Source organism: Amblyomma americanum, chromosome 1 (genome assembly GCF_052857255.1).
Source record: "Amblyomma americanum isolate KBUSLIRL-KWMA chromosome 1, ASM5285725v1, whole genome shotgun sequence".
Taxonomy (NCBI): Eukaryota; Metazoa; Arthropoda; class Arachnida; order Ixodida; family Ixodidae; genus Amblyomma; species Amblyomma americanum.
In genome coordinates this window covers 205,758,392-205,902,570 of record NC_135497.1, presented here as the reverse complement: position 1 = coordinate 205,902,570, position 144,179 = coordinate 205,758,392, and the positions used below count along the sequence as shown (strand labels likewise).

The 144,179-nt window shown below is 46.8% G+C and overlaps 2 protein-coding genes across 2 annotated transcripts; one reads left to right on the top strand and one right to left on the bottom strand.

Moving 5' to 3' along the window:
* The first annotated feature begins 38,214 nt into the window (after positions 1-38,214).
* On the top strand, positions 38,215-90,906 carry LOC144115536 (uncharacterized). Its single transcript, XM_077649966.1, has 3 exons — positions 38,215-38,329; positions 39,542-40,176; positions 90,826-90,906. The coding sequence occupies exons 1-3, from the start codon at positions 38,215-38,217 to the stop codon at positions 90,904-90,906; spliced, it is 831 nt and encodes a 276-aa protein (XP_077506092.1).
* Positions 90,907-98,716: 7,810 nt separating this feature from the next.
* On the bottom strand, positions 98,717-105,110 carry LOC144094799 (uncharacterized). The gene is made up of 4 exons (XM_077628694.1): positions 104,789-105,110; positions 102,147-102,316; positions 99,781-100,141; positions 98,717-98,841 (listed from the first exon to the last, which is right to left on the bottom strand). The coding sequence occupies exons 1-3, from the start codon at positions 104,798-104,800 to the stop codon at positions 99,814-99,816; spliced, it is 510 nt and encodes a 169-aa protein (XP_077484820.1). The 5' UTR covers positions 104,801-105,110; the 3' UTR covers positions 98,717-98,841; positions 99,781-99,813.
* Positions 105,111-144,179: the final 39,069 nt, after the last annotated feature.

The following is a 144,179-nucleotide window of genomic DNA, read 5'->3' as shown; positions in this document are numbered from 1 at the left end:
TTTTTATATATATCTAGCCAATTTTTATTTATTGACTCGTACTGCTCACCTCACTTGAGGGTCATGACAAGAAGAGAATACAAACGATTCGAACAAAACATTCTACATAATAACACTTCCAACATGACACCATATAACGACGAACGCAAACACAACCTTCAAATGCTGTTACGCTGGAGCTAATGAAAAAGAAAGAAAAAATTGCGCACAATTAGAATACCGCACGTATGGAACAATAAGTTAGCTCTGATTAAAATATTGGCCAAGACTTGTTTGAAATGCTGGCATTCTGGAACTATGTGCAATATGTGGAAGCAGTTGATTCCGTAGCTGTATCATATGAGGAAAGAAGGAACAAGGAAAGACGTCAGGGCGGACGAAGTATAATTTGTCAAGCTTACAGCTACTGTATTGAAATTCTTCCAGTTTCTAAAATACGAATCCTATCGAATATTACCCTAGACCAACACTGAATCCTGAAGCTGTATCTTTACTCCATTTTCCAGATTTTTCATCATTATAGTAGATATTTGAACGTACGGTACATTTAATGCATGGGTCAACAGCGTTGCAGAAGGTCCCGAAATTAAAACTGTCCAGGTAACTTCCCTCCAGCCACACCAATCTTCCAGTAGCTTTTTACTAACGTCTACCACAGAGTTATTCACATTACATTTGTTATCTCTAAATTTTAGGGCCTCAGGAATAGTGACTGTGCCTACGTCGACATTTGGACTGATACTGCCACATTCTAGTAAAGTATGATAGAAATTTCTACTGATTTATCCTTCGTATGTATCACCCCTTGCTTATATTCCTTTTGGAGCTTCGTGTTCTAAGACACCCGAATCTCGTTTCAAACAGTAAGGCGCTGCCTCTTGAGTTATCCTGCGGCGAGATCATGCACGAAGGTGGTGATACTGATGCCATACCCTTCCTACGTGCTGCAGAACCTGACTTATAAAATACTCCTTTAGATCCAAACGGCTTGTTCTGAAGGCCAAAGGAAATGAATGGGGTGCACCAGCACTCTAAATTCCCGCGATAATTTTTTTATCTTCAGCATGGTGTGGCAGCCGCGCAGCCTAGAGGCGTTTGACCAGAATATCTGGTATTGTTTCGTCATTAATCAAAATAAAGAAAGAGGCGTGGTGTGCAATCCATGTATTTATTCATAAAAGAAGCAAACACGCCGCTTAAAGAACTCTGCCGCATTATCTTTTCATTGTCAGCCATCTGGCACCAGTGTGCGTGATTTGTCTCACGACTGCTACAAACCTGGAAGTCAGCATTGCTGCAATCTAGAAGTCTGCTTTGGATTCCGGTTATGTGAAGCATAAATAAATATTTCTTCAGGAAAGTTATATTACGAATGCAATCGATCCTTGCGCGGCGAAGACTACGAAGCAAAGGCTTTTTCCGCAACTCCTGCAGAACTAGCGAATCTAAGCGATGTCATACGGGAATAGTGAGAGAGACCTCAAAGGAATCCGAACCTCTATCGTGCTATGATGCAAGAACCGAGTCTGGCAAATAGGCACTCGAACAATGAGCTTTAACTGCGCACTGCAGGCCTCTAAGATGGGTCGATTATAGCTGCTCTCTTATTTTTAGCACTTTTCTGGCAGCCCGCACTACTTTATGTCTCCTAACGTTGCGAACGACAAGATTATGCAGCACGTATCGAGCCCTTAAAAGACGTTTCACTTGTTCTAGCTGTTCTCGGTCAATCGCATTAAAGCGGGTATAAAAAACGAAAAAGCGTTCTACTCAAGAGAGCAAACATGCGTTTATAGGATTCGTGTAATGATGACTGCGCTGCTGTGCATTTTCAGCATTCTTCTTCGAGCTTTCTCTTCGTCGCCAGTGTGCACAGAGTACAAGCAGTCGCGTCCAAGTTGAGCTTAGGCATGGCACTAGTATGTTGAAGCAAACCTCACATCAGCCAATGTTACGCAATTTCTTTCGCGCGGAATTTCGCTTGCGTAAGGGTTCGCCGTAGTCTCACAGAGATTCTGCAGTGATGCGAGGTTTTTGGCTCTAGCATCTGTTTCCTTGGAAATCATGCAAGGGCTTTACTAACAGGTTTCATAAGCCGACATTTCCTCCTTCAAACAGTTCTGCAATCCCTTATTACACCCTTGCGAACGCGCACACCCTTGCGAACGCGCTTCCTGGCATTATTTTTTGCGTAAAGTAACGCCGTCTTTTCGAAGGATCGCTCGTGCACTATGCAGTATCAGTACAAGAGCATACCTCTATCCAACGAACTGTCCCTTCTCACTAGGCGCGGCCTTCCTTGCGTCATCGTCGTAATGGAGCTGTGTTACCTTGAGCCGCCATCAGGCATTGCACGCCTGTTCTTTCCTTGCGTTACTTCTTGCCTTATCTGGCATACAACAGAAAAAAGTCTTTGACTTCCCTGAGTGGTGAAACTACCACAATATTGGGTCGCTACCTCTCCAGAAGCGAGAAAACAAACACAGTGTTTTGTAATACAGAGCGGAACAAAGGGAATTTTCGTAGAGCACACGCTTTTGTAGGCGTGCTTGATACCGCCGTGTGCTCTGTGTAAGGAGGGGTAACGGGGCGATTATGGAAAGAAAATGAAATTGAACTGGAGCGTGGATCGAAGGAAATAAGGAAGGAAAAAACAGTACAAAACATAAAATTTAGTGGCCTGGCACTAGGTATGGTCCCATTTGTTGAAAAAAGCATTGAAAGCTTGGCGCTGCTTTAAAACTCCAGGCTAACTTTCTCGTTGTCAGTGGCGGTTGAGTGTTCCATTTTTACTCGAAACTAGCTCGTCTCACCTACATTGACTGGGAAATAAAAAATATGGCCTTGTTTCAGTCCAAACCGATTTACTTGCTTATGCATTAATGGGTTCTTCCGAAAGGCATGGATAGCCCTTCGTAAATGCGGCATTCTACGGAGTCGACGGCAGATATCAAGTGACAAGGCAGGAAACGCAGGAGCATTGGCTTTAGAGGCAGGTAAATGGAATGCAGAAAACGGTGACCGTAAAACGGCCAAAGGAATGAGGAAATGATTTTGCACCTACGATGCTGGACTCCATGAGGCAACGACACGTTACTAAACACGGTACTTTCTTGGAATGCCTACATGCATTGAAAATTGCGAGATTTGGCCACATAGAGAGAAGTACAGGAGTGTGCATGCATTGTGGTAGTGTATTCGTAATTTGGAAGAACAGAGCAGATAATAGTAATAACTCTCCAGAACTCCACTGCCTATTGGGCCTTTGTACGACGTCGCTGTTCGTAAGCCGCATAGTGGAATAGAAAATGCCTGTTGTCAGTAACGCAAAAAATATTTCAGAAATGCATTTGAGAATAGCGAGCTGCACAGCCTCATGTAATATTCATCTCTAGCATGCATGATCTCAACGTTGTTACACCGCCCGATGCTTTAAAATAGGTGCTGTTCTGTGTACTTCATTAGAGTTTCTATTTCATCTCGCCCTTTCGCTTAGTTTTTTTCAACACCATGTTTACCTGAATTGGTAAAGCGAATAGTCGCTCCCACCATGTCTTTTCCCTTTGTCTTTATTATTTAAAAATGCACGAACCATATTCACGAATGCAAAGCATTTCAACACATTTACAATTTGCATATAAGACATATCAAAGGGACATTACGCTGCACAAGTCGCAGCGAAGTGCTCGCCTTATAGTTCATTACCTTAGGTTCGCAAACGGAGGACCTTCTCGCCTACGATGTACCTCGAAAAATGTGCAACCTCAAAAAATCACTGCAGGCCCCCTGTGGTCGTGCAGTGGAACTGCGCGAGCCTCGGTTCATGTCCGGCCAAACTTTGTTTTTGTCTGAAACAGTTTTCAATCTCAATACATTGATGTTCTATAAATCTGGTCAATCTGCCAAACTCACCATACCGAGAAATGTAACGCACAAAAACCAGAGCTTAACATCGTTTCAAACAGAAGAGCTGTGAGTTCACTTGCCGATGTTCACTAGGGAAACAATATCCCTGCGTGCCCTCTGTCCCCGTTCGGCCGCGACTCACAACTACATGACTGCCCTTTCTCAAGAACCTACATGATCGCTGCTCGACGCCCTTATCAATATGCGGGGATCTCAGGGCTCAGGATCCCCTTTAGGGGAATGAAGATATGTAGACCAGCATCATGTTTACAAATGTAGGAAGCGCTTGCTCGCGACGCAGCAGGCGTCCTGAGGTATCAGCGGTGCCCTCGTCTGCTACGGGGGGCAATTTGCTTATCGCGCCTTCTTAGAACGGCCTTCTGTGCACAGCTGTCTTCCCAGTCTAGTTTCCACTGTTTTTGAGAACAAACGTAACAAACGCGGCGCCATGTCAGGGCACACGGGACGCTTGTCCGTTAAGGAAGGGCACCCAGCTCACTGACCGCCCAGACGTTCTGGGAGGTATGTCTAGCATCATAAATGACATTACTGGGGCGTTTAAAGAGATATCAGCTTCGAAATAACGCTGCATACTTTCGCAAGCTCTACGTAGAAGTACAGTCGTGAGCAATATGAGGGTAAACGAAGTTTGAGCATTCATTTAGTGATTACTCCATAATTATGAGCGAACAGAGTATTTTTCTGTGTTTTAATCAATTTGGGTCGTGGTGTACAATATCGAAAATGTCATTCTGAAATAAAGTGAGAAAATAGCCAGAAATTTTCCAATTTCGTGCGAAAAAATGTTCCCTCTGATAACGCTCGTAACTTACCTCGCCAGGTGTTAACGAGCGACTTACTCCATAGGTGTAACGGTAACCGAGAAAACTATTTTAGAAATTTTTGTTTACATGCATTTCGATGGGTCGCGCTCTCACCCTATTCCCGCAACCGGGAGTGTCTATAACACGCACTTCTCGTGGTGTATTAAAAAAATACCGCCTTTGAAATGACGTTTCATGCTCTCAAGTTCTGTTGTTGGATGCATACTCAGCTTTTGTTCACGAAAGGACGCCCTCATTGGTGCATGTGAAATCAGAAAACAGGTTTGAAATATCTTATTTACATGTATTCTTACGGGGCGAAACCCCAGCTGTACCATCAGCCGGCTCAGCCAGTGACAGCAGCGCCACAGCACCTTGCTTAGGTCAAACATCGGTGTTGGTCAATACAGACGCTTGCGGCAGGGAGTTTGTGGACTTGCTGGATCCCTCAATGCTGACTTGCTACAGTAGAAACACATCTTTCTGCGCCGACTGTCTTGGAACAGCGCCATTTATATAGCCATGTCATTTAAGTCATTGTTGCCAACGTGGTTATATACGCGAAAGCGTATATAGCTCATTCGGTCGTAAAGCCGTCGTCGTCGTCGTCGTAGTGTAGTAGTAGTTGTCGGCACCGCGCGTCGGAAATATTCTGTGTACTGTGCGATGTCAGTGCACGTTAAAGAAGTCGTATACATTTTCGAATTGGATGAGTGATAACTGCCCCATTTTTATCGAATTGGGGTTTTTCAGAACGTCAGGGGATAGAGCAAGCCGAGCGCCTATCTCCGATATTACAGCCATGAGCTATATTCGCCGTCCGTTCATACCTCCGCCGATTTGAAAAGAAGGCCCCACGCTGCCACTTGTACTTTCTAGGAGGGAAGTGCCCAGGATGTGCGACAGCTCGCAAAAAGCGCACCACTGGCGGCGATATATTTTTTCGCGCGTGTCCATTCTTGCTGGAAGGCATGGTCGTCCAAGAACGTCCCCAGAACAGCGTTCCAATTTTTCGGATTGACATGCGAAGAAACGCTCCTGCAGCCCGCAACAGCGACCTGCTAGCAATATGCGATAGGAAATGTAGCTTGCTGGCACCTTATCAAAGTGGCTGCAGACTACGTAATACGGGCCAGCTTGTCGGCTCATCGGATGGGCTGCTTCTCGCACTAGGCCCAAGGGAGACAGAGCAGACACTATCTGACGTGCGCCCCTTGGTGAGCGTAATGAGCGCGCCATTCTCGCACCAGTAGGTGACTCTAGTGATGCAGCGAAGCATTTAAGCCAGCGGCAGCGCGTCCGGGCACTTTTGTCTCTGACAGTATGTTGAAACTGTCTGCGTCTTTTCCTGTGCGATAAATGAAGGCGGAAGATCACTGTGCCGCGAGACGAAGAGCACAGTACCAACTCATGCGGAGCAAGGGCGATCCGATTTAGAGAACGACGTCCTATCGGCTTATTCGGCAATGCGTCCGTGTACTTTTTCGCGCATAAACGCACAGAAAAGAAAGCGAAGGGTATCTTCTTTGGACTGGTGTGAGTGAGTGAATGCCAACTCCATGAATTTGGTCGACTGTGAACCATTTTTCTAGAAAATCTGGTCATGCTTTTCACGTTGTGGGGTCACATCTAAACAAAACGATTGCCTGCATAGCTGAAGACTTCACTGATGCTTATACTTATTTATTTATTACCTCAAAGACCCCGGATATGGGGCATTACAATCGGGATGGGCATGACAAACTGCAAGATGATGGCCTCAATCTTTTTCTTGAATTTGACGGGGTTGGTAAGGTGTATGGCTTCTGGCGGCAGATCGTTCCAGTCCCGAGATGATTTGACAAAAAAGACTGGACAAAGAGGCTCTAAATTATAGTGAACACACACTAGTATAATATGAATAATCACAGTAAATAAAGCGGATAGCGCGATTTTGTATTTTTTCAAGCGTTAGTGAGAGGCTTGACTGATGAGGGTCCCACACTGCTGAAGCGACTTCTAATTTAGGTTGGACGAAAGTTTGGTAAGCTAATAATTTGACGGAAGGGGTAGCAAAACGAAGATTTCGACGTAGGAATCCAAGGGTGCGGTTAGCGTCATTAGCGATGTTCGTTATATGTGAAGGCCATGTTAGGGTATGAGTTAAAGTAATGCCCAAATACCTACAGATAAGAACGGAACACACTTCAGAACCAAAGAGAACATATTTAGAGGGAATGTGGGATTGCCTGCGATGGAAAGAAATCATACATGTTTTAGCAATATTAAGGGACATTAAGCGATGCTTGCACCAAGTTTCGATTCGGGTTAAATCTTGTTGAAGGGTGTCGGCGTCAGTGCTTGTAGAAATCGGGCGGTAAATTACGTGATCGTCTGCAAATAGTCGGATGTTAGAGGTAACGTTGGACGGAAGATCGTTAATGTAAATGAGAAAAAACAAGGGTCCGAGCACTGTGCCTTGAGGAACACCTGAAGTAACCGGAGAACGAGGGGACGACGATTTGTTAGCGTATACGAATTGCTCTGTTAGTCAAAAAATTTTGAAGCCAGTTCATCACTAAATGATTAAGGTTTAGACGCGAGAGTTTTAGTAGTAATCTTTTGTGCGGTACTTTATTGAAGGCTTTTTCAAAGTCAAGGAACAGCGCGTCAAGAGGAATATTTTGAGTCAAGATGCGAACTAAGGTCATTAATGAAAAGGGCTAGTTGGGATCACAGGAAAGTCCTTTTAAGAAACCATGTTGGTTAGGGTGAAAAAAGCTGACTGAGACTAGAAATTTAATGACGTGAGAATAAATAACATGTTCCATTAATTTTGAACAAATTCTTGTCAGGGAAATAGGGCGGTAGTTTTTACATGAAAAAGATGAACTTTTTTGGGGATTGGGACGATCTTACCTATTTTCAAGACTTGTGGCAGCACAACTGATGATAGAGACTGTTGAAAAAGGTGGTATAAGATGGCACTAACAATGTTCTTAGTATTTTTAAGGAATTTCGAGTTTAAGCCATCAATACCAGATGAAGATGACACTAGTTTCATAGTTCCACTAGTATCGAACAGAATGTCTGGCATAACAGGGTGATCAAAGACAGGGAAGTATGGTAATTTGCCTTCAGGTTCCTTAGTAAACACTGAGCAAAAAAAGGAGTTAAGAGTGCTACAGACTTCATGTTCCAGTATGAGAATGTTGCCATCGTTGTGTAATGTTAGAGGATTGTGGCGTGTAGGGTTAATAGTTTTCCAAAACTTGTTAGGTTTGGTGCGTAGCATAGACGGTAACACTGATGAAGGAAAGGAACGTTTGGTTCCGTTTGCTAAAGATTGGAATATCTTTTCTGCAGACTGATACCTTTTCCACGCGCAAGCACTATTCAGGAGTTTGGCGGTTCGAAAAAGTATTTTCTTTTTGTTGTTGAGGCGCTTCAGTTCGTTATTAAACCACGGTGACGATGATTTTTCGGTGATGGTGATAGTAGGGATGTGCTTATTAATCATTGGTGCATTTTGTGTTTGAATAGAGACCAGTTAGTTTCAATAGACCGGCTTGAGAAGTCAAGGACCAGCCACGCCCAAAAGTCGGACAGTCCTGCGTTCATGGCTGTATAATTCCCTTTGACATATAAGGTTAGTGTCTTTTTTTGCTTTTTCAGGCATGACAGTTTGTAGGAAAATGTATTTAGTATTACGGAGTGGTCACTAAGCCCAGGTAAATGAAGTGGCGGTGAAACGTTATCTGGGTGGGAAGTGAAAAGAAGATCAAGAATATTAGAAGAATGATCAGTTTTCCTGGTAGGGTTAGATACGAGCTGAGACAAACCAAAGGTTAGGCACGTGTTAACAAAGTCACTTTCGATGTTATCTTTGGATGTAATGGCAGGGAGGTCGGACCAGGTGATATCAGGAAAATTAAAGTCACCATAAAGAAGAATAGGAATGTGCTGATGTGACGTAGTTATGACGCGGAGTGCTTCGTGGAAGTGAGCCACAAAGGAATCTGTTAGATCAGGTGGTCGATAGCAAACGCTGATGATAACTGGAGGGAACGAAGCATGGCATTGAATCAAAATCAATTCTAGAGGGGATGCAAGGTTAATCTCGGAACAACAACATGAGTGATGCGCACCGATTAGTACGCCTCCTCCTCGACTATTTATCCTGTCATGTTGAAAGAAATTGAAATCTGAAAACACGGAAAGTATCTCGGAGTCTCCTATGGACGAATTTAGCCACGTTTCGGTTAGTGCAATTATGTTGCTCTCCATCGTGCGTACGAGCCTGTCGAGGGTGTCAAGCTTGGGTGGAAGGCTGCGGATGTTAGTGTAAAGAATGGTCAAGGGGTGGAGCTTAGACTTTTCGGAAAGGTCATTGAGTAGTTATGGAGTGCGGGGAACGGCTTTGTTTGTAACATGGTCATAAGTGTACGTGGTGGTACCGATGATGAGCTTATTATACCAGAGTTTGTATTTTTCGGTTTGCGATTTACTAAATACAAGTAGCTGCTTCCTCCCAAAGAGAGTAGTTTTAGAGCAGTGCTCAGAAACACTATAGCCACTGTCCTTTAGTTTGCTAGCACAGGAAAGAATTTTTTCTTTTGTTTTGTAGTGACCAAAGTTAACAATAATCGGTCTGTTTTTGTTAGCATCAAACTTTCCCAGTATGTGAGCTTTTCAATGTCTGTTGGATTGATTGTCACGTCTAGTTTTTCTTTGCATACCTCAGTGACAAACTATTCAGATACAGCCCAGGTTTATGGGCTAGTGTCCTTTAAGCCAAAAATAATAAATTGGATCGGCGTGCCCTGTTTTCAGAGTCGGCCAGCTTAGACATAATGTTCGATATTTCACCCGCATTCTGCTTCGCAAGCTCCTGAACTTCGCTTATATCATCCTTTATGCGCCAAATGATGCGCAATCTTCTTCAATTTTCGTTAGTCTGCTTCTTATTTTACCTAGCGCTTTGTCATTTTGGGTTAACGCCTGTTTTCATTTCGGCCAGCAAAGATGCTTGTCCAGATCGAAGTTCATTCAAAGCTTCCATTATGTCGGAAGAATCTTGCGGAGTAGCACCGCGGGTGTTGGGACCGGGGTTTACTTCAACACCACCCGCCAAACTCAGCAGTTAGTTGACGGATGACACCGAGGCATTCAAAGGGAGTCGCTACGCAACACTGAGGGCTCGGCAGCACTAGCAATGCCGCATAACGGGTACGTCGCGCAAATAATGAGTATTCGTAGTTTACCTGCACGACAAAGAGGCGACGCAGGTGAACGTACGTGCACATCGTTGCAGTGGTGCCGAGCCCATTAAGCGCGGTGGGCGTTGGTGCTGCCCTTAAGTAGTGTGTACGCTCCGGTTACGTAGACATGCTGGTTATCATCGTTGGGGGGAGGGTGGGTGGGTAGAGTGGCACATGCGCTCTACTCGGACAGGAACAAAAGCTAGCATTTGGGCAGTATTCCAAGGTAGGCCTGCTTGAGGGAGGGCTTAGATGGCACTGGGTCGACTCGAGCGATCCGGCCGACTGGGGTCCAGCCGGGATGCAGAACCAGGTGTCGGTGCTCCATGGATGATATGGAGATGGTACCGGCAGGAGGGTGCTGCCGATGACCCAGCTCGCGTCAGCACAATCACCAGCCGTCGGACTGAAAGGCACGAGCGCAAGCGCCAGCACCTGCACGACAAAGAGGCGACGCAGGTGAGCGTACGTGGACATCGTTGCAGTGCTGCTGAACCCATACTCAAATCTCTCTGCCCTACCACACGTGCACTTGTTCCCTTGAACTTCACACTGTGCGCTATGGACACTGTTCGCAGTGAGAGAGTTGCGCGGCTCTCCTTGAGTGGATGCGGAGGTATGCTGTCGGTCCTGTATACATATCCAACCAGATGCTTCAGAACTCGCTCGACGAAATGCTACAGGACCTCCTAAGAGCTTTTTCAGTGAATTATGGGGAATAGAAAACGTTACATCAGACTGTTTAGCAGCGTAGATGGCTTTTCCTCTAAGATGCAATTCAGCGCTACTAGTACACGCCGGTGTCGCTCACATTTTGTGTTTCATACCTAATGAAGAGACTGATTTACAATCGGCTGTCCTGGTGGATGAAATCCAAACATTTCTTTCATTGCTGTCTTTATGCACAAACATTACGGGGGGAACTTAAGACTACTTATTTGCTGTGACTGCAAAAGTATGCACGCAGGGCGTTCGGCTGCAGCGATGGCGTTCTACTCTAATTCGGCGGTCAGTGAAGCTGATTAGTTCGCGTTGTCGGAATGGAAGTTTATGAAGACGATGACACCCAAACCCCGTGCGATCGTCTTGAAGTTTAGCGCGTGGGGTGTTGTGCTTCGGAGACGGCGTACTACTCTAATGCAGAGGCCAGTAAAGCTGATATGTTGACGCCGCTCAAGTGTAAGTTGAAGAAGACGACGATACCCAAACCCAGCGAGAGAGCCCGTCAGTGTAGCGCGCAGGTTGTTGTGCTGCGGTGATGGCGCAGTGACCATGGCATGATCGGAGAAAGGAACAGGTCACTGCGCCACCACCGCAGCACAACACTCTGCGCGCTCCACTGCCATGCGCCATGTTCAATGCAATGCCATGGTCATTGCGCGGATTTGAGAATGTGCCCGTCCCAAGTTTAAGCCGCAGTGGCCACTGCAGAAGCTTAATTCTTCGTTGCTAAATGAGGAGGACTTTAAGCAGTCAGTGAGGACAGCTTTGGAATCTTCCTTGACCATTGCAGTCCTATTATTTGTAGCTTGCTGAGATGTTTAAGCAAGAAGTTCGTGGCGTAGCTATTGAGATCGGGCCCATGAGGTCTTACTTTAAGCATGGTGATGAGAAACTACTGCGTCAGAGCCTTTATAATTTGCACGAACTTGAATGTGAGGCTCCGTGATTGCACACAGAGGAAACTGCAACTGTAAAATGTCACCCTCAAAGCTTCGATGCCGAACGCTTTCGAGCGGCTCGTGTACAATCCCGCAGCAATCATTCTCTGCAGTCTGAGCAGCCAACTAGATACGCTTTGCTTGATGAACGTCGTCACGAGAGTGCCAAGTGCGTGTCTGCGCTCTACTGCGGTGGCGCCCTGGTCGCAAGTACAGATGAAATAATAACCAAATTTCAAAATACTACATCTCCCTTTTTGCTGCAGCTTCAAGCATTGCTTAAGATGTCCATGTAGCGCGCTGGATGTCTATTATTTCGCCACTATCAGAGGATGAGTGCGCGATAATAAGTGGTACTATAATCTTGAGTGAATTGGAAGATGCAATTGATCGATTACCGCTTTCTAAAACCCCGGGACCTGAAGGCCTCTCAGGGGGAATTTTGCGAGACATTTAAATCTGTGTTATATCCCCTGTCCTACTCTATAATTTGAGACCAGTACTGATGTTCGGTTTTTGCCGCAGGCATTTACCAAAAGTCATATTGTCTTAGTACCGAAAACTGAAGATAAGGAAAGATTAATTTGTAGATGGCTACAGACCTATCACGCTATATCCTGTTGATTATAAGATCTTCGCTACAGTCCTCTCAAATCGGCTGCAGCTTGCAATGTCTACTTTGATTGGACCTCATCAAACATGCAGCTTGAGAGGTCGGTCATTTCTGTCTAATCTACATGTAGCGCGCACGGTGTTGCAGTACTGCACTGACGTTCATCAACAATTAGCACTGCGGCAAAGGCGTACGATCGGGTGTCCCATTCATTTCTCTTTTCTCTTCTAAATCACGTCAATCTTGGTTCAGTACTTTCTGCTGGGATACGCCTTTGTTACAAAAACTGTTCCACACGCTTCATTATAAGAGCGTTAGCTCTTACTCATCATGTTCCGAGATTTCGTGGGGTCTGCTACAGCCCTTGATCACAGCGCCATCTATGGCAGCAACTACTCACCACGTTTCGAGATTTCTTGTGGTCTCCTGCCACCCCGAGATCAAAGCGCCATTATGGCTGCAACTAGAAAATAGCGCATCTCACATTGAGACTTGTAGCGCTATCGACAATAGCATTGCAGAAACAACCACCTGCCGCGTGCTAATGATCACGTCACGGTCCATTATGGTGGATAGAGGTGGAACTATGTGACTATGACGTCAGGGGACGAAATGGCGGCACAGTTTAGGTTTCTTGTACCCAAGATGGCAGCCATTAAAATTGGTTGTGCCCTCTCATTCCTCCCCCCCCCCCTCCCCACTCACCAAAAAATATCCTAAAACGGGTAGGAAAACTGCCCCGTTACGGGACCGCTACACACGTATACATTCTTCTTCTGCTGTTGCTGATAGGAAGAAAGAAAATGAAAGTGCACGGGCCTGCCTACTGGCTCAAGCCAAGCCACGCTCGCTGCCGCGTGCAGAAAGTAGGAGAGTTAAAGGCTAGGAGAGCAAAGATCGAAAGAAAAGGCGCGCGCTAATATGCCCCGGGCCGACCCTCAAGCCTACGGGCCGACCCTCAATCTGTTGCCTACAAAGTATTTACTAAGGTAATCGCTAATAGAGTCAGGGCAACCTTAGACTTTAATCAACCAAATGATCAGGCAGGCTTTCGTAAAGGATATTCCACAATAGATCATATTCACACTATCAATCAGGTGATAGAGAAATGCAGTCATGTACAAGCGCATAACACACAGGGACAAAGAAGGATGGGACACCACGAGCGCTTACTTCCAACTCCTGTCCTATCCTTCTTTGTCTCTGTGTGTTATGCGCTTGTACATGACTGCAATGCACCAACTATCCCAAAGGTCTGTGCTCTTGATAGAGAAATGCGCAGAATATAACCAACCCCTATATATAGCCTTCATTGATTACGAGAAAGCATTCGACTCAGTAGAAACCTCAGCAGTCATACAGGCATTGCGTAACCAGGGTGTAGAAGAGCCTTATGTAAAAATACTGGAAAATATCTGAACGTCTGCACAGCTGCCATAGTCCTCCATAAAGAAAAGAATAAAATTCCAATAACGAAGGGTGTCAGGCAGGCAGACACAATCCCGCCAATGCTATTCACCGCCTGTTTACAGGCTGTATTCAGAGACCTGGATTGAGAACAGTTGGGGGTAAGGGTTGATGAAGAATACCTTTGTAATCTGCGATTCTCTTATGACATTGCCTTGATAAGTGACTCAGGGGATGAGTTGCTAAGTCAATGACTTAGAAAGCAAAGCAGAACGGTGAGTCAAGTAATTAGTAACCAGAATACTAAAATAATGTTCAACAATCTAGAACAAAGAGAGCAGTTTGCCATTGGTTGGGAAGCGCTGGAAATGTCGAGGTTATGTATTACCACAGATCCGGATCGAGAAAGTGAAATAACTAGAAGAATAAGAAGTGGCTGGAGCGCGTTTGGCAGGTACTCTCAGATTATGAATGGCAGTCCATCAGTATTTCTCAAGATGAAGGTATATAACAGCTGTACCTTGAATCATCTATGGCGCAGAGACGTGGAGGCTAACGAAAGGGGTTGAGCTTAAATTGAGGACAACGCAGCGAGATATAGAAAGGAAAATGATAGGTGTAATGTTATCAGACTGGAAGAGAGCAGAGTGCGTCAGGGAAAAAACCCGGGATAATGATATCATAATCAAAATCAGGAGGAAGAAATGGGCTTGGGCAAGGCATGTAAAGCGAAGGCAAGGTAACCGATAGTGGCAAAGGGTTGGGGGTGGATTTCTAGACAGGGGAAGCATAGCGGGGGGCGGCAGAAGGTTAGGTAGAGAGATTAGATTCAGTAGTTTAAGGGGATAAGGTGGCCGCGGCTTGCACAAGAGAGGGTTAATTAGAGAGATATAGGAGAAACTTTTGTACACTGCAGTGGACGTAGCCATGCTGATGATGATGAGCGGTTTGCCGGCTAAAACGTCTACCTCTTATTGCGCAGAGGTCTCCTTCTGTTAAATAGCACGATCTCGCCGTATTGAGCTTATCCCTATCAGCTGTGAATTTCTCCATTCTGTTTTGCGATTTCAATACACCGGGATTCCCCAGGTAAACCCTGAGATGTCGTCAGCGTCGTCCTTGACTCGCGCTTGATCTGAAACGGAGCTGTGGATAATATCTCTCCTCCGCGCTATCAAAACTACACGTACTTAAACCTTTGGCAAATGGAACGTGGGCAGTACTCCGGAAACAGCATCAAAACTGTACTCAGCTACTGGGGCCAGCAAGCATTTTTTACTTACCGCCATTTGTGTCTTTTTTAAGCAGCCAATGTAATCAACAATTGAGATCCCTTCCAGGGAAGCCCTGAAAACTGCAGTGGGAATTCCATCCCAGCCGCATCCAACACGCTTCTAAAAGGAGCACACTCCCTTTCGTCACGTCTGCGGGCCTCTGTAAGGTTGCTTCTGCAATTAGTCCATCTTCAAGAGACTCGACCAGGTCGGGCCTTGCTCAGCCGATTGGGGGTTAGAACGAAAATAGCCGCCTAGTCATTCCAGGTCTATGCTTAAAAAAAGTGCATGCACGCAGCGGAGGTGAAATTTCTTGTCCTTGGGCATCTCAACAACGCCTACGGAGGCCATTTGCAACTACAATTTAATTTTTTTAAAAATAACTTTATACCAGTGAATATATAAGTCCATATATATGTCCACTGATTTAATCTTCCTTGCCTGCGCAAATTCTTGGAGACGGAAAACTTAAAACATTAAATATTTCGAACGACAACTCCAAGAGATGCGTAGTATGAGTGAATTTAGTTCTGGAAAGCAAGAAATGCTTGCGAGTATAGTAGGGGTCATTATTCCATGCATATTGAACACAGCTGGCGAACGTGTATAATGAAACGAAGAGGACTGTATTTGCCTTACGGTTCGTATATGTTTCGGCTTGTTATCCTGTGAGCTCCCGTTCGTGATAAAGCATTACTTTGTGTTGCACACAGCCTGAGCCCGACCACTTGTTATGAATGAGCAGCTTACAGCGCACTACGATGCACGAGCTCTTTTCAGCGTTCAGGCCAGTGAACAAAAGAACCCGGATCGGCCAAATAGTCAGCCATAACGGATCGGCCCCTCGTGAGTAGCCCGGTGGCTGAAGCAGATTTTATTTTTCCCCTGAAACGCGTAAGTATACGCGTTTCAGACGCTTACAACTCGTCCCATGAAGAGGAAACTTATCGATTTCCACTGAAAAACCGGCGTGCCGTATTTCTTCTGTTCATCGGAGCTTTGTTACGAGTGCTGAGAATACAGAAAATGAATCAGTCTCAGACGTTGTGCAAAACATTTCCTATGTGATCAAAAAAATTTGACCGAAACGATTTTGCTGAAGCTAATCCTTATTTGCCTCTTGAACCAAACAGTCAGAACGTGCACAGGTGTAAATTTTATCCGATGTTATTATTCACCAAATGTTCGCAACGTATGAGGGCAATAAATATTATATTGAAAGGTTACAAATTTGCTGAAGGTCGGAGCTGCTATCTTTTTTATATTTACGTTAAGCCAGCGCAGTTTTTACCAGTGCTTGCACGTTTCCGTTCACTGGTTCTGATGCGTTTCGTGCCAAGATGCCGACGGATCCCTATTTGAGTAAACATTTTTGCATATTATAGGACATTAATTGTTCTTTTGATATTTTAATTAACGGATTCCCCACTGAGAAAGTTCGTCTGCGAAGAGCCCTTTCTGCCATCGTTTCCCATGCGCTGCAGCGCGAGTACCCCACACAACGGTGTTGCGAAACGAAAGTGTCAAGAATATATTCGCCGCGTTATGGCGGAGGCTCCAGTCGCTGAACATCGGACTGACATGCAAGCGTAAAATGTGCAGGGCGTGGCCTTCAACGACGAAAACCAACACATTTTTAGAGCTCACGAGCCGTGCTTCACTAATGCGTGAACGCATGAGCGTCAGTGCGACCGTTTTACCAGAACTAACAACGCTGCCTGGTTTCCCCGACGTCCGGGCATGTCCCAGTGCGGCTAGACCACAGCACAGCACAGTGTTCGCTTTAGCTCTTCTATCTACCCGCACGTGAGCATGAGCACTATGTGGCGCCCGCAAAAGCCCCTATGTCGGGTCTCTATACAGCTAGAGCGACGTCCACTGCTAGTGCAGCAGCAGAAGGAGTTCGGTACACTCTCAGTATTCGGGCTGTTAATTCACTGTATGCGCATATCTTTTGGGCTGCAATTGTGCCGGCGAGAAGCCAAAGAATAGGGAACGAATTGTACCCGTATCCAGTGTCCAGCCTTGGCTTAAACTCGAAGGAGCAATTCTGCCTTGCTCTTCCGTATTTGGCAGCGCATGTTCCGTAGCCTCTGAGCCCGTATTTTCAGGATGCACGGAAGGTGCGCCTGTGCCTCTATCGAACAGCGGCAGTGCTGGTAGGAACGCTGCTCTGTACGGCGATTACGCAAGGTTTTCGAGTGGGCAGTATAGTTGAGGAATCACTGCCGTCGCGCGCAAAAACTGCGCTGCAGAGGCTGCTAATAAACAATAAGGGTGTTAAGGCATCGGTAGATGTAGACAAACCTCGAAACGTACACACTAAAAATGAATTTCTGACTAATTCCCATAGGCAGAAACGCAGGAGACACCAGCGAGGTTTACAGTATCGCAGACGTACACCAGATTGCAGTATACCTGCAGCGCAGGCGCAGTGATCCCACCCGGTCGCGTGCCTCTCACTGCGCATGCGCAGCTATAGCATGTAATAATCCGGAATACGCCACCGCTACTACGTCTCCGCTATGCTCAAGTTTCTAGAGAAAAAGTTATGGTTAATATTATAGCAGCTTTTGCCTCTGGTGCGTGCATTCCTGGCAACGCAGAGAACACCAAAGAAATATCTAGAGCGTAAAATTGTAACGAATGCGGTGAGCACTATGCACCGCAAGCAAATTTCTCGCGCTTTCGCAGCAATGCTCGGGATGTTATGTGCTTCTTTAGCGGTCACAATTTTTACCATTTTGATGGCAAGGCGAAAAAAAATGGCAGTGGCTTAGCTCAGCTAGGCCAAGATATACACATCGAAAAGTACGGTTTAGCTTGGTTTTGCTTGGACGTAGCCCTAATCGCAAAGCAGTGATGAGGCACACACAAACTCTACCAAACGGATTGTTTACAAGTCGGCTTCCAATGTTCTCGACGCCGACTCATTCGCTGTTAGCCGTATCGTGTTGTCAGTAATCCGGCGAGTCTTCATAGCATCTCCTTCTCCTTCTTCTTCTTGCTGTATTGCCGCGTCTTCTTGTACCCGCGGCGTGGTTGCGACCCCAGCGACTCGCAACTTGCGTTCCGCCTTTTAACGCCGACGCTTGGCGAGACGTTCTTCACGTACCTCGGGCGTCTCCGACACGCGCTTCATTCTTCCGTAGACGGGCTGCCTCACGCCAGGCAATGACTTCGGGATCGGTCGAAGCAGCTTCTCGTAAGCTTTGAAGATGCCGCTTGCTATACAAGTGGCCACCAGCCGCGTCGTCTTGTTCCACTGCGCCTTCTCCCAAGGCGAGCGGCCGCTCCGCGGCTTATATCCTCCGCCGCCAGGGCACAGCTGCTGAAGAAGAAGAAGAAGAAAGGGAATTTTAATGAAAGAAAGGCGGAGAGGTCGGCCGGTGGTAACAGGGCTCTGGCCTGCTACTCCACACAGGGGAAAGGGAAGAGGAGGAAAAGGAAAGTGTGAATGAAGGCTGATGATGGCATAATACAATGAGTTTCACGGGTGATGTCTATGCACACGCACACACACACACAACACTGGCTGGCGCTCGCATCGCGGTTACTGGACACACATAAAACTCAAAACTGGTGTCTGCAACACAACACCGACACATGTCATTAACCATGTAGGTTGTGCACAGGCGGTCACAAACGAGTATCCAGGCCTGTTTCACACAAAAAGTTGAGCAGGGCTTTTGTCACACGCCACCAATCAGAACGTCTCGTCCTTGCGCCCAGAAGAGTTTCCTCAGAGAGAGGGCGAGAGTCCAGGTTTTTCACGGTCGCCTCCAATGTTGTTCTTTCAGAAGTATACTTCGGGCACGCGCAAAGAAGGTGTCTAATAGTCTCTGGTGTGTTGCACTGTGCGCAATTTGGGTGACTTTCGATGCCGATCTTGTGAAGATAGTGTTTGGTGTAGGCAACGCCAAACCGTAGCCGGTGGAGTAAAGTCCCATGACGTCGCACCACCACAGATGGGAAATGTAATCGTGAGCCAGCGTCAAGCTTACACACGCGGTCCTGTTGATGACTCGGATCATGCCAGTGCGACTGCATTGCCGCCTGCATTAAATGCGCCAACAAGGCTCCAATGTCTGATCTTGAAAAGGCTATCTCAATGAAAGCACCATCACTATGTGCCATCCGAGCCTCGGCGTCAGCACGCTCGTTTCCCGCTATGCCGCAATGGCTCGGTATCCATTGAAACTTTATGATATGGCCGCGGTGGAAAGCCTCGGCTAACAAAAGCACAATCTGTTGAACCAGCTGCTCGCATGCTCTTGGTTTTAGATAAGTTTGTACGACCTGTAATGCCGATCTCGAGTCGCAGAATATAGTCCATTGCTGCGCTGGCTGGTGACCAATATAAAGGACGGCTTCTCGTATGGCTGCCAATTCGGTTGCCGTAGAGGACGTTTTGTGCATGAGCCTGAAACGGTGACATGAGGCATTTCCTGGCACTATCACCGCTGCAGCTAAAGAACATTGAGGCGCATAGCTAAGTGATGACGTCACGCGCGGCCCATGCACAGAAGTGACTGGCGCTGACCGCCTGAAATGAGCTGCTGTCTAGCCTAGTGTAGCTTTCGCTAAAGAATGAACGAGCGCTTAGACTGCGTTCACGTGTTGCACATCTCGTGCAACCAATCCGCTCTTAGCGGCCGCTATGACCGCCGCTCAGATAGTGCGTCACACACTGAGCGGTGCCGACGTTTCAGATGCTTTCAACTACGGAGGCTCTTTGCTACACAGCACGGGAGCGTGACAAGTTTAGCGTTCCTTTTAGCGTGCTCCCTGTCGTGCGCTCCAAGCTACGAGGTTTGTAGTATCGCGCGTATCTAGAAGATGCTGTCACTAAGTAGGCTTAATATCCAGACAAATACCGCGGTTGTATGCTTCGAGCAAAAAGGTGTGCAGAAGGGCCCCTTTTCTAAAAAGCTATCACTGAGTAAAATACATGCAAATTCCTGACTATTCTCATATTATATGTGAGCGTTTTGTGATAGTATCCAATTTGAATCCTGCCGAAACTTTCCAAAAGAATAGTTCTAGGGTGTTCTCAATGCAGTTCTCCATACGAATGCCTTAAAAGAAGTTCTCTTGCTGTAATGGCTCTGATAATGACTTTTGTAATGTAGGCAATGTCTCCCTTTTTGTCATAAGGTACACTGAGCTCGAGAAAGAGATAGTTCGCTTTTAAAGCACTGCTGTCATGACGGCGTTGTGTTGAAGTCAACCATAATGACAGTCTTCGTTCGTTCTGTGTAGTTTTTTGAAGAAGTGAGACGAAAGTGTTGTTTCTTTCATATGCGCGCTTCACGCAACAGTTTCCTCCAAGTGTCAGAGAGGCCATAATGCGGGAATATGCACATATGACTAGTATTCTTGAATAGTTTCAGAGCAATGAGCACAGGAGAAGGAGGCAGGCGGTTATTTATAAATTTAATAAGTTAGTTGTAAGATCGACTGTAACATGTAAGTAATGTGCAACCCTGAACAGCAAATGATAATGAATTTTCGACAAAAACCCCAAGCGGGAAATCAAACTATTGCGTTGCTTTCCTGTGCGTGAGATGGAAGTAAATCATAATATTTTTTTCCCTTTTTGAGGAAACACACCTCTGGACTTAACACTCTAGTGTTGCCTAATGCATGCTACGGGAAGATTTTGTCTAGTGGTGGTAGCGTTTCACATTGCACCATCATTTGTGCGGCATGCTGATCGCAAGTATTTTGTTGGGACAGGGTGAGAGATAAGGAAAAAGAAGTTAGTGCACTTAAAACTTTGGCGGCCACATTGCGCTAACACCGCGAGGAAAAAGGGCAGCCTTGGTCAGTCAGCTCCAATCAAAAGCTTACTCTAAGTGAGAATTTTAGGACAACAGTAACTAGAAATGAGGTTAGTATTTACGGACAGATAACAAAGATACATTTTCTCGATTGCGCCGAAATTATCATAAAGCAACGCCAGCACCTCTACTTCACCAAAATAACAATACTATCTCCTAAAATTTTACAGCCCACTACAATGCAACCGGTTTCATTTTAGTGCAGTGAGCATTAAACCTTAACAGTACTAAATTATTTTCCAGCTCTACCACCCTGGTTCGTTTTGCGTGTGGCCAGATGCATTTCTTGCGCAATTACGTCAAGCTGATTACTCACTCGAGTCTTGTGCAAAGTGGGTTCCCGGAAAGCTTTCCTTCAGACTCTAAATAGCTGGCTAAACTCGACGTGACATCGTCTTTACTCACCAGCGCCCCACGACGGGAAGCTGATGTAAACCATGAGGCCGTACCCGAAGACGGTCAGCCGCTTGCGTTCTGTCGAAGGTCTGCGCCTGCGTGATATTGGCGTGTGTTCTTGCCAGCGTCTGTTCAGTGGTCGCAGAAGCAGAGCCCCCCTTTCGCGTTCCACACTTAAGCTACAAATCTAATTTCTATCGATCACCTCCACGCGCTTTCGTTCTCGGTACTCGCGGGTTCCTGATAGCTACGATCGGGAAAACCGATGCGAAAGCAGGCGGCGAACAATGCACAGGGAACCATGGGCGAAGAATCAAGGGCAGCGCTCAGTGCCCGCCCTGCTTTTTGGCGCGGATCGCTGGCTTTCCCGCCAGCTCGCCGGGCGACCCCCGTGTACACGAGCGCAAACGACAAAGTCGTGCCCCGGCGGCCTACCGCGGCGCTGAGTCTTTCCCCTCCTACTGTCTGGCCTGAACGTGAGCACCGCTGCACACCGGCAAAGGGTGGTCGTGACCTCGAACACGGACGCCGTCAAACGGCGCAAATCGTTCCAGGACGCCCGTCCCGTGCGAAGGACTCGGTCAGGAGAAGGGGGGACACTTCGTGCCCGCTTTTTGTTTTCCTCCTGGTTGAACTCGCCGAGCGACTCCAGATCGTGAGCAAACTAGTGCCTCTTGTTTGTTTGCTTATCATGCGTTCGTCCCCTGAACGTCTGTTTGAGGTTACTGGTTACACTATTTTTTTTTATCCCGGACGCCGGAAACGCCGGGAGAGGAGCTGAAAAGCGCTGGAAGGCCATCGTCTTCCTGAAACAAAGTTTTACGAGAAAAACGTAACTCTGCAGTTACTCAAACCACGCAGAACCTTTATTCAATGTTGCTTGTTAAAGGATGTGCAAGACATTTAACTATCACTGCGAGGCGTGACGCAACCAGACTTATGACACTTGTATTCGTTATGCAAGCCAGATGCTACTTTACGGAGCAGTGTCTGACGCAAAGTGACTAATCGTCACGTGTGCTATTGTTATCGACTGAGCTCTATGACGACATTTTAATGGCCATCAAATGCTAACAAACTAATACTAAGTTCTTTTATGCGGCCAGCAGTTAGTGGCTCACTTTACCGGATTTTGACCACGCGTACCAAAGAAAAAAAAGACTCCTAACGTGTAAGAAGCCAAGCCCAACACCCAGAACGTGTATGCTCCTGACATTATTACGTGTTTACATGGAAATGTATTTCAGCCTCCGAAACAGAATAATCTGTTCCAAAATGTACTGAGTTGCCAAACACAGAAGATGGGCCGCAGTGGTTTTTTTTTTTTTTTGCTTTTGACAGCTTCGCATTGTGTACCAGTCGGTCTTGACAGGCGACGCTTCCGCCCTGTCTTGTGTGCTCAGCATACTGTAGTATGTTTTCATCAACACTTTTCGAGAAAAATAACGTTAGATGATTTTCTTGACTAAATACATGGGATGATTCAAGACAAAGCTTCCGCGCAGTTCCTTGAGTGTAGACTTCATGGTTCGCCGCCGCGGTGGCTCAGTGGTTATGGCGCTCGGCTGCTGACCCGAATGACGCGGGTTCGATCCCGGCCGCGGCATTCGAATTTCGATGGAGGCGAAATGCTAGAGGCCCGTGTACTGTGCGATGTCAGTGCACGTTAAAGGACCACAAGTGGTCGAAATTTCCGGAGCCCTCCACTACTGTGTTCCTCATAGCCTGAGTCGCTTTGGAACATTAAACCCCATAAACCAAACCAAACCAAACTTCATGGTCGAGGTTTCAGATTTGTTTGAAACTTGACATTGAGAGCGTTTCGGCGCATGTGCGCAGTTACCTTGTTTTATTTATATCATGGCTGGTGAAAGAAAGTAATCAGGCGCCGAGAGCGCATGCACGTGCAATAAGAACGGCTCGGTCAGATTGAGCGCAATGGCAGCCTCATGGACTGATTGCAATCGTCAGCTATCAGTTAAATTCACTTTACGCGAATTATAAATGTTTTGGAGGATGCATATTGAAGAAAGCATTTGCCCTATTGAAAATTTCCATAAGGCGAGTAAGCCGCCGCGGTGGCTCGGCGATTATGGTGCTCGGCTGCTGATCCGAATGACGCGGGCTCGATCCCGGCCGCGGCGGTCGAATTTCGATGGAGACGAAACGCTAGGGACCCGTGTACTGTGCGACGTCAGTGCACGTTAAAAGACCCCAGGTGGTCGAAATTATGCGCAGCCCTCTACTACGGTGTCCCTCGTAGCCTAAGTCGCTTTGGGACGTTAAACCCCATAAAACAAAACCAAACCAAACCATAATGCGAGTCGCACAATGCCATATATTTTTCTGTGATTATATGGAGTTAGTATGGAGTGTATAGAGTCGGTATAGACTTAATGGAAAGCGCGTATGAGACCTTACAGACTCCATATGACGTCTTGCACATTTTATCAACGTTTATGGAAATTTTGTGGAATGTTTATGGAGCCTATACAGAAAACGTATGGATGTCCGTATATCTTTAAACATCATGTGGACTCCATATTCCCATAATTCCATACGAGCGGCTCCTATGGAACGTTTCAGTAGGGTGTACTGATGCGTTTGGAGAATATATTCGTACTGCATTGCTTGCACGAAAAAAAGCAAAGAAAATTTACTGAGTAGGGCAGAGACAAGCTATCCAACTAAACAGGTGAAAGAGTGACAATAGAAGGGTCGGCAGGTAATGCATCTGCATCTATGAACGGTGAAGCACAAAATAATTTTCAGGAGAAAGAGCAACCTACCGGGAAGCATTAACGTTTAGCGCTTGCGTCCAGTAGATTTTACGCATCATTCCTTCAAAATGGGCGCCACGTCACGAATTTTTTAGCGTTCCACATTTTTAGAGACTACACGGCAACGATACAGTGCAGTGATGTTTAAATATCCGTTCTTTGCGTAAAGTAAACCAAGCACATTATCAAGAGGCAGCCCCTTTAAAATTACGATGGATGTTTGTAATAAAAATCAACAGTATTCCATGGAACAGCCCGGAATTTGATTGCGGGCAGCATAAGAAACAGAAATATTAAATTTCCTTCCATATCGTAGATAAAATAAAACAAAAAAATTACTTCGGTGATCGAGTTCTCTCGACACTCAATGGTTTGAATTCCCGTCACGAACGTTTATTGCAGACGGATGCCATATGCCTACTTCGAATTTACCTGCAAGCCACATGGTGTACAGTCGGCGCAATATAGAGGGAACAAACGTTTTGCGCAGAAGTGCGAATTTTCTGGTTTTTACTCCACTAAAGTTGAGAAGGAAGTTCCGATTTTATACGTCAACTGTAAAACTAATAAGAAAACAGAAAAATGACTGTTCTTCTTACAAATTATTATTGAGTAATCAAAGTAATCAATAATAGAATGCTCATGCTCTGTCCCCTCTCATACTGCTCACGATTGTACCTTCCTTCTGCGGAGACATAGCACCTGGGGACATGTGCCAGTGAATTGAAAAACATATCAAACATGGCAATGACGTGGTAATTCATGAAATAAAAGGCACACAGCCTGAGGCCAGTTCCTGAAACGAATTTAACCGAATAAATATGCATCCTTACTCCAATAGTTAAGAGCTGAGCTTTAGAAGGCGACATTGTTTTGCTGTTGTTTGCAGCAGAGCAACTATACCTCTACCTCTAGCGGTGGCACAACTTGGTACCAATGTGATAACGTTAAGGCACACTTAAAATGATGCCTTAAATCTAAAAGCAAGGCAGGTAGGCTCCTCTTTGGAAGTTTTTCGGTATTCGCTGTGAGCACGCAGTTGCCTTAGCGGCAATGAAACTACAAATGGTGGCCGAGCAGCGCTTCGTACTCTTCCTCTAGGTATCCTTCAGCAGAAGACTGCAAAATAGTGATGACAGTAGAATATGAACGGAAGCTGATGCGCCCACCCTCTCACCATTCCTCTGGCAAAAGAGTTTGCATCATAATCGCGCAGCACAGCAGAGCTGCGGTGGGCTTTCGGTAAATACGAGTCACATCAGCATGACAGCTACAAATGCCCGTTACAGCCACTTGCCGCCACAAACATTGGTTCGTTTTATTTGCTCATATGAGTTTGCGTCGGGGCGCCACCCATGGCGTCAGCTCTGGACGTCATTGTCCGCAGGCTTTGCTACCAACATCTACTATTAGAGGTGCTGCGCTGCCAATAATCTACCAGTGTGCTGGCGTTCACAAGATGACGCCGCAGTTCCTCACACAATCTCACTACCCGACTTGAGAGGCACCTCGCGTTTATAGGAATTTCAGAAAAATGCAGCACTGTTCTGAGGTCTGCCGACATCAGCCGCAGTGATCGCGATGGGACAGGCTAGCGAAGCGGCCTCTTTTCAAAGCTGTAAGGCGCTAAAAACTCGTTGCGGCACGCGTTTTCCGCAGCCAGCCAAATGTGTTCAATTTCCCAATAGTACAAGCTGGTCTCATGCTCGTTCGGGGTGAAAATTTGTTTCTGTAAGCGGAGGATTACAGTGTCCGTCACGTCACGCGCATATTGGACGCAACATAATTTTATCGGCGCCTCAAAAGTGTACCTTTACGTTCATTGTGTTTTCAAAGAAAGAAAGCGAGACGTTTCAAACATCGCAGCGCGCAAACCTAAAAAGCAGCTCTAAGTGAAATAACGGGAAGGCACTCATTTTTACATATAACGTTCAGCCATTCACCTGGCCATATAGTGTCGCCTGCCCCCTCCATACTATTTCTTGTTAACAGTACTTGAAAAAGGACAGTCTGCATTAAACCTGTCTGTGTAATGCTGAATTTATAGTGGAACAGCGTGTCGATTGAAAGTGAAATAAAGTAAGAACAAGGCAACAAGCATTCTGGTCGCTACACCTCTGTTTTAATGAGTGCTTAGCACCAGCAGGCGCTGCTCTGGCACTCGTGCCGGCGGGGATTAGAACAGCCGTCATGCATTATTCATTAGGCTTTACTTATTCTACGGAAGCTCGAGTCAACACTTTACATCAAAATTGCAACAAATGCGCTTCTTTAAATCCACGGCGTCGAAAGCGTCTGCCAGGGTTTAATCGAAGACACACAGCACGACGCTTAAAAAATCATTTCGTATACTGCGTGCTGTCCAAGCGCCGCATCTATCAAAGGGCCGTCCCAAACGAAACCTTCGCGCTTCGGCGTCCTAACTTGCGGCCCCGTGTCGACAGCGAAACACGAGGCCTAGAAGCTATTAATTTGCATGCAAATGACCTGGACGAGGGCGTCTACACCAAGCGTTGCTCTCGGGCGCCAGCCACGCGGGCCATGAGTCTCAGCCGAGCGAGCATCCGTTGGGGCCCCGCGCTCTATTCGCCAAGTTTCCCTCTCGAAAATGCAGACCGTGGCGACGGCGCCCGCGCGTTCATGCCACGCAGCGTTGCTGAGGTTAACTGAAATGAGGCGGTTGGCCGCCGCAGATCGCCTTTCGCGAGCGCTGGCTCAATCTAACTCATTTAGGGCTCTTCTTAGACTCATACTACTCCACAGAACGGGTTTGCTCTCGCCGAGTGGCTGTGACGGCATGGGTGTGAATCCTTTTGAGAAAGCATTTTTTTTTTTTTGGGGGGGGGGGGGGCAAATATTTAGACGAATTACATTCTTTTCCGTTTCTGTGGATACATGTCTACGCGAACTTGTGAGAGCTCGACGGAAAAAGCGTCGCCGCCCTTCGTAATTTTCCCTGCAATGCGTATTAGCAATTGGTTTTTGGCACCAGCTTTCCTTAAATCGGCTTCTTGGAACGTAGAATGTACATTTTGCATAAAATGTATGAGTGAATATCGGAACTGAAAAATAAATTAGTGCGACAAGTGCTAGGAAAACAGACAAATGACGACTTCGACCGATGCTAGTGCCAACTTACAATTCAGAGTCAGAAGGATACATACAGAAGGTGTTTTAGGGAACAATAAGTGAATTTTAACAATAGATTTTTTTAATTTTAAACTCTCCTTTTGGCACTATAATAACTGTGATCATGGGGGACGTTATAAAAGGAGTTCCAGTGATAATCAGCATTCTAGTCGACCAGCATCTGTTGATTATTTTTAATTATGTCAGTTAGGTGTTTGGTTGTAATAAGGAGACGATCAGCAGTGCATGTGAAATCCATCATTAGATCTGGGAATATGTAAATGCCTGTGGCGCGACGATGCTCAGAATTTCAGCTATAAAGTTCGAAACCAGCACCGAACCATCGGCAGAGAAGAACACACAGTGCCAGGACACCGGAGGGCCCTTCTCAGCTCCGGACCAATCTAGTGGAAAGCAGCGGTAACCACCTAGAACTGTGGACAGCACCGAGTGGAGAAATCAATGCCAGGACACTGAAGGATGTTGAAGGATGCGCCATCGGATACTTTGGATACAACCCCAAGCGTACTAACGACTCCCAAGTAAGCATCAATTCTACCGGCTGGAGGACACCGACAAACAGTTTGCAATGTGAAAATCCACGTGGAAACCCTCATGCCCCCGAAGCCAAGGTATGACCTAAGACGGCGCTTTGACTCAACCCAAGGCCAGCCGAGTTCATCCGCCTACTCTTCCCTCTGCTGATACCATACACTTTCGAAATGTTTTTTTTTTTTTAAGAAATCCCTTCTGCTCGGAGGGATGACGCTATTTAAACTCCACCAGTGATGAACGCTTTGCCCAGCGGAAGACAAGTCCTCTTGTCGAAACGCTGGAAAGCACCCTGAGGCTTTCCCCTTCTTTGTTCACTTCGCAATTTGCAGCATGAGTCATTCCAAACCTTGAGGAAGCGTCGGCGCTAACACAAGCACGACAGCTGCGAATATTGAACGTTTTCTCCATTTCCTAATGGTACCTCACTTTTTCCTTTATCAGGTGTCATATTTCAGTGTTTATTCACCTCCATCACATCCGCCTGCTCCAGATGAACGGACGAATTAAATTCTGGTAAGACTTTGCACGAGAGTTGGAAGACAAAAAAGGAAGACTCATATAAAAGGAAACTAAAAAATCAGGAAAAGGAAGATATCACGAAGCTCCACGTGTTAATCTAAACGAATAAAATCAAATCCTTGTGAGCACCACGTGACGCCTGGCTAGTTCCCTTCGCCCCGGAAGCGTAGATGATGACAATTCACTTACCCACTTCTTTTTTCCCCTTCTTTATTCAACAACGCTCTCTATTATTCCCTCATGCTTTTGTCTCTTCTAACCTGTATTTCGTCGTTCCTTATTTATTTTTCATAATAATTTTGCAGCTACGCCTGGGTGACCTAAACCATTTATGTAGCGGTGTAGGAAGGGGCTACGTCTTCTTATTAGTGGCCAGACTCCATTTTGTGCAGCACGACGTTCTTGGCAGACTGCTACAAATTTGTGCACTGCCCTTTATTGCCACACTATTTGATCACGTGAGTACCAATAAGGATATGAACAAAGAGTGGGCGGTGCCTTCCTGTGTGCAGCCCAATGTGAGACCATGTCTGCGGTATACACGCGATGCACGTGTGTTCTAATTTGTTCCCAGCAAAGTTAGAGGTGCGAGTACCGTTAAAACGTGCTACGGCGAACAACGTGTCTAGAAGCGTTTGCTTCGGGGCAAAGCTACATGTATTCAAAAATAATTGTTCGCAGCTGCTTGAGCACCCCCAGTTTTTCTTTTTTCTTTTCGCTGTTAAATCCCGAAGGTGCAGGGTCAGCCACGGTAACACTCGCCGCGTCGTCTGGGTGTGCGCGTGCTCGTCGCAGCTCCGTCGTGGCGTGGGAGCCACGGCCCAGCTACACCGCACCGTAAACTTTCCACACCTCCTATGTGGAACTAATCACAGACAGCATATTTACTGAGAACTGTTCCAAACAGAGAGGACACACGAGACAGAAAACCGAGGCGAACGCTCCTCTGCGCTCGTACGCTTTTTTTCTCTCATGTCCTGGCGGTTTTGCGCGAAGTTTTCCTTGAAATGATCGTTCTCCAACTGGTCAAGCAGTCTGCGTTACTCAACTGTATTTTTTGGAAAGCAACTCATAGGGGCAGCTTTTCTGAATATTAAATAGCGAGCTTTTGCGTTCTTTGTGATTACCGCCAGCGACTTCTGGCTGCATGAAGCCAGGCTCCACTAAGATATTATTTCAGCCGCTTTAATAAAAACCTTCTAAATCAAACGAAACGGCCCAACAACAAAAACACCTCAGTATTTGCCGCTGGTCTTTATATCACTTAGCAAAAAATGTGTATAATATGGCTCTCAGAACTGCCGAAACACATTTTCTTAGTAATACATTACCAAACATGATGTTAAGTACCCCAGGAAGTTTTCGAAAGTAGTCAATCCAGTGGACGCCTCACGAACTGTGTTAATAGGCAGTCATGACGAGCCCATTGCCAGAGCTGCAGCGCAAGCGCTTTCAACAATATGTTTGCAGTTGTTTTTCTCATGTTTCATTTGCTGCTTTCCCTATCTTTTGTAAGCCGAACATTCACCCTGCAATGGTTCACTCTGAAGAAATTGCTAAAGTTATTGATACTCGAAACTCATTTTCTGTCGCCGGTGTTGGCCACATTTCTGCAAACTTCCTAAAAAGCGCTCGTTTATACTCCTCAGTAATTTTAAGCTATTTTTTTTTTACGATAGTGACCTTCGGGTTGACTGGAAAATAGGAAAGGTGGTTCCAGTGCATAAATCCGGAAGTGAACGTTAGACACATAATTACAGCCTCACATCCATCACCAGTGTCGCATGCGAGATCCTAGAGCATGTTATTTTCTCTCACATCATAAACTTTTTTGGTTTGAATTCACTTTTCCATTGTGCTCAACATGGTTTCCGCAACTTGTTTAATTCAACCCCAAAATACGTGTCATTATCCATCGCGCAGGCTATGTTTTCTGAGATTTTCTCAAAGTGTTCGACACAGTTTCTCATCCACTATACTTACTAAAATCACTTATAACAGGATTATATATTAACGTTCATAGTTGGACTGAACGTCTTTCTAACGCAGCCTGAGCAGTTTATCACTGCTAACATTAACTTCTTGCTGCATCCTGTACTTCCGGGTGTTCCAGAAGGTACCGTACTCGAGTCCCTACTGTTGAAAAAAAAAAAACTGAAAATTGTTTTTTTTTTATTTGGGGGGGGGGGGGAGGAAAATAGCGCAGTATCTGTCTCACATATCGGCCGACACCTGAATCGCGCCGTAAGGGAAGGGATAAAGGAGGGAATGAAAGAAGAAAGCAAGAAAGAAGGGCCGTAGTGGAGGTCTCCGGAATAATTTCGACCACCCATGGGAATCTTTAACGTGCACTGACATCGGACAGCACACGGGCGCCTTTGCATTTCGCCTCCATCAAAATGCGGCCGCCGCGGTCGGGTTCGAACCCTGGAACTCCGGATCAGTAGCCGAGCGCACTTTTGGAATTTACATTAAATATTTACCTACCTGCGTATCTTCTTTGATGCATTTTTTGCGGATGCGGTGTTCATTTTCACGAAACAGCATCTAACGCTGACCCAAACACAGTGCAGTCCAATATTAACGCCATTGCATCCTGGTGGGAAACGGATCAAATGGAATTACGCGGAACTGTTCAAAAACGTAAACTCGTGCGGATTTCCCGCCCAACTAACAGGTTACCAACCTGCTGTTTTCGTGATACTACTCTCGAATCAGAAGATTCTTACAAGTACCTTGGCGTTCCAAGCACTCTATTCTTATCTGGAAAACAAACCCACATTGCGCCCTTCGTTAACAAGGCCAGGTCCACTCTAGGGTTCCTAAAACGAAATGCTCACTCGGCTCCATCTAAAATACAACTCACCTTTTACGAAACTGTTGTTCGTTCCCAATTAGAGTACGCGTCGCCGATATGTGACCTAGGGGTGAGAATTCTTAATACCCAATCAGAGGCGATCCAGAATAAATCGGCATGCTTGATCTTCTCAAGCTATGATAGCACATCCAGCGTTTCAAGCATGGAAACCAAATTGGGTTTAACGTCACTTGCATTCCGGCGAAAACTTGCACGACTTTGACTCCTTGATAAGATGTATCAGCACCATATGCTATTTCCATCTTCATATGTTTTATCGTGACTGGATCACGCGCAACAGGTGGGCATGATTCCATGTCGTATTAACGCTTTTTCCGGCTCATTTGTCCCAGACACTTCGAGAACCTCGAATCACCTTCCGTCTTCCATCGCCGTAATTACTGATACTTTACTACTTCTAGACGCTGCACTCAATGAATATGTAAACGCGCTGCAATATCAAAATTTTTGGGCGAAACTTATTTTTGCGCACGCACTATAGATTATTCCTTGTCTGTTTCGATATGATTGTCATGTAACCCATTCTCCTCTTTGATGCTGTACGCCTTTAGGGTACAAATAAGGAAATAAACGCCTCACCGAGTGAAAGCCTTTCGCACTTCTGCTTTTACTAGCTTTCTTTCACACGTTTGGCATGTTTTCTAATAAAATACTGCCTCTACTATTGTACATTCGTGCAGCGCGCATACATGCTGTAACTACGTCATTGTTTTCACAGTGCCAATAATTGATCGGGACCTGGCGCCGATTTGTAAACTGGCTACTGAAGATAAAGCGAACAAAAAAACAAGCGAATCGATGAAAACGCCTACAGTACACTTTTTCTGTACAGTAAAAGGAGGTCTGGTTGAGAGAAATCGCTAGTGAAAGTTGTATAGCCATATCATGAAAAACAAACATCTCGACATAGCAAATTTTTTTATTTACTTGATAACGTCCAGCCGAATTAATGCCGTATATTTTGCCTTCTCTCTCCTGAAAGCCTGATCGAAAAGCGCTAAACCACTTGCCAGTAGACACGACAAACGCATTTGAAAATATAATTTTAAACCGCCGCTGATCATCAAAACCACAGATACGTTGCAATAGCGCACAACTTGTAGCGGCGAGCGCTTTGAATTTTCTTTCGGTTTCTTACGTGCCTCGACTGCCTGTCGAAGGGAAATAACTCTTTTTTATCTGTCAATACTTGTTGAACTGCGTGCCAAAACAGTGGAAGCATGGTATCGGAGAGTCCGGTCACAGTTTTGTGTCCGAACACGTCTGCGAGCGGCCAAGCGCTGAAATTCAATGGGCCGGCATCGAGTCGAGACGTGAGGGAGGCGGGCACGGATACGTGGTTTGAAGCACAATGCAACTCCAGGATTGGCTGAATCGAGGCTCGGCCAAGGACCATTGGCGCCTTTCTTTTCAAAGTTTGGCTACAGTCGCGATCTTGTGAGCGGGCTTACGTTATTTAGCCCTCTATTTTTGAGCCGAGAAATAAAGCCCACTTGCTGTGTGCACGCAGCGTTTCAGTTTCGACTGAAGCTGCCTAGAAAATTCCAAGAAGCTTTCGCCCCATGCTGAAAAAAAAAAACTCTCACTCAGGCTTGTACGAGTTGCTTTAAAGGGTAAACGCCATGGTACGGTGGCTATGCAATCCGATTCCTTCTTCAAAACTATGCTAGAGATTCAAGCAAAGATACAGAGAGCTTAGAAGTTGGGTCAGCGGCGCATATCCTGTTATTGAAAAGAGCTACGCACTGAAGTCCAACTAATGCATAGGTCCTTTGAGTAAGTGGCTGTGCCGATAGTAGGAAAGCAAAATTGATAGGGGCTCTTGAAAAAACAGGAGATGGTCTTTGGTCAGATTAGCAAAAAGGCCGCCACCGTCTGGAAGACGTCGAAGTAACGAGCGTTAGCTTTATTGGCCATGCGTAAAACGAAAGTCTTTCCGCACCCAGCAAGGCCAGTCAAGAAAACCCTGAGCGGTTCTGAAAAGTAACATAACTTTTCCACCTAGCGGAGTGATCGACGCCTAGCGCCATCTATCAGAGAAATTACGATGCACGTCTACCCGTTGTCGAGTTACGCCCCCTCAAGATACGTCCCAATGGGAATTTGCTTCGTTTGGGGGCCAAGGTTAGCCTAGAATTCGCTTGCGGTGCGATATGGTAACGTTTCAATTAGTAATAGCATGTATACAATGTTTACCTAATATTTTGTTGTGGTTCTATTTCGATACCACAACCCATAGGGTTTTATTTGCCTACCAAACTCAGTACACAACTGTCCCCGGATGGGTGTCCCTTGTTGTTGGAGTATATATAGCGGAACGAATGCGGACGCATGCAGCGGTCCCGTTACAGGCTGCTGATCTTCGTAGAAGCAACGCACGAGCTTATAAGCATTAATAGCTTCCTTATCTACGTCGCAAAAATAGCGCGCCCTCCTCGCCGCGTTTTCCAGAGGCTGGCCACAGCGTGTGGATCTTCTGGGGTGGACACGCAGCGAGCGTTGTAAGCGTTTTTGTCCGCCTGCCCACCGACATGGGGGGGCTTCAGCCTCCCGGATCTTGAACTTATGTGTCGCGTATTGGCCTTAGGGGCCATGTGGGACCTTATCTCAGACACAGCGTACCGAGGAAGAGCACTCACCGCATATTTGATAGGAACATCGCGTCATTTCTTTCAGTTATCAAATTGGAAAGACCCTGCGGCTGAAAAGTCGCCAGCTTTCTATGGATTTGAAAGTATTATCCGCGAGTGAAACTTGCGAATATGTTGCGTTTCGCACCCTGAATGTAGACCAGCGCAGGAAAGTGAGCAAAAGGCGCAAGCAAAGAATCTTTGCCTCTCTCCTTGCTGATGTATGAAATTGTACCTGGCTTCGCGAATGGGGAGCGTTACCCACTGTTCACTGCCTTGCGGCGTGGGGAGTGCCGCCCTCCGCCTCATGTCCGCAATGCGGTCGAACTGAAACTCTGAACCATGCTGTTTTTGAATGCCCAGTCGCGCGCACTTTCTGGCGCTTAGTAGCGCGCATGTTCCAGGTGCGCATGCGGTGGCAGAGCCACAGTCGCGATTTCTGTGTTGAATTAATAATGTGTGTGGGTGCTTACGTACTCAGGAAAATGAGGGGACTTCCTGTCTTGCGGGGACGCCCGCAGAAAGCAATGTTCCCTTTACTGTACCGCCTTAGAACTTTGTTCCTGAAACACGAATGAAGAACTCGTCGTGTTAAGTCACGAGGCCTTCCTCCTCCGCTGGTCAACAAGGTTCATTGTTGTTAGCGATAGAGGTGTGTCCACGCCCATCCTTCCGTATTGAGAAGTTTGGCGAGTGTTGCTCATCTTTTCCTTCCTTGTATTCCACTTACGCTCATAATGAAGCTGCTTTAAGCCAGCTCGTGTAGAAACCACGAATTGTCCACTGAAATGTCATTTGCATATATGTGATACCTGTACAATGATGACTCATTGTGATGGCCTTGAAAACCGGACCACTTGTGTAAAGAATCCTTAGCACTGTAAATATTTTCGGAAAAATAAAATTCTTTTAAAAGCAATGCACCAGCCTGAAGCGTGCGGACCCCTGGACCCCGCCCCCTGCAGGAGGCACCACCCCCCTGGAAGATCGTCGTCCCGGCAGCGGGTAGCCCCGGTGCTACCCGGCAGGGGCCGGCTAGCACCGGGCCCCTGCCCGGGGCTACCCGCTGCCCTGCCGACCCCGGAGCCTGGTGGAGGTGGTGTCCGCCCCCCCCCTACCCCTTCCCAGCGTCCCACCTGCTGATCCCTGCCCGACACCAGCATGGCGACCAACGGTCCACCCTGAAAAGAAACGTTCCGCGCGCCTCCCCCGAAGGCGCACTGTTTAAAATTCAAGTTGAAAACCGAGGCCTCGGCCGACGGTATTGTCGACGGCATAAAGGCTTAAGGACTGATATGTCAGGCAGATGCCTCAATGACAGGTTGCGAGAACATAACAATGATGTCAGGAATGGTGTAAAAGGGCGTCTTCCTGGCCACATCAACGCAAAAGAAAAAGATGGCAAAATGAAGTGTCGTGGTTCTTATCCGGATGACAAAAGCTCTTATAATTGATTGCCACAAAGATCAGCTGACAAGGGAAATTATAGAGGCTTTAAATATACTATCGCAAAAAGGAGATCCGTGCGTCAGTGCTGCCTCAGTGTTTCCATCTGCCAAAGAAATGCATTTGATGTCTGCTAATCCGTAATAGGTGCCCGACGATAACGTTGAGTGCTTCCTTTATTTCAATGGTTTTATACCTCTTCTTCACTGTTAAGAAAGTGCTTATATTGCCTGGTTTCATGGAATAAAAGTTAAGTTGGAAGTTAGCGCCCGTCCTGTTTGTCTCCCTTCGTCCGTGTCTGTGGCAAGTGAAGGGCGGCTTGAAGTTTCGCCTCGCCGTAGCCCGGCGGCGCAGAAGCTGTTTTGCAGAGCGCCTTCGTCGTGAATGGCGCCTCTGTTCCGGTCACCTGCGTGGGCGCCGCTGCCGTCACCCTTACCATGTTTCGGCTGCCCCCCTACTTGAGCGACGCTTCGTTTGCCTCGGCGCTGAGCCCTTACGGCAAGGTGCTCGAGGTTACCCGCCCATTCCTGAAAGGCCGCCGGCGCGTCAACGGGCAGCGGCTGGTGCGCATGGAGATGCGAAAGGCGGTGCCCAACTTCGTCACCGTGATGGGCTTCCGCACCATGTGCGACTACCGCGGCGTTCGGAAGGTGTGCTCGTGTTCGGAAGGTGTGCTCACGCTGCGGCCAGGAAAGCCACGTAGGCGCAACGTGCCGCACGCCGCGATGCTTGCGCTGCGAAGCGTTCGGCCACGACATGGCCGGCTGTCAAGCGGCGTGCAGGCGATGCGGGGGGCCGCACGTTGCGGCGGATTGCCTGCGCCCGCGCTCTTATGCAGACGCGGCCGCCGCCAGGAAGCCCGAGGCGCCCCGACCCCAGCCGGCGAAGGGAGCTGGAGACGACCACCCGCCGCCCCCGGCCGACATCCGCAGACGCGGCCGCCGCCAGGAAGCCCGAGGCGCCCCGACCCCAGCCGGCGAAGGGAGCTGGAGACGACCACCCGCAGCCCCCGGCCGACATCCCCAGGGAGGACCAGGCCGAGAATCCCCCGGTCGACACCCCCCGGGAGGACCAGGACGTGAAACCCTCGGTCGACACCCCCCGAGAGGACCAGGCCGAGAACGCGGCCGCCGACGCGCTGCCGGAGGGCTCCTCGGAGCTCTTCGCCTTTGGTTCACCAACGTCGCCGGCCGTCTCCGACAAGACGGGAGCGTTCCCCCCGGAGTCGCTACCACCTTTCGGCTCGGCGGACGAGGCGAGCCGGGACTCGGAGTCCACCTCGTCCCTGACGGAGGAGGGTGGGCCTTCCGACAGCGGCTCCGTGCTGCGCCTCACGGGGGACCTGACCTGCGCGGAGCGCCAGGCCCTCACCCCCTCGGACAACCAAGGCCTGCCCCGCCGTGCGCCCCGCCGCCAACCTCGCGAGGATGAGGGGGAGCAGCGCAAAGCCAGCGGCAGCTCGTCGGCAGCGCCCGGCGCTACACAAGCGGCGGCGAGTGGAATGGGGAGTCATCGTGAGCCGGTGAGCCAGCCGCTCGATTTACGAGTGCAGGCGGCGGACGATATGGACACCGGCAAATTAGCGGGGAAGCACGCGAGGCAGGATGCGGATGATAAGTGAGCCGGCACTTCCCCGCCCCAGGCAAAGAAGTCTGCCCCAAGCTCCGCTCATGGCGGGGCTTCTTAAACGTGTAGTGACAACGTCGGCGCTCTGTATTACCATCAGGGCGTTAGTGCACCTCCTCTCCCTGAATGTTCAGGGATTTAGGTCGCCGGACAAGCACAGAGAGGTGATGCACTTCGCCCGAGCACAGGGCGTCGACATCCTGTTTTTACAGGAAACAAACTGAAGTTGCCCACGCGAGGTCACTGATTTGAAGTCCAGGTTTTGTGTGGATGCTTTTTTTTCTCGTTAATTTCTGTTTCGTGCGGTGTTGGTGTGGGTTTTGTGAACCGTTCCCTTCGCTCTGGCGCGCATTGTGTTTATGGTTTCGACGGCCGCACACTTGCGGTCGATTTCTACTTGGGTGGTAGGCGCGTCAGAGCGGTAGTGGTGTATGCCCCAGCCTGAAATACCGATTCTTCTAATTTCTTTGATTTGTTAGATTATTATCTGTTATACTGTTACCCTTGTTTTCTTGTTGGTGATTTTAACTGTTTTGGATCCCGCACGAGATGCTCGCGGTCCAAGCCAGGGGCGACCCTACGCCAGGGCCAGGTTTCTACAGGATATCTGTATTCAATTTGTTCTGACCGACGCATGGGTTAAGCTACACGGTGATAGTTTTGGTGGCACCTGGGAGCGGGGAAGGTCAGCTGGCCGTCTTGATAAATTTCTGTTCCCACGCGAACTGGAGTGCTTTGTGGCTTCTTGTGATGTACTCGCGTTTCCCCCGGGCACGCCACGCATTAGCGATCATCGACCTCTGTCAGCAGTACTGGACATGTGCGGGGGCGCCCCACGTTTAGACGCGCGGCGTATGGATCTATATCTGCTGACAGATTGGTCGAGCGTAGTAGCTCTTGAACGCGCGCTGGGAAGCCCGGATGGAGATGACGAAGGTCCCAAGTCAAGGGGGCGATAAAAAAGCAGCCTGGCGATCGCTTTTGGTTCCAGAAGGGAGCCAGCGCAGAAAGCGCATCACGGGCGAGACAAACAACACCCTCGCCCGTATACCTGCCTTCCAGCGAGGCGCGCCGCTAAACTTCGCGATGCGCGATTATCTTGATTTACTGACAGCGCGCTACCACTGGCTACTCCGGCAGTCCTCGCGTGCAGCTGGCCAGGCGCTCGTACAGGGCAGCCAAGTTTCGGATCCCTCCGTGCTACGACAGGTGCGGGCAGGTAGACCGGACGAGGCACGACAGGTTCGCGTGGAAGAGGTGGTTCTGCCTGACGGTTCCATGAGCAGCAGCGCGGCTGTCATCTCTGGCGCTTTTACGCGTCACTTTTCGCGACTATTTGTTTCTGGCGCCAGACGGCGGGGCTCAGCCTCTTTCACTGACGCCGTTCTTAGTTTGTGCGGCCAGTTGACTCAGGTGCCGAGTGATCTATAGGCACACAGCTTAGCGCCCCAGTTAGCTCCAAGGCGCTCTTCGCGACAGTTAAAAGCATGAGCACCGCCTCAGCTCCAGGCCCTGACGGCATTCCCACCAGCTTCTATGCCAGGTTCTACACAGTCCTGGAGGAACACCTTCTCCGGATGGTGAAAGACTTTGTCAGGGATGGTGAGAGGCCGGAGTCTTTTAGAGAGAGCCGTGTAGTGATCATCCTGAAGCCTGGCGGGTGTCCATCTGACCCGCAGGCGTGGCGCCCGATCACTCTGCTTAATGCAGATTACAAGATCGTGGCGCCACTGCTGGCTAAAAGGGTGAGCAAGGTTTTAGCGGTGCTCATAAGCGCTACGCAGACTTGAAGCATGCCCGGACGCTCGGTATTCTCGTCGCTCGCACTAACGCGTGACTTGTTCACGTTCACCTCGAGAACGGGAATACCGGGTTGTTTCGTCTCACTCGATCAGGCGAAAACCTTCGATCGAGTTGAGCACCGCTACCTTTTTGGCGTTCTCGGGGCTTTCAGCTTTCCGGCGGAGTTCGTGGAGCGTTTAGAACGGCTGTAGTCCGACCTTACAGCTCGTTTAATTTTTAACAGGGTGTTAAGCTACCCATTTAGTATATAGCATGGCATTATACAGGGCTGTCCCCTGTCGCTAATGTTATTTGTATTATGCTTAGACCCGCTCCTTCCCCGCATAGCAGTGTCCATCGGTGCACTGATTCCCTTTGGCGGGTCAAGGCCAGGTGAAGGTGTCCGCGTACGCTGACGGCGTGTCCCTGTTTTTTGCGGGACGGCGTTCTTACGTCTTTTTGCGACTTACAGCGAGCTGTACGGCGCCCTGCTTAACAGGGGCAAGAGCAAAGCTCTGCGCTTCGGCGCTTTTGCGTCAGACCTGCTAGGCGATGCGGAGTGGGTCTCGGCAGTGAAAGTGCTAGGCGTAGTGTTCCTCTCCTCAGGGGAGGTAGCCCGCGAGTCATGGACGCAGTTGAGAGCAACCACAGAGCAACGCCTGGCAGTGGCAGCGCGTTTTCGCCCATAGCTATCAGAGCGCGCATTTATTATCAGATCTTCAGTGTGCGCGTCGCTCTTTTACATCGCCCACGTTGCTTGTCCGCCGCGCACTTTTACACGTCGCTTGGCCACAATGTGTGGAGCTTTTTTTCTGGATGGATGTTGTATCTGGCCAAAGATTATCACGCGTGTTATCACTTTGTTACCGTGCGCCGCGTATCTGATCTACGCGGTTAGTGTGCACGTGTGCTATTGTTTCGCTAACCAATGGCATGCCTTGGTTGCACCCAAGCTTCTTTTATAAGGCGAAGCTCCTGAATCGTTTGGCTGTTATGTTCGTGTTGCTGTCCGAATAAATACTTGACTTCAAGGCGTCTCTAGTCAACATGGCGACGAGGATGGGATCGTTCAGGTCGAGGCAACGACCGAGCCTGCAGAAACGACGACGAAGCCATGGCAAACGACAACGTCAATGCTGACCACCACCCTGGGATCTCTGGCCGAGTTCTGTCCAGACTCTGGAAATATCGACGTCTACGTGGAAAGGTTCGACCTGTATTCAACGGCTAAAGAAACAGACGCAAGTAAGAAGTTGCAAGTCTTCTTAACAATCCTGGGTGAAAAGGCTTACGTGACTCTGCGTAGCCTGCTGCTTCCGAAGAAACCCACGGAAGTCAAGCACGAAAAAGCTACAGAAGCTCTCCGAAAGCACTATGCTCCAAAACGGTCTGTGGTTACTGCGCCTTATCACTTCTACCAGCGAAAGCAAGAGCCGAACGAGAGCCTGCAACAGTTCATCGTCGAGCTGAAAAGACTGGCTGCAACGTGTTCGTTCGGAAGTTTTTTGGAAGAAGCGCTCCGAGATCGACTGATTGCGGGAATCGGAACGGATTCGATTCGATGTCGTCTTCTTGCCCTGTCGGACGACGAAGTCACTTGGGAGCGAGTCTGCAAAATCGCCACCGCCTTGGAAACTGCCCAGAAAGACACCCGAGAAATACTACCGGTGGGGTCAACCACCCGTCCTGCCGACGTTTACTGGCATCGGGAACACACCACGCCAGAAAAGCGATACGCAACGAATGACAAGACCGCTAGCAACGAGAATCGGCCCCCCCCAAAACAGCCTAAGGAAGCAACGTGGGAAACTGACTGTTCGCACCTATCATAGATGCGGTGGACTGCACGCGCCAGTGAGTTGTCCTTTTCTCAAAAGTACGTGTTTCAAATGCTCAAAGCCAGGTCATGTTGCGAAAATGTGCAAAACAAAGGTCATGCACAAAGTTCTGGAGACCGTGTCTGCAACCGATTTGCTTGCAGTTTGTACAACGAATAAGGCTCATAGCTCTCCGCCTATTGTGCTTAAAGTAAATGTAAGCGGCAAGCTGTCTCCGATGGAATTGGACACAGGAGTCGCTGTGACCATAATGTCTGAAAGAGACTTCGATGAAAATTTTCCAAACTACCCATGTTCCAAAGATGACGTGCGTCTAGGTGTGTGTATAACGGCACTGCACTCAAAGTGAAAGGCGTTGCGAACGTCGGTGTCTTATCAGGACCGACGCTACAACTGCCCCTGATAGTTGCAAAGCAAGAAAGTGAAGCTCTCATGCCGACGCTTCTAGGTCGCGATTGGATCACAGCGCTTAAAATTGACCTGCACAATGCATTGCAGCAGTTGCAACACGACGTTGATAACGTACAGGATGGCAGGCAGATGGTAGTTGCGGAAGCCGAGAAGAGGTTAAAACAGCTGTACGGTGACGTGTTTGAGCCAGGCTATGGTTCTCTCCAAGGATTCACTGGTAGCATTCAAATGAATAACGATGCGCAACCAACGTTCTGTAAGGCGAGACTAGTTCCATATGCTTTGCGTGAACAAGTGGAGAATGAATTGCGTGACCTTGCGAAAGCTGGTGTGGTGTACAGAGTCAGGCACAGTGCTTGGGCTACACCACTAGTAATCGTGCCAAAGAAAGCAGGTAAAGAGATCAGGATATGTGGTGATTGGATATTGTAAATCGGGGAATCAAAGTCTACCACTATTCACTGCCTCTACCGGAGGACATATTCCCATCACTGGGCTGCCGCGGTGGCTGAGTTGTTATGGCGCTCGGCTGCTGGCCCGAAAGACCCGGGTTCGATCCCGGCTGCGGCGGTCGAATTTCGATGGAGGCGAAATTCTAGAGGCCCGTGTACTGTGCGATGTCAGTGCACGTTAAAGAACCCCAGGTGGTCGAAATTTCCGGAGCCCTTCACTACGGCGTCTCTCATAGCCTGAGTCGCTTTGGGACGTTAAACCCTCATAAACCAAACCATATTCCCATCACTGGTTGGCGGAACCGTGTTCACTTCATTGGATTTGTCGAAAGCTTACCTGCAGCTTGAGCAGGATGAGCAGGCACACGAACTGCTCACGGTGAATACGCACATGGGACTTTTCAGGTTTCGGCGATTGCTTTACGGAGTGGCAAGCGCACCCGAAATGTTTCAGGCCGTGATGGACCAGGTTCTACAAAGCATCCCTGGCACTGCCTGCTACCTGGATGATGTGTTAATGGGGAACCTGCGCTGCCAAGGTGGCACTGCAACTGTTTCATTCGGTGACTCAAATCTGCTTTTGTTAGTCGCTTGGGCCACTGCAAACGCGAGAACACATTCTGCGCGATTAGATACCCGCGTTTGGCTGACAGCATTCATTGCCTAGCTTCTCTCGGCGTAGCCCAGATAGCTAAAGCACGGCATGTGCGCCTTCAACAGAGCGCGGAGGCTCACGCCAATAAGCGCCTGTAGGTGGCACGGAAAAGAACTAAGAGTATTGAGAACTGATTAAACACTCATTACCGGGACTAATATACGCCGATGATATAGTGCTAATGGCTGACAACAAGGAAGATTTACAGAAGTTGATAGACATATGTGGTACAGAGGGAGATAGCTTGGGTTTCAGGTTTAGTAAGGAAAAATCTGCAGTCATGATATTTAATGATGAAGTCGGCGAGCATAGAATACAGGAATTCACGCTAGAAGTAGTGGATGAGTACAAGTATCTTGGGGTGGGGATAAATAACGGTGCTGAGTATCTGACAGACCATGAAAATTATGTAATGAATAAAGCTAGTAGGAATGCAGCTGTCATGAAAAATAGGGCACTGTGGAATTACAATAGGTATGAAGTGGTAAGAGGGATCCGGAAAGGAGTGATGGTTCCTAGCCGGAATTTCGGTAATGCGGTCCTGTGCATGAGACCAGATGTTCAAGCAAGGTTAGAAATTAAACAACGTGCGTAGGGAGGCTAGCTTTGGGAGCGCATGGCAATACACCAAATCAGGTGGTACAAGGTGATATGGGATGGGCGTCGTTCGAGAGCAGAGAAGCTAGCAGTTAAGATAGCATTTGAGGAGCGATTGAGAAAAATGGGGGAAAAGCAGTGGGCTAGGAAAGTTTTCAGATACCTGTATATAAGGAATGTTGATACGAAATGGAGAATGCGAACTAGAAAATTGACAAGCAAATATCTGGACAGCCGTAGGGGGGCAAATCAGCAATTATCGGTTAAGAAAAAGGTTAAAGAAACAGAGCTCTGTGGAAAACAGGGATGCTGACGAAATCAGCACTGGGAACATACAGGATTTTTATGCAGGAAATTGCCGAAGAAAATATCTATGATAATTGTAAGGGAAGCTCTTTGTTGTTTGAGGCCAGGACGGGAGTTTTGCGGACTAAGACAAATAGAGTCAGGTACCACAAGATAGACACGTTGTGCGTTGCGTGCGGAGAGGAGGAGGAACCGGCTGAACACTTGATACTTTTCTGTAAAGGGCTTTACCCTACAGTGGAAATCAGCGGTGCTGATTTATCCAAGGAATTGGGGTTTAAGGACCGTGAAAGGAAAGTAGATTTTAAGCGGGTAGAAATAGCCAAGCGAAGGTTCTCTGATTAGTGGCTAAAATCATGAGAAGAGTAAAATTTCATAAGGCATGGCTAGGTGGCTTGAGCCACCGTCCGATTTAAAGAGCTCAGCCGTATCCATCCGTCCGTCCGTCCGTCCGTCCATCGATCCATCCATCCATCCATCCATCCATCCATCCATCCATCCATCCATCCATCCATCCATCCATCCATCCATCCATCCATCCATCCATCCATCCATCCATCCATCCATCCATCCATCCATCCATCCATCCATCCATCCATCCATCCATCCAGTACTACCCAAAACTTCTTGCTCTTCTCGCTAGGCAGTGTGTTATGGCGCTGCAATCGGCACCGCAGGTTCCCCATATCCGGCAAAAACCTGAAAGAGTGCTATCAGCGTTCCGAGCAAGTGCTACAAGCTCTCAGTAAGCACGGCATTCGTGTAAACTCAGGCAAATGTAAATTTTACCAAGAAAGTGTTTGTTACTTGGGGCACGAGCTGGACAAGAACGGCGTATACACAGCAGCGGAAAAAGTGAAGGTGATTCGAGAAGCGCCAAAACCAAGTAATACATGACTCAACTAAAGGCATTTTTGGGCCTAGTAAACTACTACGCCAAATTTTTGCCTGATCTAGCAAACTTTCTAGAACCTCTCCACCAATTGTTTCTTAAGGGCAGCACATGGAAATGATCGAGCCAGTGTGATGCATGTTTCAATCGCTGGGAAAACTCTATCAGTGAAGACATGGTCTTGGAACTGTACGATGTAACGAAGGAAGTACATCTGACATGTGACACTTCTGCTTATGGCTTAGGCGCAGTGCTATCGCACGTGGTTGAGGGCGCAGAGCGACCGATAGCGTTTTTTATCGCGAACAATGACCCCGGCCGAGCGTAACTACGCACAGTTGGAAAAAGAAGCCCTCGCAGTTGTTTTTGGAGTTAAGAAATTTCATAAATATCTGTACGGACGTAGTTTCAATGTGATCACTGATCACCAGTCACTCGCGGTCATTTTTTAGGCAAAGCACGACATAAATGCGGTAGCTGCAGCTCGTGTGCACCTCTGGGGAATTTTTCTTGGAAACTACAACTTTCGCATTGTGCACAGAACAGGAACAAAGATAGCCAATGCAGATGGATTGTCACGCCTTCCAGTGGCAGAAACCGGTGATGAAGCACAAGATTTTTTTTTATTTTTCGCCTGTGAGTAACCTCCCCTTAACTGCGAAAGATATCGAGCGTGAAACCGTGAAAGATTCAGTTCTCAGCGCTGTTCGTGAAATGGTATGGCACGGATGGCCACGTGCTGTAGACGCTCCTTATCAACCTTTCTCCGTGAGGCGATTTGAACTTTCACTAGATTGCGGTTGTCTGGTGTGGAACAACAGAGTTTTGATACCACAGTCGCTTCAAAGGGAAATCATGTGTTTGCTGCATGAGCAACACATTGGCATTACGAAGATGAACGCACTAGCAAGGTCAATGGTTTGGTGGCCGCTGATAGACAACTGCGTGGAACAAACTGTGAAGCAGTGTGAAATTTGTCAAAGCGCAAAATCTCTGGGGTCGCTAGGCCCACTGTCATCTTGGAAGTGGTGCACAAACTGTTGGGAGAGAGTACATTTAGACTTTGCAGAAAAAGAAAACAAGGTGTTTCTTTTAGCTGTCGATTCCTATGCTAAATTGTTGGAAATAAGTCATGACGTCAACTACCGCGCAATATACGATCGAAACAGAGCGCTCGTTGTTCGCAAGTCACGGTCTACCACCAGAGGTAGTCACAGATAACGGGCCGCAACTTCGCTCGACACAGTCTCATGAATTTTTGTTGGCAAACGGGGTTCAGCACCTGCTTACTCCCTCATATCACCCTCAGTCGAACGGGTCGGCAGAACGTGCTGTCCAAACAGTGAAACAGTCGCTGTTAAAGCAGTTGCGAGAAGATCAGCGCAATAAAAGTTCCAGGTCACTGCAGAACAGAATCTACAATTTTCTGTTTGGTTATAGAACAACGCCGCATACATTCACCGGCCAAACACCAGCTCAACTCTTTTTGAGGAGCAAGTTGCGCACAAGGTTATCGTTATTGAAACCAAATCTGCAAGATACAATAAATGCCAAATCGGAGAGGAATGTCCGCAGCGCAACCAAGCGGAGGAGTTCACCTAGAGTATTTTCTGTTGGTGATGCAGTGTTTGTGCGTTCAGTACGTAGGGAACAGGTGAAGTGGCGTCCAGGCAAGGTCGTGGATGTGAAATCGGCAATGACTTGCCTTGTGGTTGTGGATGGACAGACACGGTTTGTGCATGTGGTTCACTTGCGACATTCTTGTGTAAAGCCTACTGTTGTAAAAGAAAATGGTCTCGCTTTACCACTTGCAAGCGACCTGCTGGAAAGTGAACGTTTCCTTGCACCCACCTCAAACCGGCCAGTGTTGGATCGAAGAGATGGTTCTCCACTCGCACGTGGAGTCCAAAGTACATCAACGTCGGAACAAAGCGATGCCGGTTCACCTGTGCTATCCAGGCGCAGCACTCGTGGTAAGCGGAAGCCAGACCATCTGATGTATGACAGATTCTGATTATCACGCGTGTTATCACTTTTTTACCGTGCGCCGCGTATCTGATGTACACCGTTAGTGTGCACGTGTGCTATTGTATCACTAACCAATGGCATGCCTCGGTTGCACCCAGGCTTCCTTTATAAGGCGAAGCCCTTGAATCGTTTGGCTGTTATGTTCGTGTTGCTGTCCGAATAAATACTTGAATTTAAGGCGTCTCTGCTCAACAGCGGGAAAGACGGAGACCGTCGCACGCGCGCTTCTCCGCCTTCCCACGCGCATGGTTGCGTTCAGCCTGCCGAACCTGCGCACAATGTGCAGCGTCCTTGCTGTCCGAGGCGTCCGCGACCTGGTCAACGCCACCGACTACCCGGGGAGAGGGCGTCTCTCCTACCTTCTCGGGACGTCGCGGCGCCTCTTTTTTGGTCTTTTAGTAGGTCCTACAGCCGAAGAGCAGCCGAGGTTTTTTCGTCGGATGGCCGAGACTCTCACCGCCACCCTGCCCGAAGTCGACGTTTCCCAGAGGCAGGCCTCCCGCGTTTGCGAGCTCCATGCAATACAGGAGGCTACCCCACAGCAGGTATAGAGCGGAGCAGGCGGGTGCGGTGGCGAGACTTGACGTCTCAATCTCTTCCTCGAGACGTCCGTGACTTCGGCTGGCTGCGAGGCTGGAGGGTCTTGCCCAGGACAGTGCGCAACGCAGCGTGGGGCATCTCTCCTTCTTCGCGGTGCCCGCAGTGCGGCGGAACGGAAACCTTTGAGCATGCGCTATTTAAGTGCGTTGTGGCGCCCAATTTTTGGCGACTGATGTCGCGTATGTTTCGTCTGTCGCTCGACTCGCGCACGAGGCCGCGCGACACATTTGCGCGGCTGTTCTGTGTTGGTGCTTTTACTTTGTGGCGCCAGAGAGGCGTCTCTTCCTTACAGGGCTGACATCAACGGGCCATGTTTCCGGTGCTGCAGCGTGTCCGAGCGCGCCTGTTTGAACAGGTGTGCTTAGACAGGGTGCTGTAGGAAGAAGAGTTCCTGCTACGGTGGAGCTCTCGCTTGATCGTCGCAAGAGGGGGCCGTGTGACGGTGCGGCTCCTGCCGTATTGAGTGGTGCGCGCAAGTGATGTGCGTGATGTTTGTGTGTGGTTCCCTCCCGCGTGCTTCCCCGCACTTGTGAACCTTCTTGAACCCTGTGTTTTTGGACACTTTTGCTCCTTGTGTACGTGTGTCTGTGCCGGGAGACATTATAGTCGCTGTTCTGTATTTTTTGTACGAGCGAGGGACGGCTGTCTCTTATCAGATCTGTGTCCAATAAACTTCCCTTAAAACTCGTAATAGGATATTTTTCTGTGTGTGTGGGGGGGAGGAGGGCACAACCAATTTTAATGGGTGCCATCTTGGATTCTAGAAACCGAAACTATGCCGCCATTTCGTCCCCTGACGTCATACTCGCATAGTTCCACCTCTACCCAGCATATTGGACCGTGAAGTAATCATTGGCACGCGGCAGGTGGTTGTTTCTACAATACTATTGTAGGTGGCGCTCCAAGTCTCAATGCGAAATGTTTTGTTTTCTAGTTGCTGCCACAGATCGCGCTTTGACCTCAGGGTGGTAGCAGACCCCACGAAATCACGAAACGTGATGAGTAAGAGCTCACGCTCTTAGAAACCAGGACGTTTTTTTAACTGCAACCTGAATGTAAACTACTACCCGCCAGGTTTAGATTCATTTAAGGACATAGGCTAAAAACGGCAGTAGTTGAAAGACGATCGTGAGAAAAACGCTTACTAGATAGCATCGGGTGCAAGATTTACGTTCCCGAAACGCGTTCAAGCTCAAAATTCAAGCAAATAAATTAAAAAGCACTGAGATGGACGTATGAAAACGAAGTTTCAATCTATGGCCCGTATTTTTCGCTTTTGCTTAAAGGGGCGCAAAATAAAGTTGCGGTATGCCTAGGATGTTAAAGGATGCCGCTTCAGAAATATCCTCCACCAAGGAATTTTTTGGAGCGTTTGTAGAAGCTGAGTTATCTGCAGCCAAAATTTCAATTTCCGCGTCTTCGAGCTTTGCTCTCTAATCTCGCGACTTTTTACACACTGAAATGCTGGCGCTCCTCCGCCGGCTGCCGACGCGTGCGGGAATCCACCGGGGGGCGGAGGAGCTTCCTGACCCGCCAGAGTAGCCGCGACCATGGTAGATGCGTGGCGTCTGAATTGGTTGCAACGTAATGAGCGCTGCAATGACGTGTTCCGCCCGGTACCGCTGGTCGCTGCGAGGCATGGAAGCGCGGTTTAAAAGAAAAAAAAAAGACATTGTAAATTATCGACTCGCTTCTGTGGTCTTGTACGTGGCATGAACGCTTGGTGGCCTGTACGCCACATAATGCAAGTATTTTATAGCAAGCCTCAAACACCCTTTTCAGGGAACCTTGAACTTCTCAACGTGCGCATAGAGCCGCTCGGGTTAGCGATCGATTAAAGGATATCGAGCTCACATTGCAACGAAAGAATCCTCTACCAGTGCTTTATCTTGAGCCCTTTCTGCCGACTCCAGTTAATTTTGACGCGCTCTCTGCAAAGTGAGCCATAGACGCCGCTATGAACGCCGCTGGAGCGCGTTTCAATTTTAATTGCATCTAGTGCTCTGCATTGATATCATTACGTTGTCACACATTTCGCCGTCCGCTCCTTCCCTTACCAAAGTAAAGTTAGACCGATTGCTGAAGAAGACTTCTTAAGCTTCTGTCTTTTTCATTTCCTTTTCCATACTGCCAAACTGGCGCATTATAGAGGTATATTGAGCCGCACATAACACCCAAAAGAATACAACGACAGCAAAAACTGATGCGTTGCAATGTCAAGACTTCTTTTTCAAATTTTTCATTTGGTGCGTTATAAAGTTCAGTTCCAAATGCTAAGAAAATTTGTCAAATTATTTGGCTAGCTTATTATGCAGACCTGTTAATCATTTTTTCAAATCACTGCAGTAAGATAGAACCTTACATGTATTGCTAGTCAGTTGCAACCTTTGCAAGTTTTCTTGAAAAAGAAGAGGGCGAGTGGACTGCTGTATTACTGCTGCGGATGCTGATAATTTCAGATGGGCATAACGGAAGGTAAGTGTAGGCGTTGGTCGGCTGCTTCAATCAATAGTCAGCTCAAGAAGGATCATTTCAGCTCGAACTCGAACATAAGTCTGAATGCTTTCAACTGCACTGAGTTCATACGAATCGAATCCTGAGTGAGTTTAAGAGAGGCTATGCCCGAATGAGTGACTTTGGGTATCGTGTGACTGAGTCAAGCAGAGATTATGAATTACATTCGAGCGCACTTATAACAAAGCCGACGGTGGCGCGGATTTAGTTCGTTCTACCCGCAGTTCATTCGCAAGAAGACTTCTCATATTATAACCAAATATACAGTATGTGCAATTGGTAGCTGCCTCTGTAAAATTACCGTTATGCATATCAGTTTCTTCAAATGCAGTCCTAACACGAAACTTTTCGAGCTCGCCAACGCTGCCATGTGCTCCTTGACGAGGCGCTGCGGCCTACAAGTTGCATTAAGGACACGAATTACTTATTGCAGTTGAAGCGTTGACGGTAATCGCTGGCAGGTCGACGTCCTCGAAGAGGAGAAGCGGCGCCTCGTGCCCTAGCTGCACGTCTATACCAAGGCCCTTCTCCTGAACCTGCACCCCCTCTCAGTGCTGCACCCCCTCCCCCCCGTACCTCTTCAGCAACGCCGTGTCGTCACCATCTCGGTAAAACTGTAAATATGCAGTGCCAGATCTAGCGCAGCGCTTTTGCGCGCAGTACGTACTGTTGGGTGCGAAAGGGGTATATAACACTCGCAGTGGCATGGCTCAGCGCTCTTGTAACCCCTTTTGGCTTCGGCGTTTACACCAAGCTAGAGCGTCGCTCATGGAAATGAGTGAAATAACATGCCTCTGGATGAAACGGTTACCTCCTCATCTGTCTGGATAGTAGGCGCTGCTGGAAAGGGGCGCGGCAATCACGTCTAACAAAGCTGAAGTGTTAAACACCACTTTTGTTCCCAACAGTGCGTTTCTGTGCACGCGACAGAGAGAGAGACAAACCAAAAGGCAAGGAGGTTAAGTAGCAGCGCCCGGTATGCTACCCCACACGTGGGAAGGAGAATGGAGGAAGAGGTAGAAAGGGAGAGAACAAAGGGAGATGAACACTTTTCCACATGTCCGTTGGCCATTACTTGCAGGGTGCACAGGGCACACACTGATAGTTCACAACCCTGCACTCAGTCCTGCACGCGAGAGCATCGCATAAGACGGAGAGCCGAAGCGCAGGCGAAACACGCCACGCGACCAGGTTGGCTAGCAAAGCATACCACGTGACCTGCATTCAAACTTATCGGATCGCTGCCATTAGTAAATCGCCGAACACGGGCAGTGCTTTCGCATTACTATTATGTAGTATGTGTCTCCAACTAACCCACCAGTCCACCACTTCTGTAGTTCATTTCTTCTTCATTGAGCTCTGTTGTGTGTACACTTCCACCAGCCGATGTGTCAACCTCATCGCGTTCACAATAGTGGTAGTGGTGCGCTTCTCTGTCTGTATTTGCGTCTGCGCTAAACTTTCAGCAGTATGTACCACCAACTAGCCCACCATTCAACACACTTCTGATTCAGCACCTTGTCGCCCGTCCACGCGCTATTCGCCCGCGGTTAACTGAAATTTCAGGGCCGCCTTTTTTATTCCGTCTTTATGGTCGCCACGTTTATTTATTTGTTAACTGCGTCGTCGATAGGCATTACAGCACTGGGGTCACTTTCAGAATCACAACAACAACACATCATGCAATTAACGCGTGAAAAAGTCCGCATTTGATGCAACAATAACAATATGTCGTGGCAAAGCATTCTATTCATAGATTGATCTTAAAAAGAACGCATAACGGAGAAAGTCACCTCTTAAAGGAAGTTCATAAAGTTTTAAACTGTTGTTCTTCCTCTTTGAAGCATAGGACAGCGATTTTAGTTACTTTTCGTTGTCTATACCAGTTTTATAAGAATAAATATTGCGCAAAAATTTCGACCTCAGATTTCTTCTGCGATGTTTAAGCTCTGCACATTAAAGATTGCTTTTGCTTTCTGACATGCTAAATTTCCGCTCGTAATTTCCGAGAACAAAACGCACTGCCCTATTCTGAATCTTTCCAGTTGGTCTACAAGCTCATTCGTGCATGGGTTCCAACAGACGAAGGCGCATTGAAGTATCACGCGGATATGAGTAAAGTATAATTCTTTCAAGTGTTTGGAAAAATCGCTAAAGTTTCCTCTTAAGAAACCTAACACACCAGCAGCTTTCTTCACAATGAATTAAGTATATTTTGACCACCACATGTCACCTGCAGTAAGATAAACGCTTAGGTACTGAAATTTTGCGCTTTGTTCAAGGCCATATCGTTGATAGTACACGTTTAAGACGAATAAGGGAGCTTCCTTGAAAAGTTGGCATATTTTGGTACTAAGGGAGTAACTACTCATTGACATCCACCCGAGCGCAGCCATACGGCTACCAAGGAAAGCTACACAGCTTTCTCAGAAACTTCGTAGTTAAAGAAAAATTCTTCCTGGTCCGGGGTTGCAACCCGGGACCACCGCTTCACCGGAGCAGTCACTCTACCCACTGAGCTAACCGGGACGGCAAGCTTATGGTAGGGCGAGAGCGATTTGGTCAAGAACTCGAAGTGGGAGCAGTGTTGGTCAAATGTTTTAGGGGAGTCCCCCAAGGTGGAGTAGACTTGTAATAACGGAGTAACTACTCATTGACATCCACCCGAGCGCAGCCATACGGCTGCAAAGGGAAGCTATACAGCTTTCTCAGATACTTCGTAGTTAAAGAAAAATTCGTCCTGGTCCGAGGTTTGAACCCGGGACCACCGCTTCACCGGAGCTGTCGCTCTACCAACGGAGCTAACTGGGGCGGCAAGCTTATGGTAGGGCGGGAGCGAATTGATCAGTAACTCGAAGTGGTAGCAGTGTTGGTCAAATGTTTTAGGGTCAATGTTTTAGGGTCAATGTTGTTCAATGTTTTAGTACACCTTTAGTATCTTTTAGTATACATTTTTTTAGTATTTAAAGTCGTGTCCCACTTAGGCATAACCTATATGCCTTGAGCAAATAAACATCGCTTAAAATAAAATAACAACAAAAGAGAGGAACTGACCCTACAATAAATTTTTTCAGAAGTCACACAAGGGCTATATAGACGTTTATTATATGCGTATGCTCATCAACTGATTGTGGTTGACGGCTACCTATATAATCCTCCTGTGATTTATTCTGAAATACAGTTGAAAGTAGCGTCAGTCCCGTCTCTTCTGTCGTCTTTGTCTTTTTTGCTCTATTTCCTAGAAACGCCAGCCAACTAGCAAAAACCAAGCTTTTGCTGCTTTATCTAAATCATCTTTCACGTTTTGCATGTCACGTGTACTGTCTTTAACTCAGTAAATTCACACAGTCGTCTGCGAAAATTATGAATAAGGAAGTAGCATTGACATTAATATCATTCACATATAACAAAAAAAGGAGCGACCTCAGAATAGAACCCCGGGGGCGCCAGAAGTGACAGGACCGTAGCTCGAGGAGCGACCACCAACGACTACACACTGCTGCCGTAGGGACAGGTACTCGGAAATCCAAGTGATAGGCTGATAGCACTATTAATGAGATTGTAGACGTGTAAATTAGAGACAAGGTGATCATGAGCAACAACATCTAATGCTCTCTGGAAGTCCAGAAAAATACAGCCAAAAACCTTTGTTCATCAACAGCAACTCCGAGGTCATACGTAAACTCCACCAACTGTGTAGAGCAGGACGAACCTTGACGAAATCCGTGGTGTGCTGGGTTAAGTAAATTATGTTTGACGAGATTTGGCATGCAAATGTGAATGACATGCTCCATTGTCTCGCAAGCTATACTTTTTGAGACACAGGCCTATAATTATCCACAAACTTTATCGGTCTATGCGGCTGGATCAAGGTGCCAGCTGCCGATGGCAAATGCTCCCCAGGTTGGAATTCTCGGCCATTTTTGATAGTTGGGCACGACCCGAGCTAATTTCCAGGTTGTTGCAGAGTTCCTTCTTGCAAGTTCTTTTCAAATAAACGCGTAACTGAGTGCAATGACAATGTCTCAGAACAGTTTTTGGTAACTATTGAAGGCAAGTCATCTGGGCCGCTTGCAACTGTCGGTATCATATTAAGCAATAACTTACGAATACCTATTGTATTCAAGTCCACGGTAGAAAGGCGGTAAGCAGATGCTTTCTTGACTCTCACAAACTGAACAAGAGAGTGGAAAGCCTCAGTGTGCATGCCAACGTTTCACCAAAAGGGCTCGTCTATGTCCGGGCAAAGCGTTTATCATTGGCAGAATTTAAATCGGACCTTCACTTCGAGGAGGAAGAGCTGGTGAGGGGGAGGGGAGCGTGAAGTGGGAATGGTGTGAGGATGGAGAGGGTTAATCTTGTCCGGGCACGATGGCTGCTAAAGAGGATTAACCGGTTGACCTGCAAAGATGAAAAGAAAAAGGCCAGCTCAGTAGAAGGGACTCTTGGGGGGAGGGGGGGGGGCGGGGGGGGGGGGGGGGTAGAGCATGGAGAGATAGCGAACGTCAGCTTTAAAGGCCGTATGTTCAGCTGCGACAAGTGACTTGGCATGACTGGCTGCATTGACCCGAAAAACTCAAATAAAGGAATTAAGTGGCAGGGCAGAACGAAATACCGGGGACCAAAATATAAAAAAATGGAAGGAAAAGAACAAAATGGGGACGGGTTCGGACAAAGCCCGATTGTAGGGAGTGGAAAGGAGTGTGGAAACCAGGGGTTCCTGAGAAATGATGGGTCGATGTACAGGGCATAAGATTAAAGTAGAACGATAAAATAAATGAGGAGAGAAAAAAAGAAAAGCCCGGGGAAAAAGGAGATTGAGTGGGAAAGGATAGGTCGCGGAGGAGGGGTAGGGTGAAAAAAAACGATAAAGCTGTAATGTGAAGTACTGGTAAAACCTCTGACCATGTGCAGGACCTTTTTAAATAATTCGCCAGTGCCGGAATGTGCCTGAGAGATTCTAAGTTTCCTCTGGATACGCTAGCGGGAAGCGAAATTTCGACAGCGGGAGGAGTTTACGGCGCCTCGTTCGCTATAACCGAATAGCGAGGCCTTGGTTCTTATGCGTATCTGCGAAGCAGTGTCATTAGGCTAATACATGTTTGGATGGTAGCATCTCTTTCGCTCTTAATATGCGAGCCTTCGTTGCAACTGCCGTTGTTATAAGTGGCCTCGACTGTAATGTATTGACGCCTGAAAACCTACTGTCCGGAACGAGACCATATTTGATAAAAGACTTGAGGCGCAGAACAGAACAGTACGCATGTCAGAACAGTACGCATGTCAAGAAAATTTGGGACATTTCTTGCGGTTTTTTTTCGGAGGAGGGGGGGTAGTCAAATCGGACGATGTATTCTGAGTTAAAATTCGGGTACAAATCGGTTAAATTCAGTAAAAATATTTGTGCCTCTGTATTTTTGGGACATTTTTTCATAGAGACAATTTACCGTAAGCACGCATTTGTGCGGGTCATGAATGATCTGTTGTTTGTTGATTATTTGACAACAATATTAAATTGGCTGGTGACGCTAGAAAACGTTTATCTAAATCGCCTCTTTTTTATCTGGTTTATTGCAGAATTTCGTCGCGTACGTTACGATTTCCTGCACACCACTTCCGGGTGTGCTCAAGACCTGCCTGCCTATGTGTGTACACTGCGAAACAATTAATTCAAGATCCCGACCGCGGCAGTCGAACTTCGATGGAGGCGAAATTCTAGAGGCCCGCGTACTGTGCGATGTCAGTGCACGTTAAAGAACCCCAGGTGGTCAAATTTCCGGAGCCTGTCACTACGGCGTCCCTCATAGCCTGAGTCGCTTTGGGACGTTAAGCCCCCATAAACAAAACCAATTACTTCAACATCACAGTGCCCATTTTAGGTGCAGAAGAGCCTTCGAGCAGGATGTCATTAGCGTCGGTAGCGCTTGATACTGTGATGTCACGAAGGTATCTGCCCAGTACCTGCGTTTTGTCCCCTGGCGTCTGAAACGAACGTGTCAAATTTATTCTTAAATAAAGCAGCGTTTCAAATAACAAGCGTTGAAACGGTTTAAAATCGTCAGTTGCATTGAAACAGCGCTCTGGAATAAGCGCAAGATGTCTGTTCATTTTCGTGCAATGACTTCAGTCTTATGCACTGGAAAACTACGCCCTCCAGAAGGCACGTTTTCGGGGAGAAATAGGGTTTAACTAGATTTTTAAGAAATCCGTTGTGTGTGCAAGAAAACGAAAGGCACTACATACAGGGTGTTTCACCTAAGGCTGTACAATGTTTTAAAAAAAATACGCTTTTTGAGTTATAAGAGTGCTTTTTCGACATAGTAGTGTGATCGGTGTAGTGCATTAAAATACAGCCTAGATGTGCTAACTAGCAGGCGGGGGATAACTAATATTGAATAGTTAACTTTTTATCTATTACTGTAGGGTCCCTTATTATTGAAAGGTGTGCAGCCCATCGTAAGTAATATTCATATCAGTAAACGCGGTTACCCTCGGCGCTGTGGCCCAACAGAATTTTATTTTGGTCATATCGACGTGTCACGGGCACTGGAGAGGTTTCTTTGCCTGCAAGCTTCCCGAAATCTCGTGTATTTTGACGCGATGTTCCTAAACTTTGATGGGCCACCGTGCCGAGGATAACCGCGTTTTCGAAATTCTAAAACTGATATGTATATTACTTACGGTGGGCTATGTGCCTCTTAATAATTAAGGAGCCTAACGATAATTGTTAAAAAGTTAACTATTTAGTATTGGTTAACCCCCCTGTTAGTTAGCACGTTTTAGCTGTATTCTGATTTACTACACCGCTGACAATGGTATGCCGAAAAAAGCGCTCTTCTAACTCAAAAAACTTTAAAAAATTGGTTTGGTTTATAGGGATTTCACATCACAAAGCGTCTCAGGCTTTGAGGGACGCCGTAGTGAAGGGCTCCGAAAATTCCGACCGCCTGGGGTTCTTTAACGTGCACTGACATCGCACAGCACACAGGCCTCAAGAAGTTCGCCTCCAGCGAAATTCGACCGCCGCGGCCGGGATCTAACCCGCGTCTTTCGAGCCAGCAGCCGAGTGCCATAACCACTGAGCCACCGCTCCAGCTCTATATCTTTAAATATTGTGCAAAGTCTTAGGTACAACACGCTGTATATCCAAAAAAATGGTCTGTTTACAGTCGCCATCGCGCCAGGACATTTTCTATTCTTCTTATCGTTGTTCTCAAACACCTGAATACGTAACGCTGTAATTTCCGGAGATCTCACTTCGTTATTGCTGATTGAAAGCTTCCAGTGGTGACATACAGACAGAATTTCCAAATGAATTTCTCCGCAAGCGAGACATAAGCTACACTGACCAGGCAGCACGTTTATACACCCTGGCCATCGCGCATTGTTACCGATGCCGCGCCTACGATTGCTTAGATCTCAGCGTGGATGGTATCCTTGGGGATGAGACAGCACCTCAGTGGACTATCCCTCGCTGTTGTGATATTCCGTTTCACTGCCGCTCACGCTGGCGTTATTGCTGTCTAGGCCAGAAGTCGTGCTACATGCGCGCAGTAGCGCGTTGCATCGACTCCGTCGCGACCACGTTGCAGGCCGCGGTGTGCTTCGCCGTTATTGGTGCAGCTTCAGGCGCCTTTGGTTGCTTCACTTTTATTGCACTTCGCATGTGTTGGTGGCATGTGTGGTTTAACGTTCCGAAGCTGCCACTTGGCTATGAAGGACGCCGTAGCGGAGGGCTCCTAATTTCGACCGCACTGGATTTCAGTAGAGTTAGTTCTTGGGCTGGGGGGGGGGGGGGGGATTCTTTGAAGTGCACTCACGTCGCACAGTCCGCGGGCAAGTTTCTTCCTTTGGCATCCACCGAAATGCAGCCGCGGTGGCCCAAATTCGATCCCGCTGCCTTAGAATCAGCACTTGACTTCGAGCCCATGCCCCGCCGCGGTGGCTCAGTGGTTAGGGCGCTCGACTACTGATCCGGAGTTCCCGGGTTCGAACCCGACCGCGGCGGCTGCCTTTTTTATGGCGGAAAAACGCCAAGGCGCCCGTGTGCTGTGCGATGTCAGTGCACGTTAAAGATCCCCAGGTGGTCAAAATTATTCCGGAGCCCTCCACTACGGCACCTCTTCTTCCTTTCTTCTTTCACTCCCTCCTTTATCCCTTCCCTTACGGCGCGGTTCAGGTGTCCAACGATATATGAGACAGATACTGCGCCATTTCCTTTCCCCCAAAAACCAATTATTATTATTATTCGAGCCCATTGAGCCAGCGACAGCTCGATGACTTGGTGTGTGGTAAAAGTTGAGCCTCTTGATTCGCTTATACTTAATAATTAGCCGTTCATACTCGATATGAAGTCACCGCTGCTAGCTAGTCGTTGTGGGGAAGTACGCTGTTTCAATGGCACTCTGTGAGGACGATGCGTACGTTGAGTTGCGTTGTGGAGTACGTGAATTTTGCTTAGCAGCCACCTATCTTCATTCTACATTTTTCCCTGTTGATTTTATGTGGGAAGCTAGCAGGCCTGGCTATGTAAGCTTGCTCGCAAAACGCCATTTCTCGCTTTGCACGCTGTCCATTCATGCATGTAGATTATACTTGCCCACGATGCCAGTGCTAGAGTATTTGTTTCGCCAAGTGTCCATGGAGAGTACTTACGCGGTACAGTTCGCGGCGCGCTGCCGCAGCACATCATGTATATAAACTGATCGCGCTTCTCTGGGCTCATCGGCTAGCGTTGGCATGTGGAGACGTGCTGTGCCAGTGAAATACGATGGCTCACTTGCGGCTAGCCGCACTCTGCAGCAGTCGGGCTGCTAGCCACAGTATCTGCTTTTCTTAGCTCAGCTTGCCTTACTATAGCTAGCTAGACTGCGTAAGGGCAGGGCGGTCACTTAGGGTTCATTTTAAACTGGGACATATGGAAGTAGGAAGCAACATATAACATGGATGAGTTTACGACGATTTCTTCGTGTTTGTTTCTGGGCTGTGTACTGCGTAAACGGTCACTGCTGCGCGCCCTTCAGAGTTTACATGTTCATTCCGAGTGGATAATTCAGAAACTTTACAATGGTTTATGCGTGTGGTCCTTGCGTACCTTCTTTTTGCCCTCTTCGCCAGCGTATTAAAAATCAGGAGATATCCCCAAATTCACACCTGTCGTAATTGGTCCTCATCAGTTGCGGTCATAAGTCCAAAAGTTAAAACGTTGTCACTATATTGTGGATAGTTGGGCCGAGAGACTGCGTGCCTGCTTACTGCCATGTTCCGGGTGCAGTGCCGCGCGATTCAAGTTTGCATGTTTTGACCGTTCGGGACAGTTCATGTAAAAGAAGGTGAAGAAAGACATACACCTAGTGCATTAGGTCTCACTGTTTTCGTGAGTAATTAGCATGTTGGGCACACTCCCCTTTCAGCGTAGCTGTTACATTTCCGCGTGCATTTCCACACGCTATCCTTCCGACATGAAGGCTGCGCTCATGGGCACGCGGGTTGGCCGTTTGAAATTGAGCCCAGAACAGAAAAAAGCGAAGGAGAAGAAAAAGTGCGGTGAGGCGAAAGCCTTTAGCCTGGTGTTGCTGCTTGTGTCACTGATGTGCGGTTAAGATGTTGATTAAGTACACAATTGTTTGTGAATCTAAAATGCTGGAGACACTGGAGGGCGTTTGGGAGGCATCCATCTGATTCGACGCCTTTCTGCAAACACTCTCCAGCGTCCTAGGCAAGGAGAACTACATATGCGTTGCAGGAAGTAGCGTAGTCGTTAACACGCTCAGCTGCGGAACGGAAGGATGGTGTTTCGAATCCCATCGTGCACAAAGATTTTTTCTTATCGAGTTGAAGAGTGTCACTGACGGACGGACGCACGGGCGGGCACTGCGAGTATGAGCCATTAAAGGCTTTCGCCTTAATATCCTGCACACGTGTCGGGAGTCCGCCGTCAATGAACATAGCGGGCGTATCGCGAAACGGCGAAAGAATAAATGGCGTTCGGACCCAATGGACGGATTACCCGAGTACGCACTTACGATATCAATACTGAAAATTCGCAGCAAATGGTTGCTCTGTTATGGCGAAGCCATTTGCTTTCAAGGGACATAAAAGGACATTGCTTCTTTCGAAGGCATAGACGTCAAATTTTTCGTTGCTTGTTTTTCATAGGAATGTTGCTCAAGGGATTAGCAAACATGGACCACCATGTAGAATTCTCCAGAACCCATGAATAACATCGCTAATAGAATTTATTCTTCCCTTTAGTTTGGGTTTCGGGTGCCACAGGTAGATTTTTTTATCATTACAGGCATACAGGATTTAATTTTAATAGCTATCTCTTTACTGGCTGGTGTTCTGGCTCCGAACGAATTGAAACGAAGAAGTAGCGGCTATATTATAGTTTTCTTTGCGTCTCACTCAATGCATAATCTGCTTGTGACATCACAGCCACCATTCGCCTGCGGAAGCTAAAACCGAGGCTACATGGGAGTATAAATTTAGTTATAAAAAATTTATCTTGAGTAGATGCGCTCAATGTGATGATCGATGTCTACTGAGGTCATTCATATCATTTCAAAGAAAAGCAATGAATGAAAACTAATTTAGCCCATTCCAACCTTTATTATAAAAAGAAAAACTTTTTGTGCCGGACTGGAACCCACACCATGAATATAGTACGCACATCGCTGCTTTATTGAAACTTGCAGTTTCATCATGTGATTTTAATACAAACAAAAGTATTGGCCCAAATATTGATGTTTTATGGCATAATAAACTTAAATCTGCAGCATAGTTTCATTAGAAAATGCAGAGTGGTGACCTGACTGATTTTTTTTTTTTGTTTCAGAACTTGTTTCGTGCTAGGGCAGTAGTTCAAAACAATCTGCAGGTACGAATGCCTGAAAGCTGCCTGGGCGTCATCTAATGAACTGTAACAATGCAGGATACATGAACTCTTGACAATCAGGAAAGCTTCGCTGGTGCATTATGCGCAATAGAATAGTGGAAGCATAGGCACCACATCAGCAGTAAATCAAAACTAGCGATGAATCAGGAAAAAAAGAATTTCCTGAAGCTGTTTTGCTTTTGGACAGAAGGCAGAAAGAAGAAACAACCCGACTGAGTGGTTGCTGAGCACACATGGAAAGCATTTCTATCTTCAGTTTTAAAGATTAGATATAGAGAAGAATTCTCATGACTCCTTCACTGTAGCAGTGAGTTGCAAGTATTGAGAGATTAGAAGCAATAAACGCAGCACGAAGCAACTGGAAGCGTAAACATTTTTCAAGCTGCCGATACACCGCGATTACATGACACGCAATCATATTTAATAATATTGCCCGTAAAAATTAGTCACAGCAGTTTGGCCAGCACTCGCGAGCAGATCATCCACACCCTCAGGTGTATTGGAATACGCCTAATATGGTGTATTCGAATTGCGGCCGAGATGAAACTATAGTACGTGTCGCCGTTGTTTGAATTCCGTAAATTTTCAACATCGCGGCACGTAGCTGACGCTAATTTGACCCAGAAGAACTTAGAGAACTGAAAGTAGTTATCCTTGCAGATCATATTATCTTCAAAATAGGATGCAATGCGTGTCCACCAGACGGCTGAACTAGACCCCAGACGGTACGCAGAATAATTCCAAGGTTATCGACCAAAACGCGTTTGAACATTGGGTTGCTCAACCGTCCAGCAACATCTGCGCACACGAATAAAATGTCTAGCTTCTGATCACCGTTTGTTATTTTAGAGTTCTTTTTCAATTTTGCTTCAATATGCCTCATTTCGCGGTACCCAGAAGCTCCCTGCGGTAAAAATAATTTATCATAAAATAACTCTCGTATCACGGCTCTATATCTTTCTAAACGTTTTGTCGTTTTTATTTTGCTTTTATAGTGGTTAGGCTTTGCAAATGTCGGTACGCACCGCTTCTGACCACAACAGCGGCGGACAGCGAACCCCTATTTACAGGCAGCTACCTTGACGTGGGAAGGTATTAACGCCATGAGCTGTCATCTTGCAAAGATGCTGTCTTCTGCTCTCCTGTGGCAGCCATATTAAAAGGCCTAACAAGATCCCTAAGCTGCCATCTGACAGGAATTATGAAAATGAGGGGCTTCCCTTTTAAATTAAAGACGTCTTGCTAACGTTGAAGAAACAAAAAGTGAAGTGTTACACTATATACATAGAGAAAAGTTTACTTAAATTTACGCCGACCTTCTGCCATTGATCCCTCTTCTGATAAAGGTAATAATTGTAAACTGTCCGTGAAGACTGATGTGCATGGAAGATTATCTCCGTCGCTGCGTCTCCGGAAAAGAGCGTTGACCGCTGCCCCTGTGCGTAGAGTAAATTCTTCTTTTACGAAGCACGGCACAGATTCGGAAATGCGCTTTCAGGTAAAAACTGAGAAAGTAAATGCGTGACACATCTAAGAATCGTGGCTACAACTTCGACGTGCGACGTGCCTAGTCCTTTTTAGACAGATAACACGGCAGTGGTAACTGCAGCTGATCAAAAATGATTATCTGTTTATCGTTATCCTGCTAAAATGGCAACTAGCCTATAAATGAAGCACAATTAACTTTAAAATTAGATGCTTCAAGTTAGCACTGATACTATCTTGTGTTGTAGCAAACTTTGAACATGTCGACGCAAAGCGCATGCATGAAGAGGGACAGAGATGACTGCTGAACCAAAAAAATAAATTTTTTTCTTAAATGAAATGAAAGAAGCATGCACGTTTTGGAGATTTGGCGACAAGAGAAGATCACTACTTCGCAATTCTTCATCACTATTCTGGACCTTCTGTGCGCGGAAGAATATACCTAAAGCTGATAAATTCACTCACTGCGCTTTAGATGCAGCACTATCAACTTTTCACGGCGCCTCTTGCACCACATCCTGTCCATGATATGTGGTCTCGTTCTCATGTGAGTCACGTATTCTGCATAAGCGCATACAGCCATATGGAGACAACAGTGGTCTTTCGAGCATGTTCCTGGCACTATAAAATTGCAGGTCTTCCCTGCTATGGACAAGAGATCCAATTCAGCTTACACATTTTGACCGGTTGGTTTCGCTGTGCTGTGCGAGTTTATATTAGCATTCGCTGATGCTTTGCTCCAGTCGCTTTGCATGAGGGGCATCCACGCACATATGCATGCGATCTTTTTCGAGAGCATTCTCTGCCATCTGCCATGTGCTAAGCATAGTTGCGGTGCCTCTCAGCGCGGTGTTGCTGCAGATGTGATAGAATTAGAAAGGCGGATTGATGTGCTTGTTCTGTTCGGCTTTCACTTACGTATAGCGTCCAGAATTGTTGTGGGCACGAAGAAACGCCGATATGCTGCGCCTTCGAGTACAACAAGCTCCAGAAAATGGGCGCCGCTTTTTTTTTTTTTTTTGCAGTGCCAAGCGCGAATAGTTGCAACAAGCGGCGCGTTTAGCTGGCTGCGCAACAAATATATATCCGCCCATTATTATTTCGAAAGCATTAGATGGCTATGTTCACACCAGAATGGTCCGCAAAAATTTGTCGCCGGAAGTTGATCCCCTGTGACGTCACTAGGTATGTGACGTCATCGGTCATGTAAGTCACGAGGCATTAGAATAAAAATTAGGAAGGAAAATTGGGATCTAGGTGGCAATCGAACCGGGCAGCCAGCGTGTGAGACGGGACGCGGCCACTCCGCCACGATACTTAGACATTTGAAGCTGAATAAAGGCGCGTCTAGAGAATGCACAGTTCTAAAAAAACGTATCTTAGAAAATTGTACTCAGGCCTACATGAAGGCCTACTGAGGTCTACATGAACTGCACATGTTGCAATCAAGCGAGTACCAAATTTCCTCCGTTTCCGGTAAATGTCCTTCGTACTTAGCGTGCAGTCGTTGCGCCATCATGCGGCACCCACTGACCCCCCCTCTTGCAATGTACGGCGCTGGCCCAGCAGATGGCGCACGAGGCGAACCGCTCACAGCTTTCGCATTTCCGCACGTAAGGAGATTAAAATGTACCTCGTAGTTTTTTCTTATATTCTACAAGCAAAAATGATGGAATGTATATCCGTCGTCCGTCCGCGGCCGCGTGGGTAGTAAACATCGCGTTCTGCTTACCCCATTGTGAGCACCCTTCAAGCCACGCACACCCTTTGCGTGCAGATTCCATTAGGTGTAAATTGTTTTTACAGAACAGATCTCCCGTGATCGCATGTACACTCAATGAGACGCTTGTTTTCTCTGACGCCTGGGTTTAGTGTGAGAATAACATCTGCATATACTGATAATCAGTAGATGCTATATAAGGTAGTATTTCCAGCTTATTTAACAACGCTGTGAGCAAGCGGTATTTATCACGCAGAACATAAGAGAACTTCAGATCCTTCTTCTCGAACAAGCTTATTGTTGTTACTTCCACAGTTCCCATGGAGTTCACAAAGCAATCATCGGTTGCAATATGTATGCCATGGTTAGCTGTCCAGAGCCACAGGACTATTATGTGTTGCCCTCTCATTGCATAAAAAACTGAACTATTCATTCTCACCTGATGAAAGTCCGCTTACTGCCGCGGTCTGTTCTGCTAAGTCACGTAGTATTTAACCCTGAGCTGGATTCAAGACAGATTACTGCTATTGCTTTTTTTGCAGGTTTATTTCACTCCAGATGAGCTCTAGATTCAAGAAGAAAGCTGAAATAAAATGCTATGTCAAAAATGCCTTTTTTTCAGTAAATACACCGTACCGTACTAACTCTGTAATACGCGCGCAGTTTTTTTTGTAGTTTAGATAACCCCAATGGGGGCCATGCTGTTGATACTTTGTGTCCTCCCTTGATGCATCCAAGCTTTCCTTGCATCTGTGATTGGTGTGCTCGTGTACCATAACCAGGTCTGTTATTGTTGATAGGCACATTAAATAAATAAAGAAAATTTTTACCGTGCACAAAGCGAACAAATAAAAAAAAACGTTTAATCGACAGGCATTTCCACTAGCCCCTGCTTAATCGCGTAGCTCTTGAAGTTATCCGGCACAGCTGCAGACTGCAGAACGAACTGTTGATATGGCGCTCACGCACGCATACATCAGCGGCGACGACGCGAGCGTCTGGCCTTCAGTGTGTTCAGCACTGCGATGAAGTCTACACGTGAGCTTTGAGTAATCCTCGAATGCATGCGAGGAGCCGTCGCGCTCTAGCGTATTTCATCCAACACCACACCTGAGCGGAAACTGCACGCCCATTGCTCATCACACGACGCACTGGGCTGTCAATTATCGCGTACTTATTGACTAACGGCGCCGTAAGTATGATCGCAGATGACCCTTGTGATTGACTAGATATTTATTTATTTATTTTTATTTATTTCAGATACTGTCAATCCCATTGGGATTTTTACAGGATGGGCACATAGTAAGAAGGTACAAAGCGAATACAAATGGAATGGTATATATTAAGAACACTGTTGTTTGCAAGTAATTACATGAGTATGGGAAAAAAAACACAGATAGCAGAAAATAAAACACATAACGAAAGAGTATATTTCACAGAAAAGGGTGCGATTTTATACATTGTAAGTAGTATGTTCATACAGATGCTGTTATATGCAGTGATACGAGCGGTCTGTTGTACTTGTATAATTATTATTTATTTATCTATTTTAATTATCGCGCAACTGTTCTTCTACCAGAGTTACAAATTTCTGCAAAGATGTATTAGTAGTGATAGAGGGGTTCAAACTATTCCAATCTTTTATGGCAAGCGGAAAAAATGAATATCTGAAACAGTCGGTTCGGAATGCGTACTCTCTAAGGGTTAATGGGTGCTTATGCCGGGATGGTCTCGATTCATCTACAGATATATATAACGAAGTATCTATGTTTAACGAGTTATGAACTAATTGGAACAATAATTTTAGTCGTGCTAGTCTGGCGCGTTTCTGTAAAGTAAGAATACATGCTTGGTTTAGTAGTTGGGATGGTGAATCACTGGTCCTGTATTTGTTAAAGATAAATCTAATTGCCTTTCTCTGTACTCCTTCTAGTTTGTTAATGAGCTGTTGTGTGTAGGGAAACCAAATCGTGTTTCCATATTCGAGAACTGATCGTATAAATGTGTTATATGCTAACAGTTTGGTCTCCGGTGGCGCTTCTCGAAGCCGTCCTCTAAGGAAGAACAATCGTTTTAAAGCAGATGATACTATACTGTTAATATGTGATTCCCATCTTAGATCATGTGAAATGATTAATCCAAGGTATTTGTGTTCGTGAACTCGGGTGAGCGGTATGTTATTGATGCTGTACACATATTCGGACCTTTGTTTTTTACGGGTTACACATAAGAAGGCTGTTTTTTTAATGTTCAATTCCATTTGCCATTTGTTACACCATATTACCACTTCATGAAGGGCGCTGTTTAAATCATCGTGGTCATTTACAGTGTTAATTTCGTTGTAAAGTATGCAGTCATCGGCAAAAAGTTTAATTTTAACTTGTATGTTAGAGGGCAGATCATTAATGAAGATAAGAAATAAAAGTGGAGCAAGGACGCACCCTTGGGGTACTCCCGACGTAACGAGCGCAGTAGAAGAAATTTCATTGTTAACTACAACATACTGAGATCGGTTAGTTAAGTAGTCCTCGATCCAGTTGATAATAGGGCCGTTACCTAAAGTTGATCTAAGTTTGCTAATTAGTTTTTTATGGCTTACTCTGTCAAACGCCTTAGAGAAATCAAGTGTAATCAAGTCAACTTGCTTTTGGTTATCAATGCTCTGGAACAAATCATGTGTTAGTTCGAGTAATTGGGTGATAGTTGAAAGTCCCCTTCGAAATCCATGTTGAACGGGCGATAAAATGTTTTCTTGCTTAACATAACTGGTGATATGCTTTAGTATGATGTGTTCCAATAATTTTCCTACCGTGCACGTTAGTGATATTGGTCTATAATTTGAAACGTCATCTTTGCTTCCTGTTTTGTGTATAGGAATAACTTTCGCTATTTTCCATTCATTAGCTAGACTACAGGTTGATAAAGATTTATTGAACAATAAATGTAAATATTTCGCGTTGACTTCAGCATATCTTTGCAAAAAAGAGTTTGGAATATTATCAGGACTATTTGCTTTTTTTGTGTCTATTGATAATAGTAGGTTGAGCACACCTGTCTCAGTTATTGTTGGCATGTCTAGCGGTGTTTGAATGCGCTGAATACTCTCCGGTGTGCAGCCATCGTCAACTGTGAACACAGATTGGAAGTATGTATTTAAGGAATTTGCAAAATTTTGATTTTGTCCTTGCCAATTGAAGGTGTCTTCTTGTGTTTTGGGGCTGAGGTATTTCCAAAATTTTCCAGGGGAGTGTTTTAAAAAATTAGGAAGCGTAACTGAGAAGTAGTTTGTTTTCGCTGCCATAATTTTTGCTTTCATTTCACGGATGGCGTTCGCGAGCTTATGTTTTACCTGAGAGTCATTTTTTGATTTTAGTGATTTCCTTAGTCGTTTTACTTTGCGTTTCCCATGAATGATATCGCGTGTTATCCAAGGGTTACGCGTATTTGTTCGTTTGGTCTTCAATGGTACAAAGTTTTTGATGCAGTGCGATACAATGGCCTTGAAGCTTCCCCACAGCGTATCTATATTTGTACCTTGGTAATTAGCGAGTTCTTCAAACGATTCGTACTCCGAAATTAGGTAATTAAGTATGCTTGAATCATCAGCGTTTGTGAAGTCTGGGTAAGTAGTTTTCGAGATAGTACGAGCTGCTGTTGCTTGAATGGGTGTGGTGCACAATGTTAGCTTATGATCTGATATGCCATCGAGGACTGCTAAGTTGGTTTGATCGATCGCAAAGTGATTGCTGAGGAAGATGAGGTCAAGAATGTTAGATGCACTACCTTGAACACGTGTAGGCTCGTTGATAACTTGGAACAAGTCAAAACTAAACATAATATCAAAAAGAGTTTCAGAACACGGTGAGCGGTACGACATGCTTTGCCAATCTATATCTGGTAGGTTGAAGTCCCCAAGAAGGATCAGTCTGGATTTTTGAACATATTGTTGCATATATTCATACAGCGAGACCAATGCAGGCTGATCTGCCGAAGGACTGTGGTAAACACAACCTACAGTGACAGTGTTCGTTCCAAATAACAACTTACAAAAGAGTGCCTCGGCACCCTCAACTTCTGGTAAGATTTCGAAGGGAATTTTTTTGTTTATTAGTATAGCCACTCCTCCTCCACGTGTTATCCTGTCTTTGCGCACGATAGCATAGTTTGGTGGGGCAATTTCTTTGTCACTGATATCGCCAGTGAGCCAAGTTTCTGTAATCGCTATGAAGTCAGGTTCGAGGCCGATAAGAAGAGATTCTAGTGACTCAAGTTTATTAAGTATACTTCGCGCATTTACATTTGCAAAAGCTATCTGTTTCGTTTTGTGGGATGACGGGGGCGTAGGTTTGGTGCTTTGCCATGTTCGTTTTTTTGGCTTGTACTCGCATTTGTCTCGGGACACGAGTTAGTTGTCGCGTTTGTCTGTGTCTTTGCGGGTACTCGGCAGTTGTTTTCTTCATCCCATTGGAACATTTCACCGTTTATGTGTATTTTATCGAACACTAGTGCAACCTTTGCCCCGGAATCTTTCAATGCTTTCGCACTAATCCACAACTTTTTCCTTACGTCGCGTACTCGGGCTGAAAAATCTTCACTGATCGCATATTCACTACCTTTAAGTTTACTACAGTTTTTTAGCACAAGAGTCTTTTCGCGATAGTCAAGAAGTTTTAGTATTACAGGCCTGGTTTTTTCAGCTGAAGGCTTTCCCAACCTATGTATGCGTTCAATGGCGACAGGTTGAATTTTAAGGATATTTTTAGCAATGTCTTCATTAACAATCTGTTCTAAGGACTCACTGTTTTCATCAGGATCTTCTGTAATGCCGTATACTAAAAGGTTACTCCGCCTCGATCGGTTTTCCAAGTCATCAAGCTTTAGTTCAAGTGAGGCAACGACTTTTTGCATGTTGGCGACCTGGTCTATGCAGTCCAATATTTTTTTGTCAAGGGCAGCCATGTTTTCCAATTTAGCTTCAATTGATGCTAGTCGTTCCTCTTTGATGCTTTTTATGTCTCCGGCAATTGCCTCTAGCTGCTTGGAAATCTGAGCGAGATCTGGACCGGGGTTCGTCTCAATGTCCCCGGCCAACAACAGCAAATCCGCCACATGCATTGCCAGATCAAACAGTAAAGGACATAGCTGCGTTGGGCACGGCAGCACAAGAAGAAACGGATCATTTGAGCGAAGACATTTGCCGTAACGTCTTCTTACCTGCACAAGATAGACGAAAGGATTATGCATCCGCATGCCGCTGTTGCTGCCGTGCCCAATGATGTTCGCGCTGGTCTGTCCTCGCTTTATGCAGAATGGGCTCCAGTACGCCATCTGGGGAGAGCTGGAGGGCCCGTCGATGCACAGCGTCGTTGACGTCTCTCGTAGGTAGCCGAAGGTGTCGTTGACCACCGCTGTCACAGGCTGGAAGCAGCAGGAGTGGTTCGTCTGCTGCAGCAGTACGGTCTGCGTCACGAGGCCAGGGCTGTGGTGTGGCGTCGATATCACCAGCGTAGAGGCAATCAGCTGCACAAGATAGACGAAAGGATTATGCATCCGCATGCCGCTGTTGCTGCCGTGCCAAATATGCTGTCGTCGTTGCAATTTCTGCGTTCCTGAATTGCTACGTCGGGTTTGTCAGCTTATGGACTCACGCTTATAAGACCAGGCATACATAATCTTGACTAACACACATCACTTTGTTGAACTTTTTTTTTTCTCGCAGAATCGTAGGTACCGTTGATACCAATTTAGCCGCATATCGTACCTGCATGCTACAGCTTCGCTGTAGAGCGAACGAGCACAGAAATGAAAGGCGCTAAAATGCGGCATTGCGTGCCGACGCATCATGTACTCTATGCATGATGACCCACTCCGGGAAACTTTCTTCTTTAATTAGCCAAATGAGAGGTGATGTTGCATGCAGTGGTACTTTTCAAATATTTTTTAGCAATTCTCAAAGCACGTCCGCTTTTCCACTGCGCAGCAGAAAAACATGGAAGGGCATGCGCTCGCATCGCGCTCCATACGCTGACGACGTGCGTGCATGCGCGCGTCCGCATGAACGCGCACTATTAAAGAAAATAAATAAACAAAAAAACAGGTACTTGGCAATTTCAGAACGCCCGCCGCCTGCACAAAGCAGCCGATTGGGCTGCCGAAGTGAGAACGACCTCGACCACCTATAGAAAGTAAAACAGAGCATTAATGCCGTTTAGAGCTTGCGCTTCTGAACTTACTGCGTACAACGGCCACACAAGTCTGCCTGCACAGAATACGAGCCGAAAAATTCAGCCCTTGTTGTTGTTGCGCCTAGCTTTTCTTCCCATAGTCAGTTTTGCACTGTTTTATTTATGAGACTCTTCGCATATTTGGCTCCGCTCGCCGTGCTACTCTCCTTACGACGAAATAGCGTTCCTCGAGAAAGCGCAAAAATACGTCACCAGCCGCAGTTGTCCTAACCCGCGTGTCGGGGCGCCACGTGTACTTCGCTGTTACGCAATCTTGAGGCTTACAACATATTTGTGTTCGGTAACAATACCATATTTACTGTCTCGTGACGCTTCCCGCGGCACTTAAGTGGAGCGGGTAGTCCTCTTCAATCGGCCCCATCTACTATCTGTCCCGTGACGCTAACATATATCCGCCTAGCCTGAATAAGTGTCCCATTTTAGAGGGCCTTTGAGGTTGCGTAAGACGAGCGAAGCCTCTTTCGCAGCAGCTCCATATGAAGTGAGTTCGATGGTGGATAAACGTGGCAGTAATACCGTGGTATAAACCTTTAGAATGCCTTAACTGTTCCTGGCACTTTTGCGGAGTCCTGAACAGTCGTCTCTCTTGTTAGCTACTACAAGCACGACTACAAACCGTTTGTAATGAAGTCGTAATTAATTCCCTAGCGTGACATTGCAGGAGGCTGGAAGGTGTTTCCGTAAAATGGCAGTATCCGCGACGTCATGACCATCGGTCGACGCCATTGGTTGGAGAAATGTTTGACGCTTCAGTCGAGTTGTATCCGGCTACACGCGGACCCTATAGCAAATGGAATATGCTGAGAAAGGGCAGTGTAGGAGAGGGCTTTATTTTATGAAATTGGTCGATCTCGCTGGCTGGCATTGGCTGGCTGGCGCGTTGAGCTCAACGCACAGCCTCCCCCTCTAATATTTACTTTCTCCGGCTTTCTTAGTCATATCCTCTTCCATTCCCCCGTGTGCGGTGTAGTAATCCCGGGGCGTGTTGCACCAGCAGGTTTCTTCGTTTTATTATTTCCATTAACCTCATCTCTCTGTCACACTATTGATGTGCTCCCTCAGGTGACCGCAAATCCGTTTGACCTGTGCGGTGCGGTGTCATCTTCCGCTTGTGTACTGCCCATGATTACTTTCATAACATGTTATTCCTGAACAGAACTTTTTCCCAAAACAAAAGGTTTTGATAAGGGCAAACGTTCAAGTGTTCACACAGTGCTTCTGGAAAACAAAATTGAATCTGCGACAATTTCACAAATGAAATGAAGAAGTAATGCCTCTCCTTAAGCAGTGTCCCAAGAGAACGTGATGTGACGAAAGTATCTGCCATTCTTGACACCTCAAAGATGAAATGATCGAAAATATTAATAAATGAGCTACGGTCGAGCCGCTATACAGGCGACTCGAAGCCAGAATTTTGAACGCTATGGCCGTGGCCCACTTAGTAGAAGACGTGGGCCACCCTGAGTTATGACAGCGTTGCGCGCTCTGCAGAAAGCGCAGAAAGCCCGGCTCTCCCCGCTGCGGCAGAAGGTTGCAGGTGTGACAGTACGATGACTTTCGGGCACGTGGGCGATTATTATACGCTGTTTGTAATTGTTATGTTCTGATAACTTCCTTTTTTATACAAATTCTTTGTATAAACCCGTGCGTGCTCAACCACGGCTATCACGTGAACAACGTGCACAGGGGGGTTTTCAAGCTGCAGCTGACAGCTTTTTCTCTTCTGTACCCTCTCCCATATTTGTAAATGTGGAGCGAAAGGAATAAAGATTTCATTTTGACAAAATATGTGCATATGCTTAGAGAGGCAGTAGAGTTCCAAAGAGAGAGAGGAACACAAGAACGGAAAGGCAGGGAGGTTAACAAGGCGAAGTAGAGCGTTAAAAAAGAACCGACATAAGGCTTTGTGTAAATAAAGTATAGGTAGGTTTGAGTGTGTGCTAAGAAAGCTGCCGCGCATAGAACGAGAGTTTAGAGTTTCATATAGGTGGGCTTCTTCGAGAAAAGTGCTCGTGACTAAGGTGCGTAGGTTTCGCTCTTTTCAATGCCTTGCAGTGTGTTCTGACTTGACAGCAAGCGTCGCGCGATGGTAGGTGCTTAATAAATGGTTTCGTCACAAAACAAGATGTAGAAAGATGCTATAGTTGCATATGAGAAATATGAAAAAAATTGGGGACACACTTAAGCTGTGCCTTTGAGCGTATGACGAGGTAGCGTTAATGGGTCTCATCAGCGGCTGCTCTTGCTCACGCAGACATGGGCACTGTTTCCTCTTTCACAGCCACAACCTCACGACATACAGATAAAGCCCCGCTTTAGCCAAGCCGTACAAACGTGCCTGTGTAGGCTAGGGTTAGCGTGTCTCATTCGCTGCCCAAGGGTCAGGAGTTCATTTCTCGACCCATTACCCTAATTTTTTCAGCGCTATTCCTTTGCTTAATATACTTACATCTCCCCTTGACGTTCGAGTCATGTCGCGACCTTCTATCATTTTTCTAACGTTTTAATTACTTTTCAATTCCACGTATCCACGTGCTACGTAGCCACTTTTCGACCAATTCGGAGTTTCTCGACAAAACGCCGACGGACTACGGCGGGTTTTCCACTGACCGAGACCCTTAACGCTGCCGGGTTAATATTCGAGGGGTAAAGAAAGAGGCCGTCTGTGTTTTACCCGTAGCATTCTGCGAGCAATTTATTCAGATCTCGGCTGCTTTCGTCACATGCAGGAACCTGCCGTATTTATTTCAAGAAGGGTTTGTTAGGTCTGGTCGAATTACTTCCTGTCTAGAAGGATGTGACTATACCTTCAAACCGCCTATTACCACTGCAGACCGAACTGGAATCTGGATGCAGCGTTTAATTAGAGGCTGATCCTGCTAAGCACTAACTGTAGCTGCCACCGAGTTTCTTTCCTAGGTCCAGGCTCGTTCAACAAGCATTTGTCGTCACGACATCCTACTGCCTGCAATCCTATTTTCTATGTTCATTTATTCGTATTCTGCATTTTTGCCTTACTTGAATGATGACTGTTCTAGGCGAAAATGTGCATCCCATGCTTAGCAGGATGTGTTTGGCTAAGCACTACCGATCATTTCCCCTACCGTCAGCTCATGAGGAGGGACAGCATCATTTGTCTCCCTGTGGACAGTTATTGCTCATCGGGGAATACGGCATTGGCAAACGGCGCCCGCTAAGGGCTCGTCGTCGTAAGGCCGGTGCACATCCCTCAGAGGCAGTTCTGTGCACAAACGGAAGCGCCGCTCTCGTACCAGCGCTGCATAGGGACCAGATTAGAGGCTTTCTGTTGTGCTACCAATTCCTTTGCTTTCATAAATCGTTTCGTACTTAAATCCTTCGCTTTTATCCTGAAAACTACAAAGTGTGAATGTTGCAAAAACAGATGTGCTTGTGCTCCATATTCATTTATTACTAAACAAGTTGCTCTTGCTGTCTTCTAATTTGAGTGATTCTTACTACCAGCAAGTTTTAATGCTTTACAACGTTCCTTACTTTTCTATTGTATTCATTTGAAGAAATTTTTAGTGCGCTAGCACTAGGTGGCAAGTGAGCCACGTAGGTCACGTGACCTTGTAGCCTTATCACAACATGCCCGCCGGATTGTGAGCAAACTGTCCACCGTGGCAGGTGGCAGTTCAATTAATCACTGGTCGCGACAGGTTGCGCGGGAAAACTAACTCGGTCGCACAAGCCCCACCGGTGGCAGCACCTGCCATCGCAAGGCAGTGGCGCACTGCTTAACCGCTGCTCCACTGCGCCAGGAGTGGAATGAGGACTCCCAGTGGACTAAGAATATAAAGTAAAGAGCGACCAATTCCGCATGTATTCGGCATTTAACCCATTTTGCTATCGCGTCATGCACTCAAGGGGGAGCTTAATTGTCTCATTCAGCTTAAGTGGGCTAGCACTAAGCCCCCCCCCCCCCCCCTTCTCACCGAGTTCGCCGATGTTTGCCTGAAGCCTGCTTGACCTTGAAAACTGAGCCTCGAACCAAAACCGAAGTGAAAACCGAAATGCTAGTGCACTTAATTCGCATCTGTCGTAGACACCCTAAATCTTTCGTCTTTTTTTTTTTTTCGAAAGGAGTCAAATACACCTAAACGCTAGTCGAGAAAAACGCGAAAGTTTGATATCCCCACAAAAGTTACGGTTATCCAGGCTGTTATCTGATATCCTTTGTCTGTTAACACAACCCTACACCACAGTGTGATAGAAAATTATGGAAATAATTTAGTCAGTATCAGCATGTAAACTTTGCATTTGGCTCTTCGATGTGAAACTGCTTTTTGACCCAGTTTTCTTTAGGAAAGTTTTTTCCACAGTTATTATGAAGCTCTCTTTCTGTAAATAATTTTTTTAACATTACGCTGTGAATAGAGCAGGAAAATAATTACAACATTTATTGTGTGCAGTCAAGGGTAGTGCTGTCCTTCAACAGAAGCCAGTAAATGCGAACCGCCGGCTTCTGTCGCAAGCAGTGACGTGACGGCCTTATTTACTAGTGTTCACACTTCAGCAGCGGAAATGTAAAATATCTAGAATGTATGAGATCTAGAATATAATTTATTTCACTGTAGCAATTTGAATTCATGAGTATTTATTTATTTATTTATTTATTTATTTTGTTTACCTTCAGGGCCAGAGGCATTACAGAGGGGAGTGGTTAAAAAATAAAAAGAAATAAAAAGAAGTAGTGAGATGACATACGCGTACAGGACGCAGAACGGTAGCACAGCGGCTAGTATTGTCGTTTCTTGTCGGCCTCTGCTATTTCGTTTGTAATAACAAATTGAGAAATCCGCTGCCAACAATCTCAGCTAAGCGCTTTACCGTTGACTGCAGCTGAGGCGCATCCTTTCTTCATCGATGACGAAGGTAGCGATCCCATTGTTATCGCCGTCTTATGGGTTCAAATCTTCCGCCGATATCTTGATATCCTTCACAGTCGACGAGAAAGTAGCGCTGTGGAAGCAGTAAATAACACGACGTTCGAAGCAGCCACCTATGAGGCTCAAGCTTGCAAAGAAGGCTCTCGCGATTGGATTTGGCTTATTTCACATCAGCACGATCTGGCTCATTCTAGCGTGTTAGCACTAAGCGCTTCTCTAGCGAAAAAGCCGTCTTTTCGGAGGATGAAGCGCAGTTAAGCTGAAGAATTGTAGTGCAACTCTAAACCGCCGCGAGTGGGCTTCGTATGGAGAGACAAAAGACTCAGGTATGACAAAAAAAAAATATGGTTATAACGAAAGCCTGATGTGCTCGTCATTACTTCATATGCGGCGCCAACAGGGCGCATTTCTAATTTCCTCCACATCAATGAAATTTCTCGCCCGAAGTTTAACGCTCGATATAACCCCAGCAGCCCAATAAACAAGATTAACGAAGCTACGCAAAGCAAAGTGACTGTACTAGCGCACAATACGTCGCATTTAGTTTAAGGAAGTGAATCTCGGGTTAATTTTTTTTAAACATTCGGTGCACTTCTTCCAGGCTTTATTAAAAAACTCAAATTTCAGTTTTTTTCCGGGGAATATAATTTCGGACGAATGAATAAAGGATTTCATGAGGAAATCGTGTAATCTAAAGTCACTTAGGATATAGCTCGACGTTCTTGTTAGCACGGTTATTTATCCGTAATTCAAGTGCAGATAGTTTCAACTGCGCATGTAGAAGGAATTTCTAACGCCATTAAAAAAAAGCAACGCAAGTTAAAAGAAGTAGCCGGCAAAAACGCAAATAAAAGTTCACTTTTAAGAACTTGGTTGACAGGTTATCACTGCGTTGTCGCGCAGCGATGAGCAAGAAGGATTGGCATCACGTGGTCTGCGAGTCGGTTGCAGCGATGGAACTGCTGCTAATCTTCATTTTAGCGTGTGTTTTTTTGTGAAGGCCGCGCACAGGTCCTTGTCAGTGTCCTACATAGTTGATAAACCTACTTAATCGACTAACTGCTCTAAGCGCGTGATGGCAGTGAGCAAACAAAGCTTAGCTAGCAGGCGGCACGGATGTGGTGGTTCTTAGTCTGCAGAGGCGTGTAACCTAGCAATGCAATACCTGAAATCGCACACTGCGCTGCTTATCGAGCAGTACCACCGCCGCACCACACCCCTGGCTTTCCTACATAGTTCTCAACTTTTACTTTGTGTAACGAGTACTCAACAATTTGCTAATTATGCCTTGCATGTAAAGAATTTTGACCTGTTGCGGTTAAAAACGAATTTCATATCCTGAATTTTGCGTACCTTTTTCTTTTTTTTTTGTTTCAACCGGAAGTTCCAACTTCGAAGTATATATTAGGACGCCAAGCTGCGGACTGTTGGTAGTTGTGTATATATAATTCATAGTTTAAACCGCCGGTATTTGCTTCGTCTTCGGAAGTAGTGAACGACACTGAAGCAGCCGGATAGTTTAACAGCAAAGGTTACGACAGGTGTCGCAACAGGCACTCTTAATAGGGGGCGTGCTCATGCACAAATCGCGGAAAACCTGATATACGAAACAGCTCAGTCATTCTAATAATCGCATAAAAGTTACTGCACTTAGAATGGAACGCACTGAGCTAGAATGGAACGCTGCAGCTGTGCCGTGCGCTATGCAAAAACAAATCTCTGGTGCGTTCTTTAGAGGTGCCATAAGGGCAGTTGTAATCAATTGGTTCCACGTGGCGAAGACACACAGTGGTCTGTGACGTCCGCCTTAGGAGAGGACTCTGAGTTAACGTCAGCCGTGTTGAGTTCTTAATGGCGCAACAATGTCTCACTACTCTGCATTTCGCTTCACTGCAATGAGGCTACCGCGGCCGTGCTCGGCGTGCCGCGAACTCTGCTCAGATCTCCAGCTCAGCACCGTAGCCCCGGAGCCACTGCAATCGCTACACGTTACGTGGGTCACATCGACGTGTTTTAACTTCGACTTATTTGCCTCTTCTTGTGGTAAGATTCCAACCGTATTGAAACTATTGAGTTTTTCAGTGAATTCAGTGTTCAGGAGCCCATGATGTAAGCTTATGATGTGAGCTTTACGTGGAGATTTGAAGACCGACTTCAGCAATAGGAACTTCTAGGATAGAGAAGCCGTAATAGTGTAGACATATACTACCGGACTTCGGCTACGCACGGGCAGTGACTTCGCCTGGCCGGGCCCCTACCAGCGGTGCCCGGTAAACTGCTTTACGTCTAAGCTATCGTACGTCTGCACAATGCCAAAAGACTCTAATATATAAACGTGTCGAGCATGAATAAACTGCTATGACTCCGTGTTACGAACGTATGTTATATTCGCATAGTACACGTGATTTAAAGGGCACCTCAGTTAGCGGCCATCACAGCCGGTGCGGTGGCTTAGGCGAATCCTGGCCGCGACGGCGGCATTGATAGAGGCGAAATGCAAAAACATCCGTGTGATGTGCGATGTCAGCCCACATTAAAGAACCCCATGTGCTGTAAGCTAATCCAGAGTCCTCACTTACGGAATTCCTAAAGTGAACCGAAGTGGAAAACACAAGTGCAAATTTTCTTGTTAACGATCAAAACGCTTGTATGATTTCGGTTCATAAATATTTCACAACAGAAGAAATTCTTGTCACTACGAAATGCCTTTCTGTAGTACCGCGCAGTCTTTTGGACCTTTCTTGAAACAACTGCAGCGCGAAAACAACGAACACAGTCACGAGAGAAATGGACGTATTCTGACAAACTTTCTGCAGCCGCGACAAAACCACTTTTGTTTCGACGACACGAGGGGGGCAATGAAACAAAAAATGCTGCCACTGCGACAAAACTGCTGCCATTAAAACATGGTGACATGTGGTAACATTTTAGGACTGACCGACCTAACCGACCGACCTAACGGACTGACCGAACAGCACCACAGCACCGCGCCGCACTGCACCGACCGGACTGGACCGGACCAGACCGGACTGGACCGGACTGACTGGATTAGACTGACTGGACAGGACTGATTGGACCGGACTGGACCGGACTGTTTAGCAGTGGACAGTTTGACCACAGCCTCTGTCATTTTCAAAAGGAAAGAAATAAAAGTAATCCCGGTTACCTCCTTTGCAGATTACATGAATACCCTTCTATTTGCAAAGTTTGCACTCCTTTCCTTAGACTTGAAGAGTGAAAAATATGCAACCACACCAGCGCTTAGTAATCTGAGGCTGCATATTGTCACGTAGTGGTTACAACGCGGTGAACAGACTGTTGCAGCACTGAAATGAAATATTCATTGGGCTGGCTTGCGTTCACAAAGAATGGAACTCGGCGGCAGTGACAGCCACAAAAGAGCTCGGCGGTCGTCGGAGTACAGAGTCGTGCAAAGGTGGTCAAACGGGCTAGTTGGTAGTTCATATTTGGAAAAAACAGCGCACCTTAAGAGACGTACAGAGGAAGATGTAACAACAGAGCGCTGACTTCAACTATTTCTTTCATTGCCGGGCGACTCAATATATATAGGAAAAGTGGGCGGGAAAAACAAGGGAAGCAGCTGCTTGGTTTGCACGCGACAGAACGATAACTGAGGTGAAAAGACACGAGATAACAATGCTGTACCTGGGAGTGAATAAAAGGTAAGGGCTAATAAAATATAGCGCCGAAAGGCAGTAACAGAGTAACAAATGACAATGTGCGATAACAACAGGAAAAATGGAATAAAAAGTCAAAAGGCCCTTACAAGCAGAGTGAAGATAAAATGCATTAAAAGGTCCATAAAAGGGCTGTTAAAAGCAGAATGAAAATTAAAATTCAATAACGGAGCCAAAAAGGGCCATTAACACAGGAGTAAAAACCGATGCCAAAGGCCTAAAGGTTGAATTCAGAACCCGTCCAATAAAACATCGAAGTTAGGGTGCGACTACCTAATTACTCCAACGAAACCTTGTTCAAATAATGCAATTCCCGTTTTGTTACAGATATTTACAGATATCGATGGTGTTGTCATACATTTTTCTCCTAGCTTTAGAATGTGGGCGACTTTTATAATTTCACGTGTGAGTTGATGTGCATTCTTCGTGATGACAGTGCATTCAAGGAGAAAAGGCTCACAGGAACGGAACGCTGGGGCATTCACTCTGCGACAAAGCTTTGTCGCAGAGTGAATGCCCCGGCGTTGCGAGGGCCAACCTGCACAGTTTAACACCAGGCACCTTTCGTTCCTTGCGAAGTTGGTGTGGTATATAAAATTGCTTTAGGCTCTGGCAAGGTTTACGTGGGTCAAACCAGGTGTTCCCTCAATGAGCATCTTATGGAGCATCCCAATAATGTTTACAACACTGTAAATAGAAACCTGGGAGTCCACTGTCTAAAATGTCCCTCCCGTTCCTGTAAGCCCTTTCTCCATGAATGAACTGTCATCGCGAAGAATGCACATCAACTCACACGTGAAATTATAGAAGCCACCCACATTCTAAAGCTAGGAGAAGATTGTGTGAGCACACCATCGAAAGCTCTAACAAAACGGGAATTAGATTATTTGAACCAGGCTTTGTTTTAGTAATTACGTAGTCGTACCCTAGCTTCGATGTTCATTGGATGGGTTCTGCCTTTAGCTATTATTGACCCTTTTGGCATCGGTTTTTACTGCTTTTTTAATGGCCTTTTTGGCTCTTTTAATGGATTTTAATTTTCATTCTTCTTTTAACAGCCCTATTTGGACATTTTCATGCACCTTATTTTCACTCTGCTTGTAACGTCCTTTTGGCTTTTTATTACATTTTTTTAATGTTGTTATCGCACATAGTAAATTGTTACTCTGTTACTGCCTTTCGGCGCCATCCTTTACCAGCCCTTACCTTTTATTCACTCCCAGGTACAGCATTGTTATCTCGTGTCTTTTCACCTCAGCTATCTTTCTGTCGCGTGCAAACCAAGCAGCCGCTTCCCATGTTTTTCCCGCCCACTTTTCCTATATAGATTGTGTCGCTCTGCAATAAAAGAACTAGCTGAAGTCAGCGCTGTGTAGTTGTATCTGCCTCTGTCCGTGTCTTAAGCTGCGCTGTGTTTTTTTCCATGTACAGAATCGCTAAGGCTTTCGGCAGCTCTCAATTTAAAGCCTGCCGGAGATAAGGTGCGACAAAGCAATACAATAATTTCGAACCATGCAGAAGCCGTTGCGCGAGGCTGCTATCATTCCAGATAAATCTGGCCTCACATGGCATCACAAAGGGATAAAGACGCGTGCCGGTGGCTTTGGGCATAAAGAAACAAACATTGCAAAGTTGGGCGCTAATATTATCATTTTCGCAACAAATGCTACGAAGACTGATTACTCAAACTCTTAAAAATCGGAGCTACTACAGGTTTATACTCAAGGCATGCTGCATAAACAGCCGGTGGTACTACGAGCGACATGCAATGAAGTCACCATATGAGCAAATATAATCGCGTTTAAGCAGTCGCTTCAATAGATTCCATATATTGAGTACCTAGCATTGCAGCCGGTTTAGAAAATTCATTCCACACTCAAGTACAACAGTCTCCTTGGCTCAGGGCTAGTGACCGTTTCCGGAATAGGGTGCCTGTAAGGTATATTTACGTATATAATATTAGCTGAGTATGCTTTGTTGATGATGTGTCATGTCGTGGCGTAGCTTATAATCTGTGCGTAAGCGTAATATGCAGTTGGGCTGCCGCTGTGACTCAGTGACTACAGTGTTCGGCTGGTGGTGACCCGAAAGACGCAGGTTCGATCCCGGCAGCGGGGCGGTCGCATTTCGATCGAGGCGAAATGCTAAAGGCCTGTGTGATGTCAGTGCATATAAAAGAACGCCAGGTGGTAGAAATTACCCGGAGCCGTTCACTACGGCGTCCCTTATAGCCTGAGTCGCTTTGGGTCGTTAAACCCCGTAATACCATAAACAAAAACGTAATATGTACCGCTAAAAATGCAAAGCTTTATTTCATCGTTATGAGGCCGGATGGCCCACGAACCAACGCAAAACCGCGTACAAATAGAAGATTAACATTAAAGCATGACCTTCCCACCGAGAGAATCATGGTTCGCTCAGAGGGCAGTGCATAATCGTTTTTTTTTTTTTGGCCGTCGTTAATTCGATAAGCAAAGAACCAAGAGAATGGGTCAAGTTCAGTCCTGCGAAGGAGACGAACCTCTCACTGCCTCTTGCACTATAGGATCCCTGGACAACCTTCCGCTACCCCAGGGTAATCGTTTTAGCGCCGCTGAGCAGTCGCAGACGCATGGCTCGTCACGCAACCGCCGTTCAGTAAACATTCCCCTTTAAGCGCATCTTGAAGGGGCGGCGGAGCGGCTTCTTTCGAGACCGCCGGCAAGCTCCAACCCGGCGGTTCGCTAGCGGGCTGCAGCACTCGGCATTTTCGCTTCGTCCCCCTTTCGAGAGCGGCGTCGAGCGAGCCATCGACCACTGCCTCGACGTTCGCGAGGAACGGAGTCGCCTTGGGCGTACCAGAAATAACACTGAGTGCTTTTCGGCGAACGATAAGAGCAATCCAATATTCCGACATCCAGGCACACACCGCCGCACTGGCTCCTCCGGGCACCGGTCAGAAGGAGAGCAGTTACGGTGTACTCTTCATCCAAACAACCATTTGACTCAAGCGTGCATTTCTGTGCACTCAGATGTCTATCTGTTGCTCTGATGGCGTTCATTAGAACACTCATGGGACCACACCAGGCCCTAGCATGTAAAAGGGATCCAATCGGCACTAAAGAAGAACATATAAATGTTCATTCGCTTTGCGTGCAGGCAATCACTGGTTCTCATATTCGAAACATCGTTGTGTCTGCACGTGTCGCATTACGGGTTGATTGCTCGGGCCTTCCACGAAGAAAGAAAAGGCTTGCTTGCTTCTTGTTGCCCTTCTTTTGCACGTGTCCCACTCTCCCCGTGTGTCGCATTAACGGCCCGGAAGATCAAAGGTCGTGTCTTCCACTGTGCCGCCGCTTAATCGAATAAACAAGCAGTGGGCCGCCGCTGTATGAGCTAATCAACCCCTCGACTGCTAGCTATCAAGTGTAGCGCCCTTCCTCCTTGACTGGTATTTTTTCTCGCCTACGGTGACGTTCTAAAAGGATTATGCAGTGTTTGTTCTCGCTCCTACTCCACGAGGGGACGAGCCCCCGGCGGCATAATTCAATATCAAGTAATAGTGTGTAGGTCTTGGGGCGCAGGAATCATGCAGTGGGATTTCGATTCTACACATGTGATCGTCAAACATCTGAGATACTCATGAAGATTTCCTTGCTTCGCCGCCTTGACTATTTGCTCCCGCGCCCTGATTTTAATGAGCTGTAAACATGCTGAGACAAATCATACAGTATCAGAGAAAATTGACTTGCGGTATTGTTCTAAGTTCTAGCAATCACAAAAATTACATCAAAGAACTCATTACATGTCGGAACTCTTACATTTGTCAGTCACACACTGGTTACTATATTAGTATGGTAAAGAGCAAGGTATTCCGCCTCCATAATCTGCCGAATTCTTTTCAGAACAATAAAATATCATTCTTCCTAAGCTGTAAAAAAATATCAATAAAACGGGATATATTGATGACCTAGAACGGATCGAAGCTTTCGAGAAAAACAAGAGAGATGTTTGTCCCTTGCAACTTTAACGAGCTCTTGGTTAGACAAGAAATTTACGCTTAGGGGGAGAGTTTGTTTGTGCCTCTCAGAGTTGTGCTTTTGTTAGGGATTAAGGAGAAGGCCGTCGTTTTAAATGTCTATTCTCAAGTCTTATTGCATGCAAAAGTTTTACCTCTCCTCTGTTTTGTATATGCCTTCACGCGTGTGGTGTCCTCTGGAGCGGGGCGTGAAATGGATGGAGCCTGGTTTTTATTGTTTCGCTGGCAAGCGATTCACCAGCTCGTTTCCGGCCGTTGATGGGTGCCCCATCACTCCAAGCCATTCATATGAGTCTTTTTGGAGGATTGTAACACAACTCATTTTTCTGTCTGTATTTGTGTGCACGTGTTTTCGTATGCTCGTTCAGCGGCCTTTTTCTGGGTTAGATCAATACCATCGAAGAATCATGGCTGGCTCTCTAACACCCCGAAGAGAGCGGAAGGAAGGAATAAGTGACAAGAGTGTCTATAGTTAGTCGCCCGACTCGTATTTGCTTTCGTCCTTGGCCTGTTTAAGGGATTCCCACGGCACAAAGCGCATCATTCTTAAGCGATGTCGATAAAGATTGGTTTGGTTTGGTTCATGGGGGTTTAACGTCCCAAAGCGACTCAGGCTATGAGAGACGCCGTAGTGAAATGCTCCGGAAATTTCGACCACCTGGGGTTCTTTAACGTGCACTGACATCGCACAGTACACGGGCCTCTAGAATTTCTCCTCCATCGAAATTCGACCGCCGCAGCCGGGATCGAACCCGCGTCTTTCGGGCCAGCAGCCGAGCGCCATAACCACTCAGCCACCGCGGCGGCTAATGTCGATAAAGAGTCCCCGTACAATGACAAGGAGTATACGGTCAATGACGCGCAAATGTGTGCAGTTTCTTCGGTTTTTGGTCGTAAAACGCACTGTTCGTGGTTTAAAGAACTGGTATGGCATGGCATGGCATGGCATGGCATGGAATGGCATGGCATGGTATGGTATGGTATGGTATGGTATGGTATGGTATGGTATGGTATGGTATGGTATGGTATGGTATGACACGTACGGCTTAACGTTTTGAAGCTGCAGGTGGGCCATGAGGGACGTGATAGTGGAGGGTGCGGATTAATTTCGTCCCCCGGGGTTATTTATCGTACGCTAAATGGAATGTCAGATAGGTGGAGAAAACAAGAGCAAACATTCCCTGTAATGTCAGATAGGTGGAGAAAACAAGAGCAAACATTCCCTGTAATGTCAGATAGGGGGAGAAAACAAGAGTAAACATTCCCTGTAAAAATGTTACATCACATTCAAAGTAGAAGTAAGGAGATGTGCTAGAGTATGCACAGGTAACCTTGTCCTCCTAAAGATCTTAACCTCATCGCTCAACTTGCGCCTGAGCCGCCGTCAGAAGCGAATCGTTTTCATTGGTGTCCACTCTCACTCTAACAGACCATCGCCTACCTCAAGGGTGCGTTACGTGCTCTCCTTTAGCCATTTTTCCCTCTGAATTTTAGCCACGATACGAAAACCTGTACTTGTCCTATACGCCATGAGCGCCACCTTTAGGAGCGCCACTTAAACCCCTCTTGCGACCGGTTCTGAGAACGTGCCTCTTTCCGGTGAGCAGCCGAGCACCATGACCACTGAGCCACCGCGGCGGACCCAGAGAAATGAACTTCACTACTTTAAAGGAACACTAAAGAGGAATACTAAGTAAGGCTAGGCCTATAGGTTAGCGTCACGTGATAGAAAATATATGAAAGAAACCAACAGTCTCCGAAGCCAAGGAAAGCATACGGGATGTTTCTTTTTTGTTATTATAGCAAACATGTTATTTTTACTCGAAACAAAGTTTCAATAAACCGGAAACATGCGTAAAAGCGAAGTACACGTGGCGCCACCACATGCGGATTACTACAGCAGCAGAAGGCGACATATTTATGCGCTTTCTCAGCGAAGACTGATTCGCCGTCAACGGGCGATCACTGTCGATATACGAAAGCAGCGCGGCGGGCGTAGCCAAGATTGCAAATAGTGTCATAAATAAAAGAACGCAGAACGGACGACAGAGAAAAATGTCTGCACGCTAACACGAGCGCTGAATCTTTCAGTTCAGTTCGGCTCAGTTTTATTTCCTTAAAGGGCCCCATTCAAGGGGGCGTGGCCCTGCATTCGACGGCCACACTCAGGATGCCTGCGGCCCTCGTACGCGGAAAGTTCAGAACCGCGATCTCTCAACGGCATTCACGCTCTGTTGTGCTCGCTAGGCGGCCGGTGAAGAGCTTTTGTTCTCACTTCAGCCGTAGAAGCTTCTACTTTCGTGCAGGCTCGTGGCGTTTGAATTTGCAGTGTTTCATTTATTAGTTCTCTCTCACGCACACACGCGCATGCATGCAAGTCGTTAACGAATGAAGCGTGAGGAGAGAGCGTGATCTTCTATGTTTTGTGCGTTGTTGGAAAGGCGAATATGTTTTGAGGTATGCTGATAAGTATCCTAGAAGTATCCTGTGCATGCACCATCAACTATCATTGGACTCATTAAACAAAATGTTTGCTAGCGGGGGTCATCACGCATTCAGTACGTGAGGCGACGGCAGCAAGGCAAGATTTCAACGCTTTTCAATTGAATGCACGTTTTCTATGGCGAATCGGTAGCATGCAGATTTGATAGGCAACTCAACTGGTACTAACGGTGCACGCGCTTCCGCGAAAAAGGTGTTCAACCAGCTGATCGTCAAGATTATGCATCATGCATTCCCAGCCCGCAGCTATTGCCCAGTGGCGGCAGACTACAGTAGAGTGCAACATAAACTGATTCGTTTCCGCTTACATCCCACAGGAAGCAATTCACGAACGTAGAAATCGCAAGGACCACAGCATAGTGAAACACAGGGGTCGTCCGTGACCATACTTACTGCGTAGGTAGCCAACAAACACGCGGTAATCAACAGCACAGCGTGCAGTTTGGTGAGCAATGCGCGCGCATTTTTTCACTCAGACTTGGTGTTGAATGAAATACGCTAGAGCGCGACTGCTGCTGGCGTCCTTTTAAGGGCCCCTCGAAGCGTACGGTACGCTTCACGAAAGCACGCAATGCGCGGAATTGCTCACGCTCTCGTCGTCGTCGCCGACGTATGCGTGCGTGTGCGCGATCAGCAGTTTGTTGCGCAGTCTGTGGCTGCCCTCGCCAACTCCACGTTGTTTCTTTCACACCCATGGAGCATAATTCTGTCACACTCGCGCGTTGTAAAGGGACGCAGACACACGTAGTGCAGCGGAGACTTCCCAATACACTTTAGCTCCCCCGTTTGGTGGGAAGTGGGGTAGAGTGAGACGGCTTGGGCTGCCTGCACCATAGAGTTCATTTTTTCGCAGGCGCTTTGAATCATGAAGTTTCTTCATATAACTGGAGGGAAAGCTGACGGCGCTACACTTCGTCCTCCATTGAGAGGCGTAGGAATGTAAGGAAGACGAGGTATTTCACTTGGCTTGGCTAGTGTTGGGCATAAAACATGGATTTAGACGTAAACATATGACTCTTCTCGAGGCAAACCTCTAAGAAAGACTGTGAAAGTTTCCATACAAGCCTAACGCCGAACTTTCACTTGTGTTACATTTATTGCAGTGAAAAACGCACTAATGAAATAATATAATCTGCGCACAGAGGGAGAGCATCGCGGCTCGGCTCAGAGGCAGCATCCACTTTCTTCTGCCCAACACTGACCAAGCCAAACACTACACCTCGTCTTCCCGGCATTCCCGCGGCGGATGAAGGGCTCTTTAATAAACTGGCAAAGATAGGCAGCGCCAGCTTTCCCTCTGGGTAATATTTAGAAACTCTATACTTTGAATGTGGAAGGGTTTTCGACTGCCCGCCCACGTACCATCTAACTTATTTTTCACTAACGTAATAAATTCCCCTATCAAAAAAATAGTGTCGTGAGTTTTCACTGTTTTTGCAGCCTATTCGGCATATTCGCTGCCCGTATTGACTGCTGATGAATAGGCCAGCGATTTCCCTACTTTTTACCCTTTATTAAATTTTGCCTGCCCTTACTCCCAAGTCGTTCGCAGTACTTTTATTCACAAAGAATCCTACCCTATACAATCTTCTGAAAAGTAGGCCTCGTAACACTGTAATAGTTGCCTGCCTTCCTGACTAAGAGCCGCAGAGAGGTCACTGACACCATCTGCTTCAAAGCCCAGACAAAAACAAGATTTCATCCGTCATCCTTTGTTGCTGCATTACACGTTTTGTTGCGCCCCGCTCGCTGAATTTTCTGGTTGATTGCACTGGGGCGCCATCTGTTGGCTGGACTGAAAAGCAGCGCAACGGCCTCTTTCCTGCACCCTCCTCCAGTCTCTCAATTATGTTTTGCTTTCTCAAGGACAGGTGGGGCTAGTGCGCACGCACCTTACGGGCACTTTGGAATACTTGCGAATCGTCTACGCTGCTTAACGCCATAACACGATGTCTGCCAGCTATTGTAACTGAAACGATATCAGGACTCGCCTACCGACGTCGGACATGAACGCAAACAATGACTATAACTCATGGAGCTGAACAAGGGGTCGGAGTCACAGCTCCTTGCCTGCAGAAATAAAAAAAGCATGAACATCGAGGCTCAGGACCACAAAAATGTAAAGGAAACCTTAGTTGCTAAACCTTGTTCCAGTTGTCGAGTGAGCAACCTTTCTCAACTCGCAATATTGTTTCGGGACCTCGAACCCGGCAGTCCGCGTTCAAAGGTATAGGAAATGAGGACAGGTTGCTGTAGAAGAGCCGATCACTGAGTTGCGTTAGGCTGAAAAAGAGCCATGCATGTATCAAAAAGTATAGCAGTCACTAAGATTTTCTGGTAAACTCTCATTATGGATGTAATAGCTGACAGTGTGCTTTCGTCTTTCCTTTTTATCATCAATGAAGCTGAATACGCTGGAAGTCTGTCGAATTAAAGTGTGTTAGAGCAGAGTATGGGTATTTAAGGGATCAGCCTGCTTCAAATATACGGTGGCCAGTGGAAATTTCGCGTTGGCAACGAGTGTTCGCCGGCTCAATCTTCTGCGGCCCCCCCCCCCTTACCTTGAAAGTTGGTTGAGTGGAAGAGAAGGGTGTGGTTTTATTCCATCTGCGCCACAGCAGAAAGGATTGTGCGTACGGCTTAGCACGGAGTGCGAAAAAAAATTATAGAAAGAACCATGGCAGCACTGGTTAAAGAAACCTGCAATTCGAGCTAAAATTAGGATAAAATCAGTTTAAATACGATGGCTGAAAGGGAGGCAACAAAGTTGATACCATCCCATCTAAAGCGGATAAACGGGGGATCTACTAGGCCGAGAGGGTGGTTACGAAAGAGAGGGGTCACAGATGGCGTCGTATCAGTCGGAGCTTTCAACAGAAGGAGGTAGGAACGTGGACTCATTCGACGCAAGAAGTATTCGGCGGACGACGCGCGATGAAGGAGAGCCGGCGCCGCTATAAGATGTAATGTACGTGGAAGTTTTAGACATCGGCAGGTATGAGTATTATCAATGAAAAACATTTCTTTTTGGTGCCTGAACAAAGCAACAGCATTGGATAATAAGCTCATTTTGCAGTCCCGAGAGAGAGCTGCAGTTCTTCAATCACCGTTCCGCAACGCCTCTCTTGAAGAAGTAGCACCTAAAATCAGAAAAAGCCTGTTGGGCGATCTTGGATTGCAATGTGCTGTTAGCTTCTGTCGCGCCTTTTTTCAGACCCCAGCTTGTTACTCGGGCCTTCGTGTTGTAAGCCTACGTGAAGTTACATTGATTATTACGAATTTAACGCGCTATCACTAGGAAACTACTCATATGACAACAACAGCGACCACAAGGCCACGGCAGTCTCGAAATTGTCGTTTATTAAGAAAAAAAGGCGTGTATTAATACACTTCATGCAATCAAGCAATCTCATTTCAACGGGCTGTGTCACACATGTGCGCTACAGTCGCGTCTTTATTAGCTTCGCCTCCTCCACTGTTATATAGTGACGCAGGAGGCGCTTACGCAGCTGTCTTCGCAAGCCTCTAAAATCTTAAAAGCCTCCTTGATCTCCCACTTTTCCATTTCTCTCACGTTCGAGCTACAATTCTAGTTTCTTGAAAAAAGGTACGCATTTGTGCATTGCGCACTGAGAGGCAAGGCGGCCAGGCTTCGTCATTTTACTTGGCCTTATTGCGATGGTCCCTCAATCTCCCCCAAGCAACCTCTCAACCTCCTCAACCTCCGAGAACACTCAGAGTTCATTTTTCTGAAATAATTTTCTTAAAACTGAGCACAAAACGTTTCGGTAATAACGAGGACAATGGGCCTAGATACAAACGGCCAACAGCCGTAGTCGGCAGCAGTAAATGCGTACGCTAATCATAGAAGTAAAACATTTTCTCCAGTCCCTGTGTTATTGTTCATTTTACCCAATGCATGTGTACACAAAAACAACAACCAGCAAACGAATGTTGCCTGCAATTGAGGATGTAAATTGGTTGGTTGATATGAAATGGTAAACATTTGGATTGTTTGATAAGCAAGTTTCTGGGATGTAGATGCTAAGCAGCAAAAGCACACAGGTGTTCTCAAAAATCACTTCTCCTGAGAGGAAGGTGCCAACAGGGTATTGCCATTTCATCTCTGTTCAGCACCCTGCAGTAATGAAAAATATGAAGGGAAACAAATGAGCAGTCACAGGCACCTCGAATGGCTTAGAGAGAGGCGGAAGCATGTAAGACCAGGGCTTGTGAGGAGGAGTTATGCATATAAAAACTATTCTCCGCTCTGTGCAAGAAAATAATGTGCAAATAAAAGCATAAGCAACTACTTTTTCATAAACTCAAGTTGAGAACATTTGCCTTTTGTGTCTTAGCTTTAGAAACTGATGCTTATGCCTGTGGAGAGTCTGTGATAAAATGAGATAAATTTGTACCCACAGTATCTCCTGAGCTGTGTCTTGAAAACAGGCTTTTTTTTTACCTGCACGATGCGAGTGAGACAAAAGGGCTACACGAGTTTGAATTCATGCGCCACCGCACAAATATTTTAGCAGTGGTGCTCTTGCTTTGGTAATACTTCTATTGCCTCAATATATGCGAAAGCTATGTTGGTTCTTTGAGCTTACCGTGATAACAGCTGGAGGGTACATCTTAAATATATGTAAGACGCAGCTGCATGTGTAAGGCTCCTAAAACTCCATCACGACAGTACCCAAGCAGCACAAGTAATTGGCCCGACATTGGAACTGTATTGGCAAAGCTGGCCCTACAAAGGAACAGGATGGGACCATCCTGTTGCAATACTGGGCCGATGACCTGTGCTGCTTGGGTAGCGATTTCTCGTCTATATGATTCAGCTGGCATGAGCTCACATGAGCTCACATGAGGCACTGCAGGCAAGAGGTTTCCTGCACTAGAGCACAAGAAGAAATATTCCAAATGCTCCCCTTAGCACTGAAACCACCTCGAAATCAAGTCATTTGGACACTCTTCTCATTGCTGTGTAAACAGCCATGAACAAGGTGCTGCGATGAATATGCTTAAAACTAGCACTCGCCCTTGCTCTTCTGGCCATCAGTACTAGTTCTGACAAAACCGAAAGGTGAAGTCAGCCAAACAATGAAGCTTGTGAAGCAAAAATTACCGAACAGCCTGCACATATACAAAAAGCATATAGTGAAGCGACAACAGTATCAGCTGCAAAGAGTGTTTACGAAAGTTTTAAAAAGTTGAACAGACCACGGGATCCTTAGAAAACCACTGCACAAATATAAACGAACCACAAAAGCAAGCGTACAAACTGAAGCGAGCACAGTACCAACTGAGTACAGCGCACTGGCTTACTGAAACATCGAAAAGCACTGCCTGCCCGAAAGGTGTTTCATCGCCTTGTAGCAGAGTAGCATCAATGGGGCAAAAAGGGATACGGTACACATTGAAAAGCTGACCTTGAGAAAAGTTACCTCACTGCAGGAACTCTCACTTCCAATCAAAGAAAAGTTACACAACGCCATGCTGTAATCTACTCACGTCGCCACATGTTCCCCTCATCTCCTTTATTTATATTCCTGGTTAATTTCAGCAGACCTAAGACAAAACACAAAATTCTTGCATAAGAGTTAGAAACTAGGCATGTACAATTAAGGAACAACATAAGCAGACATAGCTCAATGCAGTGGCGCTAAAATAACTGCTTTAAATCTAGGCTGTCAGAGAGTGTAACTACTTCCATATTTTCTTCATGGCATGCAACAAAAATTTGTGATAAAAAAATATATTGCTTGCATTCTTGCTTCGCTATGCAAACAATTTTTGTATACAATGTCAGAGAACTTAATAAAACCAATACAAAATTAGCTTCATATTAACTTAACGGCGATGGTTACTGTGATTTTCTATACCCCAATCATAAGCATACACAAGGCCTCACTATAAAGGGTTTCATTGAAATAAATCACAGCAAGGTGAGTTGGAACGCAAGGCCAGAAATGAGTTGTAGGCAAGAACAAAATGCTGCCAGAACGCAAAAAATCACAGGGCGTCCCTTATTGCCTGAGTCGCTTTGGGACGTTAAGCAACATAAAACCATAAACCATAATTGATCACACATATGAAACAATGTATAGAAGAAATATGCGCCTTGTGTGCCAGTGTTTAAACAAAACTGGCCGCTTTGAAGGTAAGCCACGTTTCCAGCACAATTGATTACACCTGTTGTTATAGGGTTTCAATTTCCCGACCAGGCTTTGTAAAGAAATTATAGGGCCGTTTTACGTACCTACCTTAAAAGGGCAATGTGATAGCGGTATGTTCAGAATCCATTGCGCACGGATGGAAGTTGATGAAGACGATGACATCCAAAGCACAGCGCGAGACGTTGGCAGTCAAACACATAGATGTTCGGCTACAACGTTGGCGTAGTTCTTGGGTACATATTGTATTGTTTTTGGGCAATATTAAAAAAAAAATAAGCGATGGCATGGTGGCAAAGCTAATCGGTTCGCGTTGCCGTGGGTTCGAAACCCACTCGTGATTATGAAGTGTTTTATTTTTTTTATTTTTAGGTCCTCCGCCCTCCTGACACTCGACGCCTCACGCTACGCAACACCTCTGCGGTAGCGACGAACTTTGGCGCCATCATGTGATCAGTTCCTGGATGTCATGTGTCCTTTATGACGTCACAAATGTCTCGACCAATCACTGAATTTCGTGACACCAGGGTTTTGCCTCGACGACCGCTTAAGCTATCGATTAAAAAGCAGGTCATATTCAAAACACGTTACATATGCAGGAACCTGTGCCCATATAACGAAGCTTCAGACACATGCAGACACAGTTTTAATCATTAAATTGCGACGTAACACTTTGGCATAAGTGAAATACTGGCTAATCTGGCTTTGCGATATCACCAACCGAGACCAACGAAGTGACTCACTAGACGACCATTCAGTCAGGTGCATTAGCGGCTTGTCCACAGTAAGTTGATTCATGTTCGCACCACAGTACAGAAGTGGAAGGTGTGGTATTTTTGCAGAAAACGACATTCCCGTTTCCGTGCTGCACAGGTAGTTAAAGCTAGCGCGGTAAAAGTGCGAAACAGTGACGTGAAGCGAAAATAGCGCGAAACAAACAGCGCACACAAAGGCTCGGTTTACGCGGTAGTGAGAAATGTCGTGATTGCAGCCGCTAAGTGACGAAATGAAGTGCTGAATTCCTAAAATAAAAATCAGATCGACAGCCTAAAAAGAATCAGTGAATGGCGTCTCCTACTTTAGTGCGATATTTAGCACTCACAGGTGGTAAAGCGATTCGCTTTTGCTTAAAACTCAAAACCATGATGACGTGTGGTGTATCGCTGTTTTCATGACAGTACGTTTCTCCATCGGATGGTGTGATGACAAAGGGTAAGTTGCGGGTGGCAGACGTGCAGCATGGAGGGAGGAGGCTTTCCCATGTGAGCCAGTCAGGGCGAAGGCGTTGACGTCAGCGTGTCAGCGCACGCAGTGTCCGCCTCGTCGGCGCTGGCCGCTACTGCCGGCCAACCGAGCCGGAATGAAACGGCGTTCGCAAAACGAGAAACAAGTGTCATCATTAGAGTAACTAACCCCAGATTTCAAGAGCTGCATGCTAGCTCAGTCCGGTCCTACGAGCAATGGGTCTGACCTTGATTTTAACCGCGATTAACCTATGATTTCAGGCTGCGTAGTACATACAGATCGCGCTCTCTGAATTCGAATAAAAAGATAGCGGTCTTTCACAGGTGCATCTGCTCCTTCTTTGAGGTGAAATGTTTGGGAAATGGGTCTTTGATCCCACCTTGTGAAATGAAAACTATCTTGTGCCATGGCGCTCTCTAGCCAAAGCTGCCCTTGCGCCATAAATATTCATCATCATTCATTCTGCTCCTCCAATTGTCAAGTGCAAACAACGGAGTAACCTTCCGCCGTCTCATAACTTACGAGCGATGCTTTAGTTTTATTCAATGACTGAAATAAAAACACGACGCCTGAAAATGATTTCCGTGGTTCTATAACATCCTTTAACCCCGGTAGTAACTTTCACCTTTATGGCTGTTGTTTCTATTCCAGTTGCTTGAGCATAAACGCGTCTTCTATATACGCAGGCTTGAGCTACACATTTTATACATAGCTGGAAGGAAACTTCTTTCTACGTTTGCTTGTACAGCCATTTGTTGCTGTTTCAAGGCATTTGTAAGCCATTTCGTATTTTGTAGGGAGGTCGACCTTACGTTTCTGTGACAGCGGCTGATGGCGTGATGTTTTGAGCAAATTATTCCTGTCTTTTTCTTTAGTGCGCCGCATCTTATCAACCTGCTAGAGAAAGGCTAAGCGCTAGCTTTCGCTCCCCAAGAAATTTCTTTCTGATTGAAAATCTCACTGCAGTTAACGAAAAAGAACGTAAAGCGCCAACTTCGGATACCACAGTGCCGTGTTCATATTGGTCAGAGAGCGTCTGAACAGCGTGACCTAGACTTTGCCTTCATGGAACACTAAAAGGAAATGTCAGCGGAAACACGAAGTGGAGCTAAACTGATAGGCTAAGGCTACCATTTGGAAACAAAGGCACAGTTTTTCCGCCTCGAAAGGCGACTGCTCTGCTGAGACAATCGGAAATGAATTCACCGATTTCCTGTCCCATAAAACGCTGGCTGTGTTATGTCATTTTTGTGACGCGCATCGCTTTGGACTCGGCGGCCAATCAGAGAAAAGGAATGAAACGAAGCCGCTTGGTCCAGCGATCTGATAGCCCTTTGTTACACTACTTATCAATAAATGGTGCTACCAGACTGTTTCCTGCAAGGATCTTAAGGCGTATGCCAGGCGGCCATCCGGAGCATCTCTCAAAATCCGCGAAGAACAAGATATCCGTTGCGGTCCAGCCAGCCCTAAGAATTCGAATCGAAATCGCCCATTAAAACTCGCTCTTCGCTATAACGGAGCAAAAAAAATAATGACCGCGTGCAGTTCTGGAATTCTCATGAGGCGTTGCAACAGCATTTCGCTATTAGGTAATTTTCTGGCTTATCGAAGGTCTCTTTTTGTCAGCGATAGCATATTTTCCATCTTAGGGCTATAATCTCTCCTTGTAGCTGGGCTTAGTGTTACTGTTTGGTCCCCTTTAAAACAAGTGCTCCAGAGGTAGGCTCGCCTCTACAACGGCAACGACGATTTCTGACATGCATCGCGATAAGCTTTCCGTCCTACCTTTCGCATAACAGTGCAAATTTACTGCCGGCCCTCACAGCCAACTCAGCTCTAGTTTTTAAACCTTTTCTACTTTTTTTGCCTAAGGCTTTTCATCACGCTGATTTATTACCTATTTAAAGTTTTCTCTTTAATGTTTACTGTTTCAGGTGTTTGTGTTGCATTAAATATTTCCGCCAATTATCATTTATGTGTTATTTTTTGTTATGGTGACCTGTTATTATAAATTAATGACTGTGTACCCTCTCCCCCTCCCCCATGTAATATTTTCGTTATGAGGGCTTTTGGGGGTATTTTGAATAAATAAAGTACGTAAGCTAACCGGGATACAACGTCGTAACTGTTCTGCCTATAGTGTTAATCTAGTTTTCTTAAGTTCTTCATGATTATACATGCATTTAACGCTTTACGACGCCGAAATAATGCTCTTCAATGGAAATGAGTAGTATTTTTCGATTACGAGTATCGTCGAGGAAAATGGGCAACAAAGGTTTCCGGCATTTCACCCCCAAGAAAGCCGAGCACTGAGGCGAGGACGCGCGTGCTTTTCAAAAACCCGATGGAATCTAGGCGGTACGGTACCGGCGCTCAAATTTTTCTTAAATGAGGCGGCTGCTGTGCCAAAGGCCACCACTAGAGTGGTTAGGATAAGCTACATGAATATAATTTTATTTTACCATTTCTAAACGCTCGCTGTATTCTTGGAAAACTTTCTAAATCTTGCAAGGCTCAAACATTTGGAAGCTTTCGAAAGTGTTGATGTACGTATTTTCCATTTGCTCATTGCTTTAAGCTGTTTGCAGTTCTCTTCAGAAGCGTAACCAAAAGGAAAATCTTGGTCAAGTTGCTGGAGCCTTCACAGAGCAGAAGAGGTGGCGCTACAATCCTCTCTGAAGAAATTGACTAATTATTAAATGAATTGATCAAATGTGAGAAAAGAGCACGGAGGAGGCATTGCGTTAGACTGAGAACGTTGGTTTCCATTGCAAATTTCCAAAGTGTCTCCAAAATCCTTTCAGATGCCCAGGTATGATATGTGAGGAGTCCGCAGTCTTGTATCTAACATTTCCGAGTCTTCCATGGTCGTGCATCACCAGATGTAGGTGTTTAATTTTCACCCTGTCTGCGTTATTACCGTATTTCGGGCATCCTGTTCTTTTTTTTTCTTTTTCTTCTGCATTCGTGCACTATTTACTCAGGGTGTTGGAGGCTGGTGTGGAAAATGGTGAATTAACTAGCGGCAACTAATGCACGTCTTCAGAGCTGCGGTAATAGCTGCTTCGTTAGCAGAGTTCTGTATCAAAGGTGTATTTCGCCGAATAATCTGGTAATTTCAGAGAAACTCGAGGTGAGTAAAACTGACTGCGCCACTGTACTCGTCCTCAGCTTTCTCAGCCACCTTCAGCAGCACTCGTATGCAACGGGAGCCGTAGCTTCTTTATAGACGCCCGATGTGTCTTGCAGTAATTTCTGTTTGCAGGATGCACAAAATTTTCGAATAAGTTGCAATAAGTGCAAGTTGTAACTCTACTCGTTAGGTTGAAATGTTTTGTTCATAGTTAAAGTTAACACATTGCATTTACGTTATATTCCATAAATAATGTTGTCGTTCAGCCAATATTTTTGATGTTTAATCTTTGCTGTAATTTTTGTATAATGTTCAAATCCTAAGTAAAAAATCGAAAGACAACCATATTTCGAGCGCTGATTTCAGTTTTTTCACTGTTCTTAGAGTAATGCTGTTTTTTATTTTAAAGAGTACTACAATTAAAAACCTTCTATGGTGCCTTCCACTAATCGCATACATATAGCGCGAATATTCCACTAGAACGCATTACTGATTGCCGATCCACCAATAATATGTGAGTGGCATTTATCAGCTGGTGTGGCTTTTGTTGTCTCTACTCCTTGCGGAGTGTTGATTGACTGAAGCTGTGGTCGCAGAATTGGCGTGTCTGGTCCTATGGGGTTGGTTTATCGTTTTAGCAACATTTATATTACAAGGTGTTCAAAACTGGACCTTCAGGAGCTTTAATATCAAACTATCAGCTGTTCACGAAAGTTCTTTTCGCACGAAGGATATGTGACCAGTCAGAAACAAAGTGAGACGGTAACGGAAGCCACCAATATTCCTTCCAATTAACTGGTATGCAGCGGGAACCATTGCTTCTTTATATACGCCCAGTGTGAATTAAGTAACAACTGATCCCAGGAATGCCAAAATGAACCAACTTTTTATTCAGTGTAGTCGATGCTCATGCTCATACTGAAAACAAACAAGTGGTCGTATTGCTAGAACCCTCGTTCGTATTTGTGCGACTCTTGTAGCACACCTGTCTTCCGAGATATTCGCCTTCAAGTTTCGAGCTCAAGCCGCACATTTAGCGTGCAAGACAGTGCCGATTGGCACTGCAATCCTCATTGGTGTGGTGCTGATGTTGCGTGGGGCGTTATGATGTTTTGGTAGATTTCACAAGCTCGATGCGAAAGCATTACCAGGAATTTGGGACAATCGCTTCTAGTTCCCTTTGGTGCCACAGTACGAGAGAGACGAAGACAAACGAAAAGGCAGGAAGGTTAACTAGGCTGCGCCCGGTATGCTACCCTACACGTGGGAAGAGGAACGAAGGGAGAGATAGAAAGGGGAGAGAACAAAGGGAGATGATTATTTTTCCGCATGTCCGTTGGCCATTACTTGCAGGGCACACAGGGCACACACTGATAGTTCACAACCTTGCACTCAGTCCTGAGTCCTTCAAGAACTTGAAAAGTGCTTCAAAGCTGTCCTCTGCGATGAAGGCTTACTCCAAGGACCCAGAATCTTGGCTTCAGTAAGGGGCCGAGGATCTAAACGGCGGAGTGTTGCTGCCAGGAGTGCACACTCACGCTGAAACCGAGGGCAGTTACAAAGAAGGTGTTGTATAGTTTCGTCGCACCCACAGATCTCACACGCAGGAGAGTCTGTCATTGCGATTAAGTGGAAGTAGGCATTTGTGAACGCCACAACAGCGTAGCAACGCAGCGGGAGAGGCCAGACGGAGGACCAAGTTGAAGTAAGGGGTCTAGGTGGTGCAGACAGCATGTGGAGTTGCCAGGAGAAGACCATGACGCTAAAATCTCTTTGATGCCACAATGTGTCACATGGCTTTGAGCATTCAAAAATGGTGCGTTGACATCATCTGTGACGTCAGAAAGGAAGAACATGGCCTAGTTGCCACGGCACAATGCGTGATAAGCCGTTAGGCTTAGCGGTACTGGCTGGGAGCTGTTCGAATTCCTGGTAAGGGTAAACAGTTACTAGCTGCAGGTGTTTCTCTACGCTGTATTGTAGCGAATTGCCACACGAAACAGTGGCATCGCACCGGGAAGAGTTTAAATCGATGGCAACTGCCTTGCATGTATACGTACCCCGAAATTCTGCACAAGCGCATTTTTCAAAGAGAATTTGTTTATGAGCGCCATTTTTTTCGTAGATCATAAAATTCTACTATAACAATAAATATTCCCATTCGTTTTCTGAGGCAGTCTTTCCTGCTCGATGCGAAAGATGTACCATGTTTAAAAGAAAATTTTCCAACGCATCTAAAGAATGAACCATAACCTTTAGTATTTCCTTAACAGTACCTTACAATATTCCTCAGTTGATTCATAATTAAAATTGATCTCCAAGAATCCTAGACTTCAGTATGCGGATTCAGTGGGAATTCGAAGGCCAATACTTCGAACTCTACCGGGTTAAGAAAACTTTCTCAAGGAATCCTGCAAGAACATTATCGGGAGCTAAACTTTTCAATATAAACATGCACGCCAAGCCACTAAACGTTAATAATTGACTTTAGTTAGAGTTTGACAGGGAAAGTTACCCTCTCGATTTTTGTTCGTCTGGTCGATAACCTACGTAGAAAAACGTCTTAGGCATAGTAGCAGCGCAAAAAACATACACAAAAGAAGAAGAAAAAGACACCGAGAGACACGCACATGTCTCTCGGGGTCTTTTTATTCTTCTTTTGCGTGTGTTTTTGCGCTGCTACTATGCCTAAGATAAGTAACCAACTCGTCCAAGAGGTCGTTCTACTGGTACAAAAACGTCTTCGTGTGTTGTGTGTAATTTCTATTATAAAAAATCCTTGACGCTAAACCTTGAACACCCTGCATATTGTTAAAGGGTTCATAAATGTTTAATTAGAATAAGAAAAGATTTGCCTTTACTCTTAACGTTTTTTACAGCGTTCAGTTCTCAAATGGGCATAAATCAACATATATTAATGCACGTTTGACACGCATAAGAGAAATAATTTTAATACAATGTTTCGGTACTACCGGGGTTTGTGGCTCAATCTGACAGGTTTTGGCCAATGTCGATTCAATAAAAAGCCTGTTTCGTGATCACTTTGTCATGTGACCAGGTGATCACTCTTTTTCTAAACCATAACCAAAACAATACAATTATTGAGAGTTACGCTTGATAGCTGCTGAAAACTGCGCCATCGTTGCGCATCGGATAGCTCATGAACGCCTTCTCTGCTTATCTAACCTCTGCTGACCGAGTACCGCAGAGAACATCTTTTTTTAAGTGTTTTTAAAGAAAATTTTGCTACTAAATGACCTCAGAACACAGCGAATAAAACACCTCAAAAGCGTCATTGACAAACATAATGCGTTCTCACCTTACATATAGCCTTGCTGACATGGCATGACCACTATCACTACCTATAATAGCTCATATTTATGAACCTCCTTTTCTGGAAACAACTCTCCGCATGAATATATTATCTTGGCCGATAACACAAAGTTACACTGATTCGATGTAGCTAAATATGATATTCTCGTGCTGATCCTGCACCTGGTTGAGTTTGACTCCCGTGAGCAACTTGTTAGTATGAGATGAATTATCATTCGCTAACTATCGTTGGTGAGTGATAGCAACAGTTTTGGTCGCATCTTCTTTCTATCTGGTAAGGTTTTCTGGTGTTCAATTGGAGCAAACCAGCTGCAAAGGATTCCTAATCTTTAACACTGCTTGCAATGTACTCTGAGGTTGGAATGGTTAATTAATGTCTAACAGCTGTTCACACCTTTCTCATTATACGTCATGTTACTTCCTGTGTGACTGCCTCAGTTCCTTTCTTTTTTCAGAGATGCCGCTTAGAAGCGTATTTTTCTTTCTTTCTCATTTTAATGTGTAGCAGTGCGGTACAGGGGTCTTTTGTAACAGTTTATTCAAACAACGCGCACAGGAAGAGGCCCGCTCTGTACAGCATTTACAAGTTCGGCGTGGTCCTGACGATGGTGTGGAGACCAGACGAGGCAGAATTCAGCCGTGACGAGGATTCATAGAAGGCACATTCATTTCTCCTGGATTGGAAAAAGAAGACACCTTATAAGTCTATTGAACTGCTCAGCAGTTGGGAAAGGAAATTTTTTGCTTGCTAAAAACATTATAAAATCATCTGATTTTCGCAACGGTGTACATAACAAAATTTCCTTAATTTGGCAGAATGGAAAACAATCGGTGAATGCGAATCACGCTGCTTTTAAATTCAGCGGACGTGAGTTCTCGTCTTTGTATTAGACACATTAGTAAAACCTGCCATTGCTTTAAAGGGCGACTCTGGGAATTTTGTGAGACCATTGTGAGTTGATAGCACCGTGGTTGATAACTGCATCGCATTCTTTAGAGCCCCCTCTCTACGCCACAACGAACAGTGCGTCAAAATACCAAGTGAGACCATTTCTAAACTGCAAAAACAGCCAAATAAACTCCACGGTCACACGATGCGTTGCGATGAAGTCGCAAACGCTAGGAGAAAAACACTGGTACGCGCGGTGAATCGCGGAAGTAGGGACTGAAAGCAATTATACCTTTCAAAAAATGTCTGAGACGACATAAGATAAGCCTCAAAATTTCATTAGTGAGACGAGATGCGGGATTACCGCACGAGGAATGATGGTGACGCTGAAATTCAGTGTTGCGTAGAAACAATCTGAACTGTGGCTACAAAAACAGCGAGTTTAAAATCAATTTGAGCCGGAATGAAATGTAGCATGCCAGCCTAACTTGGCGAAAGTTATCAGAAAGGAGGGTGAAACGTATAGTATAAGTTTAAGTGCAATATAGCAACCTCGAAGAATCCCCGGCGCTGCTCTTTAAACGAGCCCAATACTAGTACCGGTTTTCAGTGCTGCAGCAGTATGCGGAGCTTCAAGTGCGCCGGACGTCTAGCTTTACTGCGGTATGTTATCCCCTCCGCAGTGAACAAGAACTTCGAGTGGCGCACGGTCTGGCTCACGCACACTTCATAAGTCTGTGGGTAGTTGTGCTGCCGGTCACTGCCAACCGCCTCCACTTGGCTGCCAGCCGCCGCCTCCGCCGCCCCCGCTCGGTGCCCAGCCGCCGCCTCCTCCGAAGCCGCCACCTCCGTAGCCGCCACCTCCGTAGCCGCCGCCGCCGCCGCCAGTGACGCGAGGTTTCAGCACGTAGATTGTGCTTCCCTTGAACTTGGAGGCACTACCGACTCCGACGCCGCTGAAGCCTCCACCGCCGCCGCCGCCGCCGCCGCCGAAACCACCACCTCCAAATCCACCGCCTCCGAAACCACCGCCGCCATAGCCGCCGCCGCCTCCACCAGAAGTGGTTTTTGTTGTAATCACAAACCTGGGCACCGGAATCACTCAGTATAGCATCAGACGCAATAGGTGTTGGGCGATTATTGCACTTGTCCCTCTGCGGTAGTTTAGTCGCACTTACCACCTGCAGTCTTTTACTTGAGGTGCGGATTTAATCTGAAGTCACGATCCTCAGTGTCATGCTATAGATAAAACAATTTGAAGCGCGCAATTTTCTTCTTGTCGAAAGTTCTCTGCGGTCAACTTACGAGGCTCTCCCTACTTAGTTTGTGCATTGAAAAAGTAAGCTTTACGAGGATGGTACAGAGACAATCATGCTGCAGCGAACATCACATGTGAATCAAATGTGATGGTGTCGTGAAGAAATTGCGTCGCAAGGTCTGGAGACGTCGGTCTCACATTCGGCAGAAAATGTTGAAAAGAATGTAAGTCCCACAGGAGCAAGAATTAGCCGCGATTCATAGCTATATATACAGTAAATAAATGAAATATTCATTAATTGAAGAGAAGATTCAGGTAATTAAACTAATTGATGATTAGTTACGCGCTAGAGTATCCTCAGAAACGAGAATAAATTATGGCCCCAAGTGTATACACATTTATTGAGTAAAAGACGCTTCAAAGCTTGATTATGTAACTGTCAGCGCTGCTGAATCTTGATATCCGTTGAGATCAGAAGTTGATTATACAAGTCTACAACACTCCAGCCGATCACAAAACAAAATGATATGAAAGAAGGGCTCTGTGTTCCGTCCCTGACTTTTTTGTTGGTTCTCGCGATTGGCTAAAACCCGACCAGTTTCTTTCCTTTTCAAAATAGGGAAGCCAATAAACAAGGACGAAAATCATGACGCCCGTTTTGTACGAAATAAATGAAGTTTCCTTTGTCCGGTATACCACCGAGGCAGGCTGCAATTGTGAACATTTTAAACAGACATTATTTCCTATCGCCATTCTGAGCGTGGTTACGTTTTTGTATTGAGAGAATTTGCAATAAAATGAAATGTAATGCAAAGTTAGCGGTGTGAATATGAGCTACAACCAGTTATTATTTGATAAGCAGACTTCATTTTCGGGTTATATGCTAAGCACCTCTTTATTGAGAGGGTGAGTGGTTGCCTCCGTTGAACGAACAAACTGCTAGCTTTTTATACAGCCATGCATTATACTTATTTTAAACCCTGCGAAACATACATCGGTGCTGTTTGTGCGGGTGAATTGTCCAGCAAGGCGGACATTATGTACGCGATAGAGCGCAGCGACAAAACGATTAATTAATTAAGTTAATCAATACACTTTATTACTTTTGATTTCAAGGGCAAACAGTATATTAAAAATTTAAGGCCGCTAACATAGAAATTGAGTCCAGTTTTAAATTTTCTTTAACGACAATGGTTTTCGAACTATTTAACGTCAAAAATGCGCATTTTTTAGCTTGTAAAGTTTGCTTCCCGCAATGCACATTTTTAAGATAGCGTCGCTGGGCGAAACATTGTCGCGGAAATCACGTTAACTGCCTATACGGCATAAAATAGACGAACAACGTACGTATTTGCTGAACTTCAAATGCGATCGACGCCATTTTAAAGATGTGCATTGCTGGGAACCAACTTTACGGGCTAAGAAATGCGTGTTTTTGACGTTAAATGTTTCGAAATGCATTGAGATTAAATGAAAATTACAAAGCGGAATCAACTTTTGTGTTGACGGCCATCAACTTCTTAATATAATATTGGTCCCTGAAACCAAAGCTAAAAAAGTTTATTAGGTAATTTCAGTTTATTAATTGTTTAATCGCTGAGCTTTATCAGGTACATAATGTCCGCCTTGCTGTGTAGTCCACCTGTACAGACCGCACCGACATATCTTTCGCAGGGTTTAAAATAACGATCTGTGAACAGTTAAAGAAACAGTATAATACGCCCCATCGGTTTATAATCAACAGCTTTTTTCTTTTAGTGCGGCTCTCAGGCTCCTCACTATTTTGGCTAGCATTTATGAGTATATTTGTCGATAAGCGTTACAGCCCTTACCTGTGGACGGCTCCACCTCCACCGCCGCCACCTCCGTGTCCACCACCGCCGTATCCTCCTCCGCCGAATCCTCCACCACCGAAACCGCCGCCTCCGAATCCACCGCCTCCGAATCCACCACCTCCAATGTCACCGGCGAGCACTACGCCAACCACGGCACTCGCGAAAATCTGAAGCAAAAGGTAAAACAAAACAGCAGGACGTGAGCGCAAACACGATTGCGTAGAATATTTGTGCCATCGATTCGTATCTTCCGAAGCGAATTAAACAACTTTATGCTACTAATAAAAGCGCCAAATGTTGCGTAACTTCCCTGAAATTTTACTTCCCTACCATGTCTAAGTTATTTCGTTGCTTTCTGGCGTTATATCATCTGCGACCGTTCACTGTGGACGCCTTTCCGTGGAGGAGAGCTCTGGTCCGCAGTACGGTCCCCCAATTTTAACCTCGTAATTCTGGAACGTAATACAGACCCTGAGTTACCGATGTGAGAGTTTTTCTTGGGCATGGCGCTTAGTAATACATTAGTAATACTTTGCCAAAAACGATTCAGCGTAAAACAGACCCGTTACCTGTGACCCGACTCGCTTACATGACACTGGATAAGAACTAGTATTTATCATCTGGGATACTTAGATTACAATGCCTTCAATATAAAATTCGGTATATTAAAGCCCGTCACTGAACTAATTTCTTGCAAAGATAAACAGACCTACTGACTTGCGTTCAAGAACTCGCAGTTTCCGATTACTGATAGAGCAACAGTTTCCTTTTTTCTTTCTGATGTGATGCGGTGACAGAGTGGTTAGTCACAAACGCTCCAAGACAGCATTATAGACAGCTTTTGAATAACCAGGCATAATATTGCGTAACGTGACCACTCTCACAAAACACAGGGTTGCCAACTTTAGAAAGAACGCAAGAAACAAACGAGAATCTCCGAAGCTTTGGTAATCCATTCTTGTCTCTGTAAGGCGACTAAGGCAAACAGAGCATAACCGAGGCATTTTTTATAATATTAAAATGGGATCACAGCTAGGGGTTTCTTCGTTTAGAAGCGAACGCATGAACTAAGTGAGCACCAAACGCAGCGCGCACACCGAGGAAATCCGCGCGAGAAACGAACCACCCATATTAACGGGGTAAAACTGGAGGGATGGTGACATGCAGTCAGCCCAAATTTTCGGGCTCTTCACCAAACCGGAAGGGATGGGGAAGCCTACAGGTTCAGCGGCGTAGTGTACATATCGCAACTAAGATAAGACAGCGAAACTGTTCCGCTACGCAATATTCGGCCCCTACAGGGGGCAGAGTAAGTGCCGAGGAAGTCGCCTGTACAGCGACACAAAGGGATGGGTCACCGCCGTTGTTGCCACGCAGAAGGGGGTTATACCACCAGGAAATTAACTGACGCAATCTCGCCCGTAACAATGCCTAGTAAGGTCATTAGAGCCAGGTGCGCCGGCAAAACGCTTTCGGGGGTAATCATGAGCTTCTTAATTGCCGGCAAGGTGTCATGCACAGGTCAAACGGTCGCGGTAGATGACGTCAGCAAGCGCGCAAGCGCAAAGCTCGAATGTGCCCCCCTGTCAACTGTGCAGCACGACCCGCTGGCCCAGAGAGGTGTCTTACTCGGTGCGTATCTGTAGTGACTCATTTGACCAGCGGAAATTAGGACCCAATGACAACTCGACAATAAAATCCTCATCTGATGCCGTAAAGCGATGCGAACAACGTGCTCAAGAAGTGGGGTCCATCTGCCCGAGGTCAGACTTCTGGCTTCCGGTCCCACTTGGCGGACGAAAACTAAGGCTTGCGCCCGCGTTTTACGCCAACTCAGGAATACGAAGCTACGCAAGATTACAAATGGCTTCTGCTACTACACGTGTTCTTAAAATTTTTCCGCCTTGTAATAATTTTGCCAAATTCGTGAAAAAGTGAAAGGAAATGGAAGGAAACGTGCATACACTAAATCTGGTCAATATTTTGCTATAGATTGCTTGCAGTGAAAGCAACATCCCATAAAGTCTAAGCGCCGAACAGTCCCGTTCAAGACGCTATCCCTAAAGGCACCCCTGCCAGGCGTATTGCTCTCTGTTGTGAACACTAAACTACCTAGGAGAACCCAATACTAGATAGCTTAACTTCCCCTCAGTAATAATAAAATCTAAGGAATAAAAAGGCCCGGGACCGGGGAATCTGTTCAGTGTAACATGAGTAGAACACGTTAGATAAGAGGGCTGTAGAATTTTCGCTTAATACTTGTCATCACTAACCATCACTTCAAATGATACTGTCCAGTTGTACAAATTCTAGCAGTTTGTGTGGAAATTAAAAAGGAAACTGAGGATTACATCACGCCAACTTATGAGCTGCAGCTATAGAACAGTAGGTATTTGCATGCGGCATGAATAAATATAGGAGAGGCCACGCGCGAGAAGAATAAAGGAGATAAACACAGCCTCTCTACGCTAGCTAGGCTAATCGCTCGATTGCGTCGCGCGCTGGCGCCAGCGGACCGGCGGTATAGCGTGAGTACATGCAAGTAAGTAATCCAGGCGAAAGGAACCACCGAAAATATGACGTCCCCGAGGCATGCTGCAACGCACATGTGGCACGTGTACGGGGGGCAACGCACTGACCAGACTCCTCATGGTTTTGCCGTTCCAAGACCGCTGTGGGGCACGCGTTAAAGTGTCCTGCTGGGGAGATCTGCCGCCGCTTCGACTGTGGTCGCTGAGGAGACGAGACCGCGTGGCGGATGCCACTTCCTCGAGGCTTTTATACGCGCATCAGCGTCCATTGGTCAGCGGGGTGCCTCTCCTCTTGACGTCTCGCCGGCAGAGGGGGAGAACGCCGCGGCTGGTCCACTTTCGCCTGGATGCCGCCCGCTTCCGCCCGAGGAGCATCGCTCACCGCACGCCTGCTTCCGCGCGGCAAGCGGAAGGGAGCGCGGCGGGGAGGGCAGGACGCCGCGGCGCTGCCCTTTGTGCTCATGCAAAGTGGCTGGCGCCTGGCGAAGTGGTAGAAAAGGGCATAAAGACATAAATAAAATACGTGCGGGAAGTGTCGGCCCGCTGAGCAGTAGCCGAGAAGAACGGGTCGCCAGCTGGGATTCAAAGTCGATGACCGCTTCCTTTCGAGGTCGTCGTCGTTCTTTGGGTCACGGTTTAATTTGCTCACTCTTCGCCTTCCCCGGTCGCTCTCTCGAGTGTACCACCGGCGGACGCTCGCTTGCCGCGAGAGCAAATGCGACGACTATGTAAATTTTATTGCTCGCTGTAATGTCGCGCGGATAACGGGTGTCTGCGAACGCTTCGCTATGTGCCAGTACACTCGTCGCGCTCGCCCCGCGAACTTGTTCTCGGAGTCATTTTGAATCAAGCGAAGCGGGTCGCATCGCGAGGTATGCGCATTAATCTCTCGGAGCACAAAAAGATAAGAAAAGTGCACCCAAACAATTTAATGGGCCAGCGAACTATAAATCTCATACGCAGCATCCGGCTTGCCTTCGACAATGAAGAATTAAAGGTTCTTATCGCGCAATCGTCCCAGCCAGCCAAATGAACTCCTCTTTAATAGCTTGACGAAAGCAAACCGCGGCTTGCTTTCTGGGCTTTGTTTTGATGCAGGATTATTTTTCTTTGTTTCGATAACTTTGTTTAAATATCAAGATCTTAGTATATGATAGTGAGAACGTTCTTGCAATAAAGACGTGATGTGGCGCAGACCATCTTAGCTAGACTACGGGGGCCGGTCACTCACCATACTAATTACTGTTTATACAAGTGCTCCATATCACCTAACTGAACAAGAAGTGAGACACTTATTGTATCAAAAACATTTGTTTGTAGCAAATATCATAATATCTGCTCCCAGTGCACATCATGGTGCTCGTTTATTCACAATGATCTAACCTTCGCTATATCAACGTTATACATGATGCGCTAACAGGCAGTGCAAGTCCAATTTCAGCCCAGCTGTCTTATACTTTCGGTGTCCTTACATATACAAATCATGCTTAGTTTGACATCTGTAAACATCGGGAAGACTCGCCCAAACACGGTCCATCACCGGTCATTAGGAAAGGAATCGTGGAGCCCTGAATTCAAAGGCTATCGCACTACTGCCTCTACTTTTACTCTATGGTTTTTCCTTTCTCTGTCTTACATTAGAAATAAGAACGGTTTCACCTACAATCCGCACGTAACGCATTTACACTAAGTATCAAGGTTAAAACTCAGGAAGGTGACATTAAGTTTCAAACATTCCTCTGCGCAAACATGCGCGGCGTGCACCCTTCAAACCAACGCATGTTTCTCAGGAGATGGCTTTTCAATGCGCTCTGTAATGCTGAACTTCCACAGACACAACAACCTTACTAATACCAGGTCATTCTCCAATGGAAAGAACCGAACAATGAACGGTCGTGTATGGGCATCAATTTTTTAATCATCCGCGCTGGAGAATGTGCCAAATTACACAGCTTTGCTACAGCTAACAAAAAAAAAAGAAACAGTGATGAATAGTTTCAGGCGAATAACGCTTCAGCCAGTTCACAGACCACGAAGCAAACATGTGTAGGTCGCACTGAAGTTTCAGTGGGTAACTTGAAAAAGAACCTTGTCGCTGGAAATTTAGTGCAGTATGCTGTGACCCAAACACGGATTCGCTGCAGTACTCAATAACGCCGGCGATCAGTCATTTTGCCTGCATCGCGAATAGATCCCAAAGTTCACCTTACGGGCGTCTCTCTCGCTTCCCTCGTTCCCTTGCCCAACAAGGGCAGCCCCGATTATTCTTGTTTCGGAAAAAAAACTGCGAAGGGCACGCCAAGCGCCTTTTGTGTGTGACATGTCTACGTTCGCGGTTTGCGCTTTCGCGTTCCCCTTTTGCCTGTTCGAGTGGCCTGCTACCTGGCCATTCAACATGTCGCCACTTTGACAAAGCAGTTCTTCCTTTGACCTTCACCTCATGCACTCTTCGCGTTATTAAAAACCCTGCCGTCGAAATTATCAACTTCGTCTTCAAATTCATTCTTGAACCTGGATGAATGCGCCCTGCTACGGTGAAATCTGCGCGCACCCGTGTCCAAACATCCGCTGAAGACGCCTCTAGAGAGAACATACAGCTGGTACAGTGAAAACCGCATGAACTGGTGCAAAACAAGGCTATATGAGCGCCTACCCGCCCGCAAAGCATATTACTGAAGGGAGGACGCTGATCAGTTTGAAAAATAAAAAGAAAAAAAGCGTAGCGGACGAGAAAGTGCACTAGGCCCACCCTGCGAGACCTCCTGAGAAGAAGGAGGTTGTATCTGCGCACAATTTCCCAATGAAAACGAAACCTCCGCTGAAGAGAAGTAAAAATCTTCTGCAGTCTTTGTTCGCTTAGTTCTTGAGCGATGAACTCTCAAGATCTATAGATGCTTGCTAACCAAAACGTGCGTTAAAAATTTCAGGATGTGCAAAAACTGGCAGCTCCTACTGTATGCATGTTTTTTTTTTTAACACTTCCTAAACGAGATGTGCAACTCCCAATAGCATCCGCTGCTGCAAATTTTGTGCAGGGGAACTGCAAATTATTGAAAATTTTCCACATGCTAGCTAGTGCCCCTAAGAAGACATCGCTTCGCAGCCTAGAGACCTAACTAGAGCTCTGTAGGGCTTTTTTTTAATCGAGAGATGACTCCCATGCTTCAAAGATCTGAAAATAGCCAACTTTTAGCCTCGAAAACGCATTTTTTATTCGAGTACAGAAAGCAAAGTCATCCGCATGAAACAATATTGTAACAGCGAGAACCCGTTGATGGTGAACTTTGAACAGCATAGCGACAGAGAAGTTCAAGACTCAAAGCAAGCAGCCATGGTGATAACGAACAACCTTGCCTAACAGATTAATGAAAAAAGGGTATGTTTAGAAAGCTTTTTCTCTGACAATCATCATTGTCGTGCCCCCTCCGTAGCATGGCCTTACGCCCGAAAGCACTTGTTACCGATATTAGCATGCTGCAAGGGAGACCAAGAAAGGAATCATGCCACACCCCCTCATAAGGTTTAGCCAGACCACTCTAATAATATAGCGATTTGTTCAACGGCTTTATACAACGCAAAACGTGCAACGTTACGCGACTTTAAAAGTGAGTGAGCGAATACCACCCGCAAATACCGCGAGAATATCAGCGCTCACAGTAGTCCTTACCTGCTTTCTGGAACAAAAGTTTGAACAAGCGAAGCTTGTTGGGCCAGTTGGGGCATGTTGGTGCATGGGCCAGTTTGTGCGGCGTCGTCCTTTCTACTCCTTTCTCTTGTGAAGACGTCTTTCTCCTGGATTTTCCACAATAGTTTGAACGCTGTGCTCATTCCTGCGGTGCTGTAAAAGTTTATAAGAATTTGGAAAATGAAGATTTCGCTAACGAGGCTCCTCTCATGAAGCGTCCGGCCTTCTCATTACTGCCACTCGGTATGCGCGAAAGAAGTTTTCGCAGTAAGCAGTGATCACAGGGGTGTTACAACGACAATTAATAGTCGTTGGACTGCTTCTGATGTCTCTCAGGCTTCACGTATAACCTTTGATTTCAAAGCACATTATATGCCCCTCGATATGCTCAGAAGCAGCGATTTTGGGCACAGCCGAAGCCAAGCTGCATGGAAGCTGAAATAGCTCTGTTCGATGAGTGTCTCATTTGATACTCTCAGCTAGTGGGTTTAGTGTGCGATTGTGTGGCCGCTTCGATGTTTTTAGAATTCGACCATGCACTGCGACCGCTATTTCCTGCCTCATGATGAAGAGTGCTGCTTAGGGCACTTTCGTTTTAGCAACTGTTGGCGACTTTGGCGCTCTCAAGGAAGTGGCAAAAAACAAAAACAAACGTCAGGCTTTCTAAGCAGTGAAAGGAAGGATAGCTACTGCCTACATAGGTAACGTAGATGGCGATAAAAGATCAGATGTTGCTCGCACTCCTAAGCCACCCCGGAGGTTTATGTAAGGCGCATATTATGAGCAAATTATCAAATACGTTTTAAGGGGATCTCCAGCTGCAACAACACGATACCGGCGCTATTTACAACTCATCTGTGCTGCGCAAAGTGCGAAACAATATCTATCTACAGCCCTTGACACACCAAAGTGAATTGCAGACACCTTTATTTTGAATCACGGAGGCTAGATAACACCGCACGTGTGAAACTGCTTTGAAGTATTTGTTCCTAGAATGCGCCATTAAGTCCAGGATTCTTGGACATCAATTTTAATTGTGAGAAAACTGTGGAATATTGTAAGGTACTGTTATGGTAATATTGAAGGTAATAACCCATTCTTCCGATACGTAGCAAGATCGTTCTTTTATATTTTGTCCATCGCTCCCATTGAGAAGTTATGAAACCAATGGGGAACGTTTTGGACGCTAGCAAAAACGTTAATAGGAAAAAATGACCAGTCTGCCGTAGGGAGAGCTGCGGATATATTGATTGGTATAGTGCAATTTTACGATATATGCAAAAATGGAGTAACTGTAACTCTTCATGCTTAGTACCGATACTGTTGCGCTTACTGTAGAGCTCGAAATTTCGCGTCTCGGAGAACACAGCTAGAGGCGAATACACGCGTTTACACAGTCCAGCGCGCTGCCCGATACTCCATCTTCGTTCAGTTTTTTTTTTTATTTTAAAGAATATCGGACAGCCTCCAGAGCTAAACGCTGCAGTCAGCAACTTGAATTGGTGCAGGAGCCCTTGTACAACGCACCATTGAACGTTTGTTATAGTTAAAAGTTACAGAAAAGAACAGCAACACGACCAGTGTTGCCAAATCTCAAGGCCGAAAAGTTCCTAAAATGCAACACGAAAGTAGCTTAGAAGTCGATAAAACGGAAAAAAAAGAAAAGCTAAAAGGTAGCAAAATTTTTCCTACTGCTCTACAAGCGTGTATGCTGCTTGTACAGCACTTTGAATATGCTACATTCTTGTTCGCTGTAATGCTATCAATTGGGTTCACAATAGTTGCAGACGGACGTGCAGCGCTTTGCCACACTAGTGCTGAGGTTCAATTTATTTCTGAAGACAGCACGCGCTGGGCCTTACGAACGGCAGGAGAGAATATGTGCGTAAGTGTGCATTAAATATTTTATCGTAGCACTGTAACGCAAAAAGAGAAAAGGGAGTGTGCAACGACAAAACAGCGGTGGTCATTTTATGGTGCATGTAGCAAGAAGAAAGGCTACAAGCATGTCGAATCGGATTACCGCCACCTCCTCTGGTTTTCACAGCCGCAGCTGCGCGCTGTACCACAAAATGCCGCCCGTGAGGTCGCATGAATATCTCAGATAAACAAACTTCTACTTTACTTCAGCCTGCAGAACCGTGACGCGTCCTCGGCTCCGTCGTCTGCATGCTGCGAGCGCTTGTAACTTAACTTTTGGCGAAATCTTGGCACATGCTAAATTACTTAATTACAGTTAACTGCAGCATATTTTTTCTAATGCTGTCGTTCCGAAACGCACGTCATGATATGAAAAAACCTGAACTAAAGAACTGGGCGTCTCAACCTTTATAAGAACCCGGTCGACGCCGGCGGCTCCTTCGAAGCTGCCCGAGATCACGCTTCCACCTGCTGTAGCCGCCTGTTTGAATAGTTGGTCCGCAGCGTCTCCGCTATACGAATATAGCACTTGCTGCTGAGTGTTTGAGCACACTGTCTTTTAAGCACTGTTATTGAAGTTACGGTCAGGAAGATGCCATTCGGCGCTCACCGACTCATTCGCGTCGGCGCTCGACGGCTCCAAAAAGGATATTTCTGCGGCTTCCAAGTTACTGATAATCATGGAGGAAGTAAGCTGATAATAAAAATCAGCTAGAATAAAGCTAAAAACAAAAGTACTAGTTTTGGTCCTAGGTTTTACAGAAAGAACCAAATTAGCTACTCTTAGCTAAAGCTAAATTGGCAACACTGAGTACGATGGAGAAAAAGACCCTAGAAATAGAGAGCTGCCGCAGAAGTTATGAAAAGAATTACGAGTCGATGCTTGCTTGTGTACAAGTCGTTAAAGTGGTTTCGTAGTTATTTTTCTGTACTACAGTGCCCGGCAGTGCCTTTTTTCGGCGCGAAAGTGTATACTTTTCCAGTGCATACCATTACCGTTAAACAGCTCTGTCTAAATATGAAATCGCGGACCAATTTCCGCCTGATTACTTACTGTAAGCGAAACCCTTAAAATATCAGAAGGTATAAAGTTCCAATGCATGGAAATTTGGAACAGAAAGTCTTACAGAGAGGCAATTTATAGAGTCTCCGTTAGGAAGCGTTGCATCTTAGGTTTCCATGCGCACTTATAACGGAGGCACATGACAAGCACAATACAGGTCACTGCAAATGCTGGTCGCCTTTTTCGATAACGGCTGGAGATTCTGTCATTGCGGACTCGAGGTTTCGATTGGTGACTCGGGCGCTCGTGCTGGAGGGGGGGGGGCGGTTGCTTAGCCTTACAAGGTGGAGAAGTTTAGGAGAGAACGATGGAAGTGGTATAACAACCGCGCCAAGTGCTAAGTGTGCACTCGAGTACTCGAGCTAGATCCCGGCTGGTGCGGTGAAGAGGAGTTTTTGAGGAAAGGAATGTCGCGGTTGCATTCGCGTGAAACCATCGCCTCTTTTCACTCCAGGGTTCGTGCCGAGACTACCTGAGGTGCAGCGGGCGTCTTTCCCCGCAGCTGCGCCCGGCCGCTGTCCCTTGTCTCTTCCTCGTTGTTATACGCACTCTGAGTTTTGACGCCCAACAGCCAGTGCGGCAGTTTTGCTTGGACGCCCTCGACACGAAGTTCCAGGAGTATTAACAATGCATAGCTACCACCGCACAATGACTGAACCGACCACATTGCCAGCTAGTGTACGAAAGAGCAGAAATAAGCATTTCGTAACAGAGGCAGTCATGCGGCCTACAGCAATTTCCCTACCGAAATAAAAATAATAACTTATTTTATTAGCACAAGGCGAGTAGAAAACTGAAAAAAATGCCTTTGTTGTTGTTTTTTTCACTGTTGTAAGCGTAGGAATGTGGTTAAGTAGGTAGACACCAAAGGCCGAAAGGCTGTATGAAGTTGTCAATAAAGGTAGCTCAAGCAAAATAATTTTTTTCAAGAAAATCACATTTTTCTTTTGAAAAACCCATCAAAAGAGGTCATGACAAATTTCGACAATTAATGTAGATGTGACGTTATCCATTTATTGCAGGTCTCTGCTTGTGTTTCCTGTTTTTCTTCTCCACATTCTGTCAACAAGGTGGACATATGCAGGTGCATATGCTATGTCTGCAGTAGAAAAAGAATGGTAGGCGTTTAACGTAGCTAACCGTGTAGACGTGCGAAAGCAGGCGTTTATTCGTCAAATGTAGGGGACATTTAAGCTCCGCCTTAAGGGCATGGCGCGATATCATCTGTGGGTTGAAGCCCACATATGCAGAATTGGTCATTCTCTACCTAACATTCATAGACAGCGGCGAGTTGTCATACTTTTACCTGTGCAGTGGCGCAGCGCACAGCGGTTAAGCGATGCCTTATTGCACGGACAGGTGGTCATCTCTATCACATCCGCCAGTACGGATTGTGCGACCCAAGTTGCCCTTCCCGAGCAACCTCTCGCGCAGCTGGCGCGCCGCTCCGCCGAACATACCCGAGTATACCCGAGTAACCCGGGTAAGCTCGGGTAGGAATTCGGGTTGTTAGGCAACGGCACAAGATCGAAAGAACGTGCGTACGTACGGTGACAAGATTCTTGGTCGGTGTTGGTGAGCGTACGAGTGCTTTGCAAATAAAACTTTGTATGCATGGCAACGGGTGCCTGTCCCACAATAGCTGCTGACGCCAAAAGCTACTTAAGACGGGGAGGTCGAGTACCCTTAAACTAACAGTTAGACTACGGAGGTCACGCGCGCAGAGCACTGACACCTCGCGGTTGCTGGGTCGATGTCTAGGTTACGGACAAATACTTTCTTTTTTTCATGAATTCTGTCATCCGGATAGTTTCCTGCACAATATCACAGGATAATTATGCAGAGGAGTTAATTATGTGCAAGTAAAAGCATGCAGGGGTGCTATGCAGAATGGCCCGAGTTTGGCGAAATTCGGGGCCTCCTAGAGCTCTGGCGACACCCTCAGATGGTTGAAGTAACGGTATCAAGCCATGAACTTCATCCCTCGGCACCCCTCAATTTTCATTCAGTTATCAGAGTCACTCTGGGTTTATCACCACTTGGGTGTCCCGTCATGTGCTTCGCGGGCGGCCTACAAAGTACGACTCCCGTGATCACACTGTCGGGGCCTTCTTTCATTTGTTTATCTTTCCACTGAGTGCATTACCTGTGCAAGTAAATTATAGAAGCAGTGTTTTAGTCATCATTATTACGCGCTTTTTGGTAATTCATAAACATTTTATTCTGTGTAAGGTGTGCACAGATTGCGCTTTAGAATAATTTGCAATTCATTTCATTTCCCTTGTACTATACGCGGGTACACTATGGCCGCGAGTCCCTCATATCCTGAGTCGCTTTGGGACGTTAAACCCCTTAAACCATGAACACTACGGTCGCGTCATCAACTATGGTTGCTTGGCTTCACGCAAAAATTCCACGGGGGCTGAGCTCCCTGGCACACGGCGCGTGTGATTTGACTGATTTCATTTGATTTGACGTGACAGACGGCGCGTGTGATTTGAATGGAGCGATAGTTCTGCAGGTTAGCTTTGCGCAGACATGTGTGACCAAGGGAGACGCATCGCCTATGTCGGCGGCGGAGGAGCGGCGAAAAGTTGTGTGTTTCTGCGCACCTCGTTGCAGCTTCTTTCGTTTTAGCAATGGCTGCACTGAAGTTTGGTATTTTACCAACAACGCCCATTTTTGCACATTGCATTGGCGCGAAATAAACATATCCACGGAAAATCGACGATCCAGCGTCGTGAAGTAGGCATGCGTGTATCAATTTCAGCGTTCTATTTCAAATGTCAGATTTTGGCTCATAGCCTGGGATCATCCCCCTTACATTTTGCGAAGGCAAATGTCCCTGGTGCGGCGACAGCCCAACCCTAACGCATATCACATGTACACGTCCCCAGAAACCCGTGGGAGGGGAAGCTGACGACCAGGTGGCGCTCCTTCTCGGCGTCAGAAGGTCGGCAGAAGCCTCCGGAACACTGCACTGAGCGCCCGCCCACATGCGCTCCAGCCGCCATCCTCTTCATTAAGCGTTTACTCACTCACTCATCCCACCTACATTTTTTCGCCGCTGTTTTCACTCCTGGGGCAAGATTGGAAGCATAGGTCTTGTAGACATTAATAGTTTTTTGACAGCGTCAAGACAAATACGGTTACTGAAGATTATTTACAGCCTTACTAGAGCCCATTTTCTATGGGGTATTGGCGGTAGTTACGGCTGAGGGCTGGCTCGCTTGGGAACATTTTTAGCGCATTTCAGCTGTAACGCTGACCTACATTTCAACATTACACAAAAAAGCGACACGCAGACTGACAGGACATCTGAGCAATTTATCTGCAGTCAAATAACCTCAAACTCAGGTTCTAGCAGTTTTTCAGATGCCCTACCCTCGTGCAGCCTTTTCTTTGGCCTCAGATTTATTCACAAAAGAGCTGTGCCTGAGCATGTACGCTATTAAAAAAAAGGGGGCTTTCAGAGTGAAGACAGCAAGCTAAGCTGCCCTAAGCAAACCAGTGTTTAATTGGTGCCTATGCTCGCCTTCCGAAGCCTTGATTCGCTGTAAATACGTACGTTTTCAGCTTCCAAGCGTTTGATCATTGTGATAAATGGTGCTGTTTTGATTCCGTGTCTATGCATTTCCCATGTCTCAAACATTTAAACGAGTGAAACTACGTGGTTAGTCCGCTTGTCGTAGTGTGCAGCGATAGTATGGCGACGTCCAGTCTACCGGTCTTAGCCGACGCTACGTGGGTCGTGGCCTAGCTCGTCACACACCCAGCGCATCAACGTTTTCGGAAGGTGAAAATGACGCCGGAAATCTACGTCGATTATGTCGTTAAATGGCTCTATTAAGTGATATTGAAATTTGGAGGTCATTTGACAGTCACAGAAGCCAAGGGGAATAGAGGATGTTTATTTTTTATACATATAATTTTTGGTGTTCATCAATGGGAGTTTAATATGGTAGTTATTCTAAAGATACTTGATTACAAAACCAAAAAAACAACAACCGACGCCGTTGGGAGGATCCGAAACAACGACCTCCGAATTCCGCGTCCAGTGCTTTACCAACTGAGCTATAGCGACGGATGTCCAATCTTCTGCTTTCGAGGGTATTTATGTGTAGTGTAACCGAACCTTGAGAGTGTTCATCTGCCCCACCCTCGTCCAAACGGCGGGCTTAGCACGTCCTGTAGTTCCGCCAGTGCCACGTAGGGACGTGGTCTAACGGTGAGGGCGGAAGCTGTGCGAGAACCCTCTTGTGCTGCCTTTGGCATCAAGACTGCCAGAATCGAGGCCCTCGTTAGATGCATACGCAGTCACACAGACTAGTTGGTATGACATGCTCAGAAAATTATTTTTTTATGACAGCATAGACGCGGCATTTATACAGAAAACACATCACTAGTGCAGGCATGTCCTACTGCTTGCGGTGTGCCTTCTGTGTACCTGTTTTGTCAGCGGTTACTCTAGCAGTTCACCTTCTGAATGCGCATGAATTGATTGCGGAATCACGCACTTAATTTGACTGAACTACAGCAGCAGGAGTTGATGGAACATTTTAAAGAAATGTCAAATAAAATTTTCTGACATCACAAAGGGTCCCTTCAAGTTTACGTTTCTGAGGAAGTCCCAGACTATCGCCCTGTACAGGGAGACGAAAGGACAATGATACCTGAAACATCCCCCGCCCAGTCGCGGCAGGCTCGCCCGGATAACGTGATTACACGAGGAAAACTTCACTTTGATGGGATTATAGCTGGCAGTAATTAAACGCCGTAATTAATTTGCAGTAATTAATTTGCTTGCGGCGCACTACACCGATGGGAACAGCATTTATTCCCAAGTCGCACATACAGCTAGAGATTAAAATTATCAGAAATTTTGAATGCCGAAAATAAAACGAGGAAAGAGAAACAAGTCTTTTTCTGAAATTTTGAAAACAGCGAAAACATTCTCGGCACAAGAATATGCGGAAAGTTTATTGCCAGGTGCACCCGGAGTTTGACAACGAGATGATAATTTTGTGACTGGTTCATTCGCATCCATGCAATTTTTCCTGAATCTTTGTCTATCTATACATCGCTCTTTGCTTGCGTGTGTCACTGTATTGATGTCGGATGCATATGTCGTCACTTACAGCCAAGGTGAGGCAAGGAATTTCACTTCGAAGCAACACTGTAAGGTGAAACAGTTCCCCACCGGACACTAGGTCATTTGCTTATCGTGTACAAGAGGGCGTTTCAAAGTTTTCGTGTGGTTACAGTAGCTTCAAAAACCCATTCGTTGAAACTGTGGGACCCGGTAGTATGCTGTCGAAAACTGACTGCAGTAAGGATAAGAAGGAGGCTGACAAGCCGGTCGATGTATAGCCATGTCTCGTTAATATGGACCAAAAATCTTCATGAAGGAAGTCATGCGAATAAAAAATAATGAAGGAAAACAGACAACATGACAAAACAACGTGTTGTGTGGTTGCTTCTGCGCATAGTGGTTCGCAGTGAAGTGAAATTTATGCAAATAACTAGGAAGCTCCATGTTCATTTTCTTAGCCGCCATTACCTTCACAAAAATTCAGTGCCGTTTGAAGCTCGTAGTTGTCCATCAGTCGCATGAGACTGTTCACGTCCCATGAACCGTTACTATGTAGCTGTTCTCACTGAGCTGTCAGCTGCTCAATGCGACTTTCAAAGTTGTATAGGCTGCTAAGAGTTTTCCTCGTTTTTTTCAGTCCCATTTATGCAATACAGCAGACGGAAAGGCGCCTTGTCCGGCGGTGTATTTCGAACCAACCGCCTCCCGAAGCAGCGGCGGACGCCCAAGCAGCTAGGCGACCCGTCGCCTCTCACCTTCTCTTCCCTCTCTCTTCTCCCACTTTAAAGTGTAGAGAGAATTTCCTCCCCCACATTGCAACCCGTCGCCTCCCATCCTAATCCTACCTTCCCTCCCCACTTTCATTTCCCCTCCCTCAACTTTACCATCTGCGTGGAAGGCGCCAGGCGGCTCGAAGGACGCCGACGACGAATGGCGCGAAACCAGAGATGGGCATCCTCACGAGGGCGAGCCCTCATGAGCGCGTTCCCACCCTCACCTCATGAGGATTTCACACGGTGAGGTGAGGGTGAGAGAGGATGGGCGCATAAAAATTCGTGAGGACGAGAGCGAGGGAGGAAACACATGATGAGGTGAGGATGAGAGAGGGCAACGTCCACTGTCTGAGGGCGAGTGTTGGCCCGACCCGTACTCCAGGCTAAGGTTTTTTGTCTGTGCAGCCCGATATGAATTCCTGTTTTAAAGCGCTACTTCGTATGGTGAAGGTTCCCAGGAAACGTCTGCAGTCTCGAGGTACACGAGGCGAACACGAAAGGCAGGGAGCCGCGCGCCTTCTCCGTCGCCGTGATGTACTGCACCGCTGACAATGCTATGCCGAAAATAAGTTCTCTTCTAACTGAGACAGCTTATTTTAAAAACTGTGTAAAATCTTAGGTGAAACACCCTGTATAGTGCGCTAACAAGCGGGCACTGGCCGGGTCGTGTGGGTGGCCGCCGGTCCAACGGGAACTGTGGTACCGCAGTCAACATTTTCATTATCAGCTTCGCGTCTGTAAGAATATCAGAGTGTAGCATAAAACACGTAGAAATGGTACCTAGTAAGGCTGTGGAATTCCAGAGTTTTAGCCTTGTTTGCTGGAACGAAGTCCGATTTCAGCTCAGTGAGGTTTCGAAGGACTAGCTGCAGCGAAAAAAGTGCTCCGACGAAATTCCACTTTCAAATCAAAGCGTGTTGGTGGCGTTGGTGTGGAATTTTTTTCATTCACACTGTGAGTAATTCAGTGCAGTCGTATCTTCTTTCTATTTCCTATTTTCGCTGGAACTTCGGTACAGGAAAGCGGTGCAGCAGTGTGGTGGGCAAAGCCAACCACTGTATTCTTACCATGGAAATAAAGGAGAAGCCTAACCACCTTGGTCAAAATCATCGCGCGCTCAGCCTTGCATTGTACGATGTGCTAAAAAAGAAAAAAAAATTTGTGCTGCTCTCCAAATAACAGGAATACATCTCAAGGTTTATTTCTGGCCCAGGGGATACGTGTGATCACGTAATCGCGCGCCTGACTTTATGAACCAAATTTCATGCAGGCATGGTAGGGAATTGACGCTTAGCGTTTTGGTAGTGCGTAGACGGGCAAGTAAAAAACTCACGAGTGGTGTATCTCGGGGTTAACGACGAATTATTGTGTTCTAGCACCAGTAGAACTGGTTTTTGCATTGTTTATCTGGACTTTCTATGCTTTTGCTTGATCATAACTGGCTTACTTTTGTTGATGTATTTTATGTTGTAACTTTGCGTGATACTGCATCATTTTAGACTTGTACTGCGGTAAAATTGGCCATTCTCTAGATTCAGAGATCTGGAAGTCCTGATTCAGCTCCTGGCGCACAGCTGCAGCGGTTAAGCCACTGCCCTGCGATGGCAGGTGCTGCCATATGTAGGGATTGTGAGACCAATGTTGTTCCTGAGGAATCTCGCGCAACTAATCATTAATTGAACTGCCATGGTGGTCAGTTTTCTGACAATCCGATGGGTAGCTTGTGATGACGTCACAACGTCATGTGACCAAGGTGGCCCACGTTCTAGAAGCAGGCTTAGGACAGACAACCGCTTTTCGACGGTGTGCAAGCGCTAGGGCACTGAAATGTCAACCACAGGAATCGTTCACTTCAGACTCGGGGAGTTAGTAATTACCATTGTTGAGCCCAGATGCTGCATTTTAGCGACCCGTTTGGTTCTCAAGTCGCCTGGATGAATGATGTTTTAGTTTAAGCAGAAGCATAAGAGCCTCACTGCAGCGGAAAGCCGGCATCGCACTGGGGGAAGACACTAAAGAAAACAAAAACTTATATCTGGGGGAGCGGGATCGGAAACCGCGACGGCGGAAAACTTTTCAAAATGATGACGAGGATGAGGGAGGGCCATGAATTCAAAAGTTAGGGTGAGAGAGGTAAAGTAAAATTTAGGTCATTTGCCCACCTCTGGGCGATACAAACGAAGGAGCTAATATGAGCTAACGTTCTAAAAATCCCTACTACTCCTGTGATCTAGAACGAGCTAAGTCTCCCTTCTTAGACCTTACACCACTACTATGCCTATATCTACTTACCTACACCCGTGCTAATGGGCCGCCGCGATGGCTTAGTGGTTACGGTGGCCGGCTGCTAACCCGAAAAGAGCGGGTGCTACCTTGGCCGCGGCGATCGCATTTCAGTACAAGCGAAATGCTAGAGGCCCGTGTGCTGTGCGATGTCAGTGCACGTTAAAGAACCCCTAGTGGTTAAAAATCCGGAAACCTCCACTACGGCATCCCTCATAGCCTGAGTCGCTTTGGGATGTTAAATCCCGTAAACTTAAACCTAAAAACCCGTGGTAATGCGGATGATCAGTTCTATCTGTTACCTGTGACAGTTGCAGTTGCTGCACTTGCCAAGCATGAGTATGTGACGATTGCGTTTCTGTTATGCAAAGGTTCGCGTGAGGCACAGCTTGTGTGCACGGGGAGGTCGTATGATCGTGTCCCTGCGGAGTGGTATAGCTCATGTGGGACGCCCCTCTGACGACTGCCCCCCTCCTTCGGGCCACGATCGGCTACCATGGCGACGATGCTACCATGGCGACGATGAAAACGAGTACACGCTAGCTGAAAACTTTCCCATTAACAGCTAGTGCTGTGAAAAGATAGCCAGCGAAACAGGCTTGAATGCGTCGCTAGTCACAACTTCGTGCTTTGTGGTTGAATGGGCTCGCTACGGACGAGCTCGCCGACGAATCCGTGACGTAACGTCACATCATATCTGCGGTACCTTGGTCTGCTGAAAGCCCTCACAAAATGGAGCGAGAACAGCAGACGACAGAAAGTACGAACCTACGAGAAGGTTGCGAGAGCCAGCGACGTCAGCCATGATAAGCGCGCACGAACTGTTCTAGCTGTGCGCAAGAGTCCTTCTCCGTGTTTGTGAGACGTGCGTGCCCATTCTAGGACAGCTTCGAGAAAAGCAAAACAAAAACGAGAACTCCTTGGCATTCATTTGCAATGCTTATTTTTTTCACTGTATATGTTTGTCGGCAGGCAACACTTAACGAGAAATGTTGCCGTAACTTTTGCGTCCGCAACGGCTGCGGATGCAAATTGCTTGCCATAAATCCATGACACGTCGTCGCGTTGTACGCAGCTCGCAACATAAACAGTCAGTCATTCTAAGCTCTGGGCGCGTATACCTTGGATAATTGTACGCGCTCACTGGCATTTTACGCAGATAAATTTCCACTGACTTGTTTGTTTTTCATGATTGCCGAAGGAAAAAGACTGCCATACAATTTTCACGCCCACGAAGTGCTATCGTTAGCGGTACAGGGGGAATATTTGTTGTTTTTTTTCCACATTCTGAAGAAGGCACGAAACCATGGAGGAGCACAAATTACGAAATCATTAGGGTGGATTCGCGAACTTGTGGTGTCTAGCTGTGCGGCCTCTAAGAAGAGTGGAGGAAGGGGTGCTTTAAAAACACAAGTGATGTATATTTTGCAGCTGAGCGCGTGTTGTTCACACCCCAGAAAATCCCTCTGTGATGCAGCTATGAAGCGGAATTCATGCCACCCAGCAATTTTTTGTTTGCAGTCTGAAACTTTTTTAACTACAACATGCTGTATATCTCCAGTGAATCAAAAATGCACGCTATATTCAGCCAATTAAGGTCTCATGAAAAAAAAAACATTCTAATAGCTCTCATGGACCGCCAACAATGCTTTCTTAGTTTGACAACCACACCATGCACTAGTTTATCTTTTTTCCTTTTTGAAGCCGCGGTTCAAGCTGCGAAAAGCACATGACTGACGTATTTGGTGAGCTTTTGCGATGACTAATAAAATGGCGGAAATTCATGTGGTCTGCAACTTTCGCGCGGTTCCTGGATGTTTCATTGCTTAAATTAATTGCTCACGGCTATCAATATCGCCATTAGCTACAAGGAGCGAAGAAGTGCAAGTCAGATATAACTGCTCAGATCAAGGGCAAACGCTTCCCCATTTTTACTGCAGAGTTGCGCGCCTTACAACGTTTTCGTGCATTTCCCTGCCAACAAATGGCTGCAACTCTGTAAAGCGCTTTTCTTATTGTCATAACCTGGAGCGTAAGACAGTCAGCTTTGCAGCCTACAAGGAAACAAGGAAATGCAAGCCCTATTTGCCTCATTCAGCTCTCGACAAGACGCCGTACTTTGTTTCTTTTCGACCATCCCGTGACAAAACAAAAGGAGGCGTGCAATTCAAAACAGCCGTGCACTAAAAACAGGCGGCCATTCTTGAGCCTGGCGTCACAAGTACGCGACACCCCGTACATGGCTAAGGCACACCACGTGTTCTTCTCTTTCAACTTTTTATCGCTGTTTCTACCCGTCCGCCTACTCTCTCAAGCACCAGTGGCGGTACCTCGGCTGAGAAAACAAATTCCGTCCCAGCTTACTTTGGCGTCATTTATGCGCATGTGAGGCACCGTTGGCATGACAAAGGAGGGGGCCAGTTCTTAATAACGGCTTCTCAGTGACGACGACAGCAGCAGCAGGTACGAAGAGGGACCCTCGACGTTGCCGTTTCTAAAAACGCGGCTGTCGGCCCACCGCGCGCGAGTTTTCCTCCGGCATCGGTTACGTAGCCCAGCGTTATTCACCAGCCTACCACGCTTTCTCGTTGCCTTTGTTGTGCGGCCGAGTCATGCGGCAGCGACCGCAAAGTGCCTCAACCGCACGAGGGGAGCGCGCGGGTCGGCGACGGCGGCGGAAGGGCAGCTTCCATCCGGCCCGGCCTTCCAAGCGCCCAGCGCCGAACACCCTCGCCGGGTTGTTAAGCAGCAATTTCTCCTCACTGAGGCGCCCGCTCGGACGCGCTGCCAGATCTGCTGGGCGCAAGGGGGAGCGGCGCTGACTGCCGAACGCCTGACCGATATTTACTTCCTCCTTACCCACCTCTCGTTTGTACTCGTCGCTTTTCTTTCGGTACCTAGGCGCTTGTCTGGCGATCACCTTCACTTTTTTTTATTCTCTCGCTTGCTTTGTGCGCGTCCGTCGTCCGTCCGCTGGCCCCTTGACCAGAGGGCCTCCACACTGGGCTCTGTTCTGACTGGCCTCCGCGCTGGGGCTGCTCCGCGTGCGCCGTCCCCGCGTTCCTACTATCTTGATCCTTGTGCCCAGCGCGTTTGTGGCTGATGACGCGCCTGGCTTGAGCTATCTTCCTTGTTTTATCGATTTACTTGGCCCCCTGCGCACGGTTGGTGCACTTTCGACCTTTTTTCCTCCCGGCGTGGGGATGTGGCGGGTCGTCGTTTCGTGGCTCCTTCGCTTTCTTTGTAGTCTTCCGCAGTGGAACGCTTCTCATTTCTTCCTCGCGATCAAACTCTCTTCCGACAGGACGGGCCACTGAGTGAGCAGCTACTGACCAGCCCGGGGGCGCTTGCTAAACGTGGACACCGATTCGGTCCGCCAAATTCTCGCCGGGTTTCTGTTTTTGGCCTTTTTCTTTGGTTGTGCGCAAGCCTGTTTGTTTATTGTTTCGTAATTTGCCTCAAGCCTTTTGCTTTTGAGTTTCCAGGGGCAGAGTTTACATCAAGCCGTTCTTCTCGAAGTTTCAAACCACTCAGGTGGATCGCAGCGGTGTAGAAGGCTTCAGGATGAAGAAATGCCCAAAGATTGCCGCCTTGATCATCCAGGAGTGCAGTAAAGATTTAAAAATGGAACTATCGATTGTAGTTACAGGGAAACACTCTTGTTCAGTTTCCGTAGTTCCCTGCGACTGGACACAGTTTACTGAAGAAGCAGGGCGGATTGCTCTGAAATCGGCGAAATGCACTACAAGGCTTTTTCTGTTGAACGAGTAAGACACCAATCTCTGATTTTGAGGAATTTCTGTGCGATGTAACGAAATCTATAGAGCCCAAGTTGCACTCACTTGGAAGCATGCCAACTGGGTCTCTTTGGAGATGAGTGGGAGAGGGACGTAACCAGGCCGTTGATGATGAGGATGATGGCCGCATGCCCGAAAGCCCTGGACATGTTGCCTAGGATGTCCATTTGTTCCGACGCAACAGCAGCGGGTCGTGACCGTCAGTTCATTTCAGTCGTGGTCTTCCGTCTTTTGTCCGAGGAAGCTTCTTGAAGGCGGAAGAACAATATGTGCTCTGTTTAGTCGACGCACTGCCCGCGAACGCTGTTCCCGTCTAAGTGAATGTGAAATTCGCCGAGCGCGCCCTCCAAAGATAGCTCACCGCAACTGCGGGCGCAGCGCGCAGTCGGTACGGCTTGATTTGGCTTCACCCGTCTGGCCAACGTCACGCATGTTGCGGTGTGCGACAGCAACGTTCGTCAATAGCTGTCATCCCCTTTTATCCTGGTGGTCTAAATAGATTTGATGGGCACCCCACTGTGTTACCCAGCACAGCACGACAGGCTGCCTGTTTCCTCGTAACAACGTGTATGAAACATGGACACCTGGCTTGTGCCCCCCCCCCCCCCCCCCCCCACCCTCTTATAGAGATGACGAGAAAATTATTCGATCCCCGCTCAGTGCAAGCTGCGCTAAGCGATCGCCAAAGAATGACGAGCCGAATTTGACCTAACCGCTTCGGAATGACCAATCAGGGAACGCAACAGGAATGGCCGGAGCACATGGGTCAGACAACGGCACCCGGTCACAGCTAACGACGTTGAGTGCAGTTTAACAGCAACCACGAATGCAGGACGTGAAAATAACGCCACGAAGCACTTTTACCACGAGCTGGTTCAGCAAGAAAATATATCTCCAGCCTCACATATTGGTTTGACCCGTGATTGCATGCTAATGGAAGTCTAAAAGACGAAAGTAGTTGTAAGACACTGCAACGCGCAGGAAAGCGTCGGGGGAAAACGAGCTTGTCTGGTGCCCTGTAGACCTTTATCACTTCGATTCCTGGTTAGGGTAGTGACATTTACTTGGTAGTAGGGATGTAAAATTTCCGAAAATTTTAAATGCCGAAAAAAAAATGAAAGAAACATGGTTTTTGTTTCGGAAATTTCGGAAACATTTAAAAAATACCAGAAACAGGCATAGAACAGTACGCAAACTGTATTTTCAACACCGATGATGTTTTTTCTTATGCGTGCTTTCTTGTCGTTACGTCCGATATTGCAACATATTTCTTGATTTCAAACGTCTTAACTGCAGCTTTGATGGTTTTAGCGCATTTAGTATCGCTGATCTGGAAAGAGTGTTTGTAAATGGCGCCGTCTATTAACATTAATGCACAGTCGTTAACGCGCACTAGTGCGCGCTTTTTGAGGGTGATCCGGCGACAGCGAAGTGAGTTTTGATTCGTGAGGTACCCTGACTTCTCCTGGACTGCAGTGCGGCGTGCGGCATCGGTCTTTAATTCCTTGTCGTCGCAGTCATGGTCAGACCTCGTTCGAACATTCTGACGAACTTTGACAGATTGAACAGAGGTAAGGGACCTACGGTGTGCAGGTTCTGCTGCGCCAAGTACTAGTTTCTGAATGCAACGTGCTTGAGGAGCCACATTGCAAAGTGCCGGAAATGTCGACCGGACATTAGATCCTCTTTACAATCGGTACAAGGATAAGCTTCGGAAAGTTCATCTGGTTGCAATCGCTCCAGAAGCCCATCCGTTGAAGTTGCGAATTCGGGGAGTCTGTCATCAAAAAATGACAGCATGACGGACAAGAAAGAGTCTGGCGGACTAGCCACTCAGAATGTTTCCACAGCAGCATTCCTTGACAGAGTGACATCGGAGTTTCAAAACAAGCCTGATGAGGCCCTGGTACGAGCGATATACTGTAGTGGAGCGCCTCTGTAACTCACAGAAAACAAATGCTGGCTGGAAGGTTTCAAGCTTCTAACGCCCGCATTTGTGCTGCCGTTAAGGCACTCGCTTGGGGGGCGGCTTTTGGGAGTTGAGCACGCCCGGGGGATGACACAAGTAGGAGAAAAAATCAGTTCTGCGCCCAGCATCTTGTTGCTTACTGACAGCTGGACCAACATGCGCGGGGAGAGCGTCATGAACTTTGTTGTGACTACACCAGACCCAATCTTCTACAGTGCCATGAAAACAGATGATCGTAGGCACACAGGAGAGTATATAGCAGGTGATATTTCGAAGGTAATAGAAAAGCTCAGCCATCAGAAAGTTTCTGCTTTGCTTGAAGACAACGCTAGTAACACGAAGGCCACATGGGCAATCGTAAAGCAGCAATACTCCATTGTCACTACGTTGGATTGCTGGGTTGCTGCGCCCGCACACTAAACTTGCTTTTGCCAGACATGGTTAAAATGATGGCTCTTCTAGAAGTTAAGAAGGCGAAATGTGTGATAAAGTATGTGAAGCACTCTCATGTGGTCTCTGCTCACTTCGCAAAGAAACAGCTAGAGTGCTGCAATGGAAATAAGACCACTCTCAAACTGCTTTCTGGAACGCGATGGGCAGGTGTTGTGACGTCACTTGAAAGCCTTCTGAAAAACATAGAAGCTCTGAAAGAAACCGTGACAAGAAATCAGGACAACAGTATCAGATGAAGACTATTTCTGGAGGGATTTGCAGAGCACTTTTGACATGCTGAGCCCGATCGCTCATGCAATTTCCGAAACCAAGTCTGACAGCGCTCACTTATCAGATGTTCACGTGATCTTGCTCAGTGTATCTACAGAAATGGAAAACTCCCTCCCTAATTCTACTCTGACGACCAGCGAGAAAGAATCTGCAGCGAAAATTCTCCGTGACAGACGCGATTTCATCTTCCGCACAGCACATGCAGCGGCAGATTTGCTTGATCTGAGGCACAGAGGACGCTCTCTAAGTCAAGAAGACGTGCAACACGCCTTTGATTATATCACACAAGCTGCAGAGGGCCTCGATCTGAGCGTCGGAAAAGTGCTTTCAAATCTCGTTGAATACAGGACCCTCTCAGGCGCCTGGTGCAGGAAAGGGCTCGACGACTCTGCGAACCACGTCTTGCCATCCACATGGTGGCAAGGCCTTTGTGCTACCGAGCCTCTGACACCAGTTGCGCCTCGCCTTCTACAAGTTCCGCCCTCCACAGCTGCCTGCCAAAGATGCTGGTCAAGGTTCTGCAGTGTCCACACCAAGAACCGGAATAGGGCACCGGGAATTCCTGTGATGCGCGGCAAAGCACCCCACATTGATTTCTTTTTCTGTATTTGTACATAGTGTATATTACCACCTACCACTAGCCTTTCTCACTATCGCTCCCCCTTTCTTTCCCCTCACCCTGTCCTTTCCCTGTCCTTTTATTTATTCCCTATAGCCGCAGCTCAGGCGCTTTAGGTTCCGGTAGCAGATGCCGCGGCTAGGAACATCTTTTCCTTCAATTGTTATTTTATTAAGAAATAGCCACTAACAACCACAATAGGCTCAAGGGGCATAGAGTGCAGAAGCAGGATTTCGTCTGCTCCAACCTAAAGCTTAAAAACTCTGGTTTGATGAGTGACGATGGAAATTACTTCAGCAGCGATTCAGAGTAATCTGAGCTGAGAGCAAGTTGTGTACATATCTGTTTGTGTTACTTCTCTTATCCTGTCCTAGACAGCCCATATGCACTTTCAGTCTCTGTGAATTATACTTTCAGGTTTTAAAATCTATCGCATTTTTCCTTAAAGCAACCATGCGGCACTAAAGCAATGCCTTAACCAAAAATGTACAATAAAGTATGAAAAAATGAATATCATTCTTTCTACGTTGCATCTCGGCATACGTTTTTCGGAACTGATTGACCTGAGAGATGTGATAATTGCTTCCCACTCGCGACCATATCTTCTGCTACGTAAGGCTCGTAATGCGGCACAGTTCGTAATTGATGTTGCCAATAGCACTTTTCGCATCTAATATCACCATGCGCGACAATCAGCGGCATGAGGTGTATACTAATAAAAAACAACAAATAAGCGCTATATCGTTGCCAATGCTGAATGTAGTCCCATCTTCTTTCTCTTTTAGGAAGAGGTAAATATGATTTACTCATAAACAATCGCTACACAGCGACTACATTGATCAGAATTTTACCCGTGGCTGCGGTAAAAATTCACTAACAAAACATTGTCATGCATACCCACGTTCCCATATGCAAAACGGGACAGTGCAAAAGAGTACAGCTCAGCAGTGCTCGCAGTGTTAGATTCCCGCTCGCGACGAACGCAATACAAAAGGGGCATACAAGCGCATGAGCCTTTGTCAGAGACAAGACTTTTTTCCTCTTACAGTCCATATCATATATGATCAGCGTTTGCATATGCATTTTTGATGCGCGGATTGTACGTGCGGAATATATATCTACCGGGGGCGTACTGTACCGGAAATACTGCCAATTCTTCCAGAGCTTAGGTAGCTTCACTTCTGCAAGAGTGACAAGCCATAAGCAAACATTTCCATGTTTCGATTTTCAAAAACGCGACTTGATCGCGCCGGACAAGCAACTCTCGCTCCGGATTCTAAACGGGGTTGTCCGCAGCAGTATAACGATTAACATGTGCCTCTTTATCGCGCAAGTAAACTTTTCCGCGTGCAGCTGTCACATTACAAGGGCTTCTCGAAATCGAGTCAAACAATTAGGGCACTTAATTTTGCCGAAAGGATATCCGTGCAAAACGAAAACAGGACGAAAGACGAGAGGATGCACAAGCTCGATCTAAGAAGGCACATCACCGGCTTCACAATTACGCATCTGTATAGATTTATTTACAGTTCGCTGTAAAAGAGTTCGCAAGGTATTACGCTCGGATCGAGGCCGCGACATTCCATTGCGTGATCCCCGTTTTGTACCGCTTGTTGGGCCAGCTAGCAAACCGATCATAATTATGCGCGCAGCGGACTGTGGCGAACGATTCCATGCAATATTTGCGTGCAGGTTAGTGAAACAAGCAGTTTTGTTTTCCAGCACGGCAGTCCGATCAAAAACTGTTATATTGCGTCAGTTATTGCCAAAGTACGCGTGCATCATATCGAGCACTTTCGTAGCAGTCGCCCTCTGAAACCATTAAGTTTTGCTCCGAATATCTGCTACAAAATGTCACGTAAAACAGGAACGGAAAGGCAAAGGATACTCCCGTGCGAAATGTCAGCACCAACTAAGCCTATAAGGGTTTTGTCGAGCATTCTCCAGCACTGTCTACATGCATGCAGTGCCACGCGAAGTCGACCACACCTGTCTGTCGGCGCACAGCGGCCGGATTGCACTTGTGTCATTTACGAGTGGCCTATGTATAGCTTGTCGTGCATGCACATTCCCATAGAACTCGGATCGTGTTTAAACGCATATCTTTAAAAGCTGTACCGTACGCCAAGAAGTGGCGATTGTCGTAAATGCGCAACAGAGCCCGCCGTTCGAGTGCGCTCTACACAAGCCACGAAAGGAGCTTGGTTTTAAGGAAAGGAAATGATGCCTGTCTCACAATTCTCGCTGGACACCCGTACCGCGACGTAAGAAAAGGAAAAGGAGGAGGCTGAGGAGTGCGAGGAGGAGGATTTTTCGTGGACGGCGAACGCCACCGACACCCACACCGGCTTTTCTGCGACACGAGCTGCTTAACGCTGCTGCGTTCAAACAGCACTCGAGTACTGCGAATTAAGGGACGGTTTCTGGCACTGAAGATGAAACCTTCAACGCCTGTTCGGCCTTATTGCTTTTCTTTGTGCATTATATGCAGTGTCATCGTAGTAGAGCTTGTTGACTGAAGATGAAACTGCAACGCAAGGTAGGCTGACTGAAAAAAAAATTATTTACATATGTACACATGCCAAGGCTACCGGATGCATTGACATTCACAGGCAAACATGACGCTAAGCATGTAATGCGAGCCAATTAAAGAGGTACCATAAGCACCTTTGAGCAACTAGCAGGAATTGCTTGTGAGCGTTTTAAGACGGGTTAGCATACCTATTCACAGAAGAGTGAAAGAGCAATAATGTGACACTCTGATACGGAAAAAAATACCGTAGCGCCAGTTTGGTCTAAAGACAAGAACAAGACGATTGTTGTTAACAGAAATGAATGGGCTCGACCACTGCCGGAGGAACTCTTCCTCTCCCAAGAAAAGGAGTTGCTCTGACAAGAAACTGATCAGCTCCCTCCGAAGACGGCCAAGTATTGGCCACACAGCGCGACGTCGAAAGCCACCAGCGACCGCGGTGCATCGATTGCGCCATAAACTAAAAAGACCCGCAACAATTAAAAGGCGGGCAGAACGGCCGCTGGGGAAGCGGCCGCGGGAGACAAAGCTCGAATTGCCCTGCTTACAGAATCCCGCGTGAACCGCGCGCCGAAAGACGCGCTACCACGCAGGTGACTGCAGGTACTGGAGCGTAACACACGCCACCGCTCAAGCCGATCACAAGTAGGCAGCACTGCCCAACCAAGTTTCCAAACAAAGTCACGTAGATGGTCTGGGAGAAGCGTCGACGCTATGCGCGCCCATTGAACGCGGCGGCGCATCGGTGAGCGGCGAGGCGCCGGAACAACAGGCAACAACAGCGAGCCGATAATGTCTACCACACGTTCTGCACTGATGTTCACATCAGGTGCTACTGCGCTTACATGTCTGAAAAAGGCCACTGACGTAGCATAGAAAGCAGTAGGCTGCTCTGATTGAGGTCCATGATTAACAAGGGCCAAGGGATTCAAAAAGCGCAAAGAAGGGCCCCAAAAGTACCGTGCTAGGGCTCGCGCCGGAGACGCGTCTCCCAGCAAGATACGCAAAATGCACTTCAAAGCTAACAACGAGTACATGATACACAAAGTTGGAAAGGCAAAACCGCCCCTCTCCCGTGGTTGTCCAAGAACATCACGAGCCACAAGCTCGGTTACACCTGACCAAAAAAAAAATCTGTGGTCTGCACCCACCTTATGACGCGCAGGGGTCGCTTAACAATGTGGCAAAGGTACCAGAAGGCACCCAGCACGACCGACTGAACCAGGTAGCGCCTCTCAAGCAGAGGCAGATCAAATGTCTGCGCCCTCCGCACACAAGCTGTAATGCCCTCTACGACCGAAGACCACATACCATCCCATATTCCAGCACAGTCGCAGGCCACGCCTAAAATGCGCATCTGCGCACACCACTGCGAAGGTATCGCACATGTAATAAGTCTCTGAGGAGACCCCCCAAAAAAGTAATGACTCTTCGAATAATTAAGAGCAGCCCCCGACAAGGAGGCGTACTCACGTAAAACGTTTAAAGCTTCGAGCAGGCTGCGTTCATCAGCCAATTAGAGTGTGATGTCATCTGCATAAGAAGTGACGCGTACGGCCTCACTGCCTGGCAACGCCAGACCTCTAATAAAAGAGTGGTGATTGAATGCCACGAGGAATGGGTCTAATGCTGACACAAACAAAAGGGGGGAGAGCGCACAACCTTGACGGACGCTGTGGCCAACATCAAATGCGGTACTTTCCCAGCCATCGAGGAAAAGAGTGCTTGAAATGTCTCTGTACATCTCTTTAATGAGAAACACTAAAGAAGGTGGGAAACCGAAAGCGTCCAGTGTACCGTCAATATACTCATGCTCTAAAAAGTCGAATGCCTTCTCTTGATCGAAGGAAACAAGAAGACCCTGTGCGCGCCACCATATAGTATACTCTAGGATATCTCGCGTTATACGGTAGATAAACTATGTACTTCACGGCCCGGGATGTAGCAAACCTGGTGGCAGGAAATGAGGGACGGGAGAAGAGACCGCAGACGGCGGACGAGTAATTTTGCTAATACTTTGTAATTTTAATTTAGTAAGGTGATAGGGCGCCAATCTGTCGGACGTGTCGAGAAATGAGACTTTTTAGGAATCGGACAATGCGGCCTCTTTTAAATGAATCGGGAAAGACATGCTGAGTGAAACAGTGTTTTAACACTTGCGTGAAAATGGGGCCTACAATATGCCAGAATTGTAAATAGAACTCCACAGGAAGACCATCTGGCCCAGGTGCTGAGCCTCGTTTCATTGAATCCTTGATTTCATGTGGTGTTGGCAGAGCCATAAGGCCTTCATGAAGTTCAGCGGCAACCTGCGACAAGCCTGCAAAAAATGGGTGTGCGGAAACGTCAACGCGATCAACCAGAAGGAGGGACTGAGCAATATCCCGGAAATTGACGAAAAATGCACTGAAATTCCTGCCAACTGGCTGGGCCACAGCCCTGGCGGAAGATGTAAAAGCAGGGGCACCTTGAGGGCACAACAGCTCCTGGCGTGCAAACCGATGCACCTCAGGATGAGCAGTTGGACTGCGTCGACAACGCCATACCGCCGCTGTCAAAGAGGATGATCGTAAAGACGCTCCGAAAGCTCCTCTTTCCATGCGCACATAAGCGACGATGGCGACGGGGTGCGCTGAGCTATACGCAGCTTCGCCGTCACTACACGCACCTCAGCTGAGACGCGAGCCCTAAGGGCTCGACCAGAAGCGGCGCATTGGTGACGCCACTGCTCCTTCAGACGGTCCCAGTCACCAGGCATGGCCCCAACAACCGAAAAACGCATGGCCCGCGTTAGTCCTTCTCTCGTGCTGGCGTCGTGAAGGATGCGCACATCCAAACGCCATGGTCTGTGAGGAGACACTGCAGCCACCGGAACCCCGAGTGATAGAAGAAAGGGGCGATGGTCTGATACGTATACCGGCGAGGATGGCAGCGTCATTACGTTAGCAGCACACACTGTCCTCGAAAGGCCCGTCGGTACATACGCCGTCTAACCTGCTCGATGACAATCCGCGACGCCAAGTCCACACAAAGGCACCGTCTTACAGGAGCTCAGAAGTGTCTGTGAGCATTAATTGGTTGACTAGGCGGCGCAACTCGCGCGCATTCCAGCCTGACCTGCCCCTACCGGGGCCCTGCACATCAGCGACCGTATCGAGCACGCATGCTCGGGACTGTGGTCTGCAATGCTCCCCGCAGAAATCGGAATTCGTGCATCTGCGCCCCTTGCGCACATGCTCGACACAAATCAATCTCTCCCTGCAAAGCGGCCCCATTAACGAATCCAAGGAAATCAGAGTCCTCGGACTCTTCATACACAACCAGCGACGTTGCGACACAACACTCGCCAAGCTCCGGCAGGTGGGGGACCAGGTGGGCCGCATGGTCCGCCGGGTTTCCAACAAGCGCGGTGGGTTACGATGCAAAGACGCCTTACGGCTGGCGAACGCATTCGTGACCAGTCGAATCTTGTTCACAATTTCACCAGCGCTGCGACTAGGAACAAGAACAGAGAAGGAAGACAAGGACAAGCGCTTGTATTCGAATCTTGTATTCGACTCCCTACCTCCACCTGCGGAAACAGGAAGAGGATGCTCTCGAGGTCATCCTCCGCAAAATCATGAAACGCGCGCTGGACCTCCCGGTCTCTACCTCTACCAGCCACCTCATGGGACTGGGTATGGTGAACACTTTCAGGGAGCTTCGGGAGGCCCAGCTCACCAACCAATACACTCGTCTCACAAAGACAGGGTCGGGTCGCCGCCTTCTAGCCCGACTTCACATCCAGCACACCCAATACACAGAGGAGAGATGCCGCCTTCCCGTACACTGGAGACGCGCCCTCCACGTGCGGCCTCTCCCCACCAACATGTCCAAAGAGGACCATAATGGCAGGCGCCAGGCGCGGGCGGAAGCCTTGGACCGCCATTTTGGGAATAAACCAGGAGTCTTCTACGTGGACGCCTCCGGCCCGGACCCCAAGGGATGGTGCACGGCCGCGGTCGTCCACGAGGGCAAAACAGTAGACGCCCTTACTTTCAAGGCCCAGTCTGCAATTCACGCAGAAGAGGTCGCCATCGCCCTGGCAGCCTCCGACTCCTCCTCCAAATACATAATCACCGACTCGCGAGGGGCTTGTCGAAACGTCGAGCAAGGGTGGGCTACTCCCCTGGCTTATCGCATCTATCAAAATTGTAGCCGAGACTCCGATCCTGCGCACCGATCTATTATTTGGGCTCCAGGTCACCAAGGCCTCCACGGAAACGAAGCAGCCGACGCCGCCGCCCGCGCGCTCTCTCTCCGGGCGTTTCCCTCGGGACCCGACGATGACCAGGACTCCGATTTCAATCCGGTTTACACTTTTAAGGAAATATGCGATTACTACAAATCCACCCACCAAACTCTTCCCACTCCTTGCAAAGGGCTGGGGAAGGCCAACGAGCGGGTACTCCTGCGCCTGCTCACTAACACGATGCTGTGCCCGGCAACTCTCAAGCATTTCAATCCTCAATTCGACGGGCGGTGCTCACACTGTGGGGAGGTGTCGGACACCTACCACATGGTGTGGGCCTGCCAGCAGAACCCATCGCTACCCCCTATCCCAAACCCCACCCGAGAGGACTGGGAGGCGACCCTGTCCGGCTGCTGCACCCTCCAGGCCCAAAGGGCCTTAACGCAGCGTGCCCGGGCTGCGGCAACCGCCAATGGGGTGCCTGACTAGGCATCCCCACCTAGTGGTTGTAAGGGCGTGACCCTTCAGGTCACGGACCCCAACACCTCTCTCTATAATTAATAAATGTTTTTACCACCACCACCACCAGTTTAAATCGCCCAACATCGCAACGTTACGTCCTCCAAGAAAATACACATTTAGATCTTTAAGGAATGAGTTTATCAAATTAGAATTCGCAGGTGCGTAGATGCAAAGAATTCTCTTGCGAAGTGCGTTAAACGTGCAGTCGAACGCCAGCACGCGTCCAAGCGCGTCGTAGGTAACATGATGGTGTCGCAGGATGATGCGGTTCAAAACAAGAACTCCAACGCCGCTCGAACGCGTGCTGGCGTACGAAAAAAAAAAAGCATCGATGCCAAACCTACGCTTCAATTCCAACACGTCACTGAGGAGAAAAAAAAATAATGTGGATTAGCTTAGCTTTCCAGGATATACAAAGCGAAAGATGTCGGCGTTCACTGTGTTCATTGGCGTTTACAATGTTCTAGACGGCGATGGCTTTGGGGAAAGGAAGGGCGCATAACTGGCTCCTGGATATGCGGACGCCTCATTCGTGCTTTGATACATGTGGTGGTGGTGAGAGAGAGATGTGGACTGTATGCACTAGCGCTGACAGCGTTGTGGCTGATATGTGGCACTGCAGCAATAGCTAGGTCGCAGCGTTCATTTGGTGACCAATCTGTCGTGATCAGCGATTAATTACATGCAGTTAATGGTTGGTTAATGGTTACTAGCACCGAGCCACAGGTGTTCCGCCGCTGCGCAGCGCTGCGCCTTTCCTCAAAATCCAACTTTCAATTTTCAGATTTCTCTTCCTTCTTTGCCTCCCTCCTTTGCCTCTTTCTTCAGGGCGCGGTTCGGGTGTTAACTGAGATATGTGAGACTGCTACTGTGCCATTTCCTTTCCTCAGAAAGCAAACAAAACAAGTGAGCCGACGGCTTTCATAGAGTTCATTGGCGTTGACAACTTTGCAAAGGCCGTTCATTTTCACGAAAAAAAAGGCGCACAACCGGCTACGTGGGTCAGTGGAGACCTCAACCTCGCTTTCATGTACGTGGCGTGGTGTTGGTTTGGTTTGGTTTATATGGGTTTAACGTCCCAAAGCTACTCAGGCTATGAGAGACGTTGTGGTGAAGGGCTCCGGAAATGTTGACCTCCTGGGGGTCCTTTAACGAGCACTGACATCGCACAGTACACGGGCCTCTAGAATTTCGCCTCCATCGAAATTCGACCGCCGCGGCCGGAGTAGAAACGGCGTATTTTGGGCCAGTAGCCGAGCGCCATAACCACTCAGCCACCGCGGCGGCCGGCGTGGCGTTGATGTCCAGCGCGTTATGTTAGTGTATAAGCGCGCCTTAACAGAGCCTGCGCTTAACTGCTAACCAACGTATTCGGTGGCGGCCCCTATGGGAGCCACTGAAACGCCCCCACACTTAGTCAATACAAAAAAAAAACTTGTGCCGGGGCTGGGAATCGAACCAGGGCCTTTGGCGTTTGAGGTGGAGACGCTTCGAGTCAGCCACTTTTTTTCCTTTTTTTTAATGCATGGAAGAACTTCTGTAGAAAGGAGGAAACTTCAATCAGACTAGTTAGCGTCTCAAGTTACCGGGCTGCTTAATATGAGCCCCCCATAGCCCTAACTCACCACTGCATCCCCATCAAAACATCAAAATTCAGGGAGGCACACACAAGCATCTAGGCACGGCAGCCAGCTTGGAGGTTCGTCGCGAGCAGCATATACACTCCTCACCAACGCACACTGTTCCCGAAACACAGATTTGGACGATCTTGGTGGCTCGGCATGTCTGTCCATCATACGGCTTTTCCAAAGACTGAATAGTCCCATCAACACAAACACGTCATAAGGCACAACAGAGTTTTTGTCAACAGGCAGAAATCTAATAGTGTATGGTGTAATTTCAATGTCCTTCTTAAGAGTTCGTTGTAGTATGTCCCAAAAGAACATGGCATCACGGCACAGGATGAAGCAATGATCAATTGTCTCAGGCACGTTACACAGACGACAATTCACATTCCAGGGTACAAACATCCCCTTGTCATTAAGAAATGTCTTGACAGGCAGCGTCGCTGTGTGTAGTTTGAAAAAGAACGTTTTAGCGGCTGCCTGAATGCACATCCGCCTAACACGCTTTAGAACACTGATGTCCAAAGACCCCAAATAAGGCTGCCGATACAATGGTGTAGGGAACAAAGACTCAGTGAGAGCCTAGGTCATCTGCTTTCTCGAGAGGCTATACAGGTAATCTAAAGAGAAGCGCACAGTGAGAAAATTGAAAGTGTCAGCAACCTCCTTAAGAAATCCCCATAAAGTCCCCTCACGAGCCTGCACAGTCGGTGCGAATAAGTAAGGCAAATGAAAACTAAGCCGCCTAATGAGCACAGCTACCAGAAACGGGTCATTTGCCGATTTGAAAAAGAAAAAAACGGGAAACGAGTTGATGCACGAACAGGTGAACAAGGCCCACTCCACCACCCTCTAAGGGAAGGAACAAGTTGTCACGCCTCATCGGCTCCCATTGAGAGCGCCAAACGAATGCTGCAAATATTCTATGTATTGCTTGCACCTTCCTCCTCGCACAATGCAGGACTTGAAGGACATATGCGAGCTTTGCAAACAAAAAAATGTTACAGACCTGTGCCCTCGCAAACACTGAGAGTTCCCTACCCATCCAAGCCTGTGTTTGCCGCCGTAGAGTTACAGTTTGTGAATCCCAGTAGGCTGTACTGTTGCGAACTTGGTGCAGCGGAACGCCTAGGTACTCAAGAGGGCTACAGTTCCAGCATATATCACCGAACTGGCTTGGCCTAGTTCCCCAATGACCCAACCAAAAGCCTTTGGATTTCTCTAAATTAAGAGCCGCGCCTGATACATCGCAGAACTGTTTAGTCAAGTTTAGAGCCTCGAGTACACTCTTTTTGTCAGAACAAAAGAGGGCGACATCATCAGCGTAAGCTAAAACTTTAACTTCACATTGAGCCAGAGAGAAACCGCGGATAGCTGCGCTGTTAATTATACTGAGACAGAGGGGTTCCAGATATAGGGCAAACAACAATGGAGACAGTGGACATCCTTGACGAACAGATGCTTCTAGTGGTACTGGTTTCGTTAGCTCCTGATTAACAATAACCCTTGTATAGGAGTTCTTATAGCACAGCCTTATGCCTTTGAGCAAGACGTCACCAATATTTGCATACTCCAAGACCGCGAACAAGAAATCGTGCCGAACTTTATCAAACGCCTTAGCCAAGTCAATTTGAATCAGAGCTACTTCGCCTATCTCATCTGATACTGTCTCTAATACTGAACGTGCAATATGGATATGTGTTTGAATACTGCGGCCTCTAATACCACAGACCTGATGCGGACCTATCAAGTCCATAATGACGAGCTGCAGACGACTGCTAAGAACCTTGGCAAAAATTTTGTAATCAACATTGCAAAGGGAAATTGGACGATATCCCTCAACAGTTTTCAACCGATTAGTATCTTTGCTTTTGGGAATTAATATTGTGTGCCCAGAATAAAAAGTGGGAGGCAGGACACCCACATCATAAGATGCTTTGAAAACTTCCATCAAAACAGGCACTAGGCAAGGCGAAAATGTTTTATAGAATTCGCTAGTAATACCATCTGGCCCAGGAGATTTCTGGCTCTGCAGAGCAGAAATGGCTGATTGAATTTCATCCAAAGTGATAGGTCCCTTCACTATAGCACACTTCTCATCATCAAGTCGAGGGAAGTTTCCGAGCAAGGAACTGTAATCGAAACCCTGACTTGGATCTTCGCAACTGCCAAACAGCTTCCGATAATAGTCGAAGAAAGCAGCAAGAATACCAGGCGCATCAATGTATGTGCAATCACCATACTGAATTTCCAATATTTCCTTCACAAGAGCATTCTCTCTTTCATCACTCAGGGCCCGACGAGAAGGTTGCTCATCAATAAACCTTCGGGACCTAGATCGTATCAAGGCCCCCTTATATCTGTCTGTCGCAAATTGTTGAAGCTGTGCTTTTACGTTATTAATCTCTTCGAGATAGGCACCCGGGCTTAACCTCTCTAGCTCATGTAGCTCCGTTAGGGTGCGCCCAAGCTCACGAAGGTGGTGTCTCTTCAGGAAAGCGATTCTTGCTGAGGCCTCAATTGCCAAGTTTTTGATCTCCTGTTTAAACAAGTCCCACTTTTGAAAAATGGAAAGATCACGGCGTGACCATACGTCCTTCAAACAAGTAGGTACAGCACGCTGAAAGATTTCGTCTGAGAGCAGACAGTTATTCATCTTCCACAACTCCCATCGAGGGTGAAGTACATGCCGAGTGTACTTTCCTATCTGAAGAGACACCATACAGTGGTCACTGAAGAAAATGGGCCGCACCCAGTAGCCAAACACACTTGCTAATGCGTCAACAGAAACGTAAATTCTGTCAAGGCGAGCATTAGAGGAAAACTGAAAATGAGTGAAATGTATACTGTCGCCTTTTTCCTGCCCCACATCCACAAGACTATATTCAGAAACCAAATCGGTAAATAATGCAGCACTATGGTCGTATCTCTTACATACCACTGAACGGTCCTCATCCCTACAAACGCAATTAAAATCTCCCAACAATATAATTTTGCGGTCCGTGCACAAATGTTCAACTAATGACAGAAAAAAAAGCCTTCTATCGTGCTGCTTTGTGGGGGCATAAACACAAATAATCCGCCACTGTACACCTGAAATTGTGAGATCACAGCATATAAGTCGCCCCTCGTCATCTATGCAATAAGACATGGCTGTCATCTCTAGCGTGTTCGCCAGGAATAGCATACAACCTCCGGATAAGCCTCTCGCGTGGCTAACAATAATGCTGTATTCCGACAAAAAAGGCTCAAGAGCAGCTGCTGTCTCTTCATCAGAGGACAACTTTGTTTCCTGGATAGCGGCTACACACACACTCCATTTCTTTAAGAGATGCCGTACCTGCTGTTGCCTCCTACGATTACGCATACCCCTAACTTTAAGGGTAGTGACTTGATATGCTGCGACGCTCGCCATTTTGGTGCCAGTCTTAACAAACGCCATCCCCTGGAATGTGGTGGCCCGCCGCCAAATTGGCGGCCTCTCGGGCAGACATCGCCCTCCTCTTTAACACCACCCTTCCCGTGGTCTCTACACATTGTGCCTTCTGGTCAGCGCCATCGATACACACCTCGTCAGCATCTGCAGGACGTTTCAAAGGTGCGGTGCTGTCCATGTCTTCCTCTGAGACAGCCAAGGCCTCGGCCCACGAACCCGAGGGGAGCACATCACTCGCTGCCACACTGACAGCCGACAGAGAACCTGACACGCCAGAGATCGACGCCACACACGTCTCACCGTTACCCTCCAACGACGAAGCAGAATCAGCATCAGTGGAGGATCGGCGAGCATTCACTGGCTGTATCGCCTCGACTGACTCCACAGGAGGCATATCCGGAAGTTGACCTGTGGCAACGAGGTGTTCCTGTGCAACAAGCACAGCAGTCTCTGTAACACTCACGGGGGGGCCCGGGTCCGGCGGTTTTCGTCCTGGAGGCGTGGATGCTAGATGGCCAGGCGCTTCATATTCCGTGTTGTTTTGAGGTGTTGAAGTCTTCTGTTCCCCATCTATTCGATGCTCATGACTTAGTTCTCCGGTCGCGTCCACAACCTCAGACACATCCATAATGTGTTCTGATGCCACGTCATCTTCCCGCGACCACTGGCCTTGACGCAGCCTGTCAGCGTAACTCAAGACACAGTTCTCCGCAGTATGGCCAAAGCGTCGGCACTGAGTGCATCGAGGCGTGCGACACTGGCGCCGGACATGTCCAACCCGGCTACATCGGAGGCACAGTGGAGGTCTCCCTGGGATAAGGACTAATGCCTGCACTCCATAAACATTAAGTGTGTGTGGAATGGTGCTAGCTGACACTCCATCCTTGAGTGTGAGGGAGAGTTCACGGTTCGCCGTTTCCATATGCTCCATCCCTGGGCACCGCCACTTTTCACGCTCCACAGACTGGACCGTGCCATAAGGCTCTAATGCTTCCACAATCCTCCGGTGTTCCATATAGCGGGGAAGCCAAAGGAGCTTAACCTTGACGTTCTTAGTATCCGGGTCAAACACCATGCACCGCAGTCCTTTGACAGGAAACTCCGCTTTGTTAACAAGCTTCTGTTTGGAAGAACTACTCTCGCAGGTAACCATCCACACGTGGCTCATTTGGTATTGACCAATGCACAAAATTTCCCGGAGATCCAATATCTGTGCGAGTGCGTCACGGAAGTCAGGTGCTCGGTACGGGCGACCCTTAAGGTCAGCATGCAGGAAAACGGTATTAAGGACAACATTACCGGTTGGCAATCGGGGAAGGACAACTTTGTACGAGTCCGTAGTGTCCTGAGACGTCGGTAGACCTCGGCCAACGGCCGATGCGCTGTTTCCAGCATGGAGCATGTTGAAGCACAGCCGCTCAGAACGGCTTCTTTTTTTTCTTTGTTGTCTGGCTTTGTTGTTGTTTTTTTCGTTATGGGCTACTACTCCGCCACGAAGGCTTTTTTTTTCTTTATTGCCAGTTTTTACAACAGTCACATCACTCCACTAAAACACGCTGACCGCGCTCGGGTCAACGCAGCAATTTAAATCTTCTCCAGAGCAGCAAGTTCGTCCAACACGGGTAGCCACTCAGGTGGCTCAGGATCCTTGCTAGCCAAGGAAAGTCGCTTAGGCTGCCTGACCATCTTTAAGGCTTTTACCATTAGCCATTTCCAAATCTCTTCCCTTTTATTACTAGGCAGTACAATCTTTTTAAGTCATCTGCACCATCGCCTCTTTTTTATACTCCAAAACATTCTGTAGAAAAGCAATTCTATACCTTGTGCTTGGCGCATGATGGCCTTAGCTGCCTATGTGCCATAAAACCCAACACAACACAACACAACTCTAGTTGGGCCCGGTAAGTTTCCCGCACGTACATAACACTTTCTATAAAATTTTCTCTCGCTGGCCGAACGTTTACATCAGCATTTCTAAATGTCATCCTTATTGTCCATAAATTATGCAGGCCGAGTAGCATGATGAGGTCATAAGAGAAACCCCCCTCGCCACCTACAGGCAAAAATCGGATCCCATACGGTGTGACTGGCAGGTCTTTCTTTAACGTCCTTTTAAGAATGTCCCAATGAAATACAGGGTCCAAACAGTCGATGAATGCATGTTCGATCGTTTCTGGCTTTTTGCACAAGAAACAATTTACTGTCCATGGCACAAAAACTCCCTTCTTATCTAGCCATGTTTTGACTGGAACTTTGTTGCTATGGAGTTGAAAGAAAAAGCTTTTAAAGCAGGGTTTTACTGGCATTCTTTTCACCCTTTCGAGAACATCCTGAACTGAGCCTGCACAGCTTAGCTGTCGGTACATTGGTCTGGGTAGCATGACATCCAATAAATCTTTATACAATTTCTTTTTTGTTACTGAACTTAAGTACCCTAAAGAAAAACGCACTTTCAACAAGCGAAAAGACAAAACAACTTCGCGCCAAAATCATTTTACCCTTGCACTTCTTTTAACAAAACATGACAAGATGTACTCGGGCAGAGCATTTCGCAGATGTACTTGGATGAATGTGCGCAAAAAATCATTCTGGTCTAGAAGAAAGAAAAAACGCAACACAATTTGTATCAAATATAGGTGCACAAGACCAACACCACCATTACGAAGCGATTGGAACAAACTGGTCCTGCTCGTACGTTCCCATGTGCTACGCCACACAAAAACAGCAAATGCTCTATGTATTTTTTGTAGGTTCACACACGACATAAATAATACGTGCAGAACATACCATATCTTTGCGACTAGAAAAAGATTAGCAATAGTTGCACCTGCGAACATGGAAATATTGCGACCGTTCCATGCAAGCGTTTTATCCCGAGCACTTCCTATTTCATCCTTCCAGTATTGATCGCTGTCATCATAGTGCTGGAGGGGCACACCAAGATATTTAAAGGGCAGCGCTGTCCATTTTACGTTGGCAAACACTTCGAAGTGTTGGCCCCACTCGCCATGCCAGAAACCTACTGACTTGTCCCAGTAACACGACATCCTGTTTTATCGCAGAAATCACCCGCCGCCTGAAGAGCTTCTTGAACGCTGGCTCGATTATCGCAGAAGATAGCGCATCGTCCGCGTACGCAAGCACCTTAACTTCTGCTCCCTCAAGCGTAAAACCGCGAATCCTTTCATTATGTGTCAGGTTTAAGCAAAAGGGTTCAAGATATAACGCGAAAAGCAAGAGGGACAATGGACAGCCTTGCCTCGCAGAGGATTTTACAATAATACTTTCGCTGTCTTTTATTTACAATGATGTGCGCAGCACACTCAGAGTACGCCATTTTTGACACCTTTGGTGATAATATTCCCAGTATTGACATATTCTAAGGGCTGAAAAAGGATGTCATGGGATACTCGATCAAACGCTTTCGCCAGATCGAGCTGCAACACAGTAACTTGACCTCCGAGAGCGTCGCAGCACTCAAGAATGCTTCTCGCCATACATTGGTGGTAATAGTGCGCCCTTGAATTCTACAGGTTTTGTGTGGACCTGCCATATATTTTATAACACCTTGTGTCCTTCTTGCCAGCACTTTCATAAAGACTTTATAACCGACGTTGGTGAGGCTTATCGGCCAATAGGACCCCACCAACAGTAGCCTAGTTTCGTCGTCACACTTCGGAATCAAGACAACATGAGCCGTCTTAAAAGTGGGTGGCAATTGTTCCGTATCATAAGTCTCCTTAAAGACTTTATGCAAAAAAGGAGTGAGTTCTCCTTTGAAAAATTTGTAGAAGGCGGCGCCTAGGCCATCAGGTCCAGGTGACTTTCCTGCAGTTCGCTGGTCAATCGCATATTCTATTTCGGTTACACTGATTGGCGCTTCCAATCTTTCTTTAACGCTGTCATCAATTCGGGCATTCGTCGCAAAAAATCAAATTCAAAACCTTCTTTCTTTGTATGCTCCTTTCCCATTTAATCTCGATATTGATGAACAAACGCGGCTTCCATAAGATTCGGGTCGGTGGTTTCCTTATTTCTATACAGTATTTTGTGGACTTCATTTTTCAGGCATAACTCTTTTCGGCACTCAGGGACCGTTAGTAAGCGTCTCTCCCAGCGATAATCGCTTAGCGCGCGCTCGCACCACTGCCCCTTTATACTTATCTTCATTTACAAGCTCTAAATTGCTTTTCACTTCTTTTATCTGCTTCATACAGAAACCAGGCTGCGCACTTTCGATGTTCAGCAGTAACTTCAGCTGGAAATCATTTTCTTTTTGCTTTTCCTTCTTTGCAGCACTGTTGATCGCTTGATTGCTTTCAGTTTTACGTTGACTTTAAAGCCTTCCCTGCTGGCTGCAAAGCTACTATAATCATTCGCTGCAGTGTGCAGCAATTGTTTTACATGTTTACAAAGAGATCGTTGTCTAAGAGTTTAGCATTTAATTTCCAGAGATCCTAGTTAAATTGCGACTTCCTTACTTTTGAACCCAGGCTGAACACAACGAGGCAATGATCTGATAAAGATACTGGTATAACCTCATAGCTTTCCCACAAAGGCGCCAAATTCATCGATATATAAATGCGATCAAGCCTAGCATGGCTCTCACCTTGGAAATGGGTGAATTTTACCTGAGTGCTTGTGGATAAAAGACAGCCAACCTCTTAACTCATAATCGTCAACTAGCCCATTCAATAAATTAACACTTTGATCTCTTATTGGCCGACCTTTGGCTCGATCCTCTGGCCTACAAACAGAATTAAAATCTCCAAGAAATATAATATTCCGCTCGGATTTCAGATACGGCTCTCGATTTTCAAAAAAAAAACACCTTGCGATCACATTCTTTGTTGGGTGTGTAAATGCGCCACTACACGCCAAAAAGACCCAGTAAAGGCAAAATCTAGGGCAATAAATCGGCTATTTTCACAAACAAAAGCTTGTTCCTCCACAATTCCCACACTCTTGCGTATCAATAGCGCGCAACCTGCAGATGCTCCTACAGCATGAGAAATGCACACGTTGTAGTTGGCAGTGAAACCCTGCACCATGCGGTCCGTCTGCTCTTGGCTGCTGACCTTGGTTTCTTGTACGGTAGCGATATCAACATGTCGTTTTCAATGAATAGGCGGCTAACCTGGTACTGCCTACGCCTACTTGCCAAGCCTCGTATGTTCAATGTGGCTACACGTAGGCCTTTCTTAGAATTCGCTGCCATGTTTTAACAG

Coding starts and splice junctions, on each gene's coding strand:
- LOC144094799 (XM_077628694.1), bottom strand. Junction 100,142..102,146: donor GGAGGTGGAGCCGTCCACAG/GTAAGGGCTGTA, acceptor TCCGGTGCCCAG/GTTTGTGATTACAACAAAAA.
- LOC144115536 (XM_077649966.1), top strand. CDS start 38,215: ATGAGCACCGCCTCAGCTCCAGGCCCTGACGGCATTCCCACCAGCTTC. Junction 38,330..39,541: donor GAAAGACTTTGTCAGGGATG/GTGAGAGGCCGG, acceptor CTTGACTTCAAG/GCGTCTCTAGTCAACATGGC. Junction 40,177..90,825: donor ACACCCGAGAAATACTACCG/GTGGGGTCAACC, acceptor TTTTATTTTTAG/GTCCTCCGCCCTCCTGACAC.